The sequence below is a fragment of the Pteronotus mesoamericanus genome, unplaced genomic scaffold (assembly GCF_021234165.1).
Source record: "Pteronotus mesoamericanus isolate MK-2021 breed Mesoamerican mustached bat unplaced genomic scaffold, CSHL_Meso_final contig_221, whole genome shotgun sequence".
NCBI lineage: Eukaryota > Metazoa > Chordata > Mammalia > Chiroptera > Mormoopidae > Pteronotus > Pteronotus mesoamericanus.
Window position 1 is genome coordinate 4552868 of NW_026555092.1, and position 121896 is coordinate 4674763.

Here is a 121896-nt window from a genome sequence, read left to right on the forward strand (position 1 = left end):
TTGACACATAAATGGAGTTGCATGTATAAAATCTAATTGTAAATTTATTTTTCAAGGACTTTTACATTTTAAACATTATTTGAATGAAAGAGAACTAATCTATTGATTAAAAAATAAAATACAATTTTATTTCATATTTTTCTCCCTTGTAGTACATAATGAATTTAAAGCCATCCCTGAAACACAGAGGTGTGTGCATGTATCTTCCTCAATGTCCTTCACATTACAAGATACCACTCCTAATGATTGAAATAAGATTAGATGGCTTAAACATTAGAAATTTATTTTTTCACAGTTCTAGAGGCTAGAAGTCCAAGATCAAGGTGTCAGCAGAGCTGGTTTCTAGTGAGACCTCTCTCCCAGGCTTGCAGACAGCTGCCTTCTCACTGTGTTCCCCCATGGACCCGTGTGCTCCTGCTGTCTCTCTTTTTATGCGTACGCTGTCCTATTGCATTAAGACCCCACCCTTATGACCTCATTTAACCTTAATGACTCCCTTAAAGGCTTTATCTACAAGTCACATTAGGGGAGTTTCGACAGATGGGTGGGCGCGGTGGCAGTGGTGGGAGGGACACCCTCAACACAGTAATTATTAACAGACATTATAAAATGATAATTTTAATTTTTTATTAGTTTCCTGGGGATAAACTTTTTCAGTGTTTCTCTGCCTTTCAGGTATGCTGCCATCATTCAGACTTTGCTTTGAGAAAATGTAATTCCTCATGTTCCATATTGGCAAGTCCATTCCAATTAATTATAACACAGACATCTCTATTGAGTACTCGGTGTATTTCAGGAATTGTCTCAGATTCTACAGATATATCCATGAATGAACCATAGCCCCTGTTCATGAGTAACTCACAGTCTGATGGGACCTTTAGAAATTCAGAATATTGCTACCTTCAAAAACATTTAGGAGTTCAAGAGTCCTATGATGTGAATAACCTTACCCAATAATCCAGCTTACTTGTTAAACATAGTATTTTATTCATTAATTCACTTACTTAACCAGTATTTATTGTTAACTTTGAGCCTAAGAAACAAACAATAAACAAATTAGATAAAGTGCCTGGCCTTATGAAACTTGTATTCTAAAGGAAGAGGCAGGCAATAAACAAACAGATGTAACTAATAGTAGGCAGTGATACATATTTTGAAAAACAAAGCTAAAGAAAAAGAGGACAACTTGCTATGAAAGAGGGTGTGAGGGATGGCATCTCTTAAGCAGTAACATCTGATCAGAGGCTACTTGAAAGGAGTAAAGAAGTCAGCCATGTGGATTCGTGGAGGATGAATGTTCCAGATGAGAGGTCTGGCAAGGATGCCAGTTAACAGTGCAGCGTGAGTTGCGGGGAGAGAGGTAAGTGATGAATTGATAAGGTGGCTAGGAGCTAGAGGATGAAGGATCTTGTAGGATTTTATTTTCAAGGTGAGAAACCCCTGAAGTGCTTGGAGAACAGAAGTAATAGAATCTGATTTATATTTTAAAGCCTAAGGCAGCTATGTGGAGAAATGATGGGGGAGTAGAGGTCCAGATGAAGTAGGGAGGCAAATGCAGTGATTAGAGTGAGGAATGATGCTGCTCCCACTGAAGTGATAGCTGCTCGCACGTTGTGTGTGTGTGTGTGTGTGTGTGTGTGTGTGTGTGGGCGGGTGCGCGCGTGCACACGCATGGGCACAGGTATGTGTTTTAAGATAGGCACAGCAAGTATTGTTGTCACAATCAAGTAGCAATTTTTAATCATGAAATCTTCCCTGTAAAAAGTAGCTAACATTTACAATGTTCCTGACCAGTACTTCTCAGCTCTACCCATGTCATCAAAACCAAGAACAGCCTGAGAAACTGTCACAGACAAGAGGAGAATAAAGAGACGCCATAATTAAATGTAATGTGGGATTCTGGATGGGATCTTGGAACAGAAAAAAAAGACATTAGGTAAAAACTAAGGGAATCTGAATTAACTGTGGACTTTAGTTAATAATGTATCAATATCAGTTTATTAATTGTAACAAATGTACGATAAAAATGCAAATAGTAGGAAAACTTTGGGTGGGGGAAGATAATGTGGGAACTTTATGTACTACATGTTCATTTTTTCCGTAAATCTAAATTAAAAAGAAAAAACCCAACAATGTAACTCATATCCATGCACCCATGGAGATGGGTGTTGGTGATGATTGCACAATGTAAATATACTTAATACCACAGAACTATACACTTAAAAATAGTTAAAATGATATAATGTTATGTATATTTTACTACAGTAAATAAAGAGGTTTGTCATTCTTCGATTTTTTTCTATTCACAAGGTTTAGAATTAGATGACTTACTCAAGCCATACTACTATTAAGTGGCAGAACTGTTATTTGAACCCAGATTTGACTGCTTCCAAAGCCCACATCTATTTTTTCTTTCTTTTTTTTTAGATTTTATTTATTTACTTTTTAGAGAGTAGGGGAGGGAGAAAGAGAGAGAAAGATACATCAATCAGCTGCCTTTCCCACATCCCCAACCAGGAACCTGGCCCACAACCCAGGCATGTGCTTTGACTGGGCATCGAACCTATGACCTTTTTAGTTTGTAGGCTGGCGCTCAATCCACTGAGCCACACCAGCCAGTTCTTTTTCTTCCTTCCTCCCTCTCTTCCTTCCTTCCTCCTTCTCTTCCTTCCTTCCCTCCTCCCTTCCTTCCCCCTAGCCCTGCCCACCCCAAAGCCCATTTCTTAACCTCCTGTTTTATTGCTCCTTCATTAGTGTCCCTGTGGAACCCCTCCTCCTCTTGTACTTTACGTATATTCCAAGGTCTTATCTCCTCCAGAAAGGTCTTCCTCATGTGATCCTGTACTGCTTTAGGTCCTAAGGTTAATAACTCATGTCCATTCCTTCACTAAATATCCATAGAGCATTTTCTAGGTACTAGGAACTATGCTAATACCTTTTCCATATTCCTGTAATTATCACCACAGCCCTGGGAAAGAGGTGTTGCTATAAACCTCAGAGAACTGCAGCTTAGAGAGGTTAAATTGCTTGTTCAGTATTATAGACCTAGTTGGTGCCCAAGCTAGGCATTAAACTCAGGGATGTTTAGCTTTAAAACCAAAGCTTTTCATGACTTCCTTTGTTCGCTGGAGACAGAGCATTATTTCCGTTATTTCTTGAATTGTGTTTACTATGAGGGAAGGTTCATGTTTCACACCGTTAGCAGCTTGAGTTACCCTTATTCTCTAATCATCTATGCCTATATTTTATCGTATATTCCTCTGGTCATTGTTTCTTCTGCTTGTCTTTTACCTCTGCCATAAGATCTGATTTTCATCCATGCATGGAATTTGTTTTGTTTTGTTTTGTTTTGTTTTGTTTTGTTTTGTTTTACGTGTGTACCCTGGCATCTGAAGCTAAAAGGAAATTGTGTTCTCTTTTGAACCTCTGCTCTCTCAGGGGTTATTTTTAAAATATAGCATTGTTCTTTTTCAAACATAGTACGCCTCATGTTGTTAGGATGAATGATTGTACACTCACTATTACTGACAGTTGCACAGTCATTACAGGCACAACTCAGTTGATCATTGAGTCCCTCCAGCTGTCTAATCCTGATGGATATCATTTGACGTGTGCGTGGCTGCTGAAAGGCATTTAAAGCTCTTGAGAGGCTACAACACTCTAGGGAGGTTATTACGATGACTATGAGGAGAATAATAGCCAAGGATTGAAAAATTCCCCAGAGGAGAAATTCCCAGAAGCCAAGATTTAACTAAATAAATCAGTAGATGAAGTGTTACCTATCTGATGAAAAATTCACATCTGATCTGTAGGATCTTTTCATTTGTGGTAACAATTCCTACTTATTAACACAGAAACAACATTTTTCACCAATTACGACATATGCACCTCATTCACAGGGCAGTTAGGGTGTTAAGGCGTCTGTTTATTTTGTAAGACTACTCAAGTGAGGTGGCAAATCTTAGTTTGTAAGGCTCAGAGGGAATTAGCTGGGTCATTGAAGAGATAGATCATTCAGACACTGATATGAGTAATTAATGCTCTGACAAATGAACGGAATCCAGTATTGTGTATAATGAGAACATTGGGGCATCATGGATTTCTTTTATGACCTGTTATGAATGAGTGAAACATGATTGGTGGTTTCATTTTCAGGGGTAGCTTTTTGTATCTGAATATTGGGAATTAAGAGCCCTAATCCACAATGACCATTCTATTCTGGGGACAGTTCCTGATAAAGGGTGGTGATGCATTGGAAATACAGTCCTCTTTCTCTTAGGGATAGAATTAAATTCTGATGTTCTTGGTTTGAGCAATTTGTACATCAATTAACTTGGGTTTTGTCAAGAACCATGATCAAGCAATATGGGGGACTCCATCCCCCAGATTCCTCCGATTTGCCACGGATGAAAGAATGACTCGTTCCAGGCACCGTTTTCCTGTCAAGGAAAGGGGAAGGCAATTCTCTCCAAAGGAGAGTGCCCTAAGCCCCTGTGTTCAATGGCTTTTATTGGGAGGGTTACAGGTGGGGGATAGGTAGCAGGAATGTACAGGTAACCTAATTACATCAGTAGCTTAAGCATACAGAGAATAGATGTTGTTTAAAGGTGACAATGGCAGGAACACACTGAATTGCTTCAGTAGGAGTTGAGCAGACATTATGGCACCAGGTGGGATTTGGGTGAGGGTCCAGGAGTTTTGTAAATTTCTTTCCCAGCCTTGAGCTGGTTATCTGGTATAAGATTAACAAAGTTTGAGGGAGAAACAAAGCATGCTTCCAGGAGTGTAATTTACTTCAAAGTCTGATTTCCCCTGGGGGCCCTCTGACAGGTTTTGTCTCCTCAGTAGCCTATTTTCCCAAGGCCTCCTTGCTTAGCCCCAGCCTTGGGGCCCTCTCACCTGTCGGTGAGGCTACAGTTCCTGAAACGGAAGGGACATTTCCCAACAGCTCTTGGTGTATTTATTTATGGTTTTACCTTTGGGTAATTCCCAGGCTAGAGTGAAAGCAAATCATTTTGCAGGTTGTGCTAAATTAAATTGGGAAAAAACTTCTTTCTAATAATTCATGTTGGGTGCTACAACATATTGAGCCTGATATTTCCCTGCAGAATTTTTGGTATAGGAGCCATTAATATAGAATATTAATGAATTGCAGGTAGACTAACAGGGGAAAGGTTTCCTGTAAATCTAACCTAGGAGTTGAATTTTGAGAAACTAATCCAACACAGTTATGAGTTTCTCATTTGTTGGGTAAAGGTAGGAGGGAAGCAGAGATTAAAGAGTTATAGCAAAGAATGTATAGGTTTGAAGGAAACAAGAGCAGAATCTCATAAAATCTTAGTCTACTGAGAAAAGCTATGAAGGCTCAGTATTTAGTGAACTTTCCACATCACAAGGATGCATCTGGAGGAGGATTCCACACTTTTAGTGGCTGCACCTACTGCTTTTAAACAATTTGGAATGCTCTAGCCACCGGGTCCAACTGCAGACTGTAGGATATATGACTATTTTCCCTTCTATATTCTTTTTTTAAAATATATTTTATTGATTATGTTATTACTGTTGTCCCAATTTTTCCCCTTTGCCTCCCTTCACCTGGTACCGTCATTGCCTCCAGCAATCCCCCCCATTAGTTCATGTCCATGGGTCATGCATATAATTTCTTTGACTACTCCATTACCAAAACTGTTCTTAACATTCCCCTATTTTGTACCTACATATTTGTGCTTCTTAATCCTTGCACCTTTCCCCCCATATTCCCCCTCCCCACTCCCAACTGATAACCCTCCAAATGATCTTCTTATATATAATTCTGTTCCTGTTCAGGCTTTTTGCTTAGTTTGTTATTTGGGATCTATTATTGATAGTTGTGAATTTGTTGGCTTTTTGGTGTTCATTTTTTTTTTTTTTAATTTTCTTCTTTTTCTTTTTTAAGTCCCTTTAGTGTGTCATATAATAATGGCTTGGTGATGATGAACTCCTTTAGCTTTACCCTGTATGGGAAGCACTTTATCTGCCCTTCCATTGTAAATGATAGTTTGCTAGATAGAGTAATCTAGGGTGTAGGCCCTTGCTTGTCATCACTTTGAATATTTTTTTTTAAAGATTTTACTTATTTATTTTTAGAGAGAGGGAAAAGGAGGGAGGAAGAAAGGAAGAAATGTCAATGTGAGAGAAAAACATTGATTGGTTGCCTCTCATATGAGCCCCAAAAGGGGACTGAACCCGCAACCTAGGCATGTGCCCTGACCAAGAAATGAACTGGTGATCCTTCACTTTGTGGGACAACACCCAACAAACTGAGCCACACCAGTCAGGGCTGAATACTTCTTGCCAGACCATTCTAGCATGCAAAGTTTCTTTTGAGAAATAAGCTGACAGTCTTATGGGAACCCCTTTGCAGGTAATTGTCTGCTTTTCTCTTGCTGCTTTTAAGATTCTCCGTTTATTTTTAACATTTGGCATTTTAATTATGATGTGTGTTGGTGTGGAACTCTTTGGGTTCATCTTGTTTGGGATTCTCTGTGCTTCCTGGACTTGAATGTCTATTTCCTTTACCAAATTAGGAAAGTTTTCTTTCATTATTTTTTCAAATAAGTTTTCAATTTCTTGTTCTTCCTCTTTTACTTCTGGCACCCCTGATTCAGATGTTGGTAGGTTTAAAGATGTCCTAGAGGTTCCTAAGCCTCTCGTTTTTGGTGTTTGTTTTTTTAAATTCTTTTTCTCTTCTCCTGTTCTGAGTGAATGCTTTTTCCTTCCTTTTCTTTCAAAACATTGATTTGATTCTTGGCTTCACCCTTTCCAGTGTTGGTTCCCTGTGGATTTTTCTTTCTTTCACTTAATGCAATCTTCATTTCTGCCTGGGTCTTTTTTATGGCATTGAAGTACCCAGTAAGTTCCTGGAGCATCCTGATAACTAATGTTTTGAACTGCGCATCTCCAGTGCAAAGATAGGTTGCTTATCTCTATTTCATTTAGTTCTTTTTCTGGAGTTCTGTTCTGTTCTTTCATTTGGGCCATATTTCTTTGTCTCCTCATTTTGGCAGCCTTACTGTGTTTGTTTCTGTGTATTAGGTAGAGCTGCTTTGACTTCCTTAATGGACCTGTTGAGTTGTACGGGGCACAACTTACAACAAAGTAGTGACCCCAGCACTAGAAAACTTACCACCTCACTCAAGATGGACACAAAGTACCAACAGGCATCTCCCTTTCGAAACCTTAGGACAAAGAGCTACTTCTCACATCACCCTTGGACGGTGTACTCACACTACTACTTCACTGGTCCAGAAGCGCTCTCAGCGCGTAGGAAAGCCAGTGCTGCTGGATCCAGGGCGAGGGCAGAGACTTTGGCGTAATGGGCGTGGCTCCCTCTGGCCCTACCTCCGCTCTTTCTTCTCCTACCGTCACGCCCCTCTCCCAGTCCGTGTCTCCGCATGCGCGACCCAGCCCGGGGGGCGGTACTGCTACATCCGGGCATCCAGGGGCCTGTAGCTGTGGTCGTTTTGTTTTTTTGGCTGGATTTGGGAGACTGAGGCGGTCCCGCGCTGCGCGATACCGGACTCCGGACCGACTGCACGGCCGGGGCTGGACGTAAGTGCCAGGCGGGAGTGGGGGAAAGGGAGGAACCCCCGCAGGCCGGAGAGTGCGCGGACCCGGGGTTCTGTGCCCAGCTGGCGCTGACAGGGTCGTTGCCTCCACCTCTGGGAAGCTGCGTTCTGGGCTGTGCCTGGTGGGACCCTTCCTGGCTACTTTCTTCTGAACTGGTCCGGCCGTGACGGGAGAGGGCGACGGCGTCCGGACTCCGCCAGGCTGCCAGGCCGCGCCCTTCCCGGGGACTCCAGGATCCCTGAAAATCACATTGCCTTCCCTACTTCATAACTGGAGAACCTGAGATCCGCCTGGTTCACACCGCGAGCCAGAGCTTATTTCCAGGTCTTCCAAGTCCCATTCTACTCTCTACATCTAAAATCCCCAGGGTCTGGAGGGCGGAGTTTGGGCGTGAGCGTGCCGGTAATAAAGCAAAGGAAAATGGAATCGAGGCGGGGTCTTTGGAAACAACCGAAACTAACTCATTACTGGCGTGCTGTTCCTCCCAGGGAGGAATAGAACGAGTGTATTCTCAAAATCAAACACGTCCTAAAGGCAAATCAGCACTGGTTGTATCACAGTTTTTAATATTTAGTTTTAAATAGGGAAGTTACAATAGGTTTCATTGCTCTTTTTTAGGATTTGTTTTTAGATGGTCATGATTGGTGGTTATAGAGTAGCTTTAATGGACGGATTCAGATTCGCCGTAGGAGTTTGGGTGTTTCTTGATTATTATTAGGAAGTTTTACGTAATTCTGGCTTTTTCATACTCTGCAATATATATTCTGGCTGTGTCTCATGTCAGGTCTGTACAGCTCAGCTTGGAGTAATGTTTTATGTAATTTGTTAAGACATTTTAGGTCAACTATGGTAATTTAGCACTGGATTTTTTGGTCTGAATTAACATTAATTTCAATTTTGTACCTTCTTTTGGCCGAAAAACATTTGTTAGAATCAGAGATAGGAATATTAAAAAGAAAATGGGTGTTCTTTTTGTAGAAATTACTCCAAAAGCCAGGCTTGGAGAAGGAAAAAATAATGGAGTAATGTAGGTAGAAGACCTGCAGTACAGTATTTAACTTCTTAACCTGAGTATGAAGAAACACGTTCTCTAATAAAATGTATAAATTCCTAACAGAAATATTTTCCACCTGACTGCATGCTTTAACTCAAAACCAAAGTTTACCGTTTGTTTCTGCACTATGTTAGTGCCCCTGGATTGTAAATATCAAAATCATATAATAACTTGATTTAGCATTAAAATTAATAATCCTAAAAATTGTAAATATGTGAATATCCACATTTGTTTATATTACTTGAATATACCAAAACCATTTCTTATTTTTTATTGAGATATAATTGACATATAACATTATGTTTATGATATACAACATAATGGTTGGATATGCTTATATATTGCAAAATGATCACCATAGTAAGTCTAGTTGCCATCCATCAGTACACATAATTACAAATTTTTTTTTTTTGTGATGAGAACTTTCAAGATCTACCCTCTTAACAACTTTCAAATAATACAATACAGTATTCACTATAGTCGTGATGCTGTACCTTGCATCCCCAGGACTTATTTTATAAATGCAAGCCAAAACCATCTTTTAAATTAAGAAAAATATTAAAGGGAAAATACTGAATAAATCCAAATTTTATTTTCCAAAGTTATAATATGGAAATTTATCAAAAGCTAAATCAAATATTCTGAAGAAGTATATGTAGCCAAACTTAAGTGCAGTTGACTTTTGTACAACATAGTTTGAATTGTGCAGGTCCACGTATAGGTGGATTTTTTTCAAGAAATACATAGTCCTCTTCATCCCAGGGTTTCCCATCCCAGGAATCCACAGATGCAGAGGACCGACCTGACTGTACACATTGTTCCACACTATTTTGTATGAAGGACTTGAGCATACCGGGGTTTTGATATCGGCAAAGGTCCCCCCCCATATCTGCAGAACCGTTCCCCCGTGGATGCTGAGGGATTGTTGTTAAGTTTTGAGAGAGCCAAAAAGTTATCCTTGGATTTTCCACTGTGTGGGAATTTGGTGTCCCTAAGACCCCATGTGTTCCAGGGTCAACTGTATTTGTAACTTCACTTTTATTAAATCATTCCCAAACTGTTTATTATTTTCTAAGAATATAAGTCAGGTTTAAAGCAAGTAAATAGAAGTACTCTATTTAATTGGTTTTTTTGTTGTTGTTTGCTTTTTAAGTGTCCTGAAGAAAATGTCTGGATTTCTAGAAGGATTGAGATGCTCAGAATGCATTGATTGGGGGGAAAAACGCAATACTATTGCTTCCATTGCTGCTGGTTTTCTAGTAAGTGTCATTGATAATTTGCGCCTTCATTATTTTGGTGTGTTTGTTTTGTGTTTTAAGTTCTGTATAATGTTTTAAAATCTGTACTATTTTATCTTTGACCACTGAATTTATTTTAATAGATGTTGCTATTTTGTTTATGAGAAGGTTGAGTTATTCATTTCATTCCAACTCTTCGTTGAAATTATGGTTTGAAATTTGATTAGTAGATCAATTGTTTTTCTTTAACTGGATGGTATAATGAAAGACAGGATATTTTATTTTATTTTTTTAGATATTTATTTACTTTTTAGAGAGGGGGAAGTGAGGGAGAAAGAGAGGAAGAGAAATATCCATGTGTGAGAGATACCTCAGTAGGTTGCCACGGTTGTCTCTCACAGGCCCCCAGCTGGGAGATCTGACGCCCAACCCAGGCATGTGCCCTGACTGGGAATCGAACCAGAGACTTTTTGGTTTATAGGCTGGCACTCAATCCCACACTGAGCCACACCAGCCTAGGCAAGGCAGTGTATTATTTTATGTATTTATTCATTATATGGATTGTGCCTCCTCTTAATGAGTAAATTAAGTTACGAGGAAGTATTTTAGAAACAGGTCAAACTAATTGAGATATGATTGTATTTCTCCATAATCAAGTTAACTTTCTTCTCAATCTCATTAAAAAACAAAAACAGAAAACTCATTTAAAATACTACTTAGAAGTGACATAATATAAAATTGTTATTTACCTTGCAGATCCTTCAAGGCATCTAATATTTGTATTGTGTGACACTATATTGTAACATGCTCTGAGTCAATTTTAAGTAAACAAATAAATATCTGTTTAAATATCTCTTCTTTCCCTACTGTCTGATACTTATAATCTATGAAAATTATCCTATATCTTTCCAAAGTAATGGTCAAATATAAAACTATCATAGAATTCTGCTCTTATAAACATAAAAAAAAAAGCTTTGGACTTTCACCTACGAAGAATATAAATATCTTGAATATATTGAGCTGAGAGTAAAAAAGCGAAAGAGTGCTTGTGTTAACCAGTGAAAATGTCATTAATAGAGTATGGATCTGTCTACAACCTGATAAAAATAATTTGATTAGTCTAAAATAGTTATTTTAAAATAATTGTCAGAAGATGGCATTTCCAGAACTAACTGGGCCAGGATTGGAAGTTGGGGTAGGGAAAGGGGTTACTTTCAAAACCTTCTAAGCTACTTATCAGTATTTGGTTAATATTTTGTAAGTTTCTCCTGAGATGATAAAAAAAACATTTGTGCAGTTTTAACATTTTTTCATTATATATTTGCCCTTGATAATATCCAGAACCAAATTCAATTAAGATCATTTATAATTTGGTGTTAAATTGAATTTAGCATCACACCTGAAACCATCTGTAGACTGCACTGTAATTACTCAAAAAAGGAAGAGCAGAACTGCAGCCATTACTTATTCACAACGTCAAGAGGACAGCTAAACTTACATCAACAATAATTACCCTCCATATTATTTTGATTGTTTTTTCTTTTCAATAAGTACATCTTTCTGGAGGCTTATAATATATCAGCAGCAGGCCACTCTTTTTGTCAGTTGGAATCTGAATCACTTTTTTTTCCTGCCAGGAGATACTGTAACATTTTTTTAGAAAATAAGTTCATTTTAATATTCATTGCTGTCAGACTTAAGGGTATCTAATATTTAATTATATATTAAGCCATGTGCCAGTTACATGTAAGAAATTGCTAGCACAGACCCTGGCAGGCGTGACTCAGTGGATTGAGTGCGGGCGTGTGTATTGAAAGATCACCAGTTCCATTCTCAGTCAGGGCACGTGCCTGGGTTGCAGGCCAGGTTCCCAGTTGGGGGTGTGTGAAAGGCAACTGTTTCTCTAACTCAACAATGTTTCTCTCTCTTTTCCTCTCCCTCTCTCTAAAGTAAATAAATAAAATGTTTTAAAAACATTGCTAGAACATTCAAGAAAATTTGGAAATTCATTAGAAGGGATCTATTCACTTTGATATCTTGCTTTCTTTTTAGCCAGTAATATATGAAATTAATATATGCAATGTCTCCTTAGTATCACCGTTTTTGTTTGTGTGTTTCAGTTTTTTACAGGCTGGTGGATTATCATAGATGCAGCTGTCATTTATCCCAGTATGGAAGAGTTCAACCATTCATACCATGCCTGTGGTGTTATAGCAACCATTGCCTTCCTAATGTAAGTGTCATTGTTAGTGACACTTATTACATAGATTGTTACAAAATAAAAATGTTTTACATGTAGTTGAGTGGATTTAAATTTTTGAAATGTTATTAAATTAACATACTGGGCATGGTTTAAAAGTCAAATAGTAGAGAAGATTTAAAAAGAAAAGCAATAGCCTTCTTTTCTTCCTTTTATCTCTCCTTTTCCACTTCTATCTCCCAGCTTCTCTCAACTATCCTATTTCTATACTGCCAGTGTTTATAACATTACTTTTAGGTCAGAAACCATCTATTTTGTCTAAGGGTTTATTTATTCATTTAACAAATCTTTGTTAAGCTTTTATATTCCCAGGCTCTGCAGTAGAAACAGGAAAGTGACTAAAACAGGAAAATCCATGCCTTTCTGGAATTTATACCCTAATGAGTGAGGCAGGTAGTAACAAAAGAAAAATAAATTAAATACATAGCATGTTAGATAATGATGAGCCCTTGTGAGAAAGAGCAGAGAAGGGAGATATGGCAAAGAAGAGAGATGTAAAATGTCAGCGGGGGTATAGAGCCCTGGCTGGTGTGGCTCAGTGGATTGAGTGCTGCTCTGTGAACCAAAGGGTTGCTGGTTTGGTTCCCAGTCAGGGCGCACATCTGGGTTGTGGGCCAGGCCCCCCAGTAGCGGGCACGCAAAAGGCAACCACCTATTGATGTTTCTCTTCCTCTATTTCTTGCTGCCTCCCCCCTCTCTAAAAATAAATAAGTACATAAAATCTTAAAAAATAAAATGGGGTGTAGATATTTTCATTCAAGTTAAGGAAGCCCTCACTAGAGAGGTGATATTTGAGTAAACACTTGAAGAAATGAAGGAGTTCGTCATGGGTATATGTGAGAGAGGCTCATTCCAGACAGAACAGCAAGAACAAGGGCTCTATGGCATGGAGACCAGTATGAATGGAGAAAAGGGTCAAGGTAATAACAGCAAAAAAAAAAAAAAAATTGAAGAACTGTTCTAGACTGAGGAGTCTAAAGAGACATGAGACATTAGAACAGAATATACCTCATGATTCTGGACAGGATCCTTCTTTTTTTTTTTTTTGGTGAAGATTTTATTTATTTATTTTTAGAGAGGAGAAGGCAGGGAGAAAGGGAGAGAAACATCAATGTGTGGTTGCCTTTTGCGCATCCCCTCCTGGGGGACCCTGCCCCCAACCCAGGCATGTGCCCTAGACTGGGAATCAGACCAGTGACCCTTTGGTTCACAGGACAGCACTCAATCTATTGAACCACACCAGTCAGGGCTGGACAAGATCTTTTTACTATTAAGAGCATTATTGGGACAACTGAGGAACTTGAATAAGTTCTGAAGATTAAATAATGGCAGTGGTAATGAATCATTGCTCATTTCCTGATTTTGATGATTGTATCATGGTTCTGTTAGAAATGTCTTGTTTGTGGGAAATAACATATAATTGTATGTCTTCTTTGTAGGTAGTAGTTTCCGGGGTTGTGGGGCATTATGTTGACAGCTTCCAGATGTTTCAGAGAAAAAATTTATTTGAACTGTACTTAAAAGTTTTCTGTAAGTTTGAGATTATATATAAAACTAGTAATACCAGAGAACAACTAGAGATCTTTTGAGACTGACAAGGCAGGGTCCTGGCTGTCTGACAGAAAGTCATAAAATCTATTCAAATGGCTCAGCAAGAAGAAACAAGAACTAAGCACCACTAACCTAGGAACATCTGCATTTTTAAAAATATGAAGCTTATTTTTAACAATATTTTATGTACCAAGTAATTTAGTTAGTATAGAGGTCACTGAATATAATTATGAGTATTTTGATCATTCTAAAATTTAGACTTGAATGAATAAATTAAGACTTTATATCATTGTGAAAAAAATTAGGGTTTAGATATTTAACAACATTTATTGAACACCTACCACGTGTTAAGCCCTGTGCTAGGCCCTGAGAATAAAAATGGAAATGAGATCAACAGCACCCCTGCCCTTGCAAAGTTTACATTCTAGTGGTATGTGTAAAATATATATAATGTTTAGCTTTTTAACTTGATGTAAACATTTAAAATTTTTTTAAAAGGATACTTCTCAGGAAGGCAAGGCTCTCTCAATTTAGGGTACTCTATGAAAGTTAGTGAAAGACATTTTATGTTTGGATCATTTATCAGGAATTGAAAAAACAAGATTTTACCACTTGAATATCTTTGTGTTGAGTATGTCTGATATGTACAAATGGAAAACTAGATAGGACCAAGCTGAAGATTGTTCCAATCTTAACAAGATATAATTTTGAGAATTTTTAAAAATTGAGGTATAATTGACTATTTTGAGAATTTCACTTTCACATTTAAAAAAGCACCAGAATCATCTAAAGGACTTGTTAAAACTCAGATTTGCTGAGCCCCATACCCAGAGTTTCTGCTTTAGTAAGTTTGGGTGGGGCCAGAGAATTTTCTTTCTAATGCGTTTCCAGGTGATGCTGATTCTGTTGGTCTTGGGACTGTAATCCTTGCTTTAAAGGCTGTCTGGTTGGAGGGACTTGCTCACAGTCATATGAACCCTAATCTTAAACTTGAGGAACTGAAGCTTCTTGTATCTGGTAATTTGATGTCATGGATAGTCTCCTCTTGGAGACCCTGACTTCTTGGTTTTATTTATACAGGATTAATGCAGTGTCGAACGGACAAGTCCGAGGTGACAGTTACAGCGAAGGATGCCTGGGTCAAACAGGTAAATAAATGCAAACAGTATTTTACCTTGCGTCCTTAAAATGAGAATTACACATGGAAAGGACCCTTGTCTCACTCCTTCGGATCAGAGATTGGATGGAGGAGTATCTAGAGCAGAGGTTGTAGGTTCCAAAGCACAAGGTAAAAGTTGCATTTGGTCAAAGTCGGCTTTAACGTACAGAATATACAGTTTTGAATGTATAATCCTGTGCAATGGTGTGTAGATGTAAACATATAAAGAACAGTGTATAATGCAAAATAGAACTTAGAGTACTTTCAGCTATACCATATAAATTATTTTCTTACCTTTTTTGCCAGCCTTATTTGATTGAATTAGCATTTGGAAATAGTTTAGAGTCATAGGTGTTAGTGTCTGTTTTAAAATTTGACATCTTAACCATTTCTAAGCGTACAGTGTAGTAGTGTTAATTACATTCACATTGTTGTGCAACTAACCTCCAGAACTTTTTTAATCTTGTAAAACTGAATATAATAATAGAATTTTAGTGCTTAGTTTCATCCAGGCCCTTCGTACTCAACTGAGGAGCTCACCTCTGCTGGACTCCATTGTCATGGACGTGAGGCAGGCAGGATACTGGGCACCGTGGCCCAGCTCCCAAGAGCCTAGTTTGCTCAAAGATTTTAGAGGAAATGTATTTATTAAGCAATTTAAATGGTAAACTGAACGTATTACATTTATTAAAAAATAAGCTTGAATATGGGCAAATTGAGTGTTTTTTGTTTGTTTTTTAATGAAACAGGAGAAACCACTAGTCAGCTCTGGTCTATGTTTTCAGGCTTCTTGGTTCACTCTCTTCATAGGTGAACTTAAAGTAGAAGAGATGCAGAAACGTTGACCTACCTTAACCTTGTAAACTCTAAAGGAATAGGTAAATTAATGTTAGCAGTTAGTGTTGATAATAAGACAGTTAATAGCTAGAGCCAGGACTAAAATATGGCCATCACATCTCTAAATAAAATTTGTTAGCTAACATAGCTTTGGGGGTTCAGAGCCAGTTTTATTTGTTTTAATACCTCATCTATGACTAACAGCTTACTTATTTCATAAATATTGTTTTATGTTTTGGATAGGAAGTCAGAAATTTATATATAGCATTCTATTTGCTGTGCTTTATTGAATGAGCCAGTGTTTTTATTAAAATTTATTTGTGCTAATGAAATAAACTCATCTCAATTCATTTTAGGCAGTCTAATGATACCATTTATTTTATAGCATATTTTCATAAATATTATAAAATGTGTTTTAAGCCTTCTTCTATTAACAAAATTTTAATGCAGCTTTCCTAAGTGCCAACCACAATAAATTTGAATTTATTTTGCTGCCTGACTTCCTGGAAGTGAAATACAGTAGTGTTTAGATTCACATATCAATGAATATGAATTTAATTTTTTGTTAATTATACCTATGTTTTTGTTTGAAAGTTCTCTTGGAGGAATTTAAATTTTGCAGCACAGTTTCTAAAAATATATGGAGTATGAGCCTCTAAATATGATGAAACACACTTTGTAAGATTTTTACTGGAAGATTGAGGATAGTTTCTCTTGGTGTGCATATTGAGTGAAAGTAAAATAGGCAATTAAAATACACAGACCAGCCACCAAGAAAAAGGCCAGTGGCTTCACTCTTGAAAGATATTCAACACATCTCCTCATCTTATTTTTGACTTTAATGGATGGCCTCTATACATTTTTTCTGTTTGGGTTTTTGTTTTCTTTCTGAGAACTTAATTGAACTGACTGCTGCCATATGAGAAACAATTCTGGTAAAATGTTAATTCTTTTAAGGTGCTCGCATTTGGCTGTTCATTGGTTTTATGCTGGCCTTCGGTTCTCTGATTGCATCTATGTGGATTCTCTTTGGTGGTTATGTTGCTAAAGGTAAGAGCACAGCTTATATTTTACTTTGATGGAATACTGAAACTGAACATTAAAGCTGGTTATTTTAGAATAAAGCTTTTTTCATATAATAGACCAGCTACTAGTAATGCACTTATACCTAGGAACTCCCCTCTTCCTGTTAGTATTTTGTTTTGTTTGGTATGTTTTTAGGATCCCTTTCTTCTACATTTTTTCTTCTAAAGCTTGGAAGGAGTGGGACACAGGTCCAAGCCTTGCTCTCCTTTAGCTTCCCAAAACCTCACTAGCAGAACGTATGTGTTCTCCAGCTTTTTGGCAGGTTTTGACTTACTGAGTAATATCTGTTCAAAGCTCTAACATCCTAGAATTGAAATTTATTGAGCTAATTAGCCTTCCTGATAATGATATCATCTCCTTTTAGAAAGAAAAATAAATTAACATTTAATGTTCATCTTTAATGTTTACTTTTTTTTGAGAATTTTTACAAGATTTATTTGAGCCAAATTGAAGACATGCCAGGAAGCAAGATCTTAAATGCTCTCTCTATATATTTGTTATTAAAACCATGTTACCAGAAATGTAGAAAAGAAAGAACTGAAAAAGAAACTGTAATAACCTTACTGCTCTTAAATATTTTGGTATATTTTCTTTGATCTGTTCTGTATTTTATGTACTTACGATTGTAGTATAAATCAAATTTTGAGCCCTGCTTTTGCATTTAACACAATATGATAATGACAAGTGCTCTTGTTGCCACAAAATTGTCACCATCATATCTTAAAAACAAAGAAATTACTTTTTTTCATTTGAATTGCATAATACTTTGTTCATTGTAGAAAACTGAGACCATAAAAGAGCTTACAGAAGAATATATAATTACTGATAATTTTTTTTTAATTAAGATTTTATTTATTTACTTTTAGAGAGAGGGGAAGGGAAGGAGAAAGAGGGAGAGAGAAACATCGATGTGTGGTTGCCTCCCACACGCCCCCTCCTGGCGACCTGGCCAGCAACCAAGGCATGTTCCCTTACTGGGAATTGAACCAGTGACCCTTTGGTTCACAGGCCAGCACTCAGTCCACTGAGCCACACCAGCCAGGGCCGACAATTCTCCTTACCCAGATACAACTACTAATACAGAGTTCCTTTTTGTAGGAAAATGTTTACCTCAGAGAATTTTAAGATTTTTTTTCAAAAAGCTTTTGGAGCCTGGTTATGCTTTGAGAATCATTAGTAACATATCTATAATTTTAGAAAGTTGCCTTTCTACAAGATCTCTATGAGCCATTCTGATGGTAATTGTTATTTAATGTAGTCTTACTATACAAATGAGCTGTTTTGGTAAAACCAGATAAATTAAAAAATATTTTGAGGAAAAGTTGATAATTTGTCTATTCATCATGCCTTGGTTTGTCAGTTAGTGAGCAATTATTGACAGCTAATAGTATAAATTTATGAGAATTTTAACTTAGGATAAAATCAGAACAAAATGCTCCTCTTGCAGTCTTGCCCGTCTCAGCTAATCTATTCCCCCAGAAGTAAAGGCCAAAACCCTGGTGGATATGGCCTGTCAGAGATGATACCTCTTTCTTTCACTCTCCATATCCAAGCCAGCAGCATATCCTGCTGCTCTGCTGTTAAAATAGATCTCTCATTTGACCATTCTTTACCGTCTCCATTGTTCCCACCCTGGTTCAGTACGTTACAGCCCCCTGCCAGACTTCCTGAAGTAGCCTGCTCACAGGTTTCTGCTTCTCCCCTTGGCCACTCTAGTCCGCTCTCAGCACCGCAGCCAGAGATCCTATTAAAATATGTCAACTCATGTCTCTTTTCCCCCTCCAGTGGCCCCTTACCTCATTCAGTAAAAATCAAAGCCCTTGCTATGAGTGCACGGCTCTGTAGGGTCTCTCCACCCAGCAGGCCCCTCATATTTCTCTCACCTGTCTTTTGCCCACGCGACCGTCCCTACCGTACCACTGTGCTTCCACCTCAGGGCTTTTGCGGTTGCTGTTTTGCTGCTTCTGCATGGCCCCTGCCCGCACTTCATTCCTGTCTTCGGGTCAGTGTCACATTCACATGAAGTCTTCCTGGACACCTGTATGAAACGCCATCATTTGTTGCACTTCCTGTTTCTATTTTCTCCTTGTTTATTCCCTATATCGTCTAGCTCCATGAAAGCAAAAAAAATTTGCCTGTTTTATTTTCGGCTGTATCCTCAGCACATTAAACAGTGCTGAACATGGTATGCACTCAGTAAATATTGGTTATATGAACGAAGGGGTCTGTCTGTTACTAAACCAACACTAGACTCTGTCATATGTATTATGTCATTTAATACTCAAACCAACTATAGTTACCAGGAGAACTAATATTCAGCAGAATCAGAAAGTAAATGTTTTGAGATGATAAACCTCTAAATTTTTTTTTTTTTTTAACAGAAAAAGCCATAGTGTACCCTGGAATTGCTGTATTTTTCCAAAATGCCTTCATCTTTTTTGGGTAAGTTTGTTTTGCATTTTTCATCCTTTTTTTCTTTTAAATTATTTTTTCATAATAGTTTCTTATATGTCATTTATATGTTTAGTTGCTTTATTTATCCCTGTCCAGTGCCCCTCCCCCATGTTATTGTCATAAAATATGAAGCATGAGAAAGATATTTTTAATACATGGGTTCGTTTGCTGCCAATTTTGGAAACATACATCGATTTTTAAAGTTGCCACCACCACCCTGGCTGGGTAATTCTGTTGGTTAGATCGTCGTCCCGATACGCCAAGGTTGCAGGTTCAGTCCTGGGTCTGGGCACATACAAGAATACAAATAGATGTTTCTCTCTCTCTCCCCCTGCTCCCGCTCCCCTTCGTCCTCCCTTCCTCCCTCTTCTTCTTTCTAAAATCAATTCTTAAAAAAAAAAATTAAAAGAGTAGGGAAATGGATCGAACAGAGACCTGTTAAACAAGAACCAGGAGTTCTTTACAAAAATAAAATTGCCACCACCTCCCCTTTAATGAAGAACTGTGATTTGTGTAGATTAAGTTATATAACACTGACAATGTTCATTTTAAATCTGTATTTCTAGCAGTTGCTTTTAATGATAAGCTGACTTAACACCATTTCTCCTGAAGATTTTGTTTCTGGGTGCATTTTATGGTTCCTTCTATCCTTGGTGTTGTTAAAATTTGTGCATGATATTTGAGGTATAGGAAAAGCCCTAACATTTTTTTATCCTGCTGATGAAGTGACAAATTAAAAGATTAATAAAACCCCTAAAAACTTTAATACTTTTATTAATAATCTTCTTCAATGTTTATTCTTTTCTGGACATTCAGGGCCTGCTTTCTCCTCTATCCTTAGCCTTCCACTCCCTCACACCCAAAAAGACCAAAAAAAAGAACAACAAAAAAAAAACCCCAAACTTTTATCCTGTGCATCAGGAGTTGTTTTGTTTTGTTTCTTTAAGATTTTATTTACTTATTTTTAGAGAGCAGGGAAGGAAGGGAGAGAAACATCAGGCAGAACCCACAGCCCAGGCCTGTGCCCTGACCCGGCATCAAACTGGCGACCTTTCACTTTGCATAGGAGTTCTTATCCCTCGTTCCATAGCTAGGTTTCTGATGATGGGGAACCACCAGCCATTTCTATGTGCAAGACGTTGGTGTTTCTAGGAAGAGATTTTTCAAAGAAATCCCTAATCCAAAAAAAGTTTTCAAAATTGCTGTATATTCTAGGAAACTGTTTTAGGCCTTTTCTTTCCCTGTCCCTTGCCACCCTCAAAAAGGAAATAGAAGCCCTGTGTCTACTCGGAACCACTCATGAAATGTTAATAGTTGCTCTTCAGTAATAGTCAACCGTTGGTATTCATACGTATTCCATTTCGCCACCAGATATTTAGCAATTTTATAAAATCAGTTTGGGAATAAGAAAAATGTGAACTTAAATGTGGCAAGATACACAACCTCTTGGGTCATGTCTTATGTCCTAAAACTAGTGGGGAAACCTCAAAAGAATTTAAAAAAAAAAATTTAAGCCATTGATTTTATGCAGAAGATAATGACCAAAGTTTACTGAAGCACCATTCTTAGTGCTTTACATAAAAGCTCCCAGTTAATCCCTATAACAACTCTGAAGGTTTCTCTATTGTTACCCCATTCTGTATATGAGAAAGCAGTCACAAAGAAGTTAGGTAACTTGTTTGAGATCATATGGCTAAACTTGCGCTGACTCTAGGGTTCACACTCTAGCTACTATGATGTTGAAATTTGAAATTTGGGATGAATTCACTTGACATTTTCTCCCTTTTCTGGATCTTCGACCAGTTGTTTAGTATTAGTTCTGTTGCCTTCCTTTTTTTTTTTTTTTTTTTTTAAATAATGTAATACTGTACTTGAAAAATACAATGTGGGTAAACCTCACCTCCCAACTTATGAAATAAGGTTTGGATGAGTTCGTTATTTTGTAGGGTAGTGTAGCTTGTGTTTATGAGAGGATTTAGGATTTCTTTCCCATTCAAGCTGGAATTTTGAGGTTTGAGCATTTTAAAGTTGATTTGAGAGAGATAGACAAACATTAGTTTGTTGTTCCACCTATTTGTGTATTCATTTGTTGCTCCTTGTGTATGCTCTGACGGGGGAATCAAACCCGCAACCTTGGTACTGGGACAACACTCTAACCCACTGAGCGGTGTACCCTGCCAGGATGAGGTTTGAGCACCTTCAAAGATGGACCAGGCCTCTTGAGCTCACTACACCACTATCATCACAGGGTCAGGGGCGGGTAGGGTAACTCAGTGCCCCGCAGCGTCAGGCAGAGGAAGGTGGTATAACAGGGTCAGAAGCAGGAATAAGAAAGGCTTCAGGCTGGAGTGGTGGGGAGGGGATTTACTGAGAACCAGCCAGGGAGGGATAATAATTTATTTTAATTATTATTTACTGGGCAAAAATAAAGGATAAACTTAATTTCTACCTTGAGATGCTTTTGGCAGAGAAGTTACTCTGTCACAGCATTGTTGACGAGGAGGATTTGTGGGAAATTTTTTAATTCTTCCAATGAGAGAAGAAACATAAGTTCATTCAATAATTATCACATTTCCCAAAACCTTGGAAACTGATCATTGATATTTCAAATTAGTTATAATAAACTCCTCTTATGTACAACAAATTTGGTTAATTTTTCATTTGTTACTATTATACTTCTTAGATCTAAAAACTAATCCAGTCTTTTAAAAAATATTTACTCATCTTTATTTTCCCATTGTTTCTTATTTTTAAAGATTTTTATTTATTTATTTTTAGACGGAGGGGAAGGGATGGAGAAAGAGAGGGAGAGCAACATCAATGTGTGGTTGCCTCTTGCATTCCCCTTACTGGGGACCTGGCCTGGAACCCAGGCATGTGCCCTGACTGGGAATCGAACCTGTGACCCTTTGGTTTGCAGGCTGGCACTCAATCCACTGAGCCACACCAGCCAGGGCTAATCCAGTTTTTTGAAAATACTATGAGCAAATCAAAATTAAATTCAACTAGTGGACACCATTTGACAGTGTAGAAGGGACTAGCGCTTGCCCACAAAACTTCAGTTTACCGTTTATATCTGTTGACTAGTATTTACCATGGCTCTTTTAAACTGTCTGGAGAGTAGAGCCCCTTAGTAACTAATTTGAGATTTGGGTTTTGTTTGTTTGTTTTGTTTTGCAGCAGTAGACCTGATACTAACTGGTAGAACAGAGATCAAATCACCTTTTCAGGTGTAAATCCTTCATAGATAGAAATATACTTCCAAGAGAGACTATAGCTGACTTCCAGGTTCCATTTTTGTTTTCATCAAAAGCAGCAGTGTTTACCTTTAGAAAGACCTATGAAACCTGTTTTAAATTGATGATTATGATTGGGGACATAACCTTGAGTTACACCAGTAGTTGGAAAACAGATGAGAAAACAAAAACCAGCATATGCCAGTGAAACCTCTACTTCTGTCTTCAGTTTCTCAATTGCATCTGTTTCCCACATCCAAGCCCTATTGAATCTGCCCCTGAGTCATCTTCAACCTGTTCTTTTTTTGTCCATTTCCATTGTTTATGTTCAGTTGTTGTCATCCCTTCCTGAAAGGTTCACTTCCCTTGGATCCAGTTTTTTGTTGTTGTTGTCATTAATTTTTCCTCTAAAACATAGCTCTCATCCTGTCATTTTCCATCTTAAATTTTTTAGAACCCAGAGCTGTCTACAGGAGAGATCAACACTAGTAGCTACCCAGCCAAGGTCTGCCCACAGTGCTGTTTTATTTAGCCTATACAGGGCTTTTTGTTTTATTGAGCTGACATTTAAAAATCGAGAGATTTTACATAAAAATCTGAGTTTTGGACTTTTCTTGAAAAACTGGAAGATCTGACAACCCTGGGCCACACACAGCAGTCAGCTGGAGCTGAATAGTTAAAGGAGGGGGACATCGCTGCATAGCCCCATTTCATTCAGTGCCTGGTACTGGTTACCATTCAGCCCTTTAGTAGAACATAGAGGCTGGCACCTGCCTTCTTGGTTCATTTAAGGAACCTAAGACCCCTGTAGGCAATTTTCCACGCTGTTCAATTTGCTTACCAAATTTTGGCCATCTCAGTCCGTATCCTAGTTGTCTCTTAAAATAGTCTAGCCATTGTATATCTAGTCAGATATACATGAATATCTTCTTATGCATATAATGGTCCTCTTGCCCCTCTTAAACTGAAGCCTTCAACACAACTATAGATTTCCCACCTAAACCCTAGGCTGCAAGCTCTGTGAGGGCATATTCCTGACATGTTGATCTCCTGGGCTTTTCCTGAGGCCTCGTGGTCTTTTATTCCTCTTTGCCTTTGGATATACTATTTCTGCTTCCTGAAATGTCTGTCTTCATCTTTCCATTAGTTCCTGTACATACCAAACTCCTATTTGAACTTCTGCTTAGCCTTTAGAGTTTGTCTATTATTACCGTCTCTGTAAATCCTTTTCTAACACATCCAGACAGAATAAATTCTCTTTGTTTCAGTGCTCCCTTAACATTTGGTATATATACCTCTTTTTTTCCTCCCAATACTTACACATTGTGTCATCAAGAATGTGAGCAACGCCCTGGCTGGTGTGGCTCGGTGGATTGAGTGCTAGCCTATGATCCAAAAGGTCACTGGTTTGATTCCCAGTCAGGGCACATGCCTGGGTTGCAGGCCAGGTTCCCAAGAGGGGTCGCATGAGAAGCAACCACACATTGATGTTTCTCTCCCTTGCTTTCTCTCTCCCTTCCCCTCTCTAACCATAAATAAATAAAATCTTTAAAAAAAAAGAAAAAGAATGTGAGCAACTTGAGGACAGGAACTATATCTTATTCTTTGTAGCTCTAGCATCTAAAGCCTAACACCTTGATACTAAAAAAAAGAAAAAGGTTTATTGAATGAATTTGATAAAAATCAGACATATAATGGTTACATACTAAGCATTGATTAACTTTTTAAGAGTGACATATGTCCACAATACTCACAGTTAAAGATGTGGGGAAGCTGGTGATAAATAGCACCACTGGGCACAGTAAGTTTACTGCCTTGGAGTGACCGGTTTCTGTTCTAATATGTCCCATGGTTTTTTCATATAACTCATCAATTACTCTTTGTTGCTAGTTTCCCAGGCTTCTAAATCTCACATCTTTTCTTTTTCCAAACTTAGCTAGTCACATGATGTTTCTTGTTTTATTCACAGAGGACTGGTTTTTAAGTTTGGCCGCACTGAAGACTTATGGCAGTGAAGATATCTGATTTACTACTACTGTACAGCAGCCCTGCATGGTTTTGTTGTTTTTGTTCTTTTTTTACTACTCCCAGTTTTTTGTAAAGCCATTTTCTAAACTTATTTCTGAGTGTAGCCTCCGCTTAAATTTGTGTGATACTAAAATCATGAGAGATCCCTATTTAAATAACAACAAAAATCTATTGTGGTATGCATTTGATTAACTTATAAAATGTTAAAAGTATTTCACATGAGTAATTTTTATTGTTTTATCATGGTATAATTTGTAAAAATAAAAATAAATTACAAAAGAAATTGTGGATATACCTCATATGAGTATTTGTCATATTCAAAGTTCAAAATGCAATTAAAGTGCTCTGAAGGCATGTGTTTATTAAAATGTGGGCTCTTCTTTGTCAAATGTTAAGTGAAACATAAACATTTTCTTGTTTTTAAAAACTATTCAGTGGTCAGGATTCTTTTTTTTAATTGTTTACACTATTAAAGATGTTAGTGGTCAGAATTCTTTCTCACTATACGTTGAGTTTGGTATATATAGTTGTGCCAAAAATTCTGAAAACATTTCAGTGTAGGTAGCTATTAAGGGTCTCCCAGGAGGTGAATGAGCATGGCGGGAGAGAATAACTCCTGATCCAGCCACCAGGCTCCTCAAACTGTCCTTTCTGTGCCTCTGATCCGGTGGGGTGGGGGTGGGGAAGTTGGTAATAACTCAGCTGTGACACGTGGTTCTGGTGGGACGTGCGGTCACTCCACATCTACCATTGAAGGAAAGGAGAAAAGCGTAGGGAGTCCACACTATACTCAGGTGACAAATTTCGTTGTTGGTTTGCTAATAACGTTGGATTCCATGTTTCATCTTATCTCTGTACTGAACCACTAAGCTCAAAATAGACCAGCCAGGTCAGTTTTAATTACAAACATGAACTGCTGGGAATTCTCATAGCCTGTTCTTTGGAACTCTGCCGTCCCCCAGGCTTCCCACCTTGGTGAAATGGGAATTTTTTTTTTTTAAGGAACTGGCTAGCTATGGGATACATGTTCTTCAGAACGACAGCTTGAAATGTTTTCTTTCATAAAACTTACAATTAGCCCTTCATTAAACGCAAACTATCTTTCAGATGATTTACATCTCTTTTTCCATATCAACCATAGTTAGCTCCCCGTATATAGTATGTTTTGAACACGGCCTGGGCATCTAGATACTACTCGAAGAGATAACTATTGCTGTTACCCTTCAGCAAATCAGTCATGGTAAGTTTTTAGATCTGTAGGATGTGAGAATTGGAGGGGACCTTAGGGGGTGAAGTCTACCTCTTTTAACAGATGAGAGAACTCGGACTATGGAAATTTAGGTGATTTCCTTAAAGGGACGGAACTAGATTTTTAATGTTGAGGCAGTGTACCTCCACAACTGACCGTGGTACCTTTCCCCACAGTTAAATTCAGAATGCACTCAGGGAATAAGATCTACCTTGGAAATTGCTGGAATAAAAGCATGATGTCTGCAAGAACTAAATATAAATGAGTTTTTAATTTTTCCCTGCTTTTTATCTGCTCTGCTGGTGTAGACAAGAGTTAACTGGATAAGATACTTTATGAAGCATGAAAAAGAATCTAAGAATTGTCAGTAAAATTGAACCAAAACCTAAATTTTATATACTTGCACCCAAGAAAATACCCATAGCATCATTTTTAATGAAGCCAAAATATTTATTTAAAACTTACGAGTTTACCACTTAAACAAGTTTTCAGTTTTTTATTTTTAATAGCAAATCTATCTCTCACCATATTTTGTTATATGTGAGGAGATTGCAGTAATGAGTATTGCACACACACAAAAAAATGTGGGCAATGGAGGAAGGAAGCTCTCTTGGAACAGGCCTTGTTTTTCTTGGATGCTCTTGCTTAAAATCCAACAGCCAAATGAGGAAACTGTAAAAGCAAAGCAAACATTTTTATTACAGATGAAACCTCTACTCAAAATTTGTATACACATTGATTCTGGCTTGATCTTTTGAAATGTATGTTGACCAACATGTCTCAAAATCTGAACTGAAAGAGCCTCTAGACAGATCTCGTTTTGTATAGTTCTTCATATAGATTGTTACTAAATAGCCACCTGGCTTTATTTGAACACCTCTGGTGACAATGGACTCAACTACCATTTAAAGGAGTTCATTCCATTTTCCAGGCAGTTCAAATTGTTAATTTACACCACATTACCCACTGGGCCTAGGTACAGTCTTTGGAAAAGTATAGAAAAAAATCTTTTTTTCTTCTGCATGACAGTTATTCTAAGTGTTTGAAGATTGTTCTTAGGTCTCCTTTGGATCTTCTGCAAGTTGAATATATCCTGAATTCTTCAGTTACGCCGTAGTACAACATAGCTGCTCATTGAGTTGTTTGGACTACAGAATTCTAGAATTGAAACTCAGAGTAGCTAACAGATGTGGGGTGCTTTCTATGGGTCACTGCTAACATTTCACCCAACTAGAGGTGGCAGAACCTAGATCTGCCTGAATCCAGAATGCAGAATTTGATCTCATTTTACAAATAAGGAAACAGAGTCCCAGAGAAGTGGCTTGCCTGAGGGCACCAGCCTACCAGGGGTGAGCTGGGTAGGACTAGAATTCAGATCTGCCTCCCAGAACAGTGCTGTGCATTGGGCCACTCCGAGAGAGAAGGAGCCATTGGCAGGCCCCTCATCTGTTTTCCTACTCTGCCTTAAGAGTGAGCTCTCACTTTGGTTGAACAAGCATATGTTGGACGCTTACTGTGTGTAGAACATTTATTTTCAATCAGAAGCAGGGGCGACACCAGGGTGACAAGGCTTGGTTTTGAGAATTTTGCATAAAACAGCAGGAGACACTCTTAACACATTTGTCACTTTTTTTGTGTGTGCCAAAACAGTGGTGGTGTTTATATTTCTTGGCAATAACATTATTTTTAAAAAACTGCAAATACTTATTCAGATGGAGGATCTTCAGCACATTCAGAATCCATCTCATGTGCTTCATCACATCATTGTACTCAACTCTAGAACACTCATTTTACTGCATAATCTTCCCCACAGAAACCTTAGGCAGCTTCCAGCTGCCCGCAGGATGCCTCAAGGAGCTCCTGCCCAACTTTCATCCTTTTCACCCACTCCCTGCTGAGCTAGGTTGCTTCATGCCTCTCCTGTTCTTGCTCTCAACATTCCTCTGGCAATGCCTTTGGCTTCGTGCCGGTTGGCCAAATCCAGCGTGACTCCAAGTTCCATTTTCTCTGACCTCCCCAAACTCATGACCTCTCCCTCCTCTAATTCTTCCAGCAGCTGCTGCCAGGATCACTCTTAGTACTTAATAGATCGAGCTGTGCACATGTAAAGAGCCAGTCCTCGAAAGTAGTTAAAGCGCTAGTTTCTCTACTTATACCCCCACGCAATACTCAGAGCAGAGGCTTATCCATGGCGGTCCTGCAAAAAAGGGTTTCTCTCTTCAGAAAAGGTAACTGTGGAAATAATTTTAATAAGTGGGCATCAGGGGTCCTTGTGCTTCAGAAGGCAAGGTCCATGGTTTATTAAATTGAAATAAAGAGTTGAAGGAATCAATTTATTCTCTTAGTGAAAGCACATGAAAAGTTGTGTTAGAAATTGCATTTTTGTAAGTCAGTACATGAGTTAGGATCATCTGTAATCTACAGGAAGATGGAATTGATGCACGCAGCTCCTTGAGACCTATAACTTTACACAGCTTTGTCTCTCCAGCTCTTCATATGAGGTCTCTGTCACATTTTAGGTAATACCTTTAATGGAATAAGTGAATGAACAAGTGCATCTTACCAACACCATCTAAGGATGAGATGGGTGCCCCATCCTAGCGAGTGCCAGGCATGGCCTGGACAACCAGGAACAGGTGTGTTCCTTCCACCCCCGGAAGAAGTCTGGTTTTATAAAATGCAATAAGTGCATTCAGTAAAGTTTAAGTGTGTTTCTGGGTGGTTTACAAAACAAAAAACAAACAAACAAACACACACCCTGGATTTATCAGCTTTGGAAGTTTGAAATTCTTGCCTCTTCAATGGATATTTGGCTTTTCAAGTGCAAGCTATAACTGTTATACTGCTGAATAAATGCTTATACTCAGCTGTAAGAAAGGAAATCAGAATATTGGGGGGAGAAATAGTTCTCCAGTAGGTGTCCCCCACCACACACACACTGTGTCCTGGGAGCCAAATGGACACCAATTCAAATTCCTCCCATTCCACTTCCTACCTCTGTCATTTAAGACATTTAGTTACTCCTCATCTCTAAGATGGAAACACTCTTGTGCAGGGTTGTTACAAAGATAAAATCAGATAATGTTAAAAGCATCTGGCACAAAATTGGAAACAGTAGGCTTGCAACAACAACAACAAAAAGATAGCTGTTATGGTTACGCTTAAATGTTCCTTTGTGTTTGGCTAAATACCTAGTAATAAACTTTCACATTCACATGGTGGTTTGCAATTTAGCAAATGTATTGTAGTTATAGATGTTATTATCTCCTTTGATTTTCAAACAACCCAATGAGGTAGAACAAAGATTACTATTCTTATTTTACCAGTGAGAGAAGGTGAGGAACTTGCCTCCATGATACCTTGTAGAGCAGTGACTAGAATCCAGGACTTCTCATATCTGGTATGCATTCCGATGCTGCAGTGGCTAGTGTTAGGTGGGGTGCCCTGGATTTCTTTCATTTATGCAGCAAATATGTATTGTAACTCAAGTAACTGAGCTGGGTACTTGTCCTGATTGTGGTATTCCTGGTTGATTAGCAGACTGCTTGGTATTATGTAATAGTTGCCCAATAAATACTTATGGAATGAATGGGTGGATTAAACCAGTTTTCTGACTCCTTTCACTAAATTACCCTCCTTCTGCTAAAAGGGTAAGAACACTTGCAGGGCATTGGAAGAGACTGGCTGTTGGGAAAAGCCAAGAACAAATGACTGTAGAGAGAAGCTGGTGCAAGATGAGGCAGGTTACACACAACGTGAATGACTGTCAGAATAATGCTGAGTGAAAGAAGCCAGATGAAGAGTATATACCTTATGGTTCCATTTATATAAATTTATAGAAAACGCATACTGGTCTATCGAGGTGGAAAGCAGGTCAGTGGTTGCCTGGGGGTGGGATGGGGTGGGGTAGAAATGGGGTAGTTCCAAAGAGGCAGGAGAAAATAACTGGTAGTGATGGATATTTGTTATCTTGATTGTCATGATGGTTTTCGTGGGTGTAGAACTGATTTAAATGTATCAAGTTGTAGACTTTAAATATGTGTAGTTAATTGCCTTTTATACCACGTAAAGCTCTTTGGAAAAGAAGAAGAGGAAGGAGACAAAGGAGGAGAGAAGGGGCAGGCTCTCTCTGTTTTGCCCCCACAGACAAAAATGTCAAGGGCCATAATAAAGGTGGTTCACTGTCCCTTTAGTGTTCAGTGTTAGCAGCATGCGGATGGAGCAAGGATATGCCCGGGACTCTGAAGGCCTGGTCTCAGGTCTTGCCTCTGCCACTCACCAAGTATGATGCTGGGCATTAGCTTGACCTCTGTTGACCAAATTAACTTCCCATTTGTAACAGGCAACATAATAGATCCCTGCTTGTCCAGCCAACCTTGGCTTGGATCGGGAGATTACCTAAAGGGACATCAGAATGCTTTATGAACTATGTGTGTAGGTCAAAGAAAGGAGGGCAGTGGGGTGACAGTGTCTAGCCCAGTCATGACAACAAATGCAGCAACGTAACACAGACACTCTCAGTAGCAGGTGACTTGTTTGAGCTCTATGTCTCTTGGCTAAATGACCCCAGACTTCTGTGCTACAAGTTTTCTTGTGTCCAACGGCTATAATGTAGAAGAGTTGTTTTAGATTCCGTTCTGCTACTCGATCAGTGTGAGAACTTGTCTCCACTCTGAGCATCTGTCAAATGAGGAGATTATACTTGCTGACCTTTGAGGTCCTTTGGCTCTTGCATTCGGGATTGAAGCACGTTTACATCAAACTCTTTGCCCACTTCGATGACTCCAGGTGGAGAGAAGTGTGTCAAGAGTCAGTTGTCTTGTCCCTGGCCTTCAGTGACTCTGAGGCATCAGGGAAACGGTAACCTTTGCTGCCTCCCTCCCCTCCGCTCCCCTCCTACACACACATGCACATCACGGATTTGCCTCTCCTTCCATGCTCTTTACTTCCTTCTCATTTGTTTTTATCTTACTCTCATAAACACCAAATTAACATGTATGCCCGGATATCTTTCTACGTTCATTCACTCAAAATCTATGACATTAATAGGTTAAAAAATTCTTACCTCCCAGAAAGCTTGGTCATCAAAATATTTAGCCACATGAGGTGCTCTCCATATTTTGAGGTTTAAGAGTAAACCTGTTTAAATTCATAAGTAAATGTTAAACATTTGGAGCACAGCATTTGTCATCTCAAAATTAATACAAATATCATATGTCTACTATGGTATCTGAACAGAACTCTCACTTTCTTCCATGGCCAGGAGACAGACAAACTGAAGCACTGTTCTTCCTGGACTAGCTTAATTAATTCCATAGACATCTTTTAACAGGAACTGGCCAGAACAATTATTTCCAAAAGATTAAGGTTATACTGAGAGGTATAGGATAACAATCGATCTGACATGCTTCCCAAGATGGAATGGAAAGGTCCTATCAGACAATGTCCCCACTTAAAATCTTCTCCGTTTAAAACGCAGGAACTACCATGGAGAGCGACTCAATGTAGGCACCCTTGTAGGTCCAATAAACTCCTGCCAACTGCAGCTTAAGATTCCACTTGTGTAGTTAGGAAAGTAGTTTATAACAATTTGCTTTTGTGCCTGTCCTTTTCACCTGTCCAGCCTCTGCTTGGTCCTATGCATCCTCCTAGCTGCACAAAGTCTGCAAAATTTCCCAGGAGACATGAAAGGAAAATTTACCTTTCACATGAAACAGGGAAATGCCATTCATAGATTTATCTGTGTATTTTTTAATCTTTTTTAAAATTCTATTTATTTATTTTTAGAGAGAGAGGGCAAGGGAGATAGAAAGAGAGGGAGAGAAACATCAATGTGTGGTTGCCTCTTGTGTGCTCCCAACTGGGGACCAGGCCCACAACCCAGGCATGTGCCCTGACTGGGAATCAAATCAGTGACCCTTTGGTTCACAGGCTGGCACTAAATCCACTGAGCCACACCAGCCAGGGCTTATCTGTGTATTTTTAATGATGAGTGGTTCCAATGTATTCAATAGTAAGGTTAACAAGAGTAGGTATGTTCATATTCATATTTCCTTTTATTGTGCATGTTTTTAACTGATATTGGCAGGTAAGGTGCAATTAGCTAGAATTACTCAGAAATGATCTCTATCACCTACATGAATTTTCCAGATAGATGAGGCTTACACATCCCTAATGAAAATCCATCTAAATACATGAACCCATATTGTATTTCTTGTCTTACGAATCACCACTGAACACATTTAGACTTTTTAAAACTTTGCTAGGAACATCAACTTATAAAATTGCTCTATAACGCAGAGAAGGTGTATAGCTGTGGAGGGCTGTTGGTCTGCTCTTCTGCAGCCCAAGATTTTTGTGTTTTCTTGTGTCTGATTTTAAGAATTTCTTTTCCTCTGTGAGGCTCTTCGCTTTCACTTCTAACTTACTAGGGTGCCTTACCTCTTGGAACGAACCCCGCCTTCAATCTGCTATTTCTAATGTTCCTGAACTGGAAACCCAACAACTATACTTGATGGGATTGTTCCTTAAATAGTATAGACAGACCTTGGATAATGGAGTCTCTTGACAAGTAAAATGCTTGGCTTTCATGAGGCAATTTGGTGCTATTTTGGCTGCTTGGGGCCACTTTCCCCTTCTGTTGTCCAAGTTCTTTTTAATCACCAGTTCCTTCACGTCCAAAGCAACATGTAAGGAGGAAAGCTCATTGGTTTTAACTCTTAAAGGAATAGTATAGATGCCATTTTCGCTCTTCTCTTAAGTATAAGGAATTCTCCACCCCTAGATCCTTTAGAAGACAGTGCAAGTCAGTGTCACTTTGGGAATACAGTGACTAATTTAGGTAAATGATGAAACAGCCCAGGTACAGGGTTGCCAGATAGAATACAAGATGCTCAGCTAATTTTGGATTTTTTAAAAATGACTAACTTATACTTTCATTTGCTAAATCTGACAGCCCTACCCAGGATAGAATGTAAACTTATGGAGGAAGGCAGTTTTTTCATTTGCTTTTTGTTTTTGCTTTTGTGTGTGTTCTTTATTTTTTTCTCTTTCTTGTTTTTTTCTTTGTTCATTCATCTGTTTTTAATTAATCACCTCAGACTCTGTCAAAGCTGAGGTCAAGTGATACATTAAGGTAATTTTAGACAATCTCACTCTCTAAAATTACCCAGGTAACTCCAAAAAGTACCTTCATACATATTTCAGAGCTGAAAGGAAGCCAAATGATTCGTTACCATAATCTTTTCCTTATGTAGAGAAGCCAGCTAAACCTAGAGAAAGTAAAGTGGTACGATGCCACTTTATTCTTGATGCCACTCTTGTTTGGCATCCACTCCCTGCTTAGGGACACAATATATGAGTGTCTAATCAAGAAAAGAGCTCACTTACAGAATAAAAGTCAACACTTCTGAACAGAATACATATTTTCACCTGGCATATAATGTTGGCAAATTAAGATTCTTTGCTGTTCTGCCATATTGCAGGAGCAAAAACATACTTCGATCCTCTAACGATCGCCAATGGCTTTCTCCCTTTCAGCGTGACCTGCCTCCTTGCTACTACTCTGTTCTCAACCCCTGCCGCCCTCCCTGTCACTCCATCCATGTCAGCCGCATTGACCTCCTTGTTGTTCCCCAAACATACAAAGTATGCTTCTGCCTCAGGGCCTTTGCACTTGATGATCCTTCTTGTGGACTGCTCTTCTCCACAATAAGGTCGTCATCGTATGTCTCCTTCCTTCTTTCCATTCAGGTCTCTGCTTAAAGGTCAACTTACTTGATAGGGCTTCCCTTACCACACTTCCAAAAGAACAGCCCACCCTCACACTGATTCTAGTTCCCTCAGCCTGATTTATTTCTCTTCATAGCACTTATACCATCTTACACAGTAAGCATTTATTTGTCTATTTATTATCAAATAGAATGTTAGCTCCAGGCGATCAGGGAATTGTTTTATTCATTGCGGTGTCCCTAGTGCCTAAGAATAGTGTCTGGCTCATAGTAGATATTGAATAAATATTTGTTGAACTAAATAACATTATGGATATCCTTGGGGAATATAATGTAAGCATTTTGGCATAGGGATTTCCTTGGCCTTCTGTACAAAATTGAATGAAATCACCAGCTCTGGTGTTAAGGGACTGCAATGCATTGCCACCACTCATTCCTCCTTGCAACCTCAGGACAGTCTCTTCCTTTCCCTGGCCCTCAGAGACCACACCTATTGCAGGTGACCCCTGAGGGCCTTTCCAATTCTAAAATGATGTGATTCTGTATTTGTTTGTTTTTTAATCAAAGTCTGAGCTTTGCCTCATTTGGCTGGAGCTGAGGAGGTTGGTTCAAAGGGGGCAGATGGGTTCGTACACATCCAGCCATGGGGCCGATGCTCTAGGAACTGGGCCTCGTGCCTGGGCAGTGGCGGGAGGGTGAGCTCACACTGACCTGTCAGGAGACCAGCTGCTAGACCCATGGCTATAGACAAGCTGAGTGCCCCAGTGCTGATGAGCTCCTGGTAGAACCTAGAAATGACAAAGCAAAGATAGTCACATTCAGGTATCAGGCTGCAGAGGTTGTGGGGACAAAAAGCACTACTTGCATGAGTAGTGACACTGTCAAGAACGGCCATCAAGAAAAAAAGTATCCTCTTTCTGGTGGTACATTTCCCTGTCATTCTCCCGCGAAGCCACGCTGACTGACATGAAGGAGGGGAAGGGGGAATTCCAAGCCCCTCTTTGGCTTACTTTAATCCTCAGAGCCCGTGGATAATGAACCGGACTAGGAGTTAGAAAAGCCAAGTACAAGTCCCAGTTCTGTCACTAGTTGCGTGACCCTGGGAAAGTCATTTAACATCTCAGAGTCCAGTGTTTCCTCATTAGGCAATTGAAGATCAAGTCAAGGAGGGGTACAGTTTGGTTATCAGATCCATCTTCCCTGCCCTCCCCCGCTTGAACATGCTTCTCTGTTCACTCGCCTTTAAGGCAACGCCAGGACTTCACTTGAAATAATTAAGCGGACCTGGGAGGACATTTACATGACTTTGCAGTAGGCAAAGATTTCTTAAATAGGACATACAAGAGCTAAACATAAAGAGAACAATTATAAATTGGACTGTATTAAAATTAAGAACTGTTCATCCAAAGACACCAGTAAGAAAGTGAAAGGTAACCCACAAAGTAGAAGAAGGTATTCACAATACATATATCTGACACAGGATCTATATTCAGAACATATAAGGAATTCCTACAAATCAGTAAGAAAAAGACAAAATGACACAATAGAAAAATGGGCAGAAAAATTTGAATAAACATTTCAAAAGAAAAAAAATACTCAAAGGTCCTAAAAGCACATGGAAAGTGCTCCACTTAATCATTAGGGAAATTAAAATTCAAACACTAAGTTTGATGGTTTATGGCTAACATATAAAGGAAGGAAAATATGGAGTGTGAGAGAATATATGGGATAAAGGGAACTCTTGTGTATAGATTGGCTCAAACCACAAGTGGAAAACTGGTAGTATCCACTAAAGTGGATATATCAATACTGTATGATCCAAGAATTTTTCTTCTAGGTATATATTCCCTAGAAGTTCTATCTGTATGTTCCCCCAAAAAGTGTTAGAATGTTTATAGCAGCAATACTAGAATGTTCATAATAGTTCCAAACTAGAAACTACCCAAATGGTCATCAATAATGGATCAATAAATTGTGTTGTATTCACACAATGGAACACTTATTTTAACTGTGTTTTCTTAGATTCTGTAATTTGTCTACTTAGTACTCATTTTTCAATCACAGTTTACATTCAATGTTATTTTATATTAGTTTCAGATGGATAGCATAGAGGTTGGGCAGTCATATACTTTACAAAGTGATGCCCCTGACATTAGAATTTGCATTTCTAACTAATTCCCAGTTGATGCTGATGCTGTTGAAAGCCACTGCTCTGGGCGAGCCACAGAATCACAGAACTTGGGACCTAAAAGGACAAGTGGTCCAGATGTTGCAGGTTGGCAACGCATGAGCAGAATTTGGCTTACACCATCTATCTAATGAATTTGAATCTTTTGCCAACACTTTGGGAGAGTACCTCACATTCTCCTGTATTAACTTATTAAATCCTCTTAACCACATGGTTCCTGACCTGGGCAGCCTCCAACAACCCTGTGAGAGGAAGTATTATCATTATCTTCATTTACAACTGGGTGACTGAGGCTCGGAGAAGTTAGGCAGCATGCCCAGCTAGTAAGAGGTCAAGACAAGTCTGACTTCACGGCACACTCTTCACCATGACCTACACCATCAGAGATTGAAAAATGGACTCAGCTGGCTTAGGCCCGATTCCCCTGCTCCATGTGCTTTTGGAGAGCCTCAAGACTATCTGCCTGTGTCTTGCACCTAGGCTTCCCCCTTTGGAAAGAAGTGGCCTGAAGAGGTGGTGACTCTATGCAAGTTAGGGGCTGGGCAGAATTTCTGAATAATATTGGCCAACAAATACTCAGGAGACTGTGGTCTCCTGAGTACCTAGCCCTGAACACATGCACTCCAGCTAAGGGCTCTGGGCACATTTTGTCCTGAGTTAGTTGGGGGAATTAAGAGGGTGAGGCAAGTGACTCACATGAAAGTTTTGGTCCAGTTTGCATCAAGTATCAGGATGATGTTGGTGATCCCTCCAAGCAGACCCGGCAAGCCAAAGGTGTAGAGCACACCGCTAGTGTCATGGATGTTCAGCATGCGGCCAAAACACAACTGGGGACAAATGTTATTATAAGCCAATGTACATGTGAGACTGGCATTTCCTACCTACCCTTTTCACAGATCCTTGGCATCCAGGGCCACCAAAAAGGGATGGGCTTTTGGGCTTACCAAAACACACACACACACACACACACACACACACACCCCACTTCTCAGATTTGACTGTGCGCTCACATCACCTGGGGAGCTTGTTAAACTACAGAGTCAGATTTAGTCGTTCTGGGGCCCGAGATTCTGCATTTCCAACAAAGTCCAAGGAATGCCAGTGCTGTTGACCCACAGACCACACTTTGAGAAGCAAGAATCTAGCCCAGGTACTACTCACATTTTGGGCTATAATTCTGTGATGTGAGAGGGCTGTCCTGTGCATTATCAGATGTTTAGCAGCATCTTTGGCCTGTACCCTCTAGATGCCAGTAGCATCCCCAATCCAGTGTGTCAACCAAGAATGTCTCCAGATATTGTCAGATGTCCCTGGGAGCTGATGGAGACCTACTGGTCTAGTCCCAACTTAACTGCTATCCCAAAGACAACATGGCTGATTCGAATGAAAATCAGAAGAAAAGAATCTGACCACACCTTCAGACTCCCATTCAGTGATCCTCCACCTCACCACTTAGCCTCCCAGATGGCTGTGAGCCCACAGATACAATTGAGAATTTGATTAGGCTAGTTCCTGCCTTAGGCTCCTCATTGTCTTCCAAATAAAATTCCAGACTCCTCAACTAGCTCAGGAGATGTACCTGAACACCTGCCATTTCTCAAGACTCTGGTCCCACCATTCTCCCAGGTGAACCCAGTACTTCAGCCATGACAACATCTTTCTGTTTCCTGGCTGGGCTCTTCTCACTGTTGAGTCTTTGAACACAATGTGCCTTCTCCCTGGAATACACTTCCCACTTTTTGACCTGACTGATGTTAGTTATCTGTCAGTGCTCAGCTGAGACATCCTCTGCTCTGGGAAGAATTTCCTGGCCCATCTCTGGTTGGCTTAGATGTGCTCCTGGAGCAGTTATCGCACTGAGTTGTGCTTATTTGTCCATTTTTTTTTCCATGCTACTATAGCTTGGGAAGTAGGATAAATGTTAAAACATATGTGATGAATGAATGCATTAATGAATGAATGAATGAGTGACTTACCCTTTAAAAAAAAAATTCTCACCCAAGGTCATGCTTATTGATTTTAGAAAGAGGAGAAGGGAGGGAGAGAGAGAAGGAGAGAAACATTGATGCAAGAGAAAAACATCAATCAGTCGCCCCAACAGGGGACTCAACCTGCAACCTAGGCAGGTGCCCTGACTGGGAATCAAACTCGCAATCTTTTGATTTATGGGACAAAGCTCCAAGTAACTGAACTACACCGGCCAGGGCTTGAATCATCTTTGACTCGTTCCCCCAGTGATACAGTCAAGGAAACCGAAGCACAGAAAATGATGGACTCTAAGCCTGATAATAACTTAGGCATTTTTTGCTGTGCGCTTCCCCCTTTCATTACAGGGCCTCAAAGCCAGAAGAGATAGAAGACATCTGTTCTCATTCCAAAGATGAAAAGCGGACTGTCCCATCTTTGCTCAAATCAAATTGTGGGTAAGTTCTTCCTGGAGTTGAAACTGCCTCCCTCAGTATATCCACTATCAATCAAATTTAACTTCCTGTGCCACCCAAAAGTGTATTCCTTTATTCTCCAGCAAGTCTTCAAACCCATGAAGATTTGTTGTTCCTAAACATTTCTGTTATAAGTGTGACATAAAAAATTGGCTATAATAAAATATTTTGGTATTATCTGTGCCTATTGAACATTGCAGGAAGAAAAATCTATCCGCTTAGAAGAAGAACTAAATAATCAGAAGTGGACATGACCTGGATTCTGGGTCCTGCCCATCTTTCTTCTGGGTGCTGCCCTTCCCACACCTGTTCTCATGGTTCATGGGCAGAAACCATATATGTACGACATGCCCCACCTCCCACCCCGGCCAAAGACGGGCACATGATCTAAGTTAGGCCAATGAGCCCCCTCTTCAAAGAATTTGGAATTAGGGCCAAGAGATGCTATCCAGCTGCTTTTGTGAAGACAGAGACTACATTCCACCACCCGGAATAGCAGTAGGAGAACAGAAAGGAAGTCTACAGAGACCATAAAGCAGATAGTCAGGTAAAACAAAGAAAGAAGATCAGGGATTTTTTGGGTTCCCCACAACATGCTCCCATCCCCGGTGTCAGCTATTCCTGAGTTCCCAGCAGCATTCCTGTCCTTGGGTTCCATGACATCCCAGGAGCCTTATAACAAACTCTCCCTTATGTGTGAGCAAGCTTGAATGGGTTTTGTGACTTGCTCCTCAGATCCTGACAAATGTACCATCCAAACTGGGTGGGTTCCTCCCCTGAGCTTTGAAGCCAAACGGAGAGAGTGCCAACACCTGTCTAATGCAGTCCATTGTACCATATGGTGGCCCACCGTGGTTCCAGGGTCCTTCTGGTCTAAGACAAAGCAAAGGGTGATAGTTGCCCAGCTCCTTACCGGCAGGCATTTGGCTCCCCCAATGGTGATCAGCGCAGCCATGAAGCCCAGCACCATGGCAAGCCAAGGGGAAGAAATCAGTTGACTCGGGGCACCCACAGCCACACCTCCTGCCAGCACTGCATTGTGGATATGAGTCTGCAAAGAAAAAGCATGTGGGTGAATGAAGTGAGGCACAGAGAGGACAGCATCTTGCCCAAAGTTCCTCATCAAACTGGCAGTCAGGCAGCACTCTAATGTCCTCCCTGCTTCACTGACCCTGAAACCACCCACTCCCCTCCGTCCGGACTACCCGGCCTTTGTCATTGGTTTTACCTCACCCCACTTCTCAGGCTCAGGGAGCAGTCGCCCTGACTGCGAGGCATTTAGGGAATCAGCTTGAGGGGATAATTACTCAGCATTCGGCCACCCTCACACTCATTAGTGATGTGTTCTTGGGCACTGGACAGCCCAGTGCTTCAACTTTCCTCCAGAAGAATGGGGTTCTGATTATACCTGCTTAATGCAGGTTATTGTAAGGAGTAAATGAGTTACCACACATAAAACCCTTAACCCAGAGCCTGATGTGGAATGCAAGTTAACACTCAGTAAATAAAAGCCTTTGTTATTGTTTTTTCTTTGGCTACTTCATGCCTATGCCACCCTGTATGACTGGACCCAGCAAACTGGGTGCAAAAGCGCATCTCTGCTATGTCCTTCACTCCTCTAGAACTGGGCTTTGCCTTCTCTTACACTTCTTACCCCTGCGCCTCTCAACAATAACCAGGTCTAGGAGCTCTGGGCCCTCAGACCAGCCTCTGGGCTTCCCTGCTCTGATGGCCAAACCTGCCTCCCAGGATGACCCCACTTCGTCTGATCCTAGACTCCTTGTCACCGTGGAGCTCAATTGTGGGGACACCTACTCCTCCTTAGTACTCTTAACCTGCCATGCATGGCCACATTCTCTCTATTTCAGGCCCCACTGTCTGTCTAGACTTTTCCCTACTACTCTGGCTGGCTGACTGCATGTCCTGATCATCATGGGAACTTGTTTTGTCTTTAGCACTACGCCCTCACCATCTCTCCCCACTCAAAACTCACACACAATCGGCCCGGCTCCATTGATAATAGCAGCTAATGTTTGTCCAGCGCTTACACATAAGAAACACTTTACATACAAAATTTAAGTGGCTTAACCAAGGCCAAGGAGCTAGGTTAACATACTTCTTTACTTCTGCTTTTTATCATTCCAACCTTGAAATTTCTTGGGGGAAGGGGAAATATTGACTAATTCTATTCTAGTTTTTTCTCGGCCGCCTCTTGCTCATGGCGGCCTGCTTTAGTAGCTAGCGGAAACGGGGTTCAAACCTGGGTCTGTTAGATGTCAACGCTGATGACTTAGTCACCATCTCCCACCCTCCCCACCCTCCCCACCCCCACCAGTAAGCCTTTAGTCATTGCACAGTCTCCTAAGTTCCAGTGCCCATTTTACAACCTAGCGCTCTTCCTGACGCTCCATGACGCAGGAGGCAGGGCTCCATCACCAAGCGTACCCTTTCCCGAACCATGGGCTGGTGCTGGGAGACGCAGGCGCGAATATGTGTGCTGGGCCTAGAAGACCCAAGTGCTGCCCGAGGAGCAGCTCCCCTTCTCACCATGTTGATCTTCCCTTGCGGGTGAGCCAAGGCCGACAGGGAGATGGCCGTTACCGCGCTGACTGCAAGAGCATAGTAGGTGTTGAGCACAGCATTCTTCCTTTCGGCTTCTGTTGTCAGCAGCATGGAGTTGAAACTCGGCCAGAACATCCACAAGAAGAGGGTGCCTGGGGGCCAGAGATGGTCATGGGCCAGAACCAGCACGCCTGCTCCAAAGCCTGAGCCTCCGCAGACTTCAGGCAGGAGAATCCCGGAGCTGGCAAATCTCAGCTTCATCACTCTCTAGCTACGTGACTTTGGGCAAGTCGTGTTCTTTCTGAAATCTAAAGTTGGTGGGGCCTGTCTAACATACTTCACAGGCAAGGAAACTAAGGCCCTGAGATTTGAGATCACCAAATCCCAGGCCTTCTGACCCTAGCCTTGTGATGGCCAAATGCTTATTTTAAACACTTAACTTGCTGCTTTCATTCAGCCCCATGGCCTGATATTCAGTTGCCTGCTGTCAAGGTCACTGGCTGACTTCCTCTAAGCCCCTCCCAGCAGTCTGAGTTCGTCATTTTCACCGCATCTTTTCAAAATACACCATTATTACTGTTCTGTTCCCACCCCTCATCCTTCCTCCACTTCAGTGTAGGGGGGACCCTACTTTCTTCACTTGTCCAATTCCCTCCTTTAAGTTGAGGCCCAAGAGGTTGGATAAACTTAATTAAATTTAAATGTAGGGAGTGTCTCCCCTCATTTGGATATGAATGAAGAGAGGATCCTAGAGCAGAAAGGCTTCTTTCAAAGGTCTGCCTTCATCAAACACCACTTGAAGAAATGTCATTGTAGAGGGGCCTCAGACACCCAGGGCAGGTCAGTGAAGGGGAAATTTTCTGCAGAGCCTTTTGGAGCCTCTTGCTCACTCCAGGTGCGAAACCATCCACCCGCCTTGTCCTTACCCAGCATGGCAAACAAACTGGGGCTTGTTGCCCTCTGATCTTTCTCCTCCGCTCCCTTGGGCAGAGGTCTTGAGAAGCACCAGGCCACAGTGATCCCAAAATAGGCCGCGAACACATGGATGTGCATCATGCTTAAGTGGTCGTCCATCTGCAACAAAACCCAGAGGGAACAGTAAGTGTCGGTATCCTCTGCCCATGGGCAAACCTCCTCTCACCTCCCCCAGTTTCTTGGAGAAAGTTCTGAGCTTCATATAGGAGGTATGACTTGAAGTCATGAGACTGGTGGTGTTTGGAGCTTATCCAGGCCAGCATTTCCTCTTTCAGAGGAACCCGCATGTAACTGAGTATTGTTACTCCAAGGGGGTTGCAAGTTAGTTTTATCTGTAGCTTTTAATTTTCCTTTCTTTCTTCCTTCCTTCCTTCCTTTCTTCCTTCCTTCCTTCCTTCCTTCCTTCCTTCCTTCCTTCCTTTCTTTCTTTCTTTCTTTCTTTCTTTCTTTCTTTCTTTTTCTTTTTATCCTTACCCGAGGACATTTTTCCATTGCTTTGAGAGAGAGAGAGAGAGAAACATGGATGTGAGAGAGAAACATCAGCTGGCTAACTGGCTGACTCCCGTACATGCCCTGAATGGGGAATGTGCACTGCCCAGGAATCGAATCTGCAGCCTTTCAGTATATGCTCCAACCACCTGAGGTACTCTGGCCAGGGCTTATCAATAGCTTTCAGATGCTTTTGGCTGAGGTTTGCTTAGGTGGGGCCAAAAGCCACATGATCACACACCCTCCCTGCTTCCTCTTTTTTGGCAGAATTTCATGGAATTATGAGTGATAGAAACTTTGCAACATGAAACAGCCAGACGTCTCATAATAGAACTGAAGACTTTAGTAAATTCTAAGCATATGCTAATTTTGCTTTATGAATATCAAATTTAGTCATCTTTAATAACTCGCTTAGTGGGCTACTCCTAAATCCTGTCAACTGTGCCTTCAAAAAATATTGGCAGAGTTTTCACCACCACAGCTCACTGACCTCACCTTGGTTTAAGTCACCATCACCTCAACCCCAAATTATTACAATAACTTTTCTAACAAGTGATCCAAGTTAATGTCCTCAGTAATGAGGCAAATGCCACTACCTCACTGTATGATCTTGGGCAATCCCTTCCCCTCTCTGGGCATCAGCTTTCTCGCCTGTGATCAGCCTTCATTTTACTTGATTATATCTGACCACAGGGTCACAACAGCAGAAGAGCTGGGAAAACCATTTGGTCTGGCCTCAGCCTTAGATGTTTGACCATTTTCCCCAATGAGATCACATGTATAGCTAGTGACACACATTGACTGGTTTGAAAGAAGATGCTGGCCATGTAGCTCGCTGGACCAGAGCTGGTGGTGCCATGGGAATTAATTATCTTTTTATACATCCCATAGTTACCTTGTGATTCCTACAGTATCATATTTTAAGAGTTAAACGCATGCATTTGTTATGTTTAAACACTTAGCATAGGCCACACTTTTGTAACCTGCTTTGGGCCTGGCTTTATTTTTTAAACCCCAGAAGCCTCACCAAATGGAGGCTGTTCTTTCCACCACTTCACCACTCCTCATAGGACCATGACTCACAAAGAGGAATTGCTTGCCCATCATCCTCATGGCGCCAAAGGCTGTCACCTCTATCAGCACCATCACCAGGAGCTGCAGTAGGTTGGCCTTCCCCAGGATGGCACCCGCTGAGATCAGCACAGACATAGCACTCATGGTGGCCTGCTGAATCCTGGGGAGAGAGAGCAAGACAGTGATGGCTAACAAGGAAGGTTGCCTCTCATTCATTCATTCATCCACTCATTTAATAAACACTTGTTGAGGATCTACCACCCTCTGCCTGGTACTGCTCAAGAAACTCGAGACACAGTAGGAGAACAAGAAGGCAAGGCTTCTGCCTCCATGCAGGATTGATGGGGCCAGACTGCGGTTTCCTTCGTCCCCTTCCTCCATCACGTTGGCATCTACACTCGGAGAGATTAATATCACATCCGTTCTGAGGATGCTCAGAGGTATGTTACTGTGAGTTACAGAGGCCAGATGTTCCCTCGGGGCTCCTTTCTGGGATCTGACAACTGGGACTGTTGTCTAACGGCTTTTCTTCCGCCGTCATCACTTAGAAATGCTCAATAGAGGGCGCTCTTCACCTGCGTACCCCGCCAGCCACCTTTATCTGCTCTCCCAACGGGTTTAGAAGTAGGACAAGCCTGGCTTCCAGTCTCAGCTTTTCCGCTTGAGCAGTTCTTTAATCTCATTGAGCCTGTTTCTCCATCTGTAGACTAAGACTGATAATAAAATTATGTCATGGTAGTACTGTGGGGATTAGAACAAATATTCGTGCATGTGTGTCTAGCACCGTGACAGCACAAAGAACTAACTAAGGAGTAGAAGCCTGCATTATTAGAACTATTACTGATTCCTTCCTCCTCTTGACAAACGAGCAAGCTCAGTGTGGGGATTCAGAAGCAAAAAACAATTTTTGTTCTTGAGGAACTTATGATTCGGCTGGAAAGACAGGGCTGACACCATGAAGCCTGATATCACTATCGTGCTATAAGGAAGCTAAAGGGAGACACTGAAGAGACGGAGCAGTATAGATTGGACTAGGTCAAGGAGGGTTTCCTGGGGGAGGTGGCTCTGACTGCAGCAATCGATGGTGGTTAAATCAACCCACTCTCCCTGAGACCCATTCTTGCTCTGAGACCCATCCCTCCACCTGGGAGTTGACAAGGATGATGCTACTACAACCACCACCACCACCCTGATACTTTATTGAGCATCATCTATAACAGGCTTGCAACCACATTGCCTCGTTTAAATTTTTTTCAATTACAGTTGACATTCAATATTAGTTTATATTAGTTTCAGGTGTACCGCATAGTGATTAGACATTTATATAATTTATGAGGTGATCTCCTCATGATTCCTTCATCTACCTGGTACCATACGTAGCTATTACAATATTATTGACTATATTCCCTGTGCTGTATTTCACATCCCTGTGACTATTTTGTAACTACCAATTTGTACTTCTTAACTTCTTTACCTTTTCCATCCAGTGTCTCAACCCCCCTCCCATCTGGAACCATCGGGATTTTTTTCTCTGAATCTATAAGTCTGTTTCTGCTTTGTTTGCTCATTTATTTTACTCTTTTTAAATTTTTTTAAAGATTTTATTTATTGATTTTTAGAGAGTGGGGGGAGAGAGAGAGAGAAACAAAGGGAGAGAAACATCAATATGTGAGAGAAATATTGACTGGTTGCTTCCCGCACGCCCCCAACTGGGGACTTGACCCACAACCCAGGTATGTACCCTGACCAGGAATCGGACCAGGGACCTTTCAGCTTGTAGGCTGCCACTTAATCCACTGAGCCATACCAGCCAAGGCTATTCTGTTCTTTAGATTCCACATATAACTGAAATCATACTGTATTTATCTTTCTCTGTTGGACATATTTCACTTAGGCTAATACCCTGTAGGTCCATCTATGTCTTCGCAAATGGTAGGATTTCATTTTTATGGCCAAGTAATATTTCATTGTATATATGGACCAAATCTTTATTCACTTGTCTATTGATGGGTGCTTGGCCTCCCTCCAGTCCTAGCTATGATAAATAATGTTGCAGTGAATATAAGGGTGCATGTATGTATTTTCAAATTAGTGTTTTGGATTTCTTCAGATATATATCCAGAAATGGAATTGCTGGGTCACAGGCAGTTCTATTTTTAATTTTTTGAGGAAACACCCTACTATTTTCCATAGTGGCTGTACCAATTTCCAATCCCACAATCAATGCATTTTCTCCACATGTTCACCAACACTTGTTTGTTGATTTCTTGACAACAGCCATTCTGACAGGTGTGAGGTGATATCTTACTGTGGTTTTAATTTTCATTTCTCTGATGATTAGCGATGTTGAGCATCTTTTCATGTGCCCATTGGCCGTCTGTATGTCCGCTTTGGAGAAATGTCTATTCAGGTCCTCTGCTTATTTTTTAATTGGATTATTTTGGTGTTGAGTTGCATGAGTTCTTTATAAATTGTGGATATTAACCTTTTATTGAATATATTATTGATGAATGTAGTCTCCCATTCATTATGTTGTCTTTTTGTTTTATTGATGGTTTCCTTTTCTGTGCAAAACTGTTTAGTTTGATGTAGTTCCATTTGTTTATTTTTACTTTTGTTTTCCTTGCCTGAGGAGATATATCAAAAAAAAATCTCTAAGAACAATGTCAGAGGACATACTGTCTATGTTTTCTTCTAGGAGTTTTATGGTTTCAGGTCTTACGTTTAAGTTTTCAATCCAGGGGGGTAGGGGTGGGATGGCGGTGGGGGTAGGATGGGTGGAGTGGGGGAAATTGAGACAACTGTAATAGAATAAACATGATTTATGAATTAAAAAAATAAATTTAAAGAAATGAAAAAAAGAAATTAAATAAATAAATAAATATTTTGTGTTTTATAAAAAAGTTTTCAATCCATTTTGAGTTTTTCTTTGTACATGGTGGAAGAATGTTGTCTAGTTTCTTTTTTTGCACATATTTGTCAAATTTTTCCAACATCATTTATTGAATAGACTGTCTTTACTTCATTGTATATTCTTGCCTCTTTTGTCATCTATTAATTGAATATATAGGCATGGGTTTATTTCTGGGCTCTCTATTCTGTTCATTGATCTATGTGTTTGTTTTTATGCCAGTACCATACTATTTTCATTACTATAACCTTGAAGTATAATTTGATATCAGGTAGTGTGATTCCTCCAACTTTGTTCTTCTTTCTCAAGATTGCTGTGGCTATTTGGGGTCTTTTGTGGTTCCATATAAATTTTAGGATTTTTTTTTTTTTTTTTTAGTTCTGAGAAAAATGTCATTGGTGTTTTGATAGGGACTGCATTGAATCTATAGATTGTTTTGGGTAGTATGGACATTTTAATGATGTTGAGTCTTCCTATCCATGAACATAGTATATGCTTTCACTTATTTGTATTGTCTTCAGTTTCTTTAGTGTCTTATAATTTTCCAAGTACAGGTCTTTTACCTCCTGGGTTAAATTTATTCCTAGGCATTTTATTTTTTGATGGAGTTGTAAATGTTGTTTTCTTAATTTCTCTTTCTGATAGTTTATTATTGTTGTACAAAAAATGCTACCAGTTTCTGAATATTAATTTAATATCTTGCTACTTTACTGAATTTGTTTATTAGTTCTAATAGTTTCTTGGTGGAATCTTTAAGTTTTTCTATATACAGTATCATGTCATCTGCAAATAATGACAGCTTTACTTCTTCCTTTCCAACTTGGATGCCTTTTATTTCTTTTTCTTGTCCGATTGCTGTGGCTAGGACTTTCTCATTTACATTTAAATCCTCCAAGTAACTCTGTAAATGGTGCTAGGGTACCATTCAGTACCTCCATTTTACAGAAGAGGACACTGAAACTAGAAGAGGAGACTATTTTTGGCAATGACCACACAGCTGGTTAATGACAAACATGAGGTTCAAACCTAGTTGGCCTGGATTCAAAGTCTGTGTTCTGAAGTCTGAACAAAGCCTCTCCAGTGTTTGCTGCCAATGTGGAGTCCTGTTTAAATCTCCGAATTTCAGAGAGAAGTCAGGGGGCAAATGGCAAGGGAAGGAGCCTCACAGGAACCAGGAATTATTTAGAATTCCTTACTATGTGAGGAAAACAAAGGACAAAATTGAATAAGACAGGCCCCTGCCCTGAAGGAACTGGTCATGGGTGACTCAAGGCAGAACCAACTCAGTGTCAAGTCAGACTGCACAGAGTGGGTGAGGCTGAGGGAGAGGGAGAGTCCCCAGCTGGGTGGCAGGCCTAAGCACCACCCACCAGCCCAGTCCAGCTGGAAAGGTCAGGAAGGAACCCATCCTTCAGATCTGTGATGCCAGTCTCAGCAATGGTCACCAATGGGAGGACCCAGCTGGTCAGAGGTGGGGCAGGGAAGGTTGCTCGGGCTGCAGATGACCTCTTCTTGTCTTTCTGGATTGAGTCAAGAGTAAACAGGTCCCTGCAGGCAGGGCCACAGAAGAAGGGAGCAGCCCACAGATGCCTGTAGACTCAGGAACAGGAGGCTGACGGCTTATGTGACCTTCTACCCAGGCAGCAGAAACACCAGACCAGGGCCACCACTGTCAGAGTTCCCCCAGAGCGCCTTTTGTCACTTCCCATGTGGTTACCGAGATTATCAAATCCCCATAGGGATTTGCTCTAAAGCTGTTTAGAAGAAGAAGGTGGAGAGGTTTTTTTTGTAGGGCCAGTGGAGAGCTAACTAGACTGTTTCATGTCATGACTACTTGGATTGTACCAGAAGATAGTTAAAGCTAAAGCCATGTCACCACTTACTGTGTGACCCTAAGCAAACAGCTTATGCTCTCTGAGCCTGTGTCCTTGCTTGTACACCAAGTTAGACCCCTACTAAAAGCATTACACAAAGTAATGTTTGTCAAGTGCCTGGCACAGTGCCCGACTCAGTGGCTGGCTCATGGACAGATGTTCAACAGTGGTGCCCAGAGGTTTAGCAATCTTAGAGGGGTGGATGGAGTGACCTTCAGAGGTGACAGTTTCCACAAGATACCTAAAATGGCATTTACAATCATTTGGGCAGGACAGAGATTCAGAGTTACTTAAAACAAGTACAAAATAATTTAAAGGAAAATTTTTCCTCATTCCTCCTGTCAAATGCTAGCTAATACTTTTTCTTTTAAATGTGTGTGTGTGTGCGCGCGCGCGTGCGCGTATCCTTATATAACCATTACCCAAGATAACAGAGAACATTTACTGCATCCCATAAGGTTCTTTTGTGCCCCTTCCTAATCAATAACTTCCACCTTCTCCAGGTAACCACTATTCTGACTTCTGGTAACATGGGTTAATTTATCTTGGAACTTCATATAAATGCATCTAAATGGATCAAAATAAATTTAATGAAAGTAAAGGCACAACTATTTCTTGCCGATCAGCATTTGAGAACTAAAAGCACTTCTTTCTTTTCAAGAGACTGTCTAGCTAAGTGTAACATTTCTATTTCTTTCTGTCTTATCTCCATTAATTTTTCTTTGAACCCATATTGATTGGGTAACTTCACAAACTCATATTCAGTAATAAAGAAAGGACTTAGGTAGAGCTGTAGATCTGGAGTTCTCAGATAAAATATATGATGCTCAGTTAAATTTGAATTTTAGATAAACAATGAGTAATTTGTTAGTGTAAGTATGTAAATGTTGCATGGTTTCAGTTCTTGAAAGAGAAGGGGCCGCCCTGGCTTTTTTTAGAACCCATCCTCTCGGGCCCCATATGCTTAAGGACCCAAAGGCTATCCAGCTGCCAGTTACCTGGACTGTTTGATGACCACTTTCCCCGAAAAGGGCTGCTCCAGAAAGCCATCCAACAGGACTGCCCACTGCACCCCCAGGGCCAGCATGAAGAAGTTGAAGGCCACGCTGCTCCAGCTGTATCTCCACAAAGATGAGGTGAGGAAGCCCAGGCCAAGGGCTGCCATGACGGTGACATCGTGGAGGAGGGCTAAGGAAGGTGACGTCGAGGAGGAGGAAGAGAAGCAGACAAAGTGGAGCAGTGATTTTCAACCTTTTTCATCTCATGGCACACAAATTAATTACTAAAAGTCTGCAGCACACCAAAAAATACATTTTTTGCTGATCTAACCAAAACATAGGTATAATTTTGATTCATTCACACCAGATGGCTATTGTTGTGTTGGCTGTTGTTGTTTTTTGTTTTGTTTTGTTTTTTTAATTTGACAATCTAAGGGAAAAGAGATCAGTGCCTCTAACTAAATAGGTATTGCTTGGTTTAAAAGTCCTTGTGGCACACCGGTTGAAAATTGCTGAGGTAGAAGGTTGAGTGAAATTAGAGTTTTACAGAATGGCGGCTAGATGGGATGTTAAAGATCATTTGAAAGTGCTTGGTAAAGTTACTTCACCTCTTTGAGCCTCAGTTTTCTCAGCTGAACAATGGGAAGAGTGCATGCATACCATGTAGGGTTAAAGGAGGGATTAGATGCGTGAAGCTGGTTAAGCATAAAGGCAGGACCTGTCTGACCCAACGTGAGTGCTCAGGAAATGTAGCAATTATTGTTATTATTAAACATAATGATGTGAGCAACTGTAGACCATCAGGACCAGTGGTTGGCATGTAGCTGACACTAGGTACAAGTAACTACTGCTGTTGTTGGGGATCAGGTTCTACTTCCTGATTGTGAGCATGAGAAAATAAGGCATAGAAGCCAGTGACTTGGCTCAGGTCATACAGAAAAGAGGGAGGAGAAGCAGTCCCAGAGGTTCTGTAGGCAAGAACCAAATTATCTTTGCAGAAAACAACCATCTCCCTTTGCCACTTGCTGAGACAGACCTGGTGGGCCAGCAGCAAACACCAGGGCCATCTGGGTGACCCGCACCTTCCCAAACTCAAACCCAGTGCAGGGGCCGCGATGTCAGGCGAGTGCAGGAGACTGAAATAACGTCAGAGAGAGGTCCAGCAAAAGAAAAAGTGTGGACCCTTTGATTTAAATCCAGGCCTGAAAAGTGGTTAGCAGCGTGGCCTCCAGAACTAGGCAAGCTTGGATTCAAATTAGGGCTCTGGCACTGTGCAACTGTGATGTCTTAGTTTAGTTCTCTAACATCTCTGAGCTTTAATAACAGCCTCCGCTGATTAAGTGTTTATGCTGTTCCTGCACTGTTTTAATCATTTTATGTAAACTATATCATTTAGTTCTCACAATGACCCACAAGGTGGATACTGTTATTATTACAATTTTACAGACACAAAAACTGAGGCAGAGAGGAGGCAAGAAACTTGCCCCAGATGCTAGAGCCAGGATTGAAACCTAGAGGGTCTGCTCTGAAGCCTGTACATTCAATTAAAACACTATGTACCCTGTTAGTTTTCTCATCTGTTAAATGGGAAAAATAGTCATACCACCTTTGTCAGTTAACAGAATCCAATGGTACAATGCACAGAATCACTCTGAATAGTAAAGACTATTTTATCAACAAACACCAACTATTTTTACATGTGTATAAATGTCTGGAGAGAGATCTTGGAGAAACTTTTTCCCCTTATGGATATTATATCTGGTTTGGGAGAATTTTACTTGAAAAAAAATGTTCAGTGTTTAAATTTTCTACGACCAGTTGTAGACAGTAAACGATCTTAAAAAAAAAAAATGAAAAAAAAGCACCAGCTTTGCGTTTAGACAGCTCTGATTGATTCTAGCTCTATTATCCCCTATTAGGTTACACCATATTAAATTGCCAACTTTTCACCATTTTTTGACTATAAAAATGGTAGTTTATGTGTTTTGACTTCACAGGCGTGTGGCCTTGTAGGTTGCTGACTTTCCTCATCAGCTAAATAAGGGCAATTATCTCCCCCTGCCCCCAGAGGGTGCTGGGAGATGTGAAGGAAGCAATGTTTTGTTTAAGTGCTTGGCTCAGTGCCTGGCACGTGGAGAACGCTCAGCGAACGGAGGCCAGTTCTTCACCATCACCATCACCATCACAGCAATAAGAACTCGCCTGGTCTCCACGGGTCTCCAAAGTCTCAAAAATCCCCTTCAACCTATATTTCAATACATTCTTATTGAAAAATACACACACCTAGGGTCTTGTACATAGGGTTTGGGAGCTGGTTGATGTTCCTAGGTCAGTCTGACAACACCAGGATGTAGGAGGCCCCTGAGGACTTCCGTGGGATCTGCGGACTTGGGGAATGGGTGAGAAGTGGGCATCCAGGAGGATTCAACTTCCTGTACCTTCTTGTCTGACAAGAGGGAGGGGAGGGGAGGGGTGCAGGCAATGTCTCAGTTTCCTGCTTGTATCCTCTCAGGAATGGGGCTGGGCCGGCAGCGGGCAGGGCACATTTTGTACAAGGCCTCCTCTTGGGGTTGCTCACTCCTTCAGGAGCCAATCAGAAAACCGTGCATGTGAAGGGTGCAATGCCTACTTGGAAGTGGCGAGGCCTGCAGCCAACTGGACACTGCACACTCACTTTAGATATTCAAATTCAATCTTTTATTAAATGCTGCTGTTAAACACTCTTGCCGTTTTGCAAGCAATACTATAGGCATAGGGTTGCTGAAGATTTCATGAATGGAGAGACACTTCCATTTTCCTCCCATTTTATAGAAGGGGACCAGAGAGAGCCTGTGACTTCCTCAAGGCCACGCAGCATGCCAGGAGCAGAGCCAAGCTCTGAATTCCTGGTATAGTGCCCCTGTACCAGGCTAGGCCATCTCTTGCTCCTGTTTGCCTCGCCTCACTAAGAGAACTTAGGCAAGTCCCTTGCCCTCTTTAGGCCTCAGTTTTCCTATCTGTAATACATGGGAGTTGGACTTGACACTCTCTAAGGACCTCACCATTCCGGAACATTCAGAGGAGGGTATCAATGGGTAAGGAGAGGAGGGTCTCCAGCATTAGGGCAGAGGTGGGGCCCTAAAGATGAGAAAGTCAGAGGACCTTGGGTGGGGGCTTCATCAGGCACAGCTACCACCCCTGCCAGGTACAGGAGCTCAGGGTCTTCTTCCCAAAGACCCCCCACAGTCCCTGAAGGAGGAGCTGTGATTCAGCCAGAAGTTAGGGTGGCCGTTTCCGGGCACTGTTGACAGAGCCCATTCACTGCACCCTGGTCAGTACATAACATTTGATTTCAGGCCCCTTCTTCTCTCACTCCCTGCTCCCTCCCCTTCCCTCTCCCAGCCTCCCAGGGTGCTAGGCCCACACCTGCTCCTCCCATGTCTCACTGCCAGGACCCACACTTCAGATGGAGGCTGGGTCCCTGCTGGTGTCAGCCTCCATCTCTCAGAGGCTGCGTTCCACCCACATCAGCCCCAAGTCTGATAAGCTCATGACTCTAAGGTGTTCAAGAGTGATAGGGAAAGGATGTGCTCCTGGGGCTCCAGTGACTGGGCCTGGGAGGGGAATTTTACAGCCTAAGGCATGGCTTAGAAAAAGAAAATCTAACGTGGGAGCCCAGCAGCGTGGGACGAGGCAATAATTACCATCATTGTGACAGTAGGCACATATATGGTGCCCTCCACATATCAGGCTCTGTTGTTTCCAAAACAGGCTTAACCTGCAAAGACCTTGTGCTGTAGGTACTATTTATTATTCCCATTTTACAGATGGGGAAAGGGAGGCAGAGAGGTGCTGTAACTAACCCAGGTCACACAGGTAGCAAATGGTGGTGGGAGATCTGAATCCTGACCATTTGGTTATAACCACTGCACAATCCTGCCTCTCCATACAGTGTATGTAGAGTAATGGTGAAGAGTGTGGGTTTCTGAGTGAGATTCACAGCTTGTTAGAGTTCACAGCTTGGTTCTACTTCTGTGTCCCAGCTCGTAATCTGTAAAACTGGAACCTACTCAGAGGATTGCTGTGAGCATTGAGCTCGCGGGCTCATGCAGACCACTGAACCTAGCATTGGGTGCATGGTAAATGCCTGTAACTATTATCCCATGCCTGCCACTTGTTAGCTGTGTGACTTCGGGCAAGGCTGAGCCTGCCTCTCCCTTCCCCGCCCTGCCTCTGGCCTGGATGCCCCAGCAATTCCAGCTCTGTGTTCCCACATAGCCTTGCCCCTCCTTCTGGCCTGTAGATACCTCAGGACCATCAACTCTGAAGCCAGAACCCCCTTCTGTCCTCAGGCTCTGGGCTTGACCTCCACACTGTGCTTCCCACTGCTGACCAGGAAGGCCTCTGCAGGCCCAGACGGGGACTGTCCATGGAGCTTCACGCTGCCCCTCCCCTCCCCATACCCTCTACTCCCACCCTCACCCATGCAGCAGCCTGGGAAGAGAAAAAGAGATTTCCCAATCAGAGAGGCGCCCAAGCTAAGATGTGGAAGGCACCAGAATTTGGTGGTATTCTCGTCACTGACAAAGCTCCTCTTGTCTTTCGGTGGACCTCCTTCTGGCTTCTGAGGAGTACGGGGGGGATTGGGTGGTAGTCACAGTGCAGGGCTCAGGCTTGTCCACCAATGGCAGCCTTACAGTAGGCTCTGTGTGACAGATTGTTACAGTAATGCGCTCAGTGACTCATGCCTTCCAATGTAGACCCCTCCCGCCTGGGTTGGGCCTTGTGATTTGCTTTGGTCAATGGGACATTAGTAAACATTTTAGTAAACATAATACAAACAGAGACTTGAAAAGCACCTGCACATTGGGGCTTGCTCTCTGTTACTGTGGTAACTCTCCTGCTGCCATATGAAGAAGTCTAATAGCTAGTACCACACGGGCTAGTTGCCAGACATGTGAATGAGACAATCTGGGACTGTCTGCCCTGGGTCAAATATCCAGGATGGAGATGTATGAGTGACCTCAGGTGAAACCAACAGAAGAACTGCATTGCTGAACCCAGCCCAAAGTGCTGAACCACAGACTCATGATCCTGAGCAAATTAAGTGGTTGCTATTTTAAGCCACTAAGTCTGGGGGTGGTTTGTTATGCAGCAATAGATAACTGATATACTCTGCTTTTCTTTAGTATCTCAGAGGCACCCCAACCCCAAGCATAAAGTGAACATATCATCGTTCACTTATCCCACAATCTGCCCCTCCCCGTGTCTCTCATTTCAGGAATTGGCAGCTCCATCTGCCAAACCACACATCTGAAGCCATCTTTGACAACTCCCTCACTTTCACCAAGCACGACTGATTTTATCTCTTAAGTATCTCTTGAATCTGACTCTTTGATTCTCCTTTGCTCCCCCTGCCCATTTGGCCTCATCACAGGTTGTTCAGACCAGTGGTCATCAGAGTAGGGAACACGCACCTCAGAAGATGCTCCAGACAATCGATAGGGACTGCTGGAGGAAGATAGTAGTACTTCTAGTTTTACTTAAAAAATAAAAAGTTAAAGTTTATTAATAATAAAAGCTAATACTCTTATCAGTATTTATATGTGTTAATTATTTCAGTCCTTTCAACATCTTAATGAAGTAAGAACTGTCATCATGTCACAGAAGTTGACATGGGGGTCGAGCGATGTTGAGTAATTTGCTCAACCTCTCACAGCTAGGAGGAGGCAGAGGCAAGAGGTGAATCAGTCTAACCCTAGTAGTTCTCAAAATTTCATGTGTATCAGAATCGCTTAGAGGGGTTGGTAACACACAGAGTGCTGGGCACCACCCTTGGAGTTCCTGATCAGTAGTTATGGACCAGGGCCTGGAAACCTGTTCTAACCAGCTCCCAGGTGATGTTGAGGCAACTGGTCTGAGGGCCACACTTTGAGAACCATGGATCTACGCTGTCCTTCCTCTAATGATGAAGTTTGCAACACTGCAAATGTTTAATATTTAGATTAACCCAGAAGCTTTCTCTTACTTGCTCAGGATGTCAGGCAGCTTAGAAGCTGTCCTAGCTTTGGAAGGTGTCCTAAGGGAATATCGGAACACTGGGAAGGGGTTGATACATGTTTCTCTGTATTCACCAGGTTGCAACTGATGACAGATTTTTTTAAAAATTGAACTCTTTATTATGGAAACTTTTAAGCATATACAAAAACAGAGAGAGTAGCATGGTGAACTTCACGTAACCCGTTCCCAGCTTTGATGATTTTCACATAGAGCCTATCTCATTTTTATTATCTTTCTCCTCTTGTTTTCTTCTCTCCTCTCCTCTCCTCTCTTCTCCCCTCCCCTCCCCTCCCCCTCCCTCCCTCCCTCCCTCCCTCCCTCTCTCTCTCTCTCTCTCTTTCTTTCTTTCTTTCTTTCTTTCTTTCTTTCTTTCTTTCTTCCTTCCTTCCTTCCTTCCTTCCTTCCTTCCTTCCTTCCTTCCTTCCTTTTCTTTCTTCTGGCATAAAGTACACCCCAGACATCATTCCACTTCAATATGCCTCTCTAACAAATAGGGGCTTAAAAAAACCCCACTATGCTATTATCATACCTAACAAAACTAAAAATAATTCCTGTATATCACATAATATTTATGCTGTATCGATTCCCCAATTACCTCCAAAATGTCTTTTTTAGAATTGGCTTGTTTAAATAACTTATTATAGCTTACATGGACTAGATTAAGTGGATTGGCAGATTAAATTACCTAGTTTTAACTCAACTAACTAACCTTCACAAAATGGACTAGTGACTTAAATGGTTTTTGTGATACTTTTCCTTGTACAAATTCTTTGTCAGTCACATTCAAGATTAAAAAAAAGTCAGTCTAATCAGTTGGCAAGAAGTCAACCAAGATCATTTGAAATTATCAGGAAGACTCTGAGAAATGAATTTCTGTCCACTATCAGTAACAGTAATATGGGATCTTACTTTGAGACTGACATCATTGTGATCCGTAATTAGAAACTACTTTATATTTCATTTTGATCAATTTCAAAATTTTCTAATTTGAATGTATGTATTATAATATACAAAATATATTCATGTACCATAATGTATAAATATGGTATGTACTAGAAAAAAGTGTGGACAATCTGAAAACCCTGAAGCCTCCACGCCGGTGTCCCCGCTGAAGTCATGCCCGTCCCCCATCCCCTCTGCCAGCCCTGGCACGGCTTTCTCCATTACCCAAACCCAAACTCATTGCATCCTCCTAGGTCAGCAGAATGAAGGTCGAATTCCTTACTCAACCCAGTGGATCCACCATGGCTGCCCCCTCTTGGTGGTCCAACAACACTGCATTGTCAAACCCTCACCTGGTTCACTCCAAAGAATGCACACACAATGGTTCCTGCTGTGCTCTTGACCTTCTGTTTTCACATGGTTAACTCCTACTGAACCTCCAAGACCTGACTGAGTAGTCAGCTCTTTGTGTGGGCTGTAGGCCCTCCTTGTGCTTCCATATATAGTGGGTGTCTGAGGACACTCTATGCTTATGTTAGCTGCACAGCATAGAAGGACAGAGACCTGGGGGCCAATCGACAGAGGTGGAATACTGGTCCTGACACCTACTGGTTATGCGATAAGTGACTCTACCTCACTGTAAAATAGGGCCATGAAGCATAATGGTTAAGTGTATGAAACCAAAGCCAAGCTGTGTACATTTAAATTCCTATGCTTTTGCTAGCTGAGTGCCCTTGGGCACAGTACTTAATATCTATGAGCCTGATTTCTTCCTAAGAAAAATGGAGATCATAATAGTGCCCATCTCATAGGGTTATTGTGAGGGTTCAGTGAAATCATTTAGAATAGTGCCTGGTATACAATAAGAGCTCATTAAACATCAGCTCTGATTGGCGTGGGTCTGGATCCCACACTGGTTGTAATACAGGGTTGAATGAATGAATGAGTAAATGAATGAATGCATTAAATTACAGTGTATTGGATTGAAAAGAATTAAAGTAAATGGAAAGTAAACAGAAATGAATTAGAATTGTGCCCAGGCCTTGCTTGTCTACAAGGGCCCCTCTGGGCCAGCCCATTGAGTTATGTAGGGGTTTCCCTCCCTCAGTTCTACTTTCCATTGCTGAGGGCCCAAGGGCACCTTCCCTTTGCTTCCAGTTAACTAGTCAGTTAACGTCATTAAGGAACAAGCAAGTACTCAACCAAACCCAAGCATCAGCTTTATCTCAAGAACGTCACTCAAGGAGGACTGTCCATTATCATGAACAACATATTGCCTTCTGAGATGCTTGAAAACTCATGGTAATTTTTGTAAAAAGTAAAAGCCACACCGCTGTGGACATCTGTCTTGTTTACTGTTGCTGTCATGTCTGAATATTTTTAGCTGCATATAAAATAACAACCATCCTACACTCCCCTTCAGTTATACCTTCTGGCTTTGGATGACAGAATGCAGGCTCCACAGCCTCCAAGTAAGAAGAGGCCTGAGGGCAGGGGCGGGACAATAGACTAAAGCTTCTAAAAGGAGGTTGGTACATAAGGGAGCCAGAGAGACCCAAACAAGATAACAAAAACTAAAACCCCAATAATGTGAAATTCCTTGCTGCTAAGGGGAAAGAAGTTGGGGGAAGCAGAGAATTATGAAGACTATTTGGCAAAGGGAATTGTGGGAACATAGAAAAGGAGGCTCCCCCACCCTGCCCTGGCAGATCAAGGAAAGCTCCACAGTAGTGATGCTTCTGCTGGTCCTAAAAGGGAGCCTACACTGTTGGCTGTGTCTTTGTGCAACCTACGGAAGAAGATGAGAGAACCCCTTTCCTTGGACACTTTGTGGAAAGGAACATTTAGGCTCCTGGAGGACCACAGACCTCCTTTGCCCCTGCTCCTATTTACCTCTGTGACCACCTCTCCTCTGGGCACCCACCTTGTTCAGTCCTCACGGTCTTGTGATTCTTTGCGGTCATGTCATAGCTGGTGAAAAAGAAGAAGATGAGAATGAAAGCCACCTCCAGCATTAAGGTCCACACGGGCAGGCAGCTCCGCAGAGACCTTGGGTACTTAGAGCCCATTCTGTGTGCGTCCCTGTGCGTGGTTCCACCAGCACCAGGCATTACCCCTCTGTCCCCACACCCACTGGAGGGGGTGATGGGGAAACACCCGCCAAATGTCTTATCTTAGGCTGCAAGGCTGGCTCTGCTGGCCTGTCTATGGAGTTAACACAGGTGCAGAGGGACTATAACAGCGAGGAGGAAGAAATTCATTTATTCCAACATTAATTCAGTCATTCAATCAATCATCATTTACTTATACATTCAACAAGGGGTTGCTGCATTCCTACTGTAGGGCAGGCATTGTACTCAGTTTAAAAGAAGGCATTCATTCATTCGACACCCACACATAAGAATGTTCCTTTATTCATTCCTTTAGTTTACCCTCACCATATTCCTGCAATAAAAGCAGAGAATGGATCAACACTCCTATTTTACAAATGGGGAAACTGAGGCTCAGAGTGGGATTTGGATTGGCACAAATTCTCTTCAAAACCTTACCACATGTCAGAGAGCATTCAGTGAGCTCTTAGTAAGGGTGTATTAAATGTGAATGAATGAATGGGCGAAAGCAAAGTATAACACTAAGCTCTGGTGAGTGTATGGACAGGTCCCATGGAGAACTAACTCCTCAGAGTTACATACTGAAATTATATGCATTTGAATGTGTACTTAAATCTACTTGTTTCTAAATCTTTTAAGGTTAAGTGGGAGGAAATAAAGAAGTCTTGGATCCAGTTCTAGTAAAAACCTGGTGGGAGGCCTGATGCAGTCCTACGCTGAAGTTGCCCCCACCTCTGATCACCTCCTCCCAGAGCAGCGCAGGACTCTGCTTGGGGCATGAGCAGTGCATTGAGCAAGGCCACCAGCCTCGGCATTCCCGTCTCACAGTGGTGGACGCCCCTCGAAATGGGATTTAGGCCACCTGATTTCTAACTCTGACCCTGCAGCTAATTTCTCCTGTGGCCCACATGTCATAGCAGAAGATCTGACATATAATAAGCATCAAGAAGGGAGAGAGGAGGAGGGGAAGGAAGGGAGGAAGGAAGGAAGGAAGGAAGGGAGGGAGGAAGGAAGGAAGGAAGAGAGAGGGAGAGAGGGAGGGAGGGAAAGAAGGAGGGAGGGAAGTTCCCTTACCTTCTACACTGGCCCCAGCACTGGCCAGTATTGACTGAATTTGTGGGGCCCCAGAGAATAAAGCTGGGCTAGGAGCTGCCAGGAGGCAGATTTTGTCCTGACGTGAGTGATCTTCACTGACCGTTACAGCTGCCCAAGAAAAAAGACGGTTCATGAGGTAGTGAGTACCTTGTCACTAGAGGAATACAAGCAGAAGCTGATGGTTACTTGTCAAAGATGTCCTGAAAGTGATTCATATATAGATGGTAGGAGATTTTAATCACCCAGTATAATCTTGTCATTTTGTATTCAGATGAAGAAACTAAGCCTCAGAAAGTCATAGAGTCAGTTGGCCTCACCCACTTTTTGCCCAGTGCAGCTTTATTTACAAGTGGAAAAAAATTGAGAATAACCTAAAATATCCAATAATAGGGGACTGATTAAGTCAACTACAGGACACACACCTTGCCACCAATATGATGGTTCTGAACATATGTGGAAAAATCCAGGGGAAAATGCTTTTTAAGTTTTATCAGAGTGGCACAGAGGATATTCTATTTGGCGAAAAAGCAGGTTACAGAACAGCATGTACAGTATCTTCTCACTTTCGTAAAATAATAATAAAACAACATGTTAATGCATGCCCAGGGGAAAAATTGGCAGCAAACCACTAACACTGGTTACTTTTGTTTTGGATTTTTTTCAGGGGCTAACATTTTTTAAGCATTTACCACTGCTAGGCACTTAACGTGTGTGAACTCAGTTAATGACACTGGGAGATGGGAACTATTAGTCTTATATTACCAATGAGGAACTTGAGGTGCACAACAATTCAGCGATTTGCCCAGGTTTACAGGGCTGGTAAGTAGTAGCGCTGGGATTAAACCCAGGCAGTCTGACTTGTGCATCTGGGTGTTGAGCCACTTAACTCTATCCCAGATAACTCCTAAGTCTTCTTCCAATTCTAAAAGTCTAGGGATGTAGGATTCCAAGCCCTCGGCTACCTCAACAGTAAATAAGGGAGCAGGTGCCCCGACTCCGAGATGTCAGAGATCAGAGGTCTCCATTCCTTTTTATGGTCATCCGGTTCTGATTTCTGGCCTTTTCTGGCCATCAGCATTTCTTATGAACTGGGTATCCTAAGGAGGGCATCCCCTGTGTGGGGGAATAAATGAATGTGATCCCAGTTGGCCTGGGTCCTGTACCGGCTGCTTGTACGGACCTGATAAGGGACACCAGACATCAGACAGATGAACACAAGATGTCCAGTCACCAGCAGCCCCTGTGCCTGGAACCCCCAGATGGTCGTATTTTCCGGCTGACAAACTCAGTGTGAATGGCAACTGGTTCTACAGAACCCCAAGCCCCTGTATATCCTGATCCTGCCTCAGTGAGGGACTGGCTGCTTGACAAGGGGGCCAAGTTCCTCGCTAAACAGAGAGCTTTCATTAATAAAGGGAGATTCCCACCCCCCATGCAGTTGGCCTCTTTCAACAGATTTGTTCAAAGGGGAGTTTTCTTTCTCCTCCTCTGACTCGTGCAAAAGGCCCCTGTTTTCTGACAACACTTCCAGGTTGTAGGCAGATCTTAAAGGCAGGTCACCTGGAACAAAAAGCACATGGGATTTAGAGCAGCTATGTCATCAGACGAATAGAGTTAAATATTATTTGTTGAATCTAGGTGGGAGGCAAATGACTTTTCACTAAACAGGTCTTTCAACTTTTTTGTATATGTTTGAAATTTTTCATAATGAAACGCTGGGAAAAGAGCACTGTGCATCTGCTGCTCTCTCTGCCTGAACTAGTCCTCCCAACAGATACCACCAGGAGAATAGCGACTTTTGATTGTTTTATCTTCAGCATGTGGTGCTCAGTCCACAGTAGGCATTTAATAAATAGTTGTTGAATGAATAAGAGCTGCCATTTATGGAATGCCAAGCACCGGACCAAGGCTTTTGCATACATTATTTTGTTTATTCTTCCCCATCAAGGCTGTGAATATAGGCATCATCACTTCTGTTTTACAGATGAGGAAACTGCTGCTCAGAGAGATGATGTGAGTACCCAAAGTCCATGCAGTTAATAAATAGCAGAGTGGGATCCAACCCACATCCATCGATGCCACAGCTTGTGCCTTTAACTATACGATTCTGCCTTCCATTTACTAAACCATCCACAGTCACAATTTCGTTATGAGTCAGATAAGATGAGCTGCTCTGCTTTCCTCACAGGATTATTATACTCGTAAATGTAAAAATATGTAAGCATGCTTGGCACCTGTGTTATAGAAATGAAGGCGAGCAAGTGGTGTTGTGACTGCAGCATCCTGGTCTGGGTGACCAGGTGAAATGAATCAAATCAGGGAGACTTGTAGCTTTCACATGTAAGCATGAGTTTTCTGTAAAAACAGGACTCTATGAGAATACCCACCAAGCCTTCCTCACCTGAGTAAAGTGTTGTAAAACTCAGTCATGTGCAATGGCCAAGGAGGTAAATAGTTCCTCCATTATCTCTCACAAAAGCTTGACCACACCAAGGGTGTGATCCTGCTCTGGGCACACCTGGTGTGGCTAGGTCAATTATTCATTCACTTAACAAACACGAGCTTTGGAGTCAGGCAACCTGGGTTCAAATCCTAGCTCTGCTGTGTGACTGTGGGTAAGATGATCAATTTCTCTGTTTCTTCATCTGTAAAATGGAGAAAATCAGCGTCAGTCTTACAGGGTGCTTATGAGGATTAGATGAGGTAGTTTACATGAAGTGTCAGATGTGTAGAAAGTGTTCTAAAAATATTAATAATTATTATTGCACAAGCTTGGTATGTTTACTGTAGAAAACTGAAAATGCAGAGATGCATAAAGCTCACATAAAGCATCCATGATTTCAACATCTCCAAAAACCAGCTCTACTTCTTTGTGTATATATCCTCTCAGAATACTTCCTATTCATGTGAATTAATTTTTTCCCCTACAAAAATGGGATTATATAGCATACATTCTTTGGTAGCTTGATTTTTTCATGAACAGTATTTCATAAGCACTTTCCAAGCCAGGAAATTCTTTCTACAATGCTATATCATGCTAAGAGCACAGGATCTGACACCAGACTGCCTGAGTTTGAATCCTAGCTCTATCACTTACTGTGTGACCTTAGGCAAATGATTTCACTGCTCTGTGCCACAGTTTCCTCATCTGTAATATAGCGCCAGTAACAATCTCTACTTCACTGGGTTATTGTGAGAAATACATCAAAATGCATATAGTACTCAGAGCAGTGACTTCACACAGTAAGTGCTTATGTGTAGCATTCTCTATGCTACACTGATTTCTGTGGTAAGAATGTGTGATCATTTGCTGGACCAGCCTGTTTTGTAAGAGATCTGTGTTATTTCTATCTGGTTTCTGTTCTCAATACTACAAAGAATATGATCCATGAACAGGGTTATCTGGGGGATACAGGTACAAGTATCCGAGGTGGTCATCGCAGTGTCTGAACTTTTCTGAGACCACTGTGGATGGAATAGGAATGAAGCTTAAGGCAGTTTGCCAGATCCGTGTGGTGGGCTTGAGGGGATCAAAATTGCTAAAAGAGGTGGGAATGCAATTTCCTCATTTGTAAATCAGGGCGTGATAATGTCTCTCTAGACTCTCCTGAGCTATTCTGAGCTCAGTTGAAGCTTAAGTTCAAATCCCAGCCCCTTGCCCATCAGGAAGTCCTAGGAAGAGGGACAGACCTGAATTCCTACCTGTCCCTTAGTCTTTTGAACAAGGGCAAATGATTTGCCTTCTCTGTTTTACTCATCTGTAAAATGGCCACTGCTTCCCTCCCCTTGTTTCTGAGTGTTGGTGGAGGTGTGGGAAGCTGGGGGGCTCTGTAGTAACCAGCCTCATCTCAGCCCAGTTCTGAGCCCTTAGTGTCCCCAAGGGTCATTTCAGGGCTCAGAGAGAAAAGGCTGGCATTTGGCTAGAGCCAAAAAACTTTGTGCTAGAATGGACCAGGGAAAGAGAGGGTACAGCTAGGGCAGGAGGAGTTAGAGAGAAGGGAATGGGGAAGGACAGCCTTACTGTTGCCTGTCCTTGGGCTCTTAGCAAGAAGGCCACTCCCATCATTCCACTCCAGTCAATCATCAGATCAACAGCATCTATCAACAGCCACTTACAGGCACCAGAGCAGGTACCTACAGCATCAAGGCTTGGTCTTGCTCAGCTTGTGCCTTGAACTAAATTGATCTACCATACCAAGTGCATGACCTTGTTTTCTTGGAACCTCTGTTTGATCTCATCTGTAAAATAGACCTGATGTGACCTGCTTCTAAACATAGGGTTTGAAGTATATCCAGAGGGGTCTTGGACAGGGTGGACAGGTGATTCAACTAAGGACACCAGTGAACCAGCATCCAAATTGGGACTGGAACCCATAGCTCCAAATTGTCTCTTCCTGGACCATCACTCTGAGATTCTCCCTACCCTTTCTCTGCTCCCATAGAGCCCTAAACCCAAAAGTAAGTCTTAGACACACTCTCTGATAGCTCCCAGCTGCTCCATACTTCTGCCACAGCATGGGATGCTCTTGTCAAGAACCTACTTGATGGTAAGCCAGACAGTGAACTCCAGAAAGCTGGCATATGTCCCCAGCGCCTCTCTCACTTTTTCTCTGGATTACTCACCTGTCCATTCCACAGTGTACCATGGCACTGTCCTAGACAATAGGGACACAGAGGGAAGTGGGAAAAAAGACACAGATTTAGCCCTTAACCTCAAGGAGTTGGCTGTCTCAGTCTCTGGCCCAGATAATATGGAAACTTGAAGTCATGGAGATGAAGGCTGTTCAGATATGTGGTCCCCCAGGAGTCTGGAGCCAGGGTCTCACAATGTACCCATCCTTCCGAACACCTTGAAGGCTCCAGACATATTGATTTAGGTCCTGCCCGTATCCTTCTCCATGAACCAATTCACCTTTTTTTCTGCTGCTCCAAGAAGAGCTTGCCCTTCAGATCCTTTTACAATGATGGGCAGCCTTGGTAAAAGTTTGAGCTCAAAGTTTATCCTTGGTCACCCAGTGCCACTTATCAACATGCTGGAGTAGAGGTGAGGAATGAAAAACAAGTATCTTGTTAACAGTAATTACTTGCTGTCACCTACTGAATGTCTGGCCCTGGAAGTTTATTATCCTGGAAGACTTAAAACATACCTAAGTGGAAACAGGCTCAAAGAAACTCCGTAATTTGCCCAAGTTGGTAAGTGGCCAAGCTGGAATTTCAATCCTAGTCTGAAAGTAGGTACTCTTGCCATTTTTCTAAACTGCTTCTCTACAGGGTATGAATCCAGTCCCCAAGAAGCTTTTCAGATGGACAAGCCTCACCCAAGAAACCACAAATTAAGAGCAGTACTAATGGAGATGCTCTGCGTAAAAGCAAAGTCAGGAAGGTGGGAAGGTAAGGTTGTAGTGGGTTTGAAGACAGCGAGTAAATGAGGCTTGCTTGCCTGGGTAGGCCTGGAAAAGAAGAGTAGGTCCCTGCTGTGACCGGCTCTGGATGGTGTGATAAAGAAGAAGGGTTTTATCTATTAGGCACTGAGGGATCTTTGAAGATTTGTGAGCAGGATAAAGTAACAGAGAGCAGCAGTTGACGACAATGCATTTAGCATAAAGTACTAGTTCCTCCTCGGGGTGAGTATTGATTAAAGGAGTGTTCACAAGACTGGGAGAGAAGTCTTTTGATTCTAGGCAAAACAAGATGCCATCTACTTCCCAGAATTTTAAAAAAAATGTGCTGGAAGATTACCTAACAGTCTCACTGTTGTAAGTGGTTAAGATGGTACAGCCATTTAATAGGAGATTCTGTAAACATAATAAATATTTAGGAAGTTTTTAATAACACTTAAAAATGCTTATATTAAATAAAGAACAGAATACAAAATTGAATGTCTAGTATTATCACTATTTTGTTTAATAGTAACAACAGTAATAGTCATATTACCCATGGGAGAAAACAGAAAAGAAAATAAAAAATATAGAATACTAACAGGATAGTGGTTGCATTAGGGTGAGGAGATAGAGGTGTTTTTTTCCCTCCAGCCATTTTTATACATCTTCCGTTTTCTTTAATGACATACACTCTTCTTTTTCTCTTAAAAAACAAACCCAAACAACTTTGCTATCTTTTCTAGCCATGATTTTGCCATGCCTCCATTGCAGGGAAGTAATGAGGAGTAAGTGAACAGATGCAAAACACCCAGCACCATGCTTGGCACAAAATCGGTGCCTTGGGAGTGTTGGGTGAGAAGATTCCCTGGCCTAGCTTCTCCACTACTGAGGAGCCTGGCCGAGGCCCGGCCCCAGCCGAACAGCCTCCCTCCTAACCCTCGGTCCTCGCGGCCCCGGGGCAGACACGCCTCCTACGCCGACGCTCGCCCAGTCCGGCAGGCTCTGTGCCCGCGGAGCCCGCCGCCCAGCCCGCCCTGCGGACGTGGAACCCGAGGCGCACCGCCCCACACTCCACACAGACAGCTCCGCACGACGTTGCGCGCACCCACGGCTCCGCCCCCGTGACGTAACGCCAGGGGGCAGGACCACAGCGGCCCCTCTCCGCGCTTCCTCCGATTGGCCCCCGCGCTGTCATCACCTCGGAAGCCGGCAGGGTGTGTGCGTGTGAGTGTGTCTGTGTGTGGGGGGTTTGCTTTGTCATTCATACCCCCATCGCGAGCTGACGCGACCGGTCTGGCGGGGCGGTCAAGGATCCGCAGAAAATGTCCCCAGCGCTGACCCCGGAGTCTCCTGGATGGGAAGGATGCAGCGAGCCCCTTACATAATGACGCGACTGACTGGAGCACATGTCAGCACAGAACCAGCACATGCCGCAAACCCAGGCCTCGTTGGTGCTAGTGATAGACTACAATGAAAATAGCACGGTATGCTTCAGTATGGATTATAACACAGTGAAACGCATTCCAATAATCATGAAGTGTACCTTCGCAACAAGGCATCATATAGGATGTTATATTTATAGGGCCTATTTATAAGCCTCTATTTAAGTCTTTTCTGATAGGCCCAGACACCGGCCCAGACACCATAATGATTGGCGCATTTTTCTGTCCTTCCAAGAGGCGGGTTCTGGAGTCCGTTTTGCCTCAGTGGGTCCTGGGATTGGCCAGCAGCAGCGTAGCGGCGCCTTCGATTGGCCCCAAGGGCCGTCCGTCGGAGCCGAGGAGGCGGGGCAGGTGGCTGGTGCTGGGGCGGGCGGGCCCCGGAATTGTCATTTCTTTGTTTCCGAAGGCGGAGGAGGCTCTGAACCCCCCCTTCCCGTCCCACCCCCTCCCCCCGGGTGCTGGCTCCATGTCTGTGTGACCGGCCCCAGGGGTAGAGTCCAGGCCCGACGCGGGGCGGGCCGGCGGCGGCGGCGGCTGAGGTGAGAGACGGCGGCGGCGGCGGCGGCAGCAGCACCCGGCCCCCCAGCGGGAGGATGAAGCGGCGGAACGCCGACTGCAGTAAGCTCCGCCGCCCCCTAAAGCGGAACCGGATCACCGAGGGCATCTACGGCAGGTGAGCGGCAGCGTCCCCCGTCTCAGCCGGCCTGGGCCCTGCGGTCCCTGGCCGCTCCGGAGGGGCCCGGCCCCGTTATGTAACCCCAACTAGGCCGCACGCCCGCGCCGGGGGCTCTCCCATGGAGCGCTGCACTGGGGGCCCTAGCCCGCCCGCCGGGGGTCCGCCCCGGGGGCGCGGGGCGTGGCCGAGGGCCGCCGGCTTGGCTGGCAGGGCGCGGCGGGCGCGGGCCGAAGGAGCCGCCACGCCGCCGTTGGGAGCGCCGGGGCCCCGCCGGAGGGGGAGGGGCGGCGAGCCCCTTCCCCATCCAAGCCCCCTCAGCCGGCGTTGCTCACCCCGAGGGCAGTCCCTGGGGCGGGCCGGTCTCCGCTGGATCCACAGACCCACTGTAGCTGGGAATCGCCAACGTGATCCCGGAGGCTCGAGGACCATACGCACCGGGGAAAGGGCTGACAAAGTTGGGAGCAGTGTCCCCGAGGTCCTCCGGCAGACCGGGCAGGTGGCCACGTTGCCCCGTCTTTCGCCTTCTACTTCTTTTATGGGATCTCAAACTTGGCAACGAGGGCTGAAGCCGATACACCCAAATCATGCCCTGTGGCCCCATTCCAGCCTCTAAACGAGCTAATGATCATTTTGTCAACAGGCATTATTTATTTTGACAGTTACGAGCGGATGGTTTTCTTCGTACCTTTCCAAAGGGATTTTCTTATAATTCGCATCTTTTTCCTCCAAAAGAGAAGTAGTGTCCCTTTAAGTAGAAATTGAATTCAGTACACTGAGGGGGGAGAAGGGCAACAGGTTCATGGGGCAACTTAGTGACAATCATAGCTTCCCTGAGCAGAATTTATGTACAACTGTTATATTCTGGGTATTCTCAGAATGTTAATTCTAAATGGTACTTGCCTTGATAAAGAAATTATTTCAGTGGATAAGTAATTAGTTTACAAAGGAGAATCCTCAGCATGTGGATTTAAATGAGCCCTCGTGGTGTTTTACAATTTAGCTCTTTTAGCTGTGGGACTTAAGCAAATATGTGAGGTCTGTTTTTGACATCGCAGTTGTCTTAGCATAACTGTACACCTTGCACATGCTGCTGTTTACACGAATGGAATGATTGCTTTTCACAAGCAGCTGACTGTTGTAAACATTGAGGGGTTTCTTTATTTCAAGTTTAAAAGCATTAAGAAGGCAATGTAAAAAGTTCTTAAATATATTCTTATGTAATGAGCCATAGATCATAGGAATAATTCGTTCATTCAACAAATATATACACTATATGCTAGACCCTCTTCTAGCTAGTAAGAGTACAACAGTGAGTAAAACAGACCAAAATCCACGCAGAATCGATCAAACCTGACCATTTTAACTAAAACTGTAAAAGAAAAAAAAATGTTTTTCTGTAGATTTAATGGATGGAGGAAAGATCTCTTTAAGTTACACACACTATAATTCTTGAATAACAAAATGGGTTTTTTTTTCCCTGGCTATTGAAAAAGGTATGAACAACTAAATATTAGTAGTGATACAAGAATAGGAAAAAGTATATAAAGCAGAGTTGGTAAACAAAGGACATTTGTGGCATTTGAATGGCTGCTATTTACAGTACTATACGATGATGTACCTCCATTTATAGCAAGATTAGCAATCCAATATTGTTTACATGTCCTCTGTTGTATATCAACTTCTCTTTGTGTTTGAACAAATATGTGCAGTTTAGTACCTGCCCCATTGTAACCACTCAATCAGTATGAATCAATGTGAAGAAGTGAAGTCATTGTCTAATGAAGATTATTTGTAATATTTTGCAATTTGAATTCTTACGTTAAAGATTAATAGTAAATACTTATGCAAGTGATTTAGAATTTCATGTGTAAAATGTTAAGAAACAAACAGTGCTTCAGCTCTCAAATTGTTTACCTCTGTTTGGCATTAAGTTAATTGTTAATAAAAGACCTAAATATATTTTTACATCATATATCAAATTAATGTTTCAGTTATCTGTTTCTTAGTTTATATTGTGGAGTATTGGACTGAAGAACAGGATCATAGGTTTGTTTTTTTCTAATTCTGTTTTTAAGAAGAGAGAAGGGGACTGGGGGTGGGGGAATGGGGGCATCTGTAATAGGGTCAAAAAGAAAAAAAAGAAAAAAAAGAAAATTTCTAATCATTTCTAAAGCAAATACAATGAGTGGGCTAGGTATAAATTGTAATGTTTGAGGTTGTGTGAATATCATATTTCTGTTGAACATCAAATTTAAGTCTATACTGAACTTTTTCACACTATTACCCATTTTGTTCTCAACATCTAGCCAATTTTGGTCTCATTCAGTAGAGAGTTTTCTTCTTCTTTGTTTTCCCTCCCTGAGGCTCTGTGGACAATTTTGACTACTCTGTCCACTGTTTTACAACATAACCTTTCATGGACTTACTATTTTTATGTTTGCAGTCTGTACTACTTTCTGAGCTTTGGTATACCGAAGAGGCAGCTGTGGTGAGGAAAAGCACTGCAGGGCTGGCATCAGTAGGCCTAGGTTCATTCTCAGAATCCCACTTTGGAAAGGCAGGGAATCTCCAGCTTTGATCCCTAGTTCTCTCATCTGTCAAATGAGTTTTGAGGACTAAAGGAGGTATGTACAGTTTGTGAGACTCTACGAATTCTAGCATGCTATAGAAGTATTATTTGCCATGTTATCAGGTGTTGGGCTTATTCTTTAAGGACGCAGGAAAAACTAAAACTAAGATTTGGTACAACTATCAACAGAAGTCGAGTAGTCTAAACAAGCATCATTTGCCACTTGGTCTTGTTGAAAGAAATTCTGTTGCTGGTAATTCTTTTAATCATGGGCTCTAATCCAACAACTGTGACCAAGGTGATTGTCAAATGATATTATTATTGCCAGTATAATGGTTGTGATAGAATTTTGTTTCAGGGGCATGGTAGAAGGAAAATGGATTTTAGACATTATATTAATGTTAGTTACATTTATATATATGTCTTTATCATTTGAAGATTGAATTGTATAGGAATATGTTATTTCAGTCAAGTTAATAATCAAGATGAGAGAAAGGAAACAGGAATGGTGATCATTTTCTTTTATATAATTAAGAGCTAAAATCCAATGTCATTAAAAAAAAAACCTGAGCCAGCACAGAGCCTGACACAGTAGGAATTCATTGCTCAATAAATGTTGAGTGAATTGATAAATGAATGTAAGCTAATCTGTTCCACTGCTTTAAGAAGCTGCATTGTTCAGGGAATTATGGAGGGGAAAGGATATGACAGATAGTTTCTTGTCTTCAAGGAGTTTACAGTCTAGTAGGTCATAGTAATTCCCTCTTAAATTTGTGCAGTGGTTTTGAGGTTCTAAAGAACTTTGAGTTCTGTTCAAATAAAAATAATTGTATTGAATTAAATATTAGTTTGCTATTTTAGCAGTTGACCTGATACATTAACAGCTTTATTTTACCCTGTGCTGTTTTATGATGAAATAGACACTAAGTGAGGGAATATTTTCTAACTCAAATGAGATAGATGTGAAAGTACTTTGGAAGTTAAGAACAAATGTTATTAGGAAGAGAATGTCAAATGAGTAATTCTACTTAATGTTACATTTTGGGTTTTGTGGCTGTGATTCTCTCCCTGGGTCCGACTTCACACGTGCACCAGACACTCCCAACAGTCATATCTAATTACATGCAGTGATTATCCAGGTGAAGTGAAGTGGGAGTGTGATGTAGATTTTAAAAGCCTTAAGGGGATTCTGTGGATTCACCCACCTTTCACCTTGCAATATCCTCACTCCTGTCTACCTGAAATTAGTGACTTATAATAGAAAGATGAGGTAAGCTATGGTAAATAGAAGACAGAGGCAGAAACAGTTACGTTTAAAGTCTCTGCAGTTAAAATTGTTACTTACCTAAGTAAAAATAAGAATTCTATGTAAGACATGTGTTTTAAGCTTCAGGAAACTAGGAAACTATTTTATATCTTTGTTACCGATGGTTGAAGAGGACACTTCATTTGTGAATTTATGAATACTTTAGTCACTGTGCTTGCTCTGCATGTAGCACATTTCCTGAAGCTTAGGTAGTGCAATACTTTTTGTGACTCTTACATTTTTATAGCTTACTGCCTTAAAACTATGACTGAGGACTCAAGACTTTGCTGGTTGGCATATATATATAGAAGCAGAAGTAAGGCCTGCCTGAGTGTTGTTGGTAGGGTAATATGGGTGTAATAATTTATAGCTTTAATTTGAACCTTTCACCTAAAATGTCATATGGTGTGCTTGAGTGTGATAGTGTTATGTTATAGAATTACATGCTTATGATTTTGTAATAAAAGATTTTGTCATAAAATAGGGGCATTATTTGTGCCAGACCCTGTCTGTATGATACCTTTCCCCATCTTTGTTTCAGAGAAGAGTTTCGGGGCTTTCAACTTTTAAAAGTGTTTAAATTTGCATCCCTTTCAGCTTCCTAATGTCTTTTTTCAGACCCTTGTCTGAATTATCTGGTCCCCACAAATTTTTCTTTACTGCTTTTTCTGTCTCCTTAATGTTGTTTCCTAAGCATAGTTTTAGACTCCTTTGGGGTATACTTATTGAAGCCACTGGAATCTGACATGACCCTTGGCTGCCTTGATTTTACATGTGTTCTGCAACTGAAATCCCAGATACCAATGTTGCAACCTCATAGCCTAATAGCATTTTGGTAGTCTTAGTAGGCGTTAACTTCAGCAGTGCTGGACCTGACTTAAAAGTGATAAATTCAGCATTGTTTCAGAGGAGTACTGGTACAATGGAGAAATTGAAATGTTTCACTAGCCTTCCCAGCGAGGTGGTTAGCTAAATCCTTTTATTTGTAGTTTTGATGAAATACATTTAAACAAACCTGCCACACTGGAATTTTGTATTTAATTTTTGCAAGTAGTGTACTACATTAAAAAAAAAATGTATTGATACTTTCTGCTGGGGCCGGTGTGGCTCAGTTGGTTGGAACATCATCCTGTAAGCAAAAGGTTTTGGGTGTGATTTCTGGACAGGGCACATGCCTAGATTGTGGGTTCCATTCCCCGTCCAACTGTGCGTGTTGCTTGGTCTAGGCACGTACGGGAGGCAACCAACTGATGCTTCTTTCTCACATTAATGTTTCTTTCTTCCTCTCTCTCTAAGAACAATGGTAAAAAATGTCCGCGGGCGAGGGTTGTTTTTTTTTTAAAGTGCCTTCTTCTAACTTTCATTTATGATTCTGAGCACTCATGGTATTTAGGTTCATTAGATGTTTTAAAAATTCCTTTAAGTTTGCTACCAGTTGAAGCTGGAAAAGGAGGGAACATGATATATTTTGGATTATTTGCTTAAAAGCTTCCTGTTTTATCATTGATACTTTGCTTTCTTTTCATACGGATTCTTTAACACCTTTCTTGAACCTCACTAGATTTGGAGATTGATTTTAATGGTAGACTTAAGAACTTATTTTTTCACTTTTATTATATGTCTGATTATGGTGGACCCAATTCATATTCTATAAATACTTATATTTTCAGAGTTTTTTTCTTTGGACATTTCTCCCAGCTCTCCCTACTGATGTTAACCCTTTGGAGTTTTATAAGTGTGTAGTTGTTTTTTTTTTTTTATGTCATTGTCTAGGCTACCATCTAGGTGATATTTTAGGGCATGTAACAAGACATAACTTGTAGAGTATATATCTTATGGAATCTGGAGGGTCAGATAGAGATTTTACCCAACATAGTTAAGACCTCACAGTGAACTGCTCTAATTGGGTTACTTTTCTTGATGAAATTTAGTGTGCTCTTCAAATATATTGATTACTCTCTAGGCTTACTAGATATGGGTGTACTTATTTTACTTGGATCATTTTCAAGAAATAGATCCAAAAGAAAAATAAGTTGTCCTTTCAACAAGCTGCATAAGTGTAATGGTGCATACCAATGGTAGAAACAGAGTCTTTGCTAGACGTTTTTTCCCCATTGTGGATTTCTTCAGATACCTAAGGAGTGATGATTTCTTCAAGGTCTCTCATCTTTTAGGCACATTCATACTAGTAGTGGAAATTTTCAAAAATTTAACCAACTGTTAGAGTATATTTGTTGAGACTTTGTATCTTTTCTCTGGCATTTAACCTGGCATCAGATTGACCTCAGCTCATCAGCCTTCTAAGATGCCTGTCATCCCCAGACTTTGAAACCCTTTCATAGCATTGGCTTCCATTCCTTTGTATTTTTTCCAGTGCTGCTCTTAAGGATGATGTGTTCACATTGAGTCATGAGATTGTGACATCAAAAGTAATGTATCCTCACCCTACCTCCTTTGTCGCCTTTTTTTTTTTTTTTTAAGTTTTGCATTTAGTAGTGGATTGAAATGTGTGACTAGCCCATTTTAGGTATATTCATGGATACCACCTATTCATTTGCGCTATTTGGGATCTGTTTCCTACCCAGCACAGGGAAGGTGCCTAGAAAAATCTCATTCTGTTTTTGTTTGCATTTCACTGGTTTCATTGAAATGTATATCCCTTAGTGCCTTGCTCAGTTTTTAAATTGTATTATTACTTTTTTCATTTTCTTTAAAAAACTTCTTAAAATATTTACTTATTTTTTGAGGGAGGGGAAGTGAGGGAAAAAGGAAGGGAGAGAAACATTGATTGATGGTTCAGTTGCCTCTCCCACACCCCCAACTGGGAACCTGGGCTGCAACCCAGGCACGTGGGAATCCAGCCAGTGACCTTTTGGTTCGCAGCCTGCACTCAATACACTGAGCCACACCAGCCGGGGCAAAATTGTTTTAGTGATTGATTTTAGAGAAAGAGAGAGAGATAAACATTGATTTGTTGTTCCACTTATTTATGCATTTATTGGTTGAGTCTTTTATGTGCCCTGATGGGAGATCGACAGTCAGCCTTGGCATGTTGGGATGATGCTCTAACCAACTGAGCTATCCTGGCCAGAACATGTTCATTTTAAAAATACTTTTAAAAACCAAATAAACTGCTCAGTACTGAAGTCAGTACTTAGCCTGTCATGTGTAGCAAGGACACTTGAACTCTAGAGAGAATGAGTACCATGTTCATGGTCACATAAAAAATCTGGCCTTAGATGAGAGAAATACAAGGCTGGAGTCTTCCTTCTCAGGTGGAATAAGTAGTATTTTCTTGTCATTTTCTAAGCTTGACAAGGTATAACTCATGGTTCATTATGTTTCTGACATTTTAAAGAAATGAGTTGTCTTTTTATTTTTAAATTACATGTTTATTACAATGACCATTCTAGAACTGTGAATATTGTTGGAAAGCTGTTTTCAGTTGTTCCATCTTTTGTGCCATTATATTATTTCTATAAAGAACATTTGACTTTAAAATGTTTTTCTGCAGGGCTTCCTAGTGTTACAAATTGTTGACAAATTTATAACATGAATTAAGATACTGAGGGTTTATTCTCATAAAGCACATCTTCTCATTTTTTAAAAAACTTTGTTCTGTTGGAGAGTTAAAGAATTGTATAACTTGAATATGTATGAAGGAAGAGATATAAAGGAGGAAAATAATATTTATTGAGCATCAAATGTGAGATGAGAAAGTCCAGTATGATGGATTAGCATATGGGCTTTAAATTTATATAAATTTGGGTTTAAATAATGTTTCTGAACTCAGGTTCATTTATCTGCTTTAACCCTCAGGTTTCTTACCAGTAAAACGAGGATAGTAAATATATCACCTACTTTATAGGATTATTGTAAGGGTAATTGAGATAAGTCATATAAAATAGTTAGAATAGTGCCTGACACTGGCAAATTGCTTAAAATATTACTTGCTGTTTCTGCTATTCTTACTATATTTTTATCTTCATTTTATTATTTAGTTCCAGTAAGGATATTTAAGGGTTTTAGTTTTGGTTTCACAGTGAGAAAACTGAAGTTGCTGGAGGTTTAATTACTTTGATAGAGAACCCTATCTGTCCAACCCCAAAGTCTGTTCTCTTTTTGTTTCATTGTCTTGTTCAGTTTCATCCTTTCTGAGTGATATTTATGTGTAATAACATACATGATCCTCTCGAACTCACCACTACATGTAGGGAAAGATCATTATCTTCATTTTCCAGGTGAAGCAACAGGTACCAAGAGTGTCTTGTGCAAGGCCATTAACCTTTTTTCCTTCTCAAAATGATAATCTTTCCTCTTTACAAAAGAAATCCAAATAGACCTGACAACAATGAATGTGATCCTGGACCAGGATCTATCAATCATCCATCTGTCTATCATCTATCTATCTATCTATCTATCTGTCTTCCTACCTATTGATATAAAGGACATTAGTGAGACAATTACTAAAATTTGAATAAGTATTGGGTTGGCCAAAAAGTCTGCATGGTTTTTTCTGTAAAATAAAAGACACAGTTTTCATTTTCATCAATAACTTTGTTGATTTGGATATTTTGAGTATGTTGGCTATGTCTCATATGGTATAATGTTAATTGTTCTCAATTATTGTCTTGATTTGATCGCTGTCAACTTCAGCTGGTCTACTCGACCACGAAGCATCGTCCAGCGAGAAATCTCTGGCATGAAACTTCATAAACCTCTTTTGACATGTTCGATGAATCACAGCACCTTTTCCATACACTGCACAAACCTTTTTTTGTATTTCAGTTGCATTTTTACTTTTCTTGAAATAATAATGCATGATGTGCCAAAATTGTTGCTTATTTTCTTCCATCTTCAATATTAAAATGGCTACACAAAAATTCATCAATTTGGTGAGGTTTTTTTCTTAAATACATGCTGATTATGACAGCTGTCTAGCGAAATTGTTTTGAATGATGTTAAAGACAACTAAGCGCTGCTAGAGCCATCTTATGGAAAAACCAACTGAACTTTTTGGCCAACCCAATACTATAATAATTTTAATTTCCTGATATTGATAATTGTGCTGTGGTGATAAGAGATTGTCCTTGTTTTCATGAAATTTAGGAGTAAAGGACCATTATGTCTACAATTCAAATAGTTTAGGAAAAATTAATATGTATACATATATAGGGACAGAATAATAAGAGAAACTTGATAAAATGATTTTATTATTTGTAAAGTCTAGCTGAAAGATGTAAGAGAATTCTTTGTACTATTTATGCAACTTTTCTCTAAGTCTAAAATGACTTCAAAATGAAGAGTTAAAAAATAATAACACATGCTTATTATAAAAAATATTAAAGCAATACGACATGTGTAAGTGTAATATAATAGACCTTAGTACACCTCCTTTGGGGTTATTACTGTTATATAATTTGTTAAGTATAATTCCTTTTTTTCTATATAAGCAAATATGTACTTCTTTCTTTAGAAAAAATAGGATTCCTTTTCACATAAAACTTTCTTGGCATTTATACTCAGTCTCTTGTCCATTTGTTTTACCTCAAAAATTTTTTTTTTAGCAGCAACATAGCATTTTATGTAGAATTCACTCTGTCCTCTGTGGTTTCCTAAATCCCATTTCTATGCTCTTTCAGTAGTGCCCTTCAGCCTATCAGTTTCCTGTTTCTCAAGTTTCTTTTCTATAAAATGGTAATAACTACCCTGCCTATTTCGCAGTTGTAAGGATAAAATGAGATAATTAATATGAAAGCACTTCAAAAAGTTACAAGTGTGATATAAATGCAGGTGTGGTTGGCATTGAAGATGTGAAGTGTGACACTTGTTTCGCTTATGAAATGAATTTCTAATGTTTATACATTAACAGTTTTTTTAGGCCCTGTGGGTTGTTTTCTCCTGATGTGCTTCTTAACCCCTCTCCATCCCAAACCCCATAGAGTTCACACTGTTGCAAGTGTTTTTGAAGGAGAAATTCTAAAATTCTGATTATAGTCAGAACCAGTGGCAGGTGGGCCAGATGAAGTGATAGTTTGGCATCCAGAGCAAGGCTGATTAGATTCATTTCTTCCTAAAGAATAGTCAGAACAGATTGCGGGAATGTGCTTGGTAATCCTTCAGGTAGAAGCTGTGTTCATTATGTTTGTTGATGCTGCTTTGTTAGGCACCCTTCCCAGTGTGTCACCTGTGCATTATCTCTCTCTACCTTCATTGTGAGTGTACTTTGATAAAAGCCCTGCCGTTGATCCTAAACACTCCTGTGCATTGCAGGCCATTTGGTCAACATCTGCAGTGTGCAAGGTGCTGTGCTGGACCCTGAGGATGAAGCAGGGAACAAAATGGGCAGGACTTTACATTAAACACTTAATTACACAGAATGTTATTTAATTATAATTTTGACTATTCTTATGGCACAACATGCTATGTGAGCATATAATGGGATAACTGTCTTTACTTTGGAGTCAGGGAGTGCTTTGTTGAGGAAGTGATGTTTATGCTATGTGCTAAAGGGTGAGTAGTAATGGAAGTGTACCCCATGTAGTTTAAATTGTACTTAGCTAGGGATTTTTTCTGTGGCTCAGAAAGAAATGTAGAAAAATGGAAGAATTAACCCTGGACGATTTAAATATTCCCAGTTGAGAGACGTGCACCTAACAGTTTGGAGATAAGTACTGATTATCTGAGTAAATCATCGTTTTGTTTCTGAGACAGTGTGAAATTCAGTCAAGTTCCATGACAATGAGAAGCTTATACTATAGACCAGTACTTCTCAAATTTTAATGTATGCACAAATGGCCCAGGGAATCTGGCTAAAATATAGGCTTATATTAAACAAGCCTGGACTGAGTCCTGAAATACCACTTTCCTAAAAAGCTTATACGTGATGCTTATGCTGCTGGTCCAGTTGGATAAAAGGCTAGATGAATATTCTAGAGGTATGTCCAATAGGGAGCAATATTTCTTTTTTTTTTATCCTCACCCGAGGGCATTTTTTTTTCATTGCTTTTAGAGAGAAAGGAAGAGAGAAACATCAATGTGAGAGAGAAACATCGATTGCTTGTCCTCTGTATGCACCCGAACTGGGGCTTGGATCCACAACATAGGTTTGTGCCCTGACCAGAAATCAAACATGCAACCTTTTGGTTCCGGGATGGCATTCCAACCAATTGAATCACACTAGCCATGGCCAATAGGGAGGAATATTTGAAAACAAAGAAGACAAAGCAGTTTGGTGCAAGCATTGTGCTACCTACAGAAAGCTAAAAGCGATTCACTATTACTATTACAAAGATGACAGAAAAGCTAGGGATTGAGATAGATGGCTACTAGCACAGCCAGTGAAATATTCCACAGAGTTATTTCTGTGGTGAGGACCAAGTGAACTAAATGATCATTAGTCTGCTAGAGAAAAGGTCAGGTACTGAGGATTGATGACCATGGTCCTCATGGTAATTATGTGGACTCCACAAAATGATCTAAGAGACAAGGAGCTAGAGATACTAGAGAGGAAGGTGCACTTTACTTGGAAAAGGAAGAATGTTCCATACTAGTTTTCATTATTCATAGATCATTAATCCGTAGATGGAGGGTACTGCTATATAGATTCAGGTAAAAAAAATGATCGTAAATGGCAAAGATAGGAATAGAATGGGGGAAGGAACCTCATAGTTAATATCCACTTTGAAAGAGTCACCATCATTAAGCCCATTAATTGCATATGTCTCTTTATTTCACTGGAACCCAGAATAGAAGCTTATAAGACCATCAAAAGACATTACTGGTCTGCCCTTGTTTCATATATCATTATGAAAAATATATTTTTGTTGCAGTTATGCTGTTAATTTTTCATTTCAGATGTTTTATAGTTCTTAGTAAACTTATTTGGATTGGAGAATTAAAGTAACATCAAGTTAGCCTGTCATATTATGAACTGTATGTATAAAATATTTTATATTTAATCATACTTTCTTCCTAGTTTAAAAGAAACATTTTGAAATCTGTAATGGCTTAAAAACTGATCTACTTTTTCCCCTTTTAGGATGTCATTTCTTTGGATTTCACAAAATCATATGACCTTCAGTATATTTGAAGAAAGGAATTAGGGTTTCTACGATGATGAGCAGTCATTTTAGGTTACATGTCTTTTAACTTTTGTACATTAACCTATAGAAGGATAATAGGAATAATTTACTGGTAAAGAGGGCTAAGAGAATACTGAATCAGGCAATTGTCATAAAACTTTTTAAACCTTATGAGACAAAATTAATAGAATTCAAGACTTGTCCTCGAGTAAAATCAACTTTGTTAACGAGATTACATCTTGATTTTTTAGATACAGGCCCACCTAAAAGGGCCTGAGGAAAGCTGAGGGTATAGCATATGTTTGTGAAAAATGAAGTTTCCTTAGATACCTGTACTTCTAAACTGTGACTCAGTAAGAACTGGGTGTCAAGGAACATCAAAGGTATGAGAGTAGTTGTTTGAAAAGGAATGAAATATGTAAAAGGGAATCCCAATGAAGTTACAGAATTGAAAAAGAGTAATCATGCCCTGGCAGGGTAACTCAGTTGGTTAGAACATCATCCCCATAAGTCAGGGTTACAAGTTCAGTCCCTGTCAGGGCACATCCAAGAATCAGCCAGTGAATGCGTAAATAAGTAGAATAGCAAATGAATTTTTTTCTCTCCCTTTCTCCCCTTTCCTCTCACTCTCTAAAAATCAAATAAAAAAAATAAATCAATATAACCTAAAAAGAAAAAGAGGAGTCACTGTAACAAAAACAACCTTTTTTATATTGGCTTAGATTTAAATGATTGAATACAGACTGCTGTTCTGTAGTCAATATTATCTAAATAATGATACGGAATGTTGCCGGTTAGACTGGGATACTGCCATCCCTTGGGAGCATTTGGGGAAGAGAACAGTTGGTAGTACTCTACCTTCTCCATCTGGAGAATAGTATGACTAGAGACATGAGATACAGCTACATTCCAGAAGCAGCCCCATGGAAAAAAAGGATTCCTCAGAGAAGTTAATGCCGTTTCTTAAATGCCGTAGAAACATGGATGAAGAGCTAGTATTTATTCTTTGGAACCTAGAAACAATTCGAGAGACAAGGGAAAAATTCTTTTAGTTTTAAAGCCAAGAAGCTTGGCAATCTAGCTGCAGACTTTATTTGCGCTTCCAAATGCCTTTGTGATTCAGTTCCTTCCAATAAAATATGCCTTGCTCTCCACTGGACCAGTGATGGGATTTAATGAGTGAGAATGAGGGCCCTGTCCTCATCTGGCTAACATGACTCTAGTGAAATGAAACTAAAAGGTAGGATTTACGATTCCAGTCTGTGTTCTCCTGGTTTGCCTTTGTTTCCTCTATTCTACAGTAAACTTCTTAATTGAAACTTATTGTCAAGCCCAAAGAGTTCTACCAAGAACTAGTATTAGAAATTGACCCTAGTTGCAAATTATGCATATCATTGTGATACTATATCATTGAGGGCCGTATGTGTCTGTTCTTGACATCTTTTCCTGCGTAGCTTCAGAGGGCATAGAAAGAGTCCTCAGTGCTGGGTCCTGTTTTTCTTGTTTCCTCCCCTCACCCAGGTATAAAAGTCTTTTTGTACTTTACTTTATTTCAAAGTTATTTATTAAAAGTCTTGATTTTGTTGTTGCTGGTATCTCTACAAACAGCTAATTTAATCACATCATTATTGGAATATTTGTATTGCAAAACACTGTGCATGGTTCTAGCCTAAGTGAAAGTGCATTTTATTTCCAATCCATCTGTTTTAGAAAAGTTTTTTAAAAAATCCTAAATTTAACCTGTTGCAGAATTGATAAGGTTAAGGACATAGAATTAGGGGCTTATTCATAGGTAGAATCTGAAGACTTCTATTATCTATTATACAGTTAATAAACTAGAAGAATGGACTTTGAGATTACATAAAAAATAATTTTTTAAATCCATTCCCTTACCTTGTTTTGAGTTCTGCAGTGGTTAGATATATGTTCTGACTGGTCAAAGGGTGTTTCTATTTACCGTAAGTCCAGCGGGAACCAGTAGCACACATTTACAGAGCAAGGCTGGGGTGCTTTAGCATTTTTTCTTTAATGTATATGTTTTGTGCCCTCACAGCCCTTAGTGTTGGCATCTGCTCCCTAAGCTGGTCCCAGCTTTTTTGGGAAGTCATTTGTTTTTAATTTGGTTAATGCAGATGAAAACTACAGAGAGAGGCAAGAGGAGAAGAGGGGCTGGGAAGGGGGAGACAGGATTCTTCAAGCATGTGGGGTTATACAGCAAGAATTTCAGAGACTTCAAACAGGTGTAGAGGGGTAGGGAAATAGCAAATTTGAAGCCGTTCAACTGTGACATTTTCTTCTAATGAAGAACAGCTTGAGCACTGTAATTTTGAGAGTTGCAGTGTTTTGAAGTTAGACACTTAGCACATTTTAAAATAGTAGTGAGATTTAATTTTTTCCCATCTTAAATGGAAATAAGTATATTTGGTCATCATCTTATTTTGATAGTTGTGGGTCCCAGAATGAACACCAGAGGTATTAAAATTGAGATGGGCCACAGTAGCATCTCTTTTTGTCCTTTATCTCCATTGTTTTCATGGTATATGAAGGTATTTTTTTGTCTCCTTTAAGCAAAACAATGTGTTTTTCTCTTTCTAGTTCTTCACAATGACTTTGAACTAATTCTTAATTTTTATATTTTGCAGTACATTTCTATACCTGAAATTTTTGGTAGTGTGGGCACTTGTCCTTCTGGCAGATTTTGTCCTGGAGTTCAGATTTGAATACCTGTGGCCATTTTGGCTTTTCATCAGAAGTGTCTATGATTCCTTCAGATATCAGGGACTGGTATGTTTATTTATACATGAATTTTATAACCCTTCTAAGAAAATCTTCAATAACTGATAATGAAACTGTTTAAAGTAGGTTTTATTAGTTATACTTAGGTGACTGTATTGAACTAAATGGGACCTATGGACTGAACCTGGCCTCATTTTTGTCTAAACTCATTGACTAAATCATAATCCCTCCTCCTTTATCATTGCAGTGAAAAGAAGGGGAGAGAAGGAGGACTTCAGGAGGGAAGCAGAGTAGTGGAGGAAGAATGACTGCCCAGTTCTACTCTGAAGTGTTTCTTGAGCCCTTATCACTGTGTTTGTGATTGGCTTGGAGTTAGAGCAGTGCTTCCCAAACATCCTGGTCTCAGAAACTGTTTACATTCATAAAAATTATTGAGGAGTCCAAAGAGCTTTTATTTATGTGGGTTATATCTATCCATATTACTATATTAGAAAGTAAAATAAAAACTTGAATATTTATTAATTCACTTAAAAAATAACAACAAATTCATTACCTGTTAATACAAATTAAATTTTTTAAATGAGAAATACATTTTCCAAAACAAAAATTTGGGTGATTGACTACGGTTTTGCAAATTTATATAATGTCTGGCTTAATGGGAGACCGCTGGATTTTCATATCTGCCTCTGAACTCAGTTGATTGCAATATCACATATCATGTAGCTTCTGGAAAACACCACCATACTCCTGAGTGAATGAGTGTGGAAAAGGCAGATAACATCTTAGTATTATTATGAAAATAGTTTTGACCTGGAAGACCTGCTAAAAAAAACCCCAGGGACCCCCAGACCACGTGTTGAGAACTACTGACTTTGTGGTTCTGTTGTGTTACATAGCCACATCTTAAACCTGTAACTCTTCTACCTGGGCCTGGTGCTTTGGTCAGAACAAATCCATGCCTTCAAAAGATGGCTTTGAGCTCCTTGTCCCACTGGTAATAGGTAGAGGTGTGTCCTGAGGAAGGCTGCAGTATTAAAATCATTAACATCAGCATAATTCTTAGTACTAGTATGGTTCATCTGTACTCCAGCAGCCTACCCTTTAAGAATGAGGCTCTTTAGGAATGTGTTGTGAGGAGAGGAGCCTTTTCTGTGTTAAAATTCCAGTCTTTAGGTAACCCACTTGTGGAGTCCGGGTAAACTTACTGTGAACTGACTTCAATTTGTTCTAGTCCAGTTATTCTTCATGTTTTGAGGCCATAAATAGGATTACTCTTTAATATTAAATTAACCACCACTTTTTATATGGTTGATTTTAAATGTTTAAAATTTCTTGTTATGATTTGCTCTGTAGTTATTGCATGGAAATTTTAGAGATTTTGTCCAACATGCTTTTAATCTCTGTTTGAAAATAACAAGTTCTAAGATGTGTTTTGTTTTTTCCTTTAGGCCTTCTCAGTGTTTTTTGTTTGTGTAGCATTCACATCAAATATAATATGTCTGCTGTTCATCCCCATACAATGGCTTTTTTTTGCTGCTAGCACATATGTATGGGTTCAGTATGTATGGCACACAGGTAAGTCTTAATGGTTTCTTAGATGGACAGAAATCTTGAGAGTCAAACTTTTTAAATGTGATTAATCTTTGAATAAATTATTTAGAATTGAGTTTAATGGGGACAATTTAAAATTGTCTTTTTCTAATAGATTATAATAAATTGTACCTTTAAAATATATTTTATCTTTTTCTCATTATTGAGTCAAAAGTTAAAGCTTCTATGATTTGATATCTTGATTGTCACTGTCTCATCATCATTTTTTTTTTTACGTTTAATTAGTTGAAGTCTTCTTTGGTACAAGAATCCCCACAGCATCCTTTGCTTATGGTGTTTAATCTCTGATTGAAAACCTATGATGATAAGGAACTTACTACTGTTGTTTTTGGGCAACTGTAACAGGAAGTTCTCATATTGAGCCAGAATTTTCTTCCTTACACTTTTGACGCAGTAGGTCTTAACTATTTGGGGGCTCACTGATCTCTTAGAAGATATAAAAAGGCTTTCCCCAGAAAAAATACATGGGAGTGTACAAAATTTTTCCTTAATATATCAAGGAGCCTACAGGCCATTTCCTTAAGGCCTAACATTGGATCCCCCCCCCGCCCCACCCTGCCCCCACATTAGAGCCACATTGAATGAGTGTAACTCCCATACACGTTAATATTTCTTTAGAGAGCTAAAGACCTTGTATCCTCTCAAGTTGCCTTTTCTTTTGTAGGCAAAACATTTCTGGTTTCATCAGCTTTTCCTCACGTGTTAGTTTAAGCACTTCACCATCATGGTCTCTCTAGTTCTTAGTGGTTCTCTTAACCAAAATTTACAATGTTCTAACTTGAGGGGAGTTACACAGTCACTGCCCTTCTGCTTAGAGCTATATTGCTCTTTCAAACTAAGATGAGAGGAAATGTTTTGACAGCTTCCCTCCACTGTGAAAGCCTGAATGTGGGATACACAGGGATGTGAGGATTGACTCTCATCTCAGATCATTTAACTTGCCTGCAAAACTGCATAAAACTTGATTCTTAGGCCCAGCTGTAACCTGTAGGATTTTGACCACGTAGGGAGCGCCAACTAATAAAAGCTCTCTGGAGCAACATACATCCTCTTCTCAAGGGTGCTGAGAGAATGATGTTGGCCCATGTAGAAAACACAATTCAGCTGTTATTTAAAGCATCTACTGTGAGCACGGTGTTCTCCATCTCCATCTTTACCAGTCTTTCATGTATGACTTGATTTGTAAGCTAGCATGACGGTTTCTTAATCTTTGTTCCTTTAATTAAAGTGATTTTTCTGCACACCAGTTTTCACTCATTTTTCCTTGGGCCTCAATTTCAAATGAGTTGCCATTTACAGTTCTCATTCTCTCTAGGTCTCAATTTTTTCTTTGTCATATGAAAGTGGAGTAATCTAGATAATGTTTAAGGGAGCCATCCAGCTCAGATAATCTGTGACTCTGATGAAGTATAATGATTCCCTAAGTTACTTTAATAATGTCTCAGTAGTTGGGAAAAAAATACTCATATAACTATTAATAGAACCTATTGGGAATGAGTTCAGTGGGTGACTCATAGGGCAGCAACGAAGCTAATGTCATAAATGACATTGCCTCTCTTTAGCCCTAGGCTCAGAAATGTGTGTTGGAATAGCTAAGCTGTGAAGTACGTTTTAATTAGGAATGATTAGTGCTCAAACAAACAAACAAACAAACAAAACAAACTTTGTGTTCTTATTGGGCCCAACAGATATGGGTGCAATTTATATAACTGGGGATTAATTTCTCTTCCAGTTGTTAAAATTTGAAATTCTTTCTTAAGAATATTAGAAATGGTTGATGAAATTAAGATAATATTATAAACTTCTTTCCTTGCTGTTAAGAGGGAAAAAATAGGATTCAAAACTATATGTACAACATGACTATTACACTTGTTCAAAAAATATTTTTCAACATAGTTTTATCATATTATTTGATAAGTTTAGAAATACTAGTATTTTGTCCAAATTTTTCTATTTTTTTTTTTTCTGTAAAGTGTTTATTATGTTTGTGACAATTTTGGAAATTAATTTTTGAAAAGGCATTACAAAATGAATTTGAAAATGCATTATCCTAAAGATTGCTATTTGTATCTTCTTACATTGTAAAAATACCTTTTTATGTGTTCATGTGTGTTAAATCATAACATGTTAAATCATAAGAATGATTGAGTCCATTAGCTGCCTTCACAGTGCTTGGGAGTGTCTTCCTTCTTTACAGACTAGGTCTAAGGGGACTTAGGTTTATTTTCCTTAGAAGCAGAGTGTATTATCTCTATAAACTTGGACCCAATTTGTATAAATTCTGGACCTTGCTTTACTCTTCAATAAAACAAGGAAGTTGAATCAAATTATCTTTTTTCTAGTTCCAAAATTCTATGATTTTTTTGTTTTTTTCATCCTGAAGATTCTTAGCAAAAAGCCCTTTAATCCTTCAGGTCACTAATTTTTTCCCTCCTATTCTCTCCTTTGTAACTTGCTTGCTTTATACAGTGTCAAAGGAGTTCTTTCCACCATTGCTGGACCTCGTGCCTATGTAGCCTATGTTTGTAAAATACCCCATTATTAGTTACTTCCTGACAAAGATGGACCTAGCCTGCAGATATTGATTCTAAAACCAATGAAAATTATTCCATTATTTGCATTTTATTTATTCAGTTGCAGATTGCTTTTTACTCCCTTGGAAATTGTTTTTAATTACAAAAGGAATATGAGCTTGTAGTTAAGAAAATAAATTTTGAACAGTACTTAAATGTCAGAAACATTTCTTTGTGCTGTAACTCATTCTTTCTTATTTATTTATTTAAAGATTTTATTTATTTACTTTTAGACAGAGGGAAAGGGAGGGAGAAAGAGAGGGAGAAAAATAGCAATGTGCGAGAGATACATGGATCAGTTGTTTCTTGCACTCCCCTAACCTGGGACCTGGCCTGCAACCCAGGCATGTGCCCTGTCCGGGAATTGAACCAACGACCTTTCAGTGCACAGACCAGCACTCAGTCCACTGAGCCGCACCAGCCAGGGCTAATAACCTTTTTATATATAACTTCATATTAGCACAAATTTTCATTCTTTTGAAAGCTGCATTATGTTTTATTATATAGATTAACCAAAATTAAACAGTTCCCTATTGATGGACATTTAAATTCTATATTTTTACTACTGTAATAATAATACAGTACATATTCTTATACATTTATCCCATGGCTCTTTTATATTTCTGTAGGGTAAATTTCTGGAATTGGAATTTCTAGGTCAAAGATATAAATATTTTAAATTTCATTATACTGCTATCTTGCCTTCTAAAAAGTTTGTCTCAATTTCTATTAATGCCAAGTATGAGAATGAACTTTTCCCATATTCTCCCTATACTATTACATGATTTTTAAATTTTTGCTTATCTGATAGGTTAAAAAAATGGAATGTTATTTTTAAAGTTTGTGTCATCTAATCAGTAGTGAAGTTGAGCATCTTTTCATAAGTTTATAGCCTTCTATGTGTTTTCTTTTTTACTTGCATTTATTGCCCTTCCATTGATTTATAGGAGCTCTTTGTATGCCAGGGTTGTAACTTCTTTGTTTTACATATATTATAAATATTTTCTGCCAGAATCTTTGTCTTTCATTTCTGCCTATGATTCCATAGTATTTTTGGTTATATAAAAGCTTTCAGTTTGAATTAAATTGCTTTTTAATTGGTTTAAAAGCTTTAATGGAACTTGTTGTAGTTGAACTATTCTTTCAAACAACCTTTCTGTTACTGTATCATTGATGTTTGTCTCTCTGCTGTTTTCCCACAGAAAGGGGAGTGTGTTTGCCCACTGTGTCTCTCTGGATACTCTTTGTTTATATTGAAGCAGCAATTAGATTTAAAGATCTTAAAAATTTTCATGTAGACCTTTGTCGTCCATTTGCTGCTCACTGGTGAGTATTATGTGTATTCTTAATATACAATTCAATGTTTTTAAGGTAAATGCTAAGTTCATTGTAAATTTTTTCTTAGAGATTTTACATGAACCCAGAAGGCCACATAATGTGCTGGTAAAGAGCGTGAGGCCTCTATTTAGGCAGATGAGTGTTTTAATCCTAGCTCTGTCCCCTAACAGCTTTGTTGCTTTGGGCATGTCACCATCTCTAAGCTTTAGTTCTCTTACCTGTATATTGGGGACCTATCTCATGGGGTCATGGGAAGATGAAATGAAGTGATATATGTAATGTATTTATTTTTTTTAATTGATTTGAGAGTTTGAGAAAGAGAAATGATTTATTGTTCCACTCTTTGATGCATCCATTGGTTGACCCTTAACGGGGCCAGTGATCAGTCCGCAACCTTGGTGTATCTGGATGACACTCTAACCAACTGAGTTACCCAGCCCGGGCTTAAAGTGTATAACTTAATGCCAACTACATAGGTTTCTGATAAATTTTACCTATTTTTACTATAATCAGATATTGATTCCAAAAGTCTTGGTAAAATATATGGCTATTTCATAAAGCTTAAATGAATGTAATTTTCCAAGCTAATTTTCAAAAGCAAGAGAATATTATTAATAAAATTTAAAGGAACATTATTTTTTCTAATGAAATATAAACAAATATTAAGATATTTTATTCATTTAACCTCAACCATGAAACATTTTTTAAAAATCCTCACCACAGGAGATGTTTTTATTAATTTTAGAGAGCGAGGAAGGTGGGGAAGAGAGAAACGTTGGTGTGAGAGAAATCAACTGGTGACCTTCCATAGGTGCCCTGGCTGGGGCTCAAACCCATAACCTTTTGGTATACAGGTGGCTCCAACCACCTGAGCCACCCAGTCAGGGCAGGTGAAACAGTCTTTAAAACGAGCTTGATTCTTCTTTATATCTATTTTGGAAATCACCACTTAATGTGTGTTTGTTTTAAAGACACCAATTTTTGCTAATACTTATGGCAGAAACCACAATAAACAGGAATCAACTGAAAAAAATAGTTAACAGTGTTTTAAAGTCATTTCACAAATAAGTGAAGTAAATAAACCTGATCAAAAAAACTTGTCACTGAAATCAATAGTGAGGTCACTTTTAGACTAATTATGATTGATAAGTTTTAAAATTATTAAAGTTTAATAGAGTTTTGACAGTGCTTGCAGAGGCTTTGAAACAGACTCATGAGTTGAATGAAAATACTTCAATTTTTTATCCCAGAGATTAGAGTTGTAAGTACAGATGGTTTAATTTGGTATCGCAAACTGATAATATCAGATACTTATTTAAATGATGAGCTGTTTATGAAATAATTTTCCAGGAATAGCTGGTGATAGTACCTCAGACAAGAAGATTAAATTAGTCACCTGAAGTTGATCCTATCTTCTGGTATTAAAAACCAAAAGGTGTCTTTTTTATTTTTTAACACTTTTAATGTTTCCTTATGAGCACTTATGAAATCTCTACCCTTTTAGATCTTAAAAGCATACAGATGCCCAAGTTCTAATAATGCACAAGGCAGTTCAACGTTAATCAACTTTAACTGCTGTATCCAACAATCACTTAGTAACTTCTTGAGTTGGTTTGAAGGATGCCAAAGTCTGATGGCCAGCCTTATATCTAACAGTCTTACTATTTCCTAGGGGTTTGTTCTATGTGCCAACTGCTTCTGATTTCCACAGCAGACATCACATTTATTTATGTGTTTACTGAATGTTCAACTATCATCATTATCTAAAATTGATTTCTTAATTTCAGTCATAGGCGTCCTCATGTACTTGATGCACGTGTTTTTTATTGTTAACTTGGAATTACTGGCTGGATTGTCTTTCTTTCTAGTATTGGGTACCCTGTGGTAACTTTGGGCTTTGGCTTCAAAAGTTATGTAAGCTACAAAATGCGGTTAAGGAAGCAAAAGGAAGTGCAGAAAGAGAACGAATTTTACATGCAACTTCTTCAGCAAGCCCTCCCCCCAGAGCAACAGATGCTACAGAAGCAAGACAAAGAGTCTGAGGAAGGTAGGTCTTTACCCTGAAGCTGTTGGCTCAATAGATTTGTCATTGTTATATAGCAGGACTATTTTTTATTTTTTTGAAAAGTTGCTAAGATTTTGGAAGTTTACCAAGGATTTCCTGTTTTCTAGTATTTCTTTTTAGGGCTATTGCTTTGTTTGGTCATGAACTAGAGTGTGGGTAATGTTTTCTATCCAGTTTCTGAAGACCTTGTGCCTTTAAATATGTTTAAATATTTTATTTTTATAGCTTATTTAATATTTTGGTATTTTATTTGTTATAAATATTTTAAAGTATTTATTCTCAGTAGCAAAATAGTATGTATAATTATGTGACTTTGTAGCTGAAGCGAGCCAAGAATCAAAGCATAAGTAAGATAGAGAAGTAGACAAACAAAATTGTTTTATAAGTCAAAATTTTTCTGAATAGAGCAAAGATGGGTAAGTTCCATTTTAAATCGTTCATATAATACACTGTGGAACTTGAACCTTTTCTATAAGGATTTCTCTAATAAGCATATAATCAATTCAGTAGATGAATTGACAGCAATTTTTTGTTTGTTTGTTTGAGAATTGGAAATTTGGGGCCATATTTTTAGTTGATATATGCCAAATCTTATTCTCCAGTGTGGTGTAAAAATACCTCTTCAAGTGGACTTTGACAAATTGGAATGTATAGACCTAATACAGAAAATTTTGTATAAGTAACCTAGCAAATGATACAGACTTATTTATTATGTCAACTCTAGAGTCAAGAAAAAAACATGTAGCTCTGGCTGGTGTGGCTCAGTGGACTGAGAGCACTAGACTGTGAACCAAAGGTCACTAGTTCGATTCCCAGTCAGGGCACATGCTTGGGTTACGGGCTAGGTCCTGAGTTGGGGACATGCAAGAGGCAATTGATGTATCTTTGGCACATTGAAGTTTCTCTCCTTCTTTTCCCTCTCCTTTCCCCTCTCTCTAAAAGTAAATAAAATATTTTTTTTAAATGTAGATACCCTGGATTATTATTATTTTTTTTAGATTTTATTTCTGTATTTTTAGAGAGAGGGGAAAGGAGGGAGAAAGGGAAAGAAACATAGAATGATTGCCTCTCACACACCCCCAACTGGGGATCTGGCCTGCAACCCAGGCATGTGCCCCAAGTGACTTCTCAGTTTGCAGGCCAGGCACTCCGTCCACTTAGCCACACCTGCCAGGGCTACATTATCTTGCCCTTAGCCAGGGCAGGATTCTAACATCACACTTCTTTTGTTTCATTTAATCTCTCTCTTTTCAATAAAGTTATTAAGTTTATTTAATTTAAGCATCTTTTAAAATATGGCCTCTTAAGAATATGACCTGCCTATGTCCTCTCACCCCAGTGATAGACATGTCTGATTTGACTGGTAAGTGAAGTGTGACTTAATTGTAAAATCCTCATCTTATTTTTGAGGCAAAACCTTTAATGGCTTGGGGTTTATAAATGATGGTAATTTTCTGAATGTTCAGCTTCTCAAATTTATTTGGATTTGCTTCTTGAAGTCAGCATAATGTGGTGTAGCTACTGCTTCTAAATGAGGTTTGCAAATTAAAGCAGTGAGTTTCTAAGTGTAGATAATGAGGTTTGTTGAATCAGTCTACTCTGTGTTTTTATACAACTAAATATTCCGGTGTGGGTTTTCTGTTTGTTGGTTTGTTTTTGGTATTGTAGCAGCCAAAGGATTACCTGATATGGATTCCTCGATCCTTATACACCACAATGGAGGTATCCCAGCCAACAAAAAACTTTCCACGACTTTGCCAGAGATAGAATACCGAGAGAAAGGGAAAGAAAAGGACAAGGATGCCAAAAAACACAACCTTGGAATAAACAACAACAACATTCTACAACCTGTAGACTCTAAAATACAAGAAATTGAGTATATGGAAAACCACATCAATAGTAAAAGATTAAATAATGATCTTGTAGGAAGTACAGAAAACCTCTTGAAAGAGGACTCATGCACTGCTTCCTCAAAAAATTACAAAAATGCGAGTGGAGTTGTGAACTCCTCACCTCGAAGTCACAGCGCCACAAATGGGAGCATTCCTTCTTCATCTAGTAAAAATGAGAAGAAGCAGAAATGTACTAGTAAGAGCCCAAGTACACACAAGGACTTAATGGAAAACTGTATTCCTAATAACCAGCTAAGCAAACCAGATGCACTGGTAAGGTAAGTGTGCCTGCTGTGTCCTTACCAGCACTTTCCAATAAACTTAACTTAGGTCTTGAAAAACAAACGTTTCCAGATGGGCCTGTGGAATTGTTTGTGATTAGATACTGTGATTATTAACTCTGTGGCCTTTGACGTTTTAGAGTTTATTTCACAAGGGTTTGAAATACACCCCAGCAGGCCACCCAATGCCACTGTCCTAAAGCATTGACTCTAGCTCTTTCTAGTGTTCTGAGTTAGAGGAGAAAATGATTACTTTCTACATTTAACAAATTTACATGTAACCTGATTTTCTAGTGGTGTTGAGAAACACATCTTTAAACTTTGTCCTTTTATTTTTGCATATCCAAAGTTCTTGTGGTATAGACACAAAAAGAAGGGTGTGTGTCTTGTTGATGCAAATCTCTGTCTGATAGATACCTATGGGGTGGTGGCAATACCACCTGGTGCTTGTTTTTGTTTTTCTACCTGATATGCAAATTATTCCCCAAATAACTCTAGAAAAGTTAGGTTTGAAAAGTAATCTCTTCCTAAAAGTTACATAGGTAAATACAATGTTAGATGTGGATTTTAATCAGATATGTTCCTTTTTGCATTTTTAACTAAAAGAGTAACATTGTTTTATTGCCTTAACTGGCTCAGTCTTAATTTTGCTGTATTTCATATTTTTATATGTTCTATAAAATACCTATGTTCCTTTTTCCTTATATCTTTCAATTTGGAAACTGGGATCTGAACTGGAGCTTCTTTTTATATATAGCTCAAGAGAGCAATTGTAACTCCCTCCACAAAGTTATCTTATATTCCTCTCCTTTTGGCTTGCTTAAGAGCAGACAATATATTCTAGGAGGGAAGGTTTTCAATGTTATAACTTATATAAACTAGATTATTAATTTGTTTTAATTTTCTGATTGGTAGCTAGATTAAGGGAAACATATTTAGGTTCTATTGCTAAAGGCTCTTGAAACTTTATAGCCCCCAGCCACTTCTGGTAACATACTATGCTATTGCTGATGCCAGGTTGGTATCCTCATATGTTTGGTAGGACATTCTGCCCATCGTGCCCTGCAGGAAAAAATACTCAGCAGAGAACCCTCTTCTAGATGCCCAGTTAGTTGACCTTTTAATTCAACTCTACCACAAATTTACTGTATGCTATAAAATAAAAGCTTTGGATATCTTTTTTCCTAAACAATTTTAATAATAACAGTCAACTCAAAACAATTTTCCTCTGTTAGATATTGCAGAGAGAGCAGTCAAGGCTCAGTTTTATACTATTTCACTGGGGCCCCACTTGTGGTTGTTGATTCTACTGCCTAATCTACCTTCAGCAAAGAAGTTCAAGGACTCACTCAGATGGGCAGTTTTCCAGTACATGGGTCCAGTGCCCCCATGTCTCTTCATGTGATCACTAATGTAATATGCCTGATCAGAAGGGTCCCAGAGTATTACTGTTTTAGGGAATACCTTCTGTCAAATACAGAAATAGAGAATACTGTATTGAAATAGTCTTATCAGTTTCCATAGGGTTATTTTCAACTTTTGATGTAACATAAAAAATAAGGAGATGGTCTAAATATCCAACAACGGGACACATTAAAATAAATTATGGTTCATCCATTTGATGGAATTTTAATACAGACATTACAAAATTACATTTTTGAGCTATATTAAACAATATAGGGAAGTGCTCATGACAATATTTTATAAAGGAAGTAGAAAGCAATTTTATTAAACACATTTTTTTTTTAAAGTATACATAGAAAAAGGATTTGAAGGGAAAGGAACCAAAATGATAACAATGGTTATTGCCCCATGGTAGTATTTGGACTTTATTTTTTCTTTTTACTTTTATGCATTTTTATATTTTTCTATGATGAACAACAATGAAAGTTTATAAAAAGAAGACTATCTATCTGAGCAAATTATTCAGCTTGGCTGTAGGAGGCCTTATCATACTTGCTCTTGCCCTTCTTGGCTACCTCCTACTTCCTCTCGTTTGATTTCATGTATGCCTTCATGAATATTAATAAGACCGTAACTGATCCAAACCTGACATGTTTGAGTTGTTAGCTTGAGAGTGTGTTTGTTATCTTCAGATGGAGAGTGCTGGACTGAGTGGTCTCTAAGGCTTCTTCTGAGGCAAACATAAACAGGCTGATTTGTATAATATGGGCCCTTTACTACTGCATACTCACCAGGGTTGTGTGCAGGTCCAGGCTGGCTGTAACTTCCAGGTGCTGGCTGTAGGGAGAAAGTTGAACTACCCTTTTAAACGTATTTTTAAAAAAATCATTTGGAAGCCATTACTGCATTATTAGTAGTGGTTTAATTGCAACACATTCTATAGCTATTTCTGCCTTAATTACATGGTTGAGAACTGCTGTATTTGAGGAACCAATTCAGTGATCCTGAGGGGGGATTTCATTAGTACACCACTTTCAAAGAGAATTCTTGTACATCAATATAGCTGTCAAAATAAGGTTTGATGGTTATTCACTTGGGAGGGGCAAGCTGTCCTTCAGGTCTTTTTGCCATTTCTTCACATTCTATGTATGTTCTCTAGTGTGCTGTATACCACAGGTTGGCAGATGACTGCACACAGGCCCAGTCTAGCCCACTGTCTATTTTTGTCAAAAGTTATATTCACTTATATAGCGTCTGTGGCTGCCTTTGTGCTGCAGTGACAAGAGTTAAGTAGCTGTGTGTGGCCACAAAGCCGAAGATATTTACTGTTAGCATCTTACAGAAAGCATGTGCTGATGGATCACTAAGGTTAATGAACGTGGGTGAAGATAAGGAACTTGAGAATAAGTGTTTGTTGCCTGTAGGATCCTTCCCAGGAAAAGTTCAGGAACTTGCTAAAGCCAGTCCAAAGCCCTGTTTTTGTTTGAGAAATATTGGGTTGGCCAAGAAGTTTGTTTAGTTTTTTCCGTATGATGGTTCTAGTCCTGCTTAGTTGTCTTTAATTTCATTTGAAACAATTTTGTTAGATTGTATTGTGACAGTTGTCATATGAGTGTGCATTTAAAAAATACTTATCAAAATTGGTGAATTTTTCTGAGGCCACTTTAATGTTGCATATTTAAACATTTTCAGCATATTATGCTTTATTACTTCAAGAAAGGTAAAAATGAAACCGAAATGCAAAAAAAGATTTATGCAGTTTATGGAGAAAGTGCTGTGACTGATAAAATTGTCAAAAGTGGTTTGTCAAGTTTCTTGGTACTAATGACATTTCGAACAGATAATTCTTTGCTGTGGGGCTGTCTTATGCACTGGAAGATGATTAGCAGCACCCCAGGCCTCTACCCACTAGAAGCGAGTAACAGGAGATAGCTGACATACTCAAAATACCCTACTCAATAAAGTTATTGGTGAAAACGAAAAACATGTCTTTTATTTTATGGAAAAACTAAACGGACTTTTTGGCCAACCCAATACATATCTTACAAAGCGACCTAATTTCTGCCAGCTTGATTTCTGAATTCTTTACCTAAGATATTTAGAAACAGACCTACAATGTTGGTAGCCAAAAATATCTTTAATTCTGACATGGGAAAAATTTTAGACAAAAACAAAAAGCAGGGAGGAAGATCCATTTTTTTTTTTTTAAGTAAATGCTGGGTTTGAAAGAAATAATGTAAATTAGAATGAGATTTGCTTAAGGTTTTTTTTTTTCTTCAGTGGTCATTTAAAAATATTTTAAGAGTGAAAAAGTTATAGAAAATTTAGGTAGAGAAAAGGTAAAAATAGTCCCACCATTATGATACTAATTACTGTTTAATTTTGTTGCACTTTCATCAACCACATTTATATAATTGTGCCACAGCATTGAGTAGCTTTTTGTTCTGCTTTTTCACTTAAATCATACAGAAAGACTTTTCCCAACTTCGCCTAACCCTCATTTTTACTTGATGTGGAATATTCCACGGCAGGTCTGTGCGATCATTCAGCAGTCACTCCAAGATCGGGCAGATCACTGTGGGACACCTGAGCCGCTTTCCTGCAGTTTCAGGACCTGCAAGCAGGAGAGCCAACAGTTTTGTTTGCACTTGGCATAGGCTTCCCTCTCAAATATAGCTCAAGACTGGGGGGTTTCTTGTTGGTGATTGTTACTTGTTTCAGTTTTCCTGGTTAAGGGAAAGAATTTAAAACTTTGAGTACAAAATGTAAAGTGATCCATATTCTGTAGAAATGTTGAAGCAAAAGCCTCTTCTTTGTGTATTTCCAGGTCACTTTTTTCGTAGATTCATCCTTTCTTTTTTTATTTTTAGTGCTAATTCTTAATAAGAATTCAGCTCTTTAACATGGTTGAATAATGTCTGGTGTGAAGAATCATAAAGGAAAAGTACCTGCAATTTGCCTAATAGACATGCATTCAACAACACTGAGTAGAATTTAGAATGATGATTATTATTTTGGAACTGTCAGAGATCTAAAAGACATCTAAACTACCTCCTCAACCCTTTCTGTCAGTGAAGTAAATGAGCCCTGGAAGGTTCAATGGCTAGTCCAAGCAACCCAGCTGGTTTGGCACTGCCAGGACCAGACCCGAAGTTTCTGGACTTCTGCCTTTTCTCTTATACCATGCTGCTTAAAAGAAGTTTATCAACCTGCTTTATTTTACTAGTTTATATTTTTGTTGTAAATGCACATATAGCTAAAGTTTGTTCAAAGGATGGACACCACACCTAGATTTTATGCTCCAAATGCTCAAATTTATAGAAGAAATGCTTAGAATTTCAGAATTCATTTGTCTTTCTTCTGGAGTGATGCCATTCTAAGTGTTTTAAAAAGTCTTGCTCTGGCCAAAGACATTATTAGGCCATGCTTATCTCAGAAGAGAAGGACCCATCTGCCTGCACCCTTGAAAGCTTATAGGGTCTCTGGGAATTTAACTCTGATTTGGTCTAGCTTGGGAGTTAGTCTGGTCCAGATAGCCTGGAGCTTCCGAGCATGGAATTTGCCTTTTAGTGATAATTATGGGGTAGGCTTAGCTTGACAGCAGCAGACCTAAGAAACCTGAACTGGAATACTTAAGACCAGGGATGTAACCATCAACTTAACCCTGAGGAGAGGTAACCATTTACTTCTTAGAAGACCTGGGGTCCTGGGTTGTGGGCGTTGCTGAGATAGTAAGTTCCAAGAAAGTTTGAAGCTATGGCATGGAAGAGAACCTGTTTTTCAGGGGGAAATGGAAATCTGGAAAGTGTTAACAGTATACTGAATACTCGTGCTTTCATTTCTCTCTAATTTCATTGGTTATTTCAAATACTATTGGGTTGGCCAAAAAGTTCATTTTCCATAAGATGGCTCCAGTAGTGCTTAGTTGTCTTTAACGTCATTTGAAATAATTTTGTTAGATTGTATTGTGATAGCTATCATATATCAGCGTGAATTTAAAAAAACTTAAAATCGGTAAATTTTTGTGTTGCCATTTTAATATCGAAGATGGAAGAAAAGCAACATTTTCAGCATATTCTGCTTTATTATTTCAAGAAGGTAAAAATGCAGCTGAAATACAAAAAAAGATTTGTGCTATGTTTGGAGAAGGTGCTGTGACTGATCGAACATGTCAAACATGGTTTGCAAAATTTCATGCTGGAGATTTCTCGCTGGACAAGGCTCCATGGTCAGGTAGACCAGTTGAAGTTGATAGTGATCAAATTGAGACATTAATTGAGAACAATCAACCTTATACCATGCGGGAGACAGCCAACATACTGAAAATACCCAAATCAATAAAGTTATTGGTGAAATGAAAAATGTCTTATTTTATCAAAAAAACCATATGGACTTTTTGGCCAATCCAGTAAAAGTTGGTGGTGAACAAAATGTCATGGTTCTTCATTCCACTTTCTAGTCCTTATAAATCTTGTATTTATGTTTTATGATTGTAGGTTTCTCTTAAAAGGAGGATGAAGATAGCAAAAGCTAAAAATTAGTCAGCTTTCCCCTTTGACTGGACTTGCAGGTGGCACAGGTTGCCCAAATCTGGTTTAACTAGCAGTCCAGTCTGCTGTACTTCTGAATAACCTTATCCTCCAGATACCAGCATTTGAGATTGCTATGCAACCTCTGACTTATATAAGGCTCTTTAGTATGGTCTTGCTGTTTGAGGAAAAACAATAGGAGATAGTGTACAGTACTTCATATTTTTTATTTCCCCATATTTTAAGATGTTTTCACACAATCAAAAATTATACATCCATTGAAAAGAAAGGGTCATTTTTTAATACTGATTTTTAATAATCAGTGGATTTAGTATAATTTAGTGTGAATAATTGTGAAAAAGAACAAAATGAAGAGAATCCAAGAAGCCCCTATGTTGTCAACTTAGAGAAGTATTTCAGAGCAAAAAGGAAAATTAAGAGCTAATGCTATTTACCAGAAGAACAAAAAATCGTTAGTTCTTCCTGCAGCTATCCATCTTTCCTTTCCCTTGTGCTGTTGGGGCACTGGCTGGATTCTGGTTAAGAGTGGGTGGGGCTGGCTCTTAGCTCCTGGGGCAAGGAAGGTCAGAGAGCTCGTTAGTTCCAAGTTAACAGAAAGTGGGGAAGAAGATTTAGAACATGGAGCCCAAGATTGTAGGCGCAAAGCAAGAATAGAATCCAAAGCTGAGACCTGACTATGGGGAAGAAACAAAACACAACACTCAGTTCAGGAGGTAAAGCCTATGAGCATTACTGGGACAGGTACCTTGGGGAGGTGGCCTTTTATGAACCATGACAGCCCTCCTCCAAGGCCCTGAAGAGTCCTAATTGGGGAGTCACAGTAGTTTAAGTGGGAATGGTTACAAAAGATTCTCTTGAAAGATGGAAACCCATTTTAAAAGAAGGTAATTGGAAGGACCCCAAGATTGATTGCTAAAGGGGTGGAAGTAGCAAAACAGATTATTAGTATGAAACCATTACAAAATATGGGAGGATACAGTTCTCACATACACAGAAAATTATTTGAAATGGTATATACCAATAGTCAATTGTAGCTGATTATAGGGGATGTTTATTTTCTACATTGTATGTTTCTATATAGCTTGAATTTTTACACAGCTTATACCCATAATAGAATGTATCCTGATGCGGGCAGTGATCTTCTTTTCTCCTGCCTGCCACAGTGCACGGTGCTTTGCACAGAGTAGATGCTCAGTAAATACTTGTTGAATGAATATTACCTTTGCTCTGGGAAAACATTAGAAGGGGGATAGGAGATGGGCCTCAATACTTCATTACAGTGCAGCATAGTTCTTGAAGTTGTTTCTTCAGTGTAGTACAAAGGTTTTCAAAGTTAGGAAAATCCTACCAATTACACTAGACTGGGCCAAGGACCAGAAATCCAGTGTCAAAATGTTTGTTGTTCTTGAGTAGGTTGTTAACTGATTTTATTTCTAAAATATAGAAGACCTTCCACTCTCTGCTGCTTTCCTTGATATTTCCCAGGAAGTTTTGAAACTCTGTACTGTTAGTACTTTTTTCCAAGGCTGTACAGGAAATTGGAAGTTCAGTAATTTCTGGAAGTTACAAGGGACAAGGGGAGAAAACTCCAAGAGACTGCTGTCAAAAATGCCATTTGCTTCAACATTGGTTAGTAAGAATCTTGGCACAAGCCACATTTCAACCAGGAACAGCCAGGGAGGGAGTCTCAATTTGCCTTGTCTTACTCATCTATTCAGCTTTCCTGATGAGTCTTCTCCACCTTCCACGCCTCCCCCCCCCCCCCCCCCGCCTCCACCCCGTTCTCTTTGTCTCTGTGGTATTGTGGTAGCAGGTGGAGAGAGCTCAGATCCCGTTTGTGTTCCAACCTTTTCTGCAAGGAAATCCCCCAGGTTAGAAAACGTGCTGACTGTTTATATGTCATCTCTGGTGCTACAGTGTATCTGTTTGTTCTCTTTTGTATTTGAATACATTTTGCTGTGTGTCAGGAATACTTTGCAAAAGACAATCTGACCTGGGAGACAGCGATTTGGGTGTTGGACCTTTACTCTGGCTGCTTTCCCTACAACGTGTTATCTGCTCTGACAAATTTATGCTGCAAAAATGACTTGCTTGACATTCTCTCCAACAAGTACTGGCTACCAAAGCTGGCCTTTCCACTTCTACTGGCGCATGTAATAATTTATTTGTAACAGTATCATTTCCAGCTGAGAGCTGAAATTTAGTGAAAATGTATGACATTTTAGAATGAAGATTATGAAAACCGGACACTTAGAAGTTCTAACTTGATTAGATTAAACATACTGGACTTATAGCTGCTACTAAATTATTTGGAAATTATGAAGCAGAAAAAATAAGTAGAAGAGACAAGTTTAGTGTGTTCTGTAGAAACATGTATTGGATTTATGCTTGTCTAGCATTGTCTCTGAGCAGATTGTGGTCTCATACCTGATTTATTTTCATTTTCTACGATGCTTATAATATTTAATGTACTTACAAGTTTTACTTAGTTAACTCTACTTATGTTCACAATATAGTTTGAATTTATTTTAACTATTGCAGTGATTTAAAACTATAATATTCTTGGATATAAACATGGTAATAGAAGCATGATCATTTTATACTTAAACAGGCTGTTTTGTGACTTGAAACCCATGTAGCACTTTAGAAACTAGGCATTAATGAATTTAAGCCAGCAATTTACTTAATGAGTCCATAACTAGGTGGTCAAAGAAGATAATTATCTATGTTGTATGGATAAAGAAATTACAAAATAGCACAAATTATTTGGGGGGTTAGAGTCCATATTAGAAACATTTTTATGTTGAGTACTGAGAGTTTATTCTAACAAAACAAATTGCAAAGTTTCCTCCCTAGAATTTAGAAGGAACTTTGAATAAAACTTTGTGTTAAATTCTGAGCCAGTACCCTCTCTGGAACATAATAGAGATTTCCAGTTAAGGGAATTAGAGGTGGTTCCCTGAAGGGGAGGTACTCCAAGCAAAAGGAACTGTATACTTTAAATGTCGCTCATGCTATCATTTAGAAACTGGCTATTTGAATACTTGGACATCCAGTGTGGGCATACTTCAGCCTATGCACATCTCTTGGGGATTTCTTAGATCTTTTTTCTAGACAACTGGGACTCTCAGGATTAAAACAAGTGTTGGTATTTTGTTTTGTTTTTTTCCATGGGAAAAATGACAACTCCTCATGGTGTGCATTTCACCTTTCTTAATAGAGTGCTGTAACAGATGTGAAACAAATACAAAATAGTGAACTGGAAAGAGCAGATATCACAGACTCAGGCACCTACAGAAGCAAGAGAGGGCGCAGGCATGAAGGGGGGCAGGCCAGCGTTGGCATCATTCATATTCAGTACTGCACAGGGCACCTAGGGGTTTGGGAGCACGTACCCTTCCCAACAGGACAGCCACTTGTGGCCTGGGGGGGATTGCAGGCCCAATGTCGCTAAATCTGGTATTTGGAAGAGATGCCGAAAATAGATTATCTTTATGTGAAATCTACCAGTTAAATTTTTCTTTTACATCATGTGGGAGAGGGTCAAACAAAACATGTTTATGGACCAGATCTGCTCACCAGATCAGCTCACCAGTTTGCAATGTCTGCACCTGCCCCTTCCTGTTATTCTTATATTTTGCTCCCTCCTACCCCCTGACCCCACCAATCAAAACTTGACTCTTATAGGAAGGACTTTTCTGTTAGGGATTATTTGGTAAACCCCATGAACTAATCTGCCATGTATTAATGGGATCTTTTTGCCTTCTCTTCTCCTCCGGTTTCTTGTGCCCCTGGAAAACAGGCCCTTTTGACAGTACTCCTTCCCCAGCCAAAGACCACCCCCTTCTTTGTTTAATCCTCACACCTGACTATGAGGCTTTGAGGCTACTTAGAAGGAGAGGGGACAGCCCTGTGGTAAGAAGGTGGTTTGAGTCGCTGGTGTTCCTCAAACAAAACAGAACTGCTTAGGCCTTCTATACCTAGGACTGGTGACTTCTTCCATGCCAAGATGTTTTTCTGCCGTGATTTTAGAGCATAAAATATACCAAAATTTGGGATGTGGACACTAGTTATTCACAGACTCCATATGCCAGCTGGTTTAGAATCTGGACCTCCTAGCACCACCCCTTGTAGCATGTATAATGTCAAGCGTGCTGTCAGAGCAATATTGCCTGCTCTTCTCTTTTCTTAGGGAGCCAGAGAAGGGCAATAAACTGTAGCTCCAGAATCTAGATTTAGAAAAACTGTTGTTTTGATAAGAACTGACGAATGGGATGCAGATTTAGGAACTGAACCGTTGTCTACTTCAGAAAGTTAAGTTCCCCTTTTTTGGAATGACCTAAAAAGTTTGTCATGTAGAAGAGTTGGATTTTCCCTAAGGCTTTCAAATTATTCTGAAACTGACCTGTAACGTGGTGAAATCTAGGAGGAACAGTGAACACTGAAAAGCCAAGGAAAGTCGATTAACAGCCTTCTCTTTTAAAATAACTTTTCTCCCAATTATAAAATAAGGATTAAAATGGTGAAAATAAGTGATATATGTTGATTATATTCAATTTTTAAGGTAAAGAAGAGATAGCCACTATCAATATATAGCCTCTGAGTCATTTTTCACTTTTGTTTTTTTCACTGACTGTCATGAGCATTCTCTCTTGTCATTGAATGGTCTTCCTCAGTGGTTTTTTTGTTTGTTTGTTTGTTTGTTTTTTGCTGGTGCTTTTTGAAAGGCAGGATCAGTTTGTTTGTTTAAGAGAGAGGGGAAAGGAGAGAGAAAGAGAGGGAGAGAAACATCAATATGTGAGAGAAATGATGTGTAAAAGAAACATCCATTGGTCATCTCTTTAACGCCCCCAATCGGGGACCTGGCCCCCAACCCAGACATGTGCCCTGACTGGGAATTGAACCGGTGACCCTTAAGATTGCTGGCCGGTGCTCCATCCACTGAACCACACTAGCCAGGGCTCTCAGTGGTTTTTTTAATGGTTGTATGTCAGACAGACACATGAGTTAATATACAATTTATTTAGCTAAACTTCTGTTGAATATTTAAGTGTTTCTGATATTTTTATTATAAAAGTGTTGCAACAAACACATTTTTACATCAATTTTTGTGTGTATCACCAGTGCTCCAAATAAATAATTATCTGGAAGTAGTATGCTGCATCAACAAATATGAACATTTTAAGTACTTTTGCTACAAATTGTCAAATCTGACCACATCCTTTAAGGACCTTATTAAAAATACTAGTTTGTAGCACTTACAGCTTTATTCTTGAAGGGCTTCAAGAAATCAGTTTTTCATTTCCCAAGATGACCAGTTGTGTGAAAGTCTCTAGGATTCCTTTTTTGCATTTCTTTGCATACCTTAATGAAAATATGTCTGCCTTTTGTGTTTTACAGATTAGGGAGTAGAGACGTAAGAACTTTGTAATCAGGTCACCAGGCTGTTGCTTATTTTTGGAAATTTGTGCCCGGTAAGCAATTGTAGTAACCACAGTGAGACCTGAGACAGCTTCGTTGCACTATTTCCAAAGCTGTGGTTCATAGGATATACTGGAGCAGCTTCAAGTCACTGATGGGATACCTTCACGTTTTTATGTGAATGACCCAGGCTGCCTGTCCTGTCAGTGTGAATGACCTGGAAAGGGGAGAAGGGAAGGAGTTATGGAGAGAGTAAACAGTATTGCTTTGGGGGACAGAGCTTTGATTTATGAGCTCAGCTTTCTGCATAGACAGCTGTGCAGTCCCTAAACAAGTCTTGTCTTGTATGATTAATGTATACCAGCGGATCTCCTAATGGAATTAGGTACTCACGAAAATGGAGCAGTGGTTCTTTATTCATTCTTCTCATGTGCACCTGCCTGCTTGATAAGCAAGAAGCCACTTACCCCTGTCTCCTTCAGCCATTATTTAAACTAAATATCTGACGACCTGCTGTAGATAGGTTTCCAGAGCCTCATTTGTCATACTATTGACCCTGTTCTATCTAAGCACTGAAGAGATGGACACAGAGTGAGGGTTAGAGACATGGTCTGGAAGAACTGGAAGAAATTTTAGAAATGACAGTTCCAGCTTCCAATTTTATAGCACTGTTGGTTCCTGGTTCCTGGCTTCAAAGCTTATAAGTCCTTTTAGAAATAAGATACATACACAGGAGAAGGTTAAAAGCCAGAACAAATTTAAAAAAGCACAAGGCAATAAGGTTTAGTCCCAAATGAGAAGGATCAACAGTAAGGGCTTTCAGATTTCGAAAGAGAGGGAACTTGGGTCCCTGGAGATCAGTGCCTGATGCTGGAGAATTTGCTTAATTTGTTGTTTGTTTTATTTTTTAACTGAGCCTTAAAGAATTAGTAAAATTTGAAAATTGGAGGTCATTCCTTCCAGATGGGTGGTACAATTAAAGGCAGAAGATGTCTCGAAACAAAGAGTGGGTCATTTTGGCCTGTGTGAGAGGTTTGTTAGAAAAACCCACCTTTCAGGCACTTGGCAATATAATTTGTAGATGACCTAAAGCCCCTTTTCTCACAGAGCGAGCAGAATTGTAAGCTCTGTGCTGCTGTGCAGAGCCTACAGCATCTCTGTCACTAGCACTTTAGCATTCAGAGACAGCCAGCAGAGCCAAAGCCCCTTTTCTTCCTGATGAGCTCATGGGGTCAAGCCAGCAGCCCATTGCAATATATGCTTAGGTAGTTTTCTGGAGTGCGAGTGGAGTGTGACTCATGGAATATTTGGGGAACCCGGTCATCCCTAGGTGAAGTCCTGGGTGAGAAAAGGTCTCCCTCTTTTTTTGTTAAGACTTGCTTCCTGGGGGAATTTACTGCCCCATAGCCTTAGAGTTCCTCTGCGCATCTCGGGCCTCAAAGCCTCAGGCTCTATAAAACCTTGGAGTTATTGGCAGTACCCATTGGGACTTTTAAACTTTCAGTGAAGTCATAGTACTGTGGGCTGTGATTCAAGTAATTCACAAAAGATAAGGATTACAGACATTTAGAAATAAATATCTTCCTATTTTTCGGATACTTAAAAACAATACCCCTTTCAACTAAAAGCTGACACTTGAATACTGTACTTTGTTTTACTACCAAGTGTACTTCAAGATATTCAAAGATATTTTTCCTACTTGGCCTGCTTGAAAGGCTAATGTTTGAGCTTCATTCTTTTGGAGATTATTAAAATGTAAATCTTTTTCTATTAAAATTAAATAATTATCAACCATTTACCTTATAACTTTATTGGGAAGAATGAGGGAGAAGATGAGATAGAGTTAAGGTTTGGAGTGGGTAAGAGGGATCCTCAAGTCATCAGTTTTGCTTTGAGATCGGCCTAGCCCATCAAAGTACAGACCTGAGAAAGTTCTGCTCTCGATGGCCCCACCCCCTGCTTGTGAGCTGGAGTTTAGCTGCAGCATCACAAGGTTAGAAGTTGAGAGCTGTCTTCTAAAATTATCAGTGAAGTGGCTACGAAAGATGCCTGGGCCCAATAACCAACATTTTGAGTTGGTTAGAACCCTGGCTTGTCTAATTGGCACAAATGGACATATTTATTGGACACACCGACTCTGGCTTTGCCATGGGACCTGTCTGCTTCCCAGGTGGTGACACCATTAGGCAGCCTTTGTAGGAGTGAAAACTAGTGCCACAGGAGTTGGGAAAGCAGGAAGAAAGTGAATTTATTTCCTGCCTAAGCGTCACCAAAGTTTGGTGAAGACCTGTCAGGCCCAGGTGTTGTTTTTTTTTTGGATGAGATTTGGATGAGTTCTTCTGAAGGAAATTTCTCTTTTACCCCTTAATCTTCTATTGTGTAGGGGAGAATGGGATTTAGCTCTCATAAAAGGGGTATGGGCTCATGGGTAGATTTTTTCCTCCTTTCTTTTGATCCCTATTTACTGAAATGAATTTTAGGGTTATAAACAATTACTTTTGCTTCATGTTTTTCCTGACCACTTGCTTCTAATTTAGATTGCAGCTGTTGACATTTTAATGAAATCCTATGACTACATTTGAAGATTTTGCATTAACCTCGTAACACCATTTAATCAGTCCTCCTTGGTATGTCACACTGATAAATTATATATCTGCGTTTTGACCTTCAGCACCAACAGGTTAGGTATATCATTAAGACAAGTGTTAGTTACCTAATAAATGCTCTGACACTTGACTGGCTAGATTCAGTTAAATTTACTGTTTCACATAATTCTTCTAAAACTCATGTATATACTTTTTAATGAGCATATGGAAAAACCAAGCTATATCTTAGAAAATAGGACTATATAATACATTCACGTGATGGGATATTATACAATTAAATTGTTTATGAAAAATTTCTAATTGTGTGAGAAGGTGCTTAAGATATGTAAACTGTGTATGTGGTACTCTCTCACCCATAATAAAAATAGTTACATATAGTGAAAATAGTTCAAATAGTGAAGAAAGAGAAAGAGAAAAAAGACACACAGAAAAGAGGTAAACCAAATGTGAATTGTGAATGGTTCTGCCTGGATGAGAAGATTATGAGTTATTTAAATTTTTATTCTTTTCTGTTGCTATATGCAGTTTTTTGTATTGACTGGGTATCACCTTTACAATTAAAAAAAAAAAACCAAACCCAATAAGGAGTTGTAAATCATTTTAACCACCTATCTCAGTAAAGGTTTAAAATATAGTGAACCTTTAAGGTTAAATTAATGCTTTCTGTAATGAGACAACGAAAAACTTCCTCTAAGAAATTTTAAAAATTACTTAGAATTTATCATTTAGCACTTTAAGTTATCTTACATGTCGGTGTTTCCTAAACTGGGTAATGCTGGTGCTAACTTACAGGTTTTGCTGCAACTGTTTGGAAAACAGTAATTCAGAGTTTTACAAAATTGATGGTAGCAGTTATGAAAGTCTTGAGGCATTTTCATTCTGTTTCTTGTGAAAGTATTTCATATTTGAAAATAAACTTTTTACTGAATTATAACACACATTCACAAATGTACACAAATCTTAAGTGTACATATTATATTTTCAACTTACCCTTGTAACCATATCATTTTATTATTTTATGCTGCTACATATCTTTGACAAAAAATTCATGGTTCTGCATTAAAAAGTATATTGTTGTTTAGTGTTCTGTGGTCTCCAGAAGTTACACTCCAGATATTTTGCCCTTTTTGCTCTCATAATTGCATTATCTCTTTGGGTTTTTACATTTTTCAAGGAGCTCTAAAATTTCATTCAGAATATTCTTATTCTTAATTCATGGCAGGAAAATTGGCAATTAAAAATGAAAAAAAAGTAATATGCAAATTACTGACACCTAGCCTGTGCAGATTTAATTTTTTTTTCATTCCCAATGTGGCACATGTTTTCCCCCAGTTGGCTGGTTGTGTGGAACCTGAGTCCCGTGCCTCTGCATATGATACAGCTTAGGTTGCTAATCTGAAGAAGCAGATCAGCAGCCTGCGGTAAGTGTGTCAGGCCTAGAAATCCTAGACCAGGCCGGGAGGAACTTTAGAGATCATTAGTCTCAGATGGGGAAACTGAGTCCTAGGAGGTTACGTGCCTTGCCCAGCGTCACAGAATTGGCGTTGGAGCTGAGTCTAGAATCCAGATCCTAAATGCATTACTAAACCATGCAAGTTCCTATTCTTATCTTAAAATTCACCCTTTTTACTGAAAATGCAATCCTCAGACTGTGAAATCAGCTTCTCAAGAAAGATAAATTACCTAATACGTTTTTCAGCCAAGCTTCTTAATGGGGATAACCTGACAGCATCGACCTGTTTTGGAAAATATCCCTTGGGTTACTTCGGGTGAATGAGGGATGGTGTGGGGTGGTATAAATGCCGGTCTGTAATTGTTTAGAGCAGTTCTGAGAGGACAGTCAACTGGAATAACCCTGGCAATGGGAAAGTGTGGCGTGATGTTGACTTGTGACCCTTCCCTGGGGAGCGAGCTGTGTCAGGAGACCCAACAGAGCTCCTGGAACACAAGGTCTCCAGTCTGTGCTCCTGGTCGCTGGACTGGGAGACTGACTCCTGTGTCTGGAAGAAGACTGTCAATGTTATAGGACTTTTCGCTTTTCATAGTTTGTTTCAGTTGGCAAAGGTAGATAAGTAAATAAGGCCGCTCTCGGGTTTTCTAAGAGATGCAGGCAACATATATTTAGTAAGTATTGATTGCTGCGGTGGGCCCTGGAGTTTTAGTAGTAAGGCATGTCTGTTAGGGACTTAGTTGGTGGAACTGGCAGTCCCAAGGAGAGATCATCACTGCCCTGCAGAAATCCTGGTTCTGTTGGTATGATGTATTGGTATAGTACACAAGTCTCATCAGAGCAAACTGATTTTTTGCCTACCTGTAAATACGTAGGAAAAGGTGTCCTGTGAGTCTCAGATGGCAGTCATCCTTGGCCTGACCTTCAGTGCCACTCACCAAAGTCCCTCCCAGCAGACCCATTCTATTCTTTCTCATTCTCTTTCCACAGTACAAGCCTTCCTCAGAGGCCAAACTCGTTGCTCTGTCCCTCAAATGTCTATGGCTGTTCCTGTCTTTGAACTTTTGGACATGTTTCCTCCCTTGTTTAAAATGCTCCCTCCTCCCCTTCTGTTTCCCCAAATCCTGCCCAACCTTTGAGGACCAACTCAGTTCATATCTTCTCTCCTCAGAACTCATATGGCACTTCTACCCATGCCGTGCTATGAATGATGCAACCTACTAGTGAAGGGCAGACTCTGGAGCTGCTGTGCCTGTGTAACCTTGGCTAGAAGCTTTCCTGAATCTAGATTTCTTCACCTGTAAAAATGGGAATAATATGTGCACCTAGCCATAAGTTGTGCAAATTGAATGATATTATACCATTAAAGCCATAGAACCATGCTGGTACATAGTTCTCCTTAGGTATTAGTTATTTTTCCTTCTAGCTTGTATTTAATCGTGGTCTTCCTTGTGTTATTGTTTAATCATTTTAAGTATCTATTTATTGGCCCCTAGTGATATTGAAAAACCCTCTCATGAAGAAAAAGGCTTGATTTTATACTTTCTGTTGACTTTTCTAGCAATACATGTTCATATAATATTTCCCCAATATATATTGCTTAAAATGAAACTATTACTGTATTAAAGAAATAGATGGAACAAGAGTAAAGAATTGAAGAGAAAATAAAGGCTTCAGTTCACAGATGGAGTTTTCTTATGATTCCTAAATACACAATTTGTTCTTTTTTTTGTTGTCATAGAGTCTAATGAGCTCTTATGTCATAATCACCAGAAGTGTGAACATCGTTTATCAAGGATGCTAGTAATTTCAGGAGGTTGTCTCAGACACTGTTTTCTTCTAGGCCTGTGGTGGGATGGAATCTCAGACAGTATATTCTGATCTATCAGACTATCTCAAAGCAGGTGGGTCCTGAGCTGGATGTTACTAACATTCCCTTGCTGAGGGGCACGGGAAATTCACTAGTATGGAGGGGACCTTACCCTTCAGCCACCCTCTCTCTGCCTTTCCCTCCTCCTCTGTTAGCAGCTCAGATGCTCACAAGCACCACCTTCCCCTGTCAGTGTTCACCGACATTTGGGGGAAATCAAAAGTTACCCTCCTTGGGAAGAGGTGGGGACCCAGGCAGAAGCTTTCAATAAAGAGCTAATTGCAGGCGGGAGTTGTGGTGATGGCAGGAACCGCCAGAGGGGTCCTCGGCTGTCCACCCAGCAACCCGGGACTCCAGCCAGGGCCTCCACAGAGCCTCGTGGGTGCCCTCTCTGTGATGAAAATACTGTGTTTCTCCTTCTCCTAGGCTGGAACAAGACATTAAAAAGTTAAAGGCTGACCTACAGGCCAGCAGGCAAGTGGAACAAGAGCTCCGCAGTCAGATCAGCTCCCTCTCAAGCACCGAGCGAGGGATCCGCTCAGAAATGGGCCAGCTCCGGCAGGAGAATGAGCTGCTGCAGAACAAGTATGTGCACCTATTGGGCCTTTGGTGAGCCAAGTGGATTGGAGCACAAGATTCATGATGACAAAGGGACCTAGCAGAAGGGTTTTTATGTAAAATGCTTAACATATTTTAATCTAGTACCAGATATTCAATGTGTTATAAAATCCATTAGAACTTATTTCATTTCAACAAAAGTTAATATTGCTATTTTGTCTTCTGTCATTTAATAACTTCTCTCAGCTTAAAATAGTTACTGAGCTTTTGTGATAATACAAGTAAAGCTGACAAGTATTTCTGCCATAATTTAAAGCTCCTGCTCCTTTGAGTGAAAGTTTCCAGAGGATTTAGACTCCATTTACTTTGATTTTCAAAACTTAAAAATGGCATTGAACTTTTGAGTTTATTTGAAAAGACAGTCAAAAAGCCATGTCTTCCGTGTGAATTCTTATGCTTCCTATTAATTAATTCTGGAATTACTTCTTGACTTAATGTGGGCTTAATGAAAGAGCCTGCATTGTGGGGCTAGGTTCCTGGTTGAGGGTGTTTGAGAGGCAACTGACTGATGTATCTCTCGCGCATCGATGTTTCTCTCCCTCTTTTTCTACCTCCCTTCCTCTCTCTCTAAAAATAAATAAAACTTAAAAGAAAGAGTAGTCCTTCAACACTTTTAAGGAATGTAACTGAAAAGCTTAAGCATTACAGGCAAACAGTCTCTCCATTGCATCTGCCGCGCATGTGTGATGGCTCTAGCACTGATACATGGAGGACATCTCACCCTTATTGATATATTTAGATAAACTCACCTTATAGTGGTCTGTTACACTGGGGGTGGTCCTAGGTAAAGAAGTTAATAAGGCTGAAATTTCTATCTGAAATGAAGTATTCTGTGACTCTAAGATCTATTTAGGGATACTCTGAAAAAAAAGTCTCACAGCTGGAAAGGAAAGGCTGCAGCATGATTATATTCAGACAAAGAAAGACCTTCCCCTGTCTACCCTTTACATCAGTTTCAGTGAGGCTGGTTCCATTAGCTGTTCCTTGGTCAGACTGAAGTTCTTTCAAGGTGCTTTGGGGCACTTGAATTACTTCAACAGTTAATCTTTTTCTCTGACAGAAACTTGTTTCACCATATTTTCTGAATTACCTTCTGTAGATAGAGCAAAGGCCAAGTCTGATTCTGAATCTTGTATGGCAGCTCACGTATTGATATCTAGGAATTGTTAAATAATAATGACAATATATTTTCCCTGGACACTCTGGTGGTTGATATTTATGATTTGCTGTTCATAGCTTTTGTTTACCTTGGCCTTAAAATAATGAGGAGCTGTGTTTTCCAGGATTTATAGTGGATCTATTCGTAATTATAAAACTCTGTGTAACAATCATTTCCATATAGGTTACATAATGCTGTGCAAGTGAAGCAAAAAGACAAGCAGAACATCAGCCAGTTGGAGAAAAAGCTAAAAGCTGAGCAGGAAGCTCGAAGCTTTGTAGAAAAGCAGTTAATGGAGGAGAAAAAGAGGAAGAAGTTAGAAGAAGCTACTGCTGCCCGGGCTGTCGCATTTGCTGCTGCTTCTAGGTATGTCTGTGTCACCTGAGTGCTTAATCCATGGTTGGCTTTCCTTGTACCAAGACAGCCATGGGAATTTGATGCCTCAGGCAGGATCGGAAATACAGCAGTCGTTCACAGATGGATTGCTTTTAAATAAGGCTTTATTACCCGGTTTAAACTCCATCTGTGCAAGCTTGCACTCTGTTATAACAACTTCATCCTCAGTGACTTCATCTATAAAGTGGGATGAGGGATTCACCATGCCTCCAATTCCTGGGAGGCAAAGTGCTACTCATAAAAGGGTTTCCAGTCACTTTCTTTCAGACACTTAATTACTAAACACTTTGAAAGAACCAATCCAGAATTTTACTTCATTATTACTTCCTACAATTAGATGTGTTTCTGAAGTTTTTATCTTAAAATGGAAGAAAGGTAAAGTCTTGGTTCCCCAAGTACTGTGTACTGACTTCTCTGTTTTTGTTGGGTGTCAACAAACTGTTAAATGAGCTGGAAAAGATGGGGGGAGGGGGCAGAAATGAGCCCTGGCTCGTATTGTTCAGTGGATTGAGTGCTGGCCTGTGAACCAAAAGGTCGCCAGTTGAGTTCCCAGTCAGGGCACATGCCTGGGTTGTAGGCCAGGTCCCCAGTTGGGGGCATGTGGGAGAGGCAACTGTGTGTCTCTCACACACTGATGTTTCACTCACTTTCTCCCTCCCTTTCGCGCTCTCTAAAAAAAAGTAAATAAAATCTTTAAAAAAGAAAAACCATGTCAAAAAAAAAAAAAAGAAACATAAGTCACTATTAGATACCATTGAATTTGTGCAGTGATGAAAATTAGGGACTACTTCCTATGCCATTAAAAAGTATTGCAGATATTCCAAAACCTGCTATGTAACTGCCATCTGAATATCAGCAAGGAGGGGAAACGGATAAGAACCTCTCTGTTTTTGGCTTCTACTTCACATTATCACTTTTTTCCTCTGTTTTCTTGAGTAGTGAAGTCATCTGCATAGTGAGGATCAGCTGTGGGTTTACAGCTGCAGAGTGAGGGTAAATTATTATTATTTATTTCATTTTAAGTTTCTATCATAATTTGTATCTATGTGATATAATTCTACTGGCATTCTTCCTTGGATTTTACTTTTTTGTATTTGGTGTGTTAATAGCCTTCTTGGGTTCTGGCATTTGCAAAATAATTGATCAATCGGCAGCTTACTTTTTTAGGAAATAACAGCAGGAGAGAACTTTTATCTCCTGTGATCCTGTTTCCCCTCAGCAGACTCTGTAGTGCAGATGGCTGAGCTCACTGGGCCCATCAGCATCTATACAGATGCACAAGGCCCTTTACTAGTCTGCCTAAGCCTAACCCTAACTTAATGTGGGGTTTTGGAGTCTTTTTTTTTGTTTGTTTAAAGACATGTAAGCATTTCTGAAGCACTTGCAGATCTCTCTGAACAATAATCTAGTATGGCCTGTACTGTCCTTAATTTATCTTGTTTAAAAAAATCCCTTAACCATATTGTGTAGTGCCTCTTATGGCTGAGAATCAGTAAATTAGTTTTAATCTACTCTGAATCCTTTTTTGTTTCCAGTTAAGCTTATTTGTTTTGGTCTTATCCTTAGATGGTCCTTGTTTGCCATCACTTGTGTAGAGATTGTTTTTATTCTCAAGGCATTAAGTTTCTCACTGGACCTACATTTTTGGGTAGGCAAATGACACCTACTTTCTCCATCAGGCTGTTTCTGATGTTAATCAGCTTTGGACTAGCCTTTACCATCATCTTTTGTAGTTTATACTTATTACAGCCTTGAGAAGCCACCTAATGCTGCTCCCTTCTTTTTTTGTTTATTCCAGGCCTATGGCAATGTTATAAAAGAAAGGTAAAAGTCCCAATTCATAGTCCTTTAAGAGTGAAATTTTTTTTTTTTGGCTCACTGCCCTCTGCTGGGCCTGGCTGCCTCTGTCTTGCTCACTTTGTGTACATTGTCTCAAGTCACCTGGCCCAGTGCTCAGTCCTTATCCCAGTTCTGTGACCTGCAAACTGGGTGACATTGGACTAGTATTATATTTATGTAGCCTCGGTTTTCTTATTTATAAAATGGTATAATATACCCTATCCCCATAAAGAAGGTAGTATGGGTAAAATACCTAGCTTGGTACCTGGCTCATATTATATACCCAGTTAATGACAATTACTTAGAGAGTTCATTGAAATTGTCAAAGAATAAAGAAAATCAGCTGAGACCTGACTCTGGAGTATAAGAGAAATAGCAATCCTGCAATGTAAGTAAACCTATAGTCTTTTAAGTCCCCTTATTTCCTTTTCTTCTTTTTTAAAAGGGGAGAGTGCACCGAAACCTTACGGAATCGGATCAGGGAATTAGAAGCAGAGGGCAAGAAGCTCACGATGGACATGAAGGTGAAGGAAGACCAGATCAGAGAACTAGAACTGAAAGTTCAGGTAATGAGAGAACCAAAGACTTTCTTGTACTTGAATTCCTCTTCTGTGTTTGATCTGTGGTCTATGATATAATATGGAGATGTTACCTTTTGATACGAGCAAATCCCATTGCATCTGAAAATGTCTGTACAGCAAAAGGAAGCGCTAATCTTTCCAACTCATTTATATTGTATTTAATTAGGCAGATTCTAATACAAGCCAGAAATGTGGATGGTCCCTTGACATATTTTATACCAGAATTTGTTGTAGATTCACTTCATTTTTTTAGATTAGAGGCCAGATTAGTGTCCTTTGGAATTTATACATATCTTATTAGTCCTAACCCCCTGTCCGTCACCAGGGAATTGGCCATTTTGGGTGGCTCTGAGCAGTGCATGGTGAGGAAAGCTGCCCGTGCTGTGGACAGAGCCAGTTTTGGGGCCATGTGTACCATAGTCAGATATTTGGCATTGGCTCTTCAGGGGAACATTTAAAATTAATGTCATTCATTGTAAAACTACAGTAATTTGACTCATGTGGAACTGGTAAGAAATTACTGGCAGGTCAGTTGGAGTAGAATAGATGACTTAGAGACAAAACCAAAGTGTGCAGTAAAGGTGGCATCAGAAATGGGCAGGAACAGTGAAGAGAAAAATAAAATTAGAAGGTCATCTCATATTACACAAAAAGAAATTCCAGATGAAAAGTTGAATGCTGAAAAAAAAGAAACATTTTGTTTTAAACTAGGTAAAAATATAGTAGAATTTCTTTGATCTTGGGAAGACTTTCTAAACAAAATTAATGGAAGAGGTAACAGAAGGAGACTAAGCTTTGATGAGCACACAACGCAGTATACAGATGATGTATTAAAATACGGAAACTTACGTAGTCTTATTAACTACTGTCACCCCAATAAATTTAATATAAAAATAAAATAAGTAAAAATTTATACTGCAGTCAAAAAATAATGGAAGAAAATCACAAAGTGTAAAAGTAAAAATGAAAAAAAGTCAATTGGGGAAGGTATAGAAAGATACTGCAACAAATATAAAGAAGGAATTAATACTTTTGATATGTAAATAACTCATAAAAATTGCTAAGCTCAAATATACAAAAAAATAGGCAAAGGACGCAAACAGTTAATTCCAGAAGAAATATAAATGGCTGATACAAACATATCCATATATCCATATTAATCACCAAAGAAATAGGTTAAAATTGGGTATCACTTATCTCCTGTGATATTAACAAAGAATTTTAAAATTATAATATCAATCTGGGTAAGCCTGCAATGAAATAGGCCTCATACATTGCTGGTGGAAATGTAACTTTTTGGAAAGGGTTGTGTACTTTTTAAGTATTTGAATTTTTAGGACTCCAGCCTAAGGTAAATATTTTAAAATTTCACCAATGATAGCTATACAAAGATGCTCATTATGGTGGTATATAAATGCAAGAAATGTGGAAACAATCTTAACAAATAGGTGATTTGTTTAATAAATTATGGTACATATATATGTGGGAATATTATACAGCCATTAAAAATTACATTTTCAAAGAATATTTGAAATTATGTTTTTAAACTATACAAAGCTGTACATACTGTGATTTCAGTTATATTAAAAATATACATATGTTTAAAAGACTAAAAGAATATATATCTGATTTTTCAGTGTTGGGATTTTGGGCAATCTTCATTTTCTTTCTTGAATTTGAATATATTTTTAAATTCTCTGTAATAAGTTTGGATTTCTCTTAAAATTAAGAAATTAAAATATCTATATACATACATTTAATAACTGCATTATTAAATGCAGATGTTTTAAGCGGACTTATTCTGCAGTATGTCCTGTCAAAGTAACTAACATTTTTGCAGTTTTTAGTGCAGGTTGAGAGTGCATTTTTGGCAAATTTTACTATAGTATCATAGCAACATTTGCAACTGGCAGCAAGGAAAATTTCTTTGTGGTTCTGAATTAGGCTTGTAAGAAAGTGTTTTATTTGGAGACAGAAAGGCCCAACATAGTCAAATTTATCTACTAAAATGTTTTCATATGTGCACATCACCACATAAATACATTTTGCACTGCCTCTAAGTGGTGAGGTCTAAACCCACAGAATACTAGCATTCTGTGTTCTAGGGGCCAGGTCAATAATAGCGGGATTTTATTTGTGATTTCAGGCTAATTTATAGACACCGATGCCAAAACTATCTTGTAACATTGCTGCTTTGATGATATTGATAGGAGCTTCGGAAGTATAAGGAAAATGAGAAGGACACTGAGGTGTTAATGTCAGCTCTCTCAGCCATGCAAGATAAAACACAGCACCTGGAGAACAGCCTGAGCGCAGAAACGAGGATCAAGCTGGACCTGTTCTCCGCACTAGGGGACGCAAAACGACAACTTGAGATTGCCCAAGGTAGGAGAACAGTGGGCCCCAGGTGAGGTGGTGCACCTGAGAATGCAGAGACACAGAGCGTTTCCATTTTCTCCTTAAGCGGCTAAGTGCCCAACATTGACATTTAGGAATCATCACATTAATTCATTCTTGCAGACATATTTTGAACTGACAACATGTCAAGAGCAGGGCATACAAAGAGTATGAGATTCTGTGCTCAAGGAGCTCACAGTGTTGTTGAAAAATCAGAGCACTGCAGAGTTACCCAGAGGTGCTGGTGGCAGCAGTACATGCAGGGTCCGTGGGAACATAGAGAAAGGCAGGGACGAAGCCAGCCCGGGAGTCAGAGGGCTCGGGGAAGCTGATGTCTGAGCCAGGTCCTGCATGATGAGAAAGGGTAGCCCCGTGAAGAAGCAGTATAGTGGGGGTGAGAGCTAGAGAGGCATCTGAACAGAAGAAGCAGCTCAGGCGAGGCCAGGGAGACTAGGAGGGCCTGACATGTTCAGAGCTGCCACTGGCTCTGCTTGGCTGGAGCAAAGGTTACAGACAAAGGACTGGTGACAGGAGACTCTGGAGAGCTGGCTGTTCACTCAGCAGATATTTACTGAGACCTACTGTGTGTCAGGTACCATGAGTATCCCTGAGAGGACAGACAATACAAGCAAATATATGTCTGATGGTGATGGTGCAGTGAAGAAAATAAAGCAGTGGCAAGAAGGCAGGGTGTGTGTGTACACACGCTAGTTTGATACTAGTGGAGAACGTGAAAAATCCTTTGAGTAGACAACCTTTGAGCAGAGGCTGAAAGGGAGAGAATGAGTGAGTCCTGTAAATCTCTGGGGGAAAAGCGCTTCAGGCAGAGAGGGAGCATGCGTGGTGGCCATTGGGATGGCAACCCAAGTAATGGAGAGAGTTGTCAGCCTCAGAAGTGGCAGCAGCCACATTCTGCCAGACTGTGTGGCCCATAGAAAGGACTTTGGACTTGACTCTGAGTGACAGGGAGCATTTTTGGAAGGCTTCTGAGCAGACACATGACATGAACTCATGAACAGAAATTTGGATTTTGTCTAAGAAATTGATTGGCCACCAGTGGGTTACTGGGGGGTCGGGGGGGAATGTAAACAATTGACTTAGTAGAAAGAAACAAGTACTTTCAACAAGTACTTAGCATTCACGCTTACTCTGTGTAAAGCATTGTACTAGAAGCTAAAGGGGAGACAAATGTACAAGATAGAGTCTAGGGCAGCGGGGCTCAGACTTTTTGGCCTCAGGGAGCCCTTTATGCTCTTATTATTACTGAGTACACCAAGGAGGGCTTTTTTTTAACTGGATTATATCTGTCAATATTGACCTGTTAGAAATTAAATCTTTAAACATTTATTTCTTAATTCATTTTAAAATAACATAAACATATTACTTGTTAACATAATGTATTTTTTTTATGAAAAATAGCTGTGTTTTCCAAAAAAAAAATTTTAATGAGAAAAGTAGCATTGTTTTACATTTAGTAAATGTCTTTAGTTTCTGGCTTAATAAAAGTAGTTCCATTCCCATCTCTGTTTCTATATCCACTCTGTTGTAAGTTCACTTGTCATGTTGATTCTGGAAGATTTTTTTATGTCCTGAGGGAATGATGGTGAAGAAGGCAAATACTGTGTAGTGAAGGTACAAATATATTGTAGTGAAGGTAGTTTGGATTCTGTGGCCCCTGTGAGAAGGCAAGCAAGCAGCAGGGCCTGCTGCCATTAGGTAGAGGCAGAGGGCTTGAAAGGCAAGAGGAGAGGTCAGTGGTGTCTTCATGAGGGAGGGTTGTTGAATGGGCTTTGAAGCATAAATTCTGAGAGCGGAGAATGGCAGGGAAGAACACTGTTAACCTGAGGGAATAGTGTAAGTGAAGGAAAGAAAGTGCTGGGAATGTCCAGGCGAGAGTCCAGTGACCTCGAGTTGGGGGACCTGGAGTTAAGATAGTGGGAGATCAGGAGGACCACAGATAAAGCCATACTAGAGAACATATTCCTCTGTTTTCAGCAGAAAGGAGTGACACATTCTGGCTGTTATTTTGGAAATGGCTTTCCAGTAGCAGTGCGAAAGGTGGGTTTAAAAGATGGGCTGGAGGCAGAGAGGTCAGTTAGGAAGCTACCACTGCCTTCTAAGAGGTGGGGATGGTGGGGGAGAAGGACGGTCCCCACATGGGATGGGGGATAAAGTTACTGGAACCAAGGAAGAAGAGCAGGAAGATGTGAGGAATAAGAAGAGGGGTGAGTTTGGCCTGGGATGTTTTCATTTGGAGTTGCTTCTTGGACACCCAGGTAAAAATGTTCAGTCAGTGGGAATTTTGGACCTAAAGCCCAGAGAGACGACCAAAACCCCTGTGGGTGGGGGGAGGGATACAGAAGTTGTGAGAAGGTAATGAAGCCATAGGAGTGGCTTGGGGTGACCCAGATTCTAGAGCAAGAAGAGAGGAGAGCTGAGAGACTCAGGCTCACTAATCTGTGGACTCAGAGAACGGTGTTTAAAAAGAAGGTTCCTGGAAGTCCTGCTCTAAAGCCGAACTTCTGATCATACACTGGTTTTTTTGGTTTGTTTTGTTTTTTCCCTACTTGGCTCAGCTCCCTGAGAATTGGCTACCTCTTTCTGCTGCAGCCAGTACACTTGGATTTGCCAACTTGGAGGGGATCCACCCCACCCCCACCCCTGCAGTGAAGCAGCACCTGGTCTCAGAGTAGCCAAGGGGAGCTTGATTTGTCAGCCCCAGAATTCTTGTAAAGCAACAAAGAAGGAGAGAGAAATGTCTTTTTCAAAGCTCTGGGAATGTTTGCATTACTGATTAAAGAAATCAAACTTAAATCTGCATAGAAAAAAAAGACCCAGTGACTCATATATCAGATGCAGTAAGGTATTTTATTCATCTGAGGCTTATTTTGTTAAAAGGGAAGAAGAATTTTGAGGCTTACTTAAAGCTGAGGGGACGTAACAGAAGTCTCAGGGAGCAGGTCCTTTCTAGGTCTCTTTGCTGCTGCCTTCCTCACTACTTCCCTTCAATGTCATGCTTAGAGTATTCTAATAAGAACCCAACTTTGTAATTCAAATCAAACCCATGTTGCCTTTCTCCTTTCTACTTTCTATATCACTTGATTCATCCTAGTTCCAAAATGACTTTCATCTCTACTACATCCTTTTTAAAAACATGGCACCATGTTCAGTTACATTTTTAAATATATTACCATCTGCAGTAGGACTGGGATGCAATTCAAATTCAGCCTCTTTCTTTTCTAAGCACTTACGTTTCTGAAGGCTGTTCCTAAGTGTTCTTGCCCTCGGAGACCAGGGAGCTTCAAAGAATGATGGAAATTGCATGGACTTTGGAAGAAAGTGGTCCTGGGTTGAAATCCTGCTCTACCTTTTAAAATGACGGAATGACTTTGGGCAAGATATGTAACTTGCCAGGGCCTCAGCTTTATCCTGGGCTGGGCACTAGGGATAGAGTAATGGGGGAAGAAAAGTAGATAGTTTCTGCCCTCATGGAGCTTGTGGTGCAGTGGAGAGATGCTGGACACACATCATTACCTAAATGAATAAGGGACAGAAGAATGTGGTAGGTAGGCTTGCAGACTCTGGAGCCAGGCTGTAGAGATTTGAATCTTGGCTGTATTCAACTTCTGTGCTTCAGTTTCCTCATCTATAAAATGGATGATGATGATGATTTCCACGTGATAGGGTTGTTGTGATAAATAAATAAGCTTGTATATGGAAGTACTTAGAACAGTGTCTGGCACATATGTGTTAGCTATTGTAGTTATTATCATTGTTACAAAGAGTGAAGTAACAGAAAGGGAAGATTAGAGTGTGTTGAGAATCTAGGAGTTGGGGTGGGTAGGTAAGGTCTGATTTAAATGAAAGGATTGGGGAAAAGCTTAGTGAGGAAGTAGAAACAAATCACGAGAGTTAACATAGAGAGCAAGAGAAGCCCGAAAAGGGAAATAGCCCTGAGGCAGGCAGGAGCTGGTTAGGTAAGAAACTCAGTGTAGTGGGGGAGGGTGTTAAAGCCTCCTGCCAAGTGCGGCAGAGGCCTGAGTCACAGGAGAACGCCCAGTGCAGCAGCCGCGGAGCTCCACTTAGTTTCTGTTAAAAGAACCTCAGGGCAAAGTGTATTGTTGGGACTGATTCCGGGACCTCAGTTGTTCTGTATGCCTTGGTCTGACACTCAGAGATAGTCTACTCTCCCAGAAAGACATTGCAGCTTAAGAGAAAGAACCATAGTTCAAAATCAGCACCGCCTTATGCTGTCATTGGTGACCTGGCATGCTCGAATCGTGGCTCCTGGAAATGAGCCTCTTTGCTTTGTCACACCTACATAAACAGAATCCCTTTTTACCTGTAAACCATGGCCCTCAGGCCATACCTGGCCTGCCACCTGTTCTTGTACCACCCATGGGCTAACAATGGTTTTTACATTCTTCCGTGGTTAAAAAAAGTAATAATAATAAACCATGACAGAGACAGCATGTTGCTCACAACACCTAAAATATTTACTGTTTGGCCCTTTAGAGGCAAGTTTGCCTCCCCTACAAACCATCAAAGCTGGAGGCACATCCACTTGGGATTGGCCCAGAAGGGCGTTGTGTTGGGCTAGCTCTCCCTTCTCACTAACGGCGGGTCTTTGATCTTCCAGGACAAATTCTTCAGAAAGACCAGGAAATCAAGGACCTAAAACAGAAGATAGCCGAAGTCATGGCCGTCATGCCCAGCATAACGTACAGTGCCGCCACCAGCCCCCTGAGCCCTGTCTCCCCCCACTACTCTTCCAAATTTGTGGAGACCAGTCCCTCCGGACTTGATCCCAATGCCTCTGTTTACCAGCCCCTGAAGAAGTGAAGGCCAGCTGTATGTTTTGCCCAACACTTTCGTTACCAGAAGGCATTGCAGAGGAGCGTGTCTGGCAGTCAAGATAAAAAGTTTATATTGTATTTTGTGGGACTGTATATGTTGTCGTTTTTAAAAAAGGGGGGGAAGATAACATCCAAGTCTAATTAGAACTGCCCATCAGTTTTTCTTGTAAATTTTTAGAAGACCTCACAGAACTTTGCAGTTTATTTTTCTCGGCCAATACATTAAAACCGTTCTTGGATTTCAAGTAGCCAATTTTGCCTTTTATGTATTCTTACAGTTTCCTCTTGAAGAAGAAGGGAGAAAAAAAGGCAGGATTTTTGCTTCTCAATCCTCTATTTTGTTTTGTTTTGTTCCTAAATAAGCAAAACCTGCACATTGGATCCGCATGGGGTGATAATGACAAATTTTAGTTTAGAGTGAAAGTTAAATAACCTAACACAGTTTTGATTGGATAGCTGCATTCAAGAATATGATTCTTGATGTTACAGAAAACAAAAATCGATTACTCCTACAAAAATCGATTACTCCTGTAAGGACCAAACAAATTCAAATTCAAGGAATGTCATTGAAACTGAGGGGAGAAACGCAGGCGAGGAGACAGCGGTGAGACAGTAACAGGGGTTGTGTTCGAAATGTTTATACTCCCACCAGTGTGCGTAGTCCTAGCAAATTGCTAGCAGCAGTCTTGTTCACAGTGCCTTGGGAAAAGACATTTCAAGAGGAAACTTGATGATTTTAGACTGTTTTCCCCCTTTGTCGTCATCTGTCTTCTATCTGTATCAAGCTCACTGCGGATCCTGCTGTAAAACTGGTGGGTAGCTGGGCTGTTCGTTACCACCACGGCCACGTGTTCTGTTTCTTTTCCTAGAAAGCACCACAGTGTTCTGGATTGTCTGGAGGCTGGCACCTTGGGAAGGGGAGCTGGGTGGTATCTGTGTACCGGAGACTGCAATGACAGCTAATAAAAGCTGCAGTTCTAGGCTTTTTGTTTTCATTTTGTTTTGTTTTGTTTTCATTTTATTTCATTTAACTGTGCTTTCCACCGTTTATCATCTTGTGTTTGACAATTTAGAAGAAACTTGACTATTCCTCAGCTCTTGTGCCAAGGAGTATTTTTTTTAAAGAGTTTTAAACTCAAAACTCTGCACAAAGATTTCAGTTTCAAGTGTATATTATACATTAGTAGAAAAGTGTTTGCACTGGCAACTTCGGAAGTGTTTAAGAATCAGGGTGGGGGTGGGGGGAGGGACTGGGAGAGGGAGGGACAAAGCAAAATTGTATTTGGAAACTCGAAAAATTAAGAAACCAAATAGATTGGTTTTGCTTCCTTGCCATGGATCCTGGAAGGACATAGTTCTTCTAAAATTTCCTGTTAATTGGCATGTAAGTCTCATTTAAAGCAAATTAAGTAGGACAAGCAAGTCAGCAAAATAGAAGTATTAAAAAGAATCATCCTTTTAATCACAGATCTTATTTTGGGATTAAAAAAAAAAATCAAGCTTTAGCCAGGTGTGCATGTTGCTGCCATTTTGCATTTTTGAATCATCTTGTGTAATTGTCACCATGGAAGTGTTACTCAGAATTGTCATAGATTTTTTTTTCATC

General features: G+C 40.0%; 3 protein-coding genes across 4 annotated transcripts; 2 read left to right on the top strand and 1 right to left on the bottom strand.

The window, feature by feature from the left end:
- Window positions 1-7439: 7439 nt before the first annotated feature.
- TMEM50A (transmembrane protein 50A) lies at window positions 7440-24794 on the top strand. The gene is made up of 7 exons (XM_054571751.1): window positions 7440-7590; window positions 9816-9921; window positions 12021-12133; window positions 14792-14859; window positions 16665-16757; window positions 19175-19235; window positions 24453-24794. The coding sequence occupies exons 2-7, from the start codon at window positions 9829-9831 to the stop codon at window positions 24496-24498; spliced, it is 474 nt and encodes a 157-aa protein (XP_054427726.1). The 5' UTR covers window positions 7440-7590; window positions 9816-9828; the 3' UTR covers window positions 24499-24794.
- A 1541-nt stretch (window positions 24795-26335) lies between these two features.
- On the bottom strand, window positions 26336-58094 carry RHCE (Rh blood group CcEe antigens). The gene is made up of 10 exons (XM_054571750.1): window positions 57908-58094; window positions 49003-49192; window positions 43229-43379; window positions 41608-41755; window positions 40667-40833; window positions 39033-39170; window positions 36375-36505; window positions 34202-34278; window positions 30826-30899; window positions 26336-26432 (listed from the first exon to the last, which is right to left on the bottom strand). The coding sequence occupies exons 1-10, from the start codon at window positions 58092-58094 to the stop codon at window positions 26406-26408; spliced, it is 1290 nt and encodes a 429-aa protein (XP_054427725.1). The 3' UTR covers window positions 26336-26405.
- Window positions 58095-66411: 8317 nt separating this feature from the next.
- On the top strand, window positions 66412-121498 carry MACO1 (macoilin 1). Of its 2 annotated transcripts, none has more exons than XM_054571752.1 (11): window positions 66412-66685; window positions 81290-81431; window positions 82832-82958; window positions 86770-86893; window positions 88774-88952; window positions 90639-91140; window positions 108871-109029; window positions 110405-110587; window positions 112902-113022; window positions 115248-115422; window positions 120074-121498. In XM_054571752.1, exons 1-11 carry the CDS (start codon window positions 66606-66608, stop codon window positions 120274-120276), a joined length of 1995 nt encoding a protein of 664 aa, XP_054427727.1. In that variant the 5' UTR covers window positions 66412-66605; the 3' UTR covers window positions 120277-121498. The 2 variants fall into 2 exon arrangements, with proteins under 2 accessions (XP_054427727.1, XP_054427728.1); XM_054571753.1 differs by lacking the exon at window positions 66412-66685 and adding an exon at window positions 77296-77669.
- The last annotated feature ends 398 nt before the right edge of the window (window positions 121499-121896 follow it).

Excerpts from the sequence above, each read along its gene's own strand:
- MACO1 (XM_054571752.1), top strand. The coding sequence starts at position 66,606 with ATGAAGCGGCGGAACGCCGACTGCAGTAAGCTCCGCCGCCCCCTAAAG. Across the intron at positions 86,894-88,773 it reads CGTCCATTTGCTGCTCACTG|TATTGGGTACCCTGTGGTAA; the intron begins GTGAGTATTATG and ends CTTTCTTTCTAG. Across the intron at positions 115,423-120,073 it reads ACAACTTGAGATTGCCCAAG|GACAAATTCTTCAGAAAGAC; the intron begins GTAGGAGAACAG and ends TTGATCTTCCAG.
- RHCE (XM_054571750.1), bottom strand. The coding sequence starts at position 58,094 with ATGCCTGGTGCTGGTGGAACCACGCACAGGGACGCACACAGAATGGGC. Across the intron at positions 43,380-49,002 it reads GTGGTCATCAAACAGTCCAG|GATTCAGCAGGCCACCATGA; the intron begins GTAACTGGCAGC and ends CTCTCTCCCCAG. Across the intron at positions 41,756-43,228 it reads TGGGCAAGCAATTCCTCTTT|ATGGACGACCACTTAAGCAT; the intron begins GTGAGTCATGGT and ends GTTTTGTTGCAG.
- TMEM50A (XM_054571751.1), top strand. The coding sequence starts at position 9,829 with ATGTCTGGATTTCTAGAAGGATTGAGATGCTCAGAATGCATTGATTGG. Across the intron at positions 12,134-14,791 it reads GCAACCATTGCCTTCCTAAT|GATTAATGCAGTGTCGAACG; the intron begins GTAAGTGTCATT and ends TTATTTATACAG. Across the intron at positions 16,758-19,174 it reads TGGTGGTTATGTTGCTAAAG|AAAAAGCCATAGTGTACCCT; the intron begins GTAAGAGCACAG and ends TTTTTTTAACAG.